Source organism: Topomyia yanbarensis, chromosome 3, assembly GCF_030247195.1.
Source record: "Topomyia yanbarensis strain Yona2022 chromosome 3, ASM3024719v1, whole genome shotgun sequence".
Classification (NCBI taxonomy): domain Eukaryota; kingdom Metazoa; phylum Arthropoda; class Insecta; order Diptera; family Culicidae; genus Topomyia; species Topomyia yanbarensis.
In genome coordinates, this window is record NC_080672.1 from 347131418 (window position 1) to 347275596 (window position 144179).

At 37.3% G+C, this 144179-nt stretch overlaps 1 protein-coding gene across 1 annotated transcript; it reads left to right on the forward strand.

Moving 5' to 3' along the window:
• Nucleotides 1-2282: 2282 nt before the first annotated feature.
• LOC131692937 (uncharacterized) lies at nucleotides 2283-90725 on the forward strand. The gene is made up of 3 exons (XM_058980355.1): nucleotides 2283-3290; nucleotides 76099-76571; nucleotides 76632-90725. Exons 1-3 carry the CDS (start codon nucleotides 3022-3024, stop codon nucleotides 76943-76945), a joined length of 1056 nt encoding a protein of 351 aa, XP_058836338.1. The 5' UTR covers nucleotides 2283-3021; the 3' UTR covers nucleotides 76946-90725.
• The last annotated feature ends 53454 nt before the right edge of the window (nucleotides 90726-144179 follow it).

Genomic DNA, 144179 nt, shown 5'->3' on the forward strand with positions numbered 1-144179 from the left:
GTAGCTTCAACGAGTTTTTCAATATTTCTTATCAAAATTGGCAAATTTTGTGAAACAATGGAAGAGGATGGATAAAGCTCGTGACTTCATTCGTATGATATCTCGGGTCATGTCAGGTCATTATACGTTGGATGAGCATCTTCGGTGTAGTGGGGTCGTGGAGAGCTGTCTCTGCGCTTATAGTGAAGATTATCGCAACATTAAACATGTTGTCTGGTCGTGCGCCTAGTGCCCTAGCGCCAAATCTCCGTTAAACGAATCCCTTCGGTCTTGTTCCAGTCCGAGATGTGCTAGCTATTCTCGATCTCCCTATATGTCTTTCATATACAGAATTTCAAGCACAATAGATAGCCAAATTTAGTTATCTCTTCTCATTTGGTTGATATGCTAACATCAACCTGGAAGTCTGGTCACAAAAATGTTCCCAGAGGATCCAAGGACGGCAGGCAGCGATTGGGTTCATGATGTCCTGTAGTATTCTTCCGTTTGACAAAAAGCTGCAAGTTTAATTTCTTATTTTCCCTAACATTGTTGTCCGCCCTCACTTCACTTTCCCTGATACAGTCTCTGCTACTCTGATGTTGAAATCAATTCTTCTTGTGTATATCTTTTGCCTTCCTTTTAATAAGCCTTATTGTGTTTCTCCTTGTTTCAATTGTTACTCAAACAATAATAACATTGCATATCTAGTCTTTGAAAATATTTCTAACTGCTTCCTTTAGTCTGAATAAAAATGCACTAATATTTTTTCTGCATATCGACCTGAATTCCTCCTTTTAAGATTTAGATGTGTCAAAATATATTCCCCTTAGTATTACTAAAAATAAGTTTAAATGTTAAACAAATCCTAATTATTATACCATATTTTCAAGAAATTTAAATTGTAAGTAAAAAGAATCTCAATTTCAGACGCATGCATTATTCTGCGCAAGACAAATATGGTATTAATTTCAGGTTTTAGTTTGTTCCAAGCTTTCGAGTGGGTATTTCCCCTCACTATTATTTTCGAGTGGGTAGTACTACCCATACTACCCACGCTATCCGTTGGCCCTGGCAATAATAATAGTTCAACGGAAAATTAAAAAAAAACATTTGAGAGCCTATCTTGCATTTACCAAGCGGTATAGCCATGTATACCCGTTGTGATTTACTAACAACATGGGCATCAAGGGGTTAATGGTGGTAAATCACCTTCAAGCAAGGGATGAGTCACTTAGAACAATGTGCCATATACACTGTATTACTTACGATAACACGATATAAGATTACGATTCACAGTAATACACGATCATTTCACTCATTACCACAATGTGCGGCACACTGAGGCACACTTCTGACAACTCAAAAACTGTCAACAAAGTGTAGTTAAATAATTATAGCAACCATTGCTTTTGTTTTACTGAACACCATGGCACATCGTGGCACATTGCGGCACAAGCTACCACACTGTTTGTTTATGAGCACAATTCGATTTGTGTTCAGCGACTCACCCTTTGCCTTCAAGCAATGTTGCTTCTTGAGTATAGCATGAGAAATGAAACCCAAGAAGACAAATGTTAATTTAAATAAACCTAAATATGATATTTTTCGTGTAACCATTAATCTAGATTTACTTGCGAAAACAGATTGCAGTTATACGAAGAAGATTGATAGATCATAAATTTTCCTCCACTGGCGCATTGGTAAAATATTTGAACTCGCTGTACTTGATTTATTATTGGCTATATCGGCCTGTCTTGTCGTAAAAACACAGAAATCACAACGCCGTAAGAAAAAACAAGTTTGATTGAATATATTCGACTAAATAAACGTTATTATTAATGTAAAACTTCAACAATCCACCCATTTCCACCAACAACAAATCACAATCACCATTATTAAAAAACAAACATTTCTGTCACGATCCACCTCCTGCCTCCGAATACCTGCCATGACATTTCACCCGCAAGTAAAATTAAATGGAAATCCATTCGCATGATTATATTGTCCGAGGTAACGACGTCGCACATGTCAGCTCGAAGAAAGAATGCATCCTGATTCCCGATAAACACAGAAGGTGTAAACAAAACACATTTCCACCCACATTCTACAGCATTCCAGCACAATCAACAGAACTTCCCTGCCAGATAGGCACTCGCGCGGTTTGTTTGTACATGCGCCTTGGAAGCTTTCCGCTCTCACACACCCGAGAACCGTTATCTTCGCGTCACTCACTGGAAAGGCTCACCTGCGTATCCTTTTTCGTGGCCCAAACAGCCAGCAGCTCTGAGTTGTGTGCAGGATATCCCCGCAGTCGGTTGTGTTTGTCTTCTCGCAGAGAAATATTCTACTGATTAAAATAATACAAGTCTATCTTCGATAAAATCTGTCCGTCGTTTGCCACATTTAATAAGTAGAGAATAAATCATTCCAAGTCGCCGCCGACTGATCTGCCGAAACTTGTGGCTTCCTACCAGAACATTCGCTAGCATAATATTAGTGGTGAAATAGAATTTGATGGAGTTGGTGGCTCCACGGTAGAGCGGAAGAATGTAAGTGCGTGTTCGCTATTTTGTGAGTGAGAATTTGTTCGAAGGCAACCCGGGACAGGCTTCAGTAATCATTGTGCGCGAGAAGGATACGGATGACAGCACGAAAGCTCCTGAAGTTGGAATGGATCCAATCTCCCCTTTCCGCGCCGACCAGTACTCATCCTCTCCAGGCCTGTGTTTGGTTGGGCTTCTGAAGCGGTGGAAATGTGATACGTTCAAACATTCGGAAGATTGCCTTCGCGAGCGATAGATGATAGAATGCATGTCGCAGCTGTTGCTCAGATTACCCCAATCTCCGGAAATGCGTGGAACTTACCACAACTGGTGGCGTGTACCCGTCGAGAAAACGAAATGAAAACCCATTCGAGGAATACGCTGGCGTTAGTGATATACATTTAGGGAGCAGTGTGTTCTAATACTCAAAAACAACTAAAAGTGACGAAAAGCTCGTAGTGATTGTTTTTCCTTGCTTCAGTGAAGTGTGTCAAAAATGGCCTTACAGAAAAAGTTATCTAATAACGATTTCGAGCTACTCTCGATCAACAAAATGAATAACAACAGTGGCAACAACGATCCGAACGGTAACGGAAACGGTATTGTTGGTATCATCAGCAGCGGTGCTGGAGCAAGCAACAGTAACACCAACAGCAGCATCAAGATGCCACAGAAGAAGATCCAGTTCAGTACGCCCGAGTTCAGCATCACTCCGATCGAGACGTTGCCCGGCAGTACAATACGTCCTCCGCCCAGCCGGAAAAGGTAGGCATCGTAAGCATCAGAAATGCTCACTCTGAATTCTGTCACAACGGTGTTGATTATGTTTGTATGCGAATGCTTGACTACACATTGGTCAAGTTGCTTAAACGAACCAGTACTACAGGACATCTCTAGCAATTTATAAATCGTGGGATGAGGCATAAAACATAAATGAAAATTTGGTTTCTTGTCACACTAGGATATCATAAATCTTCAACAGTTTTCGAAGATACCTCGAAATACTATTTGGAGAGTTTTGAGACTTTTAAATCACGTTGTGCGAGTAATAATTTTAGAGGGGTTTTACAGCGAATAAATAATCGTGACAAATATAGTACACCAAGAAATAGATGGAAAAGGGAATAAGCAGAAATAAAAAAATCCTTGAAAAACTATCAAATTAAATGAATAATACCCCCATAACCTACTGTTGGTTTTTATTAGAATCGGGTTTACAAAAATTCCCGGTAATGCAAATATTCCAATAGGATGGAGCCGTTTTGTAAATCTCACCGTTTATGGTGTCTTTGGTAATGAACGATTCACTACGTTTCCCACCAGTGCATATAGCCTACCAAATCAGGCATTTCGAAGCGAATTTTCACAGATTCTACCATTTGAAACGGTCATCTATAACAAACTTGTCGTTACCCGTGAAATATTCCCATCCGAGCAACAGCTTAAAATCCGCTTTGATGTTGATCTCATCATCAATGACGCAGTGCCGGTATTTCGTTAGTGGTGTCATGTAGAGTTTCCGGTTACGCGTTTTGACAACACTCTGCTGATGTTCATCTGATTTGGAAGTTCTAAATCTTGTACATTTTCAATCCGGAACGTTTCTTGGCTCTCTGGAATAAACTTTGCGAATCAAGGTTTTTTTGGCCAAGTCATGCATCGAAATGTTTGAATTTCGCTTGAAATGAGCAATCGGTGCTCCTTCGTGTTTTTGCGCGTTGTTCTCTGTTTTCGTCAAACTCCTGTATATTCATCAGTTTTCTCAAGGCGCTATACGACAACCCAGGATTTTACATGTGGTTGAACAAAATCCTTTTTAGAAGGGTTTGCTGATTTTCTTCTATCTTGACCGGAATCTCGCTGACAACTGTACAACTGAGCGGATCTAAATAATAAACTCTAAAGGGAAACTAATTAAATTGTTAAATTATTTGAAAGTGGAGTAAAAATTGCAGGCTCGTATTTCCAATTTGAAAACAATCGGTTCGGAGTTGGATTAAGAGGTTACATACCATTTTATTTTTTATTTTTCAAATTTTTATATGAAAGTATAACTCCTTGAGAATATTTACCAATTTTTTATAGAGATCCGAGAAATAGATCGAAAGTTACTGCGCCTTCAAACGCGCTTCGTCTACCCAACTCGATTTTCTCGAAATGTCGTTTTTCCAAAAATGGTTTTTCCGTGATCACGATTGCCAAAAAACCACTCAACCGATTTTCTTCAATGTTTTTTCAATTGATTGTAATCAATTTGTCTTATACCTTAACGGTTTTTTTAAGCAGAAATTTTTGTTTTGTGGATGAGAATTTTTTAATACAATTTTTAGAGCTTAACTCAGCGATTTTGTAGGAAGGACGTTCTGGAATGCAGTAAAAGATATTATTTCTTCAACTAATCGTTAAGGTACGAGGAATACTCATATACTAGTGGAATTTTTTGAGTTTTGGGATTTTAGTTGATCTTTCGGTCTTCAATCGTGATCATCGCAAACCTCTTAATTAAAAAATGAGGAACAAAAACCATAACTCCGCGAATTATCAATTATATTTTTATAAACTTATGCTTGTTTATTTCATTGAAAAATGTACTACCAAGTACTATAAGTTTAATGTAATGAAATCATTGCTTTATGCCTTTATGTAAATTCAAACATTCTTGACATTTGTCTCACAAAAAGGTATATAACTCCTTAAATCAAACAGGATCATATTTGCTGGTGAACGCTTACACAACACAACAACAATCATCTTTTACTCTAGATACTGATTGGTGGCAAAAGTATTGACGACTACAGATTATTACAAATTATCTCGAGATCTTTTGGAAGACTGTCTTCAGATACCGAAGATAACGATTGTTTTTGCATGCACTTAGTTGTAAAAATCACAAACTTCGACCCGTGATTACGTAAGCCTCTTAAGACAGATGTCAACCATTTAGGTTCACTATAAAAATAATAATACTGCCCACCGCAGTGGAACTGGATTCAATCCCATCCGAGGGCGTTGAGATTTTCTGATGTGAATCTGTGGTTATGTATTCCTTTGGAAGGAAAGTAAAGCCGTTGGTTCCGGTCCATGTGTTGATGGGGCGATATCTAGCGTCCAGATGGTGGATACACCTCTGTGGTGCGCAGTACAGACAGAGAGCGATGAAAAATAGAAGAATATTAATTATAGGGGAACCCGGGGATATTTGGACCTATCTAAGCATATCGCCCTTTTAGGTGGATAGATGTGAAAGAATTTATCGGTCAAAAGTCCTAATTGTTAGTTTGAAACCTCAATAACATTTTGGAACCATACAAATTAATTTGCACCACTCCATAGCAGAGCTAGGCGACGATTTGCAAAACTACATTTTTCCATCGTTTTATAATGTAGACGCAATTTTTGTTTACAATAGATTTATTGGGGAAACTCCGTAAGAAGCAAAAAATAACTTGCGTTGCAAAAACTTAATCTGGTTAGTTACAACTGTCGATTGGCGCATCATGTATTTTCTATGCTGTGTCGTGGGCAATCGTGTGCGTAGCTGCAAGCCGCTGAACAGTGGTTGATGGAAGAGAAAGTCCGAATACATTACAATGCACAAAAGTTTTAATCAATTCGCTTCACCCAAATTTCTAAAAACAAAAAAATGGAAAAAAATGTATTTTTTCATTCTGAAACCTTGACTCATTACTCTGAAACCAGAGCTCCGATCCAAATGAAATTCGACAGCAGATAATAAGGATAGGGTAATTTCGGGAGAGATGCCGCACTCTCTATATTTCTTATATTGGATTACTTTTATACGGTAATATAATATTGTGAATTTGTCTTTCGAAGAATTACAACACCGGAGATGTAAAATAATCCTTATTATTAACTCACGAAAATTTTATTAATGATTATGTGCGTCCAGTTGCATCACGGAGTGCCGAAAATTTTTCAGCATGCGTAGCTAAAATATATTTTTTTACCTCGGAATGTCATTATAGGATTATGAGTCTATTTATCTATATACTAGTTAATACCCATCGCGCGTTGCTGCGACTTTTAACGAAATAGGAGAAAAACACAATTTGTCCCGAAGCGCCATCTGGCGGGCAGACAATCCCCAACCAATAGCACACAAACACGCTCCATAACAAACGCCTACTATGTACAAACTTTTACGGCAATCGGTTAAGCCGTTTGGGAGTCTATAAATCATATACATACAAACATTGACTTATATATTAGGGTGGGGCATTATTATATAGAAAAACGGAATCATAACCACATCAACCGAGCACAGCACTTTTTTGGTTCCTTTTGGGGTCTCAAATAACTGTGCAAAATTTGGGATCGATTGGTTTTGACCCGGCGTAGCGCATTGCGTTTGAAATTTGTATGGAAATTAGTATGGGAAAACCTACTTTTTTGTATTTTCAATTCTACAGACTACAATTCTTCCTGCAGTACGCTAACAAATAGATAGAAGTGTAGTCCAGGATATGCTGAACAACTTTGCCGAAGGATGTATGGTATTAGAATATCTCTAAACCAAGTTATAGCTGTTCAAATTTCGATACATCGAAATAAATTCCAAAAATCATTTTTATTGCCAACACTGCGGGTTCACCAATGATATTTCATTTAGCAATCCAAAATAACATCATATATTTTATTTTACCACATTGGTATGTTTGGATGAATTATTCAAAAGTCTTAGCTCAATTTCATGAGAATCGAAATGAGCATGCTATCAAATCATAATGAGTACACCCAAAACTCGGCCGTAATACCTTTACGGTAATAAGAAAAAATTGCTCTAAAAGTAAGACGTTTCATGCTAAAACGGTCACAACAAAAAATTCCTCAAACGGCAATACCAACACATTCAAATCTTTTCTGCGTGGCACTTATGTTTCATCAATTCTTATTCAATAAATATTATCGCGTCGGATTGTCTGGAAGTGTGTAGCACTTCGCTTGTCATTGTATTGCGCATCAAGTGAAGTGAACACTATGAGCACGGCTCACAGAAAGGAGGCTTGCTATTCCGCGAATTGACAGTTTTCGGTGACGTCAGAGAAATCGTTGAGATAAACAAACGGATTTCTCGAAAGTTGTTAATTGACAATATTCAAGCTCTTACGGTGGAAAAAATAGCGTGGAATGGATTTTTGACGTAAATTACGCCATAATTACACTAGACTCAGTGGATAATCAGTGTATCTATGTGATTATTAGCGTAAATCGGGAATTTGGATGCATACCATAGAAAACATATCCCACCGTAATTTTCTGATCATAGCAAAGGTTTTGGACATCCGCATAGCTTCCTTGTGATTTACCAGGTGCCGATCATTCGTTAGCAGCAAACAATATATGAATTGCATGTAATTGTTTTCGCCGATGATTTCTATGACGCGCTCTCGTCAAATGTTTACACTCTAACGAGCTAGCCTAGTATATGTAAGCCGTGACTATGAGGACAAAGACGAGGTTCGATTTTCTCTACACGACACATTCCGTATTTGAAGATCGGCTCACATACGGCTAACTTCAAAGCAGACAGAAAAAAACGACTCGGAATAGTGGTGGGGTATTTCGGCTGGTGTTAAATTAAAATTTCTTTTCTATCACGGACGTTAACAGCAATGTGGCGACTGCACAAAACATGAACAGTCCTTCCCGACATGTTCGGGAAGCAAGACCTGTGGTTTGGATCCACGTATCCGAACCGAGGGTCCGGATCCAGGCACTTGTCTGGATCTAAGCACCAGGTCTGAGTCTAGTTCGGGTCCGGACTTGGTAAGGGGGAAAGGGGATGGGCTGGATCCGGGAACTGGTTCGGATCTGGGCACTGGTCTGGATGCGGGAGGTTCGGATCTGGCAGCTAGGCCGGATTCGGAAACCGCCTAAACTTTTTATTCCACTATCCAACCTACCCAGTAAAAAATCCGTAATTCTGGCTGGTTTCTGCCAATATTGGGGCAGATTCCAGCCTGAATTTGGTCAGAGATCCGCCAATCCGGTTGGTTTGACTCGGCACTAATACTATCATAGAAATCGAGCGTATTAACCTACAACCGAACAGAGCCGAGGTTGACACATACTGAAAAAGTGTTTGATTGTGTGATGCGCATACATGAACAGCAACTGAAATTCGTCATTCCACCGTTTACTACCTTTGCGGGAATATGAGTTTAATACCGCAATGCGCAATTGCGTGGTCTGTTACCGAAAAGACAATAGAATCTTACCCAAAAGTAATAGAAACATACCCGTCGGATTTTGGGTGTATTAAACCAAAATATAATAAATGCAATCCTCTGACATATCAACTCGACATCAGTTGATTCAGTCTGTAACGTAACTTCTATTGATAAATGTCAAGGCAAAGGGATACAGTATGTTTTATTTCATCGTTACTATTATGCGTAGAAAATTGTGTAAATGTTTTGAAATAATTCATCTGAACATTCCAACTCAACAATATTTCAGTTTGAATTACTACATAGTGTAGGCCCCCCCCTCACTACACCCTATTGCTCAACTACCTACGCTCATGAAATTGAGCTAAGACTTTTGAATAATTCATCCAAACATACCAATATGGTAAATATAAAATATATGATGTAATTTTGGAATGATATATGAAATATCATTGGTACACCCGCAGTGTTGGCAATAAAAATGATTTTTGGCATTTATTTCGATGTATCGAAATTTGAGCAGCTATAACTTGGTTAAGAGACAATCTAACACCATACATCCTTCGGCAAAGTTGTTCAGCATATCCTGGACTACACTTCGATCTCTTTGTTGGCATACTGCAGGAAGAATTGTAGTCTGTAGAATAAAAAATACAAAAAAGGATGTTTTCCCATACTAATTTCCATACAAATTTCAAACGCAATGCGCTACGCCGGGTCAAAACCAATCGACTCCAAATTTTGCACAGTTATTTGGGACCCCAAAAGGAACCAAAAAAGTGCAGTGCTGAAAAAACGATCATTTTGCCCCACCCTAATATATATAGATTTAAACGGGCGATATGTATCTAAGAATTAGTTACTTCGGTTTAATTTTTAAAGTTTCAGGCACTAATTTTCGTGAACGCATTGATTTGTAGTGATGTCAATATTGGGATAAAACCGAAAATTTTAACGAATTGATTGTTTTTTGAAAATGAATCTTTCAAGAACAAACCTAAGTTATATAAATTGATTGTTGGGAGAAACAGCCAAACACTGCTTTTAAGGAACCCCTACCAACACATAGGTACATATCGCTCATAGAAACATATAGATAAATAGTACTCTTAATTAAGTTACTCCAACTTAACCGTTACACAAAGTTGAGGAAGAAAAATATTTTCAAAATGTTGAATAAAAAAATGTTTCCAGACATGGTAGTACCCCCTTAAGAAAAGTGAAGGTGCTAGTCGATTTATAGGTGTAATCAAACTTCATGAAACTCAGCTAAAGACACTTAATCACAAAAACATCAACGAGAGCTAAAAAATACTTTTGTTCACCATTTTTCAGTTTGTGGCCACGGTGCGGCGTCTCACCCGCACATGCGGTATCTCTCCCGCAATGACCTTTTTTGTAAAATGTTCGTGGGAATTTTATGAATTTTTTTAAGACAAAAATCATTTCACAGTATTTTAGAAACTTTTTTTTTATTTCGAGTATAGAGGTTTTAACCATAAGGTCATTCGCCTTTTCGGGTTAGAAAAATCTCTTTTGAAAAATTTCTAACCCTATGTGCGGGGTCGGGACTCGAACCCAGGTGCACTGCGTACAAGGCAATCGATTTACCAACTACGCTACGCCCACCCCCTTTTTAGAAACTTGTCGTAGTTAATAAAAATGATTTCATCAATTTTTGAATGGTTTATTTTGATGCAGGATCGCTTTTTAGAAATGTTCGGCATTTCAGAGTGATTCAATAGATTTTCATTGTATGAGTCAGACAAAAGTTGGCCAAAATTATTAAAAAATTAGTAAATTACATAATTCAAGTACCGTGGATTGAATTGTATACATAATGATTGAAAAAAATGATGTACGATAATGAAAGTTTTTTCACTAACTTGGGAAATGTCTTAATTTTGGCGGTACCGTCGAATTATAATGACTATGAAAGATGATGTGCTGAGGTAGATTTCTGTATCATAATAACAGGTGTTCAATAAAAAATGAGAATGAATTCAATACCTTTCTGTAATTATAGTAAAGAGCGTTAATTCTTTTCTCTCCAAGAGAATTGCTCTTTAGACTCCCTAGAAGTGGGTGGCAATGTTTCTTTTTGCTCGGGTGATTCCAGCTCAATCGAAGATGGCGTCGAAACAGGAAGCACTCCGCGAGCGTGTTGTACGGTTTTACGAAACGCATGGTCATCGTGGAAAAAAGTTTACCGCAGACCACTTTCGAGACGAAAACGTGCCCGTGAGTACAGTTTACCGGATCCTGGCATCCCTGACCGTGGAGCGGAAGGCCAGTAGGGGCCGTCCGGCGAAGATAATGATGAATAAGAAGAAGAAGAAGAAGAAGGAAGCGTTGAAAATGCTGTTCGACAACAGGGACGGAACGAGTTTGCGTGACGCCGGCCGAAAATATCACTGCTCCCATACCTCGAGATAGAGGATATCATCTGTCGGAAGAAGACTCGTGGTTCAAGCCAAGCGGTCTGGCCCTCAATCAACAAGTGTAGCGGGAGGAGTGTCTTAAGAAAATTCTTCCGCCGTTCTTAAAGGAGCATCATGCGGATGGGAAGTACGTCTTCTGGCCGGACAAAACGTCTTCCCATTATGCCAAGAGAACGCTGGAGTATCTTGAGCAGAAAAGGATACCGTACTGGCCGAAAGAAAGGAACCCGACCAACTTGCCCCGGTGCCATCCTATTGAGGATTTTTTCGGCTCCATCAGTACCCTAGTGTAAAAAATACTTGGCGGGCCAAGGATACAAAGCAGTTGACTACCAGGATCCGGAATTGCATCCGGAAGATGGACGTTAGTGCCGTCCAGCGCTCTTGTAAGAGCATCGCGACTAAGTTGCGTCGTTCGGCTGACCAGGGCCCCTTCTCCAATATTCGTTAACGTTTATTTGAAGAATAAACATTATGTTTTTAATAAAAAAAATGCTGAATCTGTTGTATTTTTTTGTTTTTCGCTACATGACTGAAAAAAATTTCTTTTTTTTTACACCCTTTATGTAAAGCTTTCTAGATTTTCAAGTTTTTTCTCAAACTCAACATCAATGTCTTACACAGTGCTTGAAGTACAGAACTAGAGATAACGCCATATTAGATACAAAATACGGGAAAAAGATTCCGCCAAATACCACCCGACTCTTCTATATATTTATTTTACATGGTAATGAGCACAGCACAAAGTTTTAAAAACATACTTCTTTTCAGTGAAAATGGCACATAATGCTAGTACCGGTACGATAAGTGATCAGAAAAATACTGAATATTTTTCCACTAAGGTTCCTAACACCGCTTTTAGGCAGGCAAAAAAGTTAAACTTTCGATTAATTCCACAAAGCCAATTCATATCTACATTGAAGTACTATTAACAGGCTACATAAAGGTATTTTTTAGTTATTGGAATTTTCTAAACACAAGATAGTTGTTCTACGTTTTCCAAGAACTTTCAACCTTGGGGTTCAATTGCCTTTAATAGCAGCTACGCTAATTTAATCAATGTGTGTATGAAAGGTGTAGAGTAGAAATGCTAGTGCGGGTGACAACATAAAAGCATGTGTTGTTAGTTTTATTTAGATTTTTATAAAGCCGGCCTAAAGGCAGGTTTGGGGACTAGAGGGTTAACTTGGCCCAGTTAGTAAAAAGGCTAACACAGTGAGTCTAAGCATTAGCGCTTCTAATTTTTTTTTATAATGATTCTAATGGCCATGTAAATTTAATTTCTCACACAACAATCCGTTGTATTTGATTAATTCTTTTTGCTACAACTAATTCAATGAAAATATACAGGTTTTATTTAAACTGTGCAGGGGTTCGCAAAAGTTTTTTTTTTATTTCGTTTTGTAGAGGATTTAATTATAGTGTCATTCGCCTTCGTTTTGAAAAATTTATAACCATATGTGCGGGGTTGGAAATCGAACCCAGGTGAGTTACATACAAATTTTTAATATTTACACTGCCGAGGCAGTCGATGGTAACGTTAGTTATGGATGAACATCGACGACCATAAAATCGAGCTAACTTTTACTATTAAGCATGAGCTTTGCTATTGGATTCAAGAAAAAAATTAGGTTTAATTTCGCAGCCCTAAAAATTGTTGCCCTGTGCTATGTACGATATACATACAACAATAAAAATGTGTTACACGTGCATCTGGTAGCACGAAATACCCATAAAAAAGGAAATCTTTCTCTCAGTTTCTGCTGATGGCAGTCACATTTCATCGAAGAAGAAACTAACGGAACAACAAAAAGCTATGTTCCAAACACGTGCAAAGTTAGAGCAGTCGCACACAGCAGTGTCACAGTCGCATAGAACAGCGCTCTATGCTTCCGGTTCTATGAAGTCCAATGTCATTGTATTGTACGTACGGGGATTTGTTGCGATATTTTGCACGGAAAGTTTCGAAGCTTAAATTGCGAATAAAAGAAAAATTGTGTAAGGAAATTCACTTTTCTTCTATCAGTGTTGTTTTGCAATGTTATTGTAATTTTGCCTCAGATCCAGAAATATATCATTTTCAATAAAAAAAAAGACATTAGTGTCAGGAAACTAGATACACTTTGCACCATTTCTATACTTGTTTGTCGATATCTACCGAAATAGACAGTCACGTTTTGCAGGAAAATTAGGTATCAAAACTTTCTTTGTTGCCGCACTACTTCTTTGTACTTTAACTGAAAATTATAATTTATTCATTTCCTTTTCCCTCCGATTGATAAAATGGATTACTAAATACTTACAATGTAAACTTTAGATTAAGTTTTTCATTCAGTTCGAATTTTAGTCGGGTTTTCAGTGAAACAGACAATAACGAGACCGATTGTCCTCATTTGGGACTTTCCGTGTAGTATAGCTTCCGAAAAGGAGAAAAAATCAACTTGGTAAAACATCACCGGTATGAAACTCAGAAAACCTCCAGAACCGAAAGTTAGCTTTGATCTGTCGACGCTTTGGATGGAATTTTCAATTAAAATGCTGCACTCTACCGAAACACTCTTTGTAATGAATTTTTCCACTTTCAATTGTTGAAACCCGTTACAAGTTTTATTTCTAGGTAGCTACCTTTTCAAATTTCAAAGTACAGTTTAAGCTATGGGAGAATTGGTTCTATAATAGCCCTACGGGTACAATAAAAAGCACCAGACGCATATTTTTTCGCAGTAACAAAAACACTATCCATTTTACTGTCAATCCTCTAGATTGATCTACCTCCCTCAACAGCATAGCGAAAGCACAATAAAACACGATCCGATCCAGTGATTCCGTTCCATTTCCGTCCGATTAGATAGGGACGAGTTGGGAGGGATATAGTTGGCAAGTAATGTTGAAGACTGCCATAACAAAAACAACTCGAAATTGGGTCATGACCAGCATGGAGAAAGATGTCAGTTTTTTGCTACACTGTTTTGCTGGTGTGCTATTGGTAGAAGGATCCAACGAAAATTATCCTTTTTTCGCTATTACTTTGAACCACCTTCTGGGCGGACTTGTTTTCCGACAAAACGGTGTGGAGATTCACAGGCGCACCGGAGAAAATGTGTTGAAAGCTTCACATTAGATGTACAATGTATATTCAATTTTATGTCCTTTCGCTAAACCAACCACATTCCGGTGTATGTAGGTATACACATGCACGTCGCGCCACCAATGTCATGCTGAGAAAAAACGATTTCCTCGTACGAGTCAGGAAGAAACCCGTTCGAAAAGACATAGAATGTTACTTCACGCGGAAAGGGATGACGACCTAAAACCCCAGTCACACGGTGCTTCCTATATGTGCACAAGAAACAGTTTGTGCGTCGTCTGATGGAGAGGATGTAAGTTTTTCACATTGTCGAGAATATGCATTCATGTTGCATAATAGCGCAGCACCTTTCAACCTGGAAAGCGCTTTCGAAAGAATTGTTTACGTGGCCGTCTTTCAGTGCTCTATTTGTGTATTGATAACGAGGCAGAATAAACTTCTAATGTTTTGTGTTGCAATAGCTTGTACACAGCTGTGGGTCCCAAGATCAAACCGTACTGTAGTTACAATCAAGATTTTATTCATGTTTTCAAATCTTTCTGAACGTATGCATGAAAAAAATGATTCTAAAGAGTACATTTATTTAAAGACCTTACAATTTAGAATTTTAATTATCTTAGAATATGCACAGTTTAGAACATGTAAATTGTTATTAGAAGCACGTGGTACGTGTTCATTGTTGTTTAAAGATACAATATTTTTCCAGTATCTGACCCTATAATATCCTTAGCCACATTTAAACTCCTCTTCAATTCAGCGAAATCACAAAATCAAATATCTTTACAGATGAAAGCATTATGCTGGCCTTACTGAAATAAAATTTATCGTGATTAAGAAACACATGGTTTTGTTCACGTCCTGTTTTCGTAGCATATAAATTTTATTGTTCCAAAATTCAGAGCTCAATCTTTGATAATCAGTGCAGTATGCTTAGGGTCATTGTTCTGTTGGAAGATAAATGATCCTTCCTAGCCCCATTTGTTAGTCCTGTTTTGCAAGTTTTGTTTCAATATGTTTGAATACCAAAATGTATTCATTAATCATTAATGGTTCAATCAAAACAAAATTCCCCATTCCAGATGCTGCCATGCACCCCCACTGGTGGGGGATCACCATGCTTAACTGTTCCTTTTATAGTCGACGGATTATATTTTGTGTTTACTTTTCTTTATACTTTGTCATGTTCGTCAGATCTGTCAATGTTGAATTTTTTCTTGTTAGGAAAAAGGACCGAGTTCCAGGAAGATTGATCGACATTTTGACTTACCTGGATGATGAACTTTGGCGGGATTTTTTAGCTCGCACAATCATGTCTATAAAATTGAAGACTATGCATCAAACATTGAAAAAATTCTGAGATGTTGCCAACGATCTATCCTTTTATGCAAAGTGTGCTATTCTGCATAATCTAGCTAAACCAAGGAGATAAAAAATGACTATCTAAAACACCACCAACTAGTCCTGGGCTTCTCTACAGCTGACAGTAGGATACGGATGTGAAATGTATTCAGGAACTGTGTGGCAGCGTGTCTGGGACTTCCGGAGCCGGAAGAGGTGGCCAATGTATAGAAAGCAATTTTGATAGGTAACAAAGTGTCCCAAATCTAAAAATTCTTGCAATTTTAACAGCATTTTTGACTTTTAAGTGTCTTAGTGTTATTTGTTTTGTGATCACACTTATCAACTCATAACTCCAGAACAAGCGGATGGATCAAATTGCAATTTAATTGCAGCCATTGAGGATGTTGTACCTTTCGTGTGAGCCTAAACTTGAAAATATTGGTTTAGGAAACTCTGAGAATCCGATATGGACAATTAACATCTAGCTTTTCTATGTATTCTTCAACTGGTATTTCCGGTTCCGAAAGTCGGATCGAAATGAAATTCAGTATCAGCTAGTAGTACTATGGTACCTGACTCCAGGCATGTAGCCAGGATTTTGTTTCAGGAGGGGCTTAAAACTTGTTGCATAAATGTGTTAATTCTAGTAACTTGAGATAGTAACTGGAAACTGAATGTAATTTTGAAAAGTTCTTAGTGAAAACAGTTCCAAAACTAAGGCAATAGACAATATGTCACCATACAAAGACCGTTGTCGATTATTAGGACTACATACACACTTTAGAAGATCGTAGATACGCGTCGCAAGCTACCATTCGTGTCTAAGCTCCTTATGGCTCAATATGATGTTCCCGATCTCCTATTACAAATTAACCCAGGGCCGGCGGATACCGTGGGTAGAACTACCCACTCGAAAATAACTGAGAGGGAAATACCCACTCGAAAGTTTGGAACAAACTAAAACCAGAAATTAACCGCATATTTGTCTGCGCACAATATTCATGCGTCTGAAATTCTTGATGCACAATAATGTCATTTTTTATTCAGCTTCAAAATTCTTTGCTTTACAATTTAAATTTGTTCAAAATATTGCATAATAATGAAAATTTATTTAAAATTTAAACTTATTCTTTAGTAATACTAAGGGGAATATATTTTGACACATCTACATCTTAAAACAAGGAATTCAGAACAAAATGCAGAAAAAATCTTATTGCATTTTTATTCGGACTAAAGGATGCAATTAGAAATATTTTCAAAGACTAGATATTGTTATTTTTCTTAGCACGAAGTATTATTTGATTATCAATTGAAAGATTAGGCTTATTATAAGGAAGGCAAAAGAAGGCCGAAAAAGGATTCTTGGTTCCGTGTATTCCGATCAACGGTTGAATAGAATATACAACGTAGAATCTAGCCACCAGATGGAACATTATTTCTCTCGTTAATCCGTCGACAAACCAGTGCCAATAACCACGTTTTCAGCATTCATTAGATTTTGCTATTTGTGTTTCTAATGTTGCGTATATTCGGAAAAAAATCGGGCGATCCGACATTCAAAAAGTCATTATAGGTCCTTTTCACGTACAATTCTGAGTGCTCTTTATCCATCTGTTCGCGCCGGATCTTGTTTCGTCTGGCCTTTAATCGCAGTATCGATAATCAAGCCATTCAAAACCTTGTATGCTTCCACCGGAGGAATTTCTTGTTTTGATTTGATTGTTTCGGATATAGTGGACGCATAGTTGGTCCAATCAATAGGCACACTAATTGAGGTCGATTACAATGACAAACCCAACGAGCTTGTGCACGGTGGAGGAGCCATGATCATATTGAAATTGTCGCGAATATCATGCAGTAAGATAGATCGGTTGTCAACGTGAAGACAACCCTATGGCATACCGTGGAAGTTGAAGTTTTCTTGAACCAGCTGAGGTACGATGTATAGGGGAACAATGTCTGCCTTTGATTCGGATTTGACAATCGACAACTTCAATATCCGAGGATTAACACTGCCCTGGCGAATAATGTTAAAATTGTGGAAGATCTCCGTCGGAAGTTAACCAAATACATCGTGTAAAACCTAGGAAATCATGGGAATGAAACATAATAGTAATAGCACCCAGCAAAGGACACGCTCAGACCTTTACGAGGAAGCTTATGAGAAGAAATGATTTTCTTTTTTCGAAAATTTATACACATATTAGAAGATGTTCCCTCAATGAGATTGTTGGACTCTTTCTCTTTAGTGGATACTGGAGCGTAGAAATTAATCGTGGTTTCTACATTGGGTAGCTGTATGGCCTAATTGTTTGCAATTACGGTATGCCCTGAGACACAAAAAGGCGAACTGGTAGACGAGCCCCGTTCAGAAAAACAAAATTTGGAAGAGTAGATCCGGTGAAAGACTTGACATGAGATTGATTGAAAATAAATTCTTGTACTCTTCCATTTTTGCTGAACGCAATTGTTTGTAAACCAGAATTTTGTCTGACTGAAGCAAATGGTTCTTCAAGGAGTCAAACCCATATTTCGCTATTAAGACCCCTGTCGGAGACCACACCATCAATCTCTACTTCCCAAGCGGGTACGCATACAAGATACTTCTTCGTACACGGCCGAGTATTGCATAGTTAGTTTACGCGATATTTCAATAATGTTAATGATGATGTTATCTTCGGTCCGGAAAGGAGATTTATCGGCATTATTTTGCCATCGGAGTCAGAGGGGATGTCTGTTGTAGGATATACCTTCGCATTAGTCAAAACTCTCATGCGGGCATCGGTACCCGCTCAAAGGTTTTATCGGAGGAAGCAGAAAATTAATGCAACGAAATTTAAAAGAATAGTGTAATTGGTATTTAGCTGTGAAACATTTGTAGTACCAGTAATCAACAAACATATTTTTACTGAGCCATCAGTCACACAGTCCGGTTATAAAGAGTATTTCCAAATAGTCAACAAGTATTATGCGGAAATTTTCAATTTCACTTGCATACACGATGTCTGATCTTTCGTCACAACGAGTAGAAATCACTCCAAATCTTACTACCCACTCGGCAAAAAAGTATTTCGCCGGCCCTGAATTAACCTCTACGTAGCAACTCGTGTGCTTCGTCCTGAGCACTGTTGCAGACTGAAATGTGCCACACTAACTACGCTGCCAGCAGACCGATATTAGTAATGACCCGTCGCTTCAACGATTATAGCGAAATCTTCTACATCGTCATTAGTTCTACTGAGTTTCGTAACCGTTTGTTACCACTATAGGTCGTTTCTCTTTATTCTAGTTCATTAAGATTCATTTATTTAAATACAAATACAAGAAAGTGTCGAAATCCGCTACAAATCTTCTGATCAGACAGGCGACTTGTAGATGCGGAGAAACAGTTCCACTCCTATTTAACTCAAATTTAAAATCTTTTCAATCTAAATGATAATACATGATTACAATACATTAAAGACTATTTTCGGCAATGCTATTAAGCAAGTGAGAATAACTAATTATTTATCTATTTAAGTATTCAGATATTTTCACAGATCCTATTTTTTATGAAATCGATGCTTTTTCATATCATTAGACAGGCTGATTTTTCTAGGCAATTCTTCTACTAGATCCTTGAAACTACGGCAAAAGGCAGACCAGTAATTTTGCTTATTAACATGTAAAGTGTGAACAAAGAATTACTGATTTTTCTACAAAGCTTAAATAAGAACTTTAGCTCTATCTTGCAAAACCGTTGGGACTCAATTAGATTACCTAGATTTAGTAAATATTATATTTGAGCACACGAAGCTTATAGGTTATATTTCGGAATTCGTGGATTTTTGGACCATACTAAAGATATGTTTCAATGAATTAATCTGCTAAACTAACCGAAATTTGCACTATTCACTAATCGAAAGGAAACCGCCTAGTACTGATTACTGTTATATTCTAATTTACGTAAATTTTGCTAAATTGATGACACAACCAAGATAATTCGAAACTATAAATATGGATGCACTCATTAATTTTAGCATCGAACTTACTTCCGACAAATCAAAGAGAACACATCGCACTTGCTTCTTCTGTGCCGAAGAAACTTTCTTTTAGATTCATCTGTTTTTAAATTAATGCAATTTATCCGATTTCTGTGAATCCTTTAAATTGAGATTCGAAAAGTAGGCTTTACCTCAAGTGGTTGCGAAAATTTTGAGGCTGTCACAATTTTAGAAGATTTTTTAAACCGCAGCTTAAAAATAATTTTTAAAAGCTTCATTTGCGAAAAGTTGAGTGCTAAATTTCATCGTGATGAAGGATTAATTGTTTAATCTTTCTGAAAAAGGTAACAGATTTCACTCAAGCTGGAAGAGGAACTTCAAAAGATCTGGTAGGATTACTTCAGTGTTTCGATTACCCCGTTAATGGCGAAGGGGAAACGCAGACCGCTCGGCTTGACTGGAAACAGCCGTTTCGAATAATCTTTCGTATCGAAATGGACCACTAATATTGCTAAGTATCTGTACCGTTTTTATTATTTACTACTTTTTATATTGATACCATATTTAAATAGCGTACGTTATGGCACCGGAAAGAGCAACGACTTGTCCATCTCAGAGTCAGTTGTATTTTGTATATCTCCTTCCTTATTTGCCCTTGATTCCTTTGTAAGAGTTTATATTACCGTATTCTATCACTGCACCGCCATAGTGGGACAAAGTTGGAAAACAATATGTTTGTCGAATTAACGTGTAAAATTAATTAACCGACATAGAACTCCAGATTTTTGCAATCTTTTTGATAGTGTAGTTGATGTGTTTTTTTGAAATTTAGATTTTCGTCTATAATTACTCCTATTTAATTTCACTGACACGTTCTAACACATTATTATCCAACTTAAAATTAACCCAATCACTGTTCATTAGGTTTTTCTCAATCAATAAATTTTAGCCAAGAACTCAAACTTCCTAAATGCAGGAAATAAATATCACACATATTAGGGTACGTAGATTGGTGTCTCTAGTCAGAAGATAATAATATTTGCAATGACTTCCTAATTCTGAGGAATTATGTAGTTATTGCTAATATTCCCAGAGCGAGTAAAGGCGCTTTAACCTAGGCTCTTTAGCCAGGGCAAGGTGTAAATACCTCTGTCCCATCCCAAAGGACCAAAGGAGTGACATTAACCTTCTTAGCCAAGTCACTCCCAACGTTTTATCCTAACCCCCTATAATCTGAAACGGTCGGTACGGTTGTCCTCGTTTCTTCCTCATTCAAGTTTCAAAACGATTCGTTGGTTGAATTGTTCATTAAGTGAATAATTCAATTGCCGTATAATATTGAAACATCTTCAAACACAACTCTGCACAGTAGGCCTGGCCGTTTTAATATTTGCGACATATTATAATATGCTTCAAATATTAATGTTGACAAGAAAAACACTAAAGAATAACTGCAGTGTTTTCCAGGATGCTTTTCAATACTGGCTGTGCAAGGGTTAGAATAGAATAGAATAGAATTTCTGTGAATCCTTTAAAAAAAAATTTTGCATGACTTATTATCTAGTTCCAATTGGCAGTTGGATTTGTTATGATGCTTGCAATTACACTTTCTTTGTGCCGATTTCGCCACCCTCGCTTAACGTTTAATCCAGGTTTAAACATGCTGGTAAAAGTTTAAAGGTTACGCGATGGTGAAGAAATCAACACTAAGTCCATTTAAACGTGTTGACACTAATCTGCTCAGTAATTAGTTTGTTTTTAATTAGTTTCAAGTTTTTTTCACAATCGTCATCAAGATTGGAAGAAATGTATTACTTCTTGAAAAAAAAACTTTTTTTGATTACAAATTTGTTTTACCAAAATAATTTCAATTAAAGTTGTTGCACCTAACGTTGAACGTTGTGCGGATAACGAAGACGTAAGGTGCTTTCGAAAATGTCGTTTTATTCAATCCGAATTGGGAGGATTAGAGCGCAATTCAGAAAGCACTCGTTCAGAGTGCATAAAAAAGATAGAAGAGATGCTGTTTTGAATTAACTTAGATTTGCTGATTCTTTTTTCCTCCTTCGTGATTTTTGATCATCTCTCATTTTATTCCAAAACGAGCAAAAAATAGACCAAGAGACATGAATTCGAAATTATTGGATTTTTATATTCAACTAGTCACAACATCTTAGTCGCAACAGTGTTTTAATGAAAATGAAATTAAGTGCCCATGGAAATGATATTGCGTTAACGCGAAAACAAAAACTGTCGTCTAGGCTATATCGTTCTCAATAAATTGTAGTATTTTTTGCCTACTACGCTTGAATGTGATGCCTAGTATTTATACTAAGACCACACAGTGCACAGAGCTAATACAGAAATTCAAATTGGGTGTTATTCAATAACTTGTCGTTTAAATTTAAAATCTTCATATCTATATCCAACAATAAAAACAATAAAACTAGTTTTAATGGTTGTCCAGCAGATCACGCGCAAGCTCGAAGGCATTGCACGTAGGTACCTATTTGCGAGGAGGGGAAATATTTTTTCCACACCAACTGCGTATAGGGGATCGTTCATATCTATCTCGCTATTAAACACTCCCGTGTCATAATCGTGGTTACAGACTTTTCGTTCGCAAACATGCTTACTTGTTGCCTTTACAAGTGTGAATTTTCTCAATGATTTTGCTGGCTGTAGATTTGCCACTGTTAATGTTACCTTAACAAGTGCCACAATTTCACATCATTTGGACAATTCCAGACTCCCACCCACTTCGCTTGAAATGTTTGAAATTGGTGCTATGAGAAAATATTGAGGTAAAATATATTAAATGCTGTAACTTTTGAAGTAGCAATCAGAAAAATACAATTTATACCTCTTTTTAAATAACCTTAGTATTTGAATGGAGATATTTTTATTTCCAGAAAAATACGGAAAAGATGGGTACTTCGCCATTTTGGCCCCAAAATCCCCTATTTTTAATCATCTGATCCGTGATGCAAATCATACATATTTTGCAATTTTTCTAATGTAAAAAAATCTCAGAGATCGAACAGATCCTTTTTGATCTTTGTCCGAATACGAGAAGTTTGGGTTAAAAGCCTTTTGTAATTCATATTAAATTTTATCATTTTCTCGTGCATATATCATTATTATTCTTCAATCAATTTTCACAAAATGTATCTTGCTGAACGTGGAAAACTCTTAAGAATACAAAAAATAGAAAAAAATAAAATTCAGAAGCATCAAATTTTTGGACATTAACTCTGCAAATCACATTTTTTATTAAATGTCCTAATACCTCAACTTCTCCTTTTTTCAGGAATGAAACTTTTCTCATGTGATCCCTAAGCGTATTTTACACCAAAAGCAGTAAATTAAAAATTTGTTGTTAAATGGAGTTAATATGTGCGATTTTATAATAAAAATGTGAAATCGAGGCTATATGTCAGATAATTTGATGTTTCTGAATTTTACCGGTAACTAATCTATTTTTATGTTGCTAAGGATTTTCCACGTTCAACAAGGCACAAATTATTAAAATTGAAGGAAGAGTAATAGAGATATATACATGAGAAAATGATAAAATTCAATATGAATGACAAAAGGCCATATAACCCCAACTTCTCGTATTCGGACAAAGCTCAAAAAGGATCCATTCGATTTCTGAGATTTTTTCACATTATAAAAACTACAAAATATGTATGATTTGCATCACGGAGCAGAAACATTATTAAAAATAGGGGATCTTGGGGCCAAAATGACCAAGTACCCCACTTTCCCGTATTTTTCTATAAACAAAGATACCTCCATTCAAATACTAAGGTAATTTCCTTTAAAAAGAGGTATAAGTTGTAATTTTCTGATAGCTATTTCAAAAGTTATAGCATTTAATATATTTTTCCTCCATATTTTCCCATAGCACCAATTTCAAAAATTTCAATCGAGGTGGGCGGGAGTCTAGAATAGTCCTAATGATATGAAATTTGGCATCTGAGCTTACTTTGATGTTTGTCACAATATGCGAGGGGGGCCTTTGAGAAGCCAAAAAAAAATTTTTTTTTGCGATGCCCTAATCTGTAAGTAAGCGGTATTCGATATTGTAACCGAACATTGATTCTCTCACCGTCCATTTATATGAAGCTCTTAATTATAGCGTCGTCACACACAATCATGTGCTCTAAATTATTTAAAATAAATGGTTTTGCCTGGGCCAACAGCTCAACAACTAATTATCTGACATGGTAGAACTCGATAAATGTACGTAACTCCTCCATTTTCACCAACAGAAAATGTTCTTCATCACGAATGCTCGATCTTATGCGAGTCAACAGTAATCACAGAATTTGGCCGAAGCACCACTTCTTGTTTCTGCGACTCACTCATCTCGACAGATTACTAGGGCAAGAAGTATAGTAGAAGTTTCCTTTGTTCTTAAGATAAGAGACACATTATAAAAGTGACTATGCGTTATGCACATATGCGTTAGCTTAAAGGTGCCATTTTTTCATTGTTTTTCATTTTGAATTTTTTAAAACTAGAGAGTTACACATTTCAATATTATTTTGTTTTATATAATGAAACCAAAAAAAAAACTTTACAGCTAACTTATACATATAAAAGAGGGGATAATATATTATTCGTAAGATTAGGGGGGGGCGGCTCATTTTGTGTGTTCTTTGTATAGTAATTCACTTTATAATTTTTAGAAGAGAGATTATAGGAGAAATTAATTATTAACTAAGCGGAACATTTTACAAGCTTATTAATTAGAAATAACTAGAGAGAGTGGTTCAAGATTAGGGGGAATTAATTAGGACTATTTTAAAGCAGTAGCACTGTTGGGCATTTTTAACGAGATTAAATATTGATCAACTAAAACTAGAAGATAGGGGGGCACATAAGTTTTGGGAAGATATTCAGGGGGAGACGGGGGTGAAATCATACATCCGTGTATCAGAGACATGGGAGAGAGGGTGGACAAGGCTGAACGGGGGGGGGGGGGGGTGAGATTACAGATTCGAACGGATGCATCAAGTATTGGGACGCCGGGTCGTTTTCCTCGAGCCGGCAGGGGTTCCTCCAGACGATTTCGTAGTACGGCTCAGATACGGATCGGAAACACACCGCGTTGCGCGTGTGATGTTCTACTGTAGGTCTCGTGTTGTTGGTTCATTCGACAGATGTTTTGTCTCGTCTTGGAGTCTTATCAGACCATCGTTGGGGTACAGTAGGCGGAAGAGGGCACTTCTGTGAATAATAAGAGAAAAGTCAGGGGCATTTAAATTTGGATATTGATGGTTTTGAGGAACGTGTAAATAAGGGACATGTAGGCAATATCGCGGCTTGCTAGTACATCTCAAACCGGGACATTGGGTGATCTTCATCGGGCCCGAAGGGAATCGAATAGTTGAGATCTGGCAGAACAGTACTCGGCGCATGCCCAGACATGTTCGATCTCGTGATAACCGTTGCCACAAGCGCAGATACCGCTATCCACGAGCCCAATACGCCGGAGATGTGCGTCCAGCGTGTAGTGATTGGACATGAGCCGAGACATCACGCGAATGAAATCCCGACCCACATCCATCCCCTTGCTCCATGAAGTTTGCTAACTTTCGAGGGTTCTCTGATGAGTAATACTGAAAAATTCGCTGAAGCTAATTGGTCTTTCATATATGTCACCTTGTAAAGCGCCCGCCTTAGCTAAAGAGTCCGCTTCTTCATTACCTGGAATGGAGCAATGCGAAGGAACCCAAACTAAGGTAGAGAATATGGAATGTGCTTTCTAGGTTTCATTGAACGGAGAGCCTCGATTGAGCTGAGGCTATCCGAGACAATAAAGTAATGATCGGTGGGCAAAGTATCAATGATCCCAAGGGTATACTGAATAGCAGCAAGTTCTGCGACGTAAACTGAAGCAGGATCATTGAGTTTGAATGAGGCGATGAGGTTTTGATTGAATATACCGAAGCCAGTGGAGCCGTCGAGGCTTGACCCATCGGTGTAAAACATCTTGTTGCAGTCGACTTCTCGAAATTTACTATGAAAGATGCTTGGGATCACTTGCGGACGTATGTGATCCGGGATTCCACGAATCTCGTCTTTCATGGATGTGTCGAAGAATACAGTTGAATCAGAAGCATGAAGGAGATTGACACGGTTGGGATAGTATGAAGAAGGATTGATATTTTGTGCCATGTAATCGAAGTACAAGGACATAAATCGGGTTTGAGAATTAAGCTCAACAAGCCTTTCGAAATTTGCAATTACTAACGGGTTCAAGATATCGCATTGGATGAGCAATCGACATGAGAGGTCCCAAAATCGATTTTTCAGCGGAAGGACGCCCGCCAGCACTTCTAAACTCATCGTATGTGTCGAGTGCATGCAACCCAAAGCAATACGCAAACAACAATATTGGATTCGCTCTAGTTTGATAAAATGTATATTCGCAGCGGAGCGAAAGCAGAAACATCCGTATTCCACCACTGATAATATCGTTGTTTGGTACAGCCTGATTAGGTCTCCTGGATGGGCACCCCACCATGTTCCAGTTATTGTACGGAGAAAGTTGATCCTTTGTTGGCACTTCTGTTTTAGATACCTAATGTGACATACCCAGGTTCCTTTAGAGTCGAACCAGACCCCGAGATATTTGAAAGTTGAAACCTGAGCAATAGTTTGGCCCATTAATTGAAGCTGTAGTTGCGCTGGTTCACGCTTCCTTGAAAATACGACTAGTTCAGTTTTCTCCGTGGAGAACTCGATACCCAGCTGGAGGGCCCAAGCAGACAAATTGTCCAAGGTATCTTGCAATGGTCCTTGCAGATCGACGGCTTTGGGTCCTGTAATAGAGACCACGCCGGCCGTCATCTGCAAGCTGCCTTAGCGTGCAGGAATTGACAAGACATTCGGCAATGTCATTCACGTAAAAGTTATAGAGAAGGGGGCTTAGACATGAGCCCTGGGGAAGACCCATGTAGCTAATTCTTGATGTCGATATATCGCCATGCGAAAAATCCATATGCATATCGAACAGCAAGTTTAGCAAAAAGTTGTTTAGAGTCGATGAAAGACCATGCTGGTGCAGCTTCTCAGAAAGAATTTTAATAGAAACTGAATCAAAAGCCCCCTTTATATCTAGGAAAACTGATGCCATCTGCTCTTTGCTAGCATAAGCCATTTGAATTTCTGTTGAGAGCAACGCAAGACAGTCGTTCGTGCCTTTGCGGAAACCAAATTGTGTATCTGACAGTAAGCCATTTGCTTCAACCCAATTGTCGAGGCAAAACAGGATCATTTTCTCGAACAACTTTCGGATACAGGGCAGCATCGCAATCGGTCGATACGAGTTGTGGTCGGAGGCTGGTTTTCCTGGTTTTTGAATGGCGATGACCTTCACTTGCCTCCAGTCATGAGGGACAATATTACCCTCAAGAAACTTATTAAATAAATTCAACAAGCGTCTCTTGGCAGAGTCTGGCAGATTCTTTAACAAGTTAAATTTGATTCTGTCTGGCCCTGGGGCTTTATTGTTACATGACAAGAGAGCAAGTGAGAACTCCACCATCGAAAACGGTGTTTCGTTCGCGTTATCGTGAGGGGACACGGCGCGGTAGATCTTCTGTGTCGGGGCGGAATCCGGACAAACCTTCTTGGCAAAATTGAATATCCAACGGTTTGAATATTCCACGCTCTCGTTAGTACTGTTTCGGTTTCGTAAACGCCGGGCCGTACTCCAAAGAGTGCTCATCGATGTTTCTCTCGTTAGTCCGTCGACGAACCGGCGCCAGTAGCTACGTTTTTTGGCTTTCATCAAACTCTTCATGCGCGTTTCCGCCATCGCGTACTGTCGGTAGCTAGCTGGCAACCCGTCGTCCCGGAAGGTCTTATACGCAGCGGCCTTCTCCGCTTACACGTCTGAGCACAAAGAGGGGACAAAGAGTCCCACCATGGATAGGGAGGACGCCCGCGTGAGTTCTCGTCTGGTACGCGTTTAGTCTGAGCTTGAATCGCGGTATCGAAAATCAAGCCAGCCAGGAACCCGTACTCTTCCTCCGGAGGAAGCTCTTGAGTGCACTCGATTTTGTCGGATATCGCGGACGCGTAGCTCTTCCAATCAATATTTCGTGTGAGGTCATACGAAACATTGATTGTATTCGGTGGCCCTGAACCGTTAGCAATATTAATTACGATTGGCAGATGGTCGCTGCCGTGGGGATCAGAGACTACCTTCCACATGCAATCTAACCGCAGCGATGTCGAGCAGAGGGACAGGTCTAAGGCGCTCGGACGCGCTGGAGGGGCAGAAATCCGTGTCATTTCACCCGTATTCAAAATGGTCATATTGAAGTTGTCGCAAAGCTCATGGAGTAGGGTAGATCGGTTATCGTCATGAAGGCAACCCCATGCCGTGCCGTGGGAGTTGAAGTCACCTAAAACTAGCCTCGGTGCGGGGAGGAGTTCCGCAATATCGCAAAGCCGTCGGTGGCTAACTGAGGCTCTAGGGGGGATGTAGGTGGAAGCAATGCAAAGGTCTTTGACTTTTTTTTTATTCATTTCGTTTATTTGATAGGCACAAATGCGTTAGCTTGGCGGTGCCAAATGCTTATGTTTTTACATTTTGGATATCTTAAAACTAGGAGGTTACAATGTTGAAATATTTTTTTTACAAGGGAAAAAAAAAGTTTACAGCTATCTTAAGACTAGAAATAAGATTCAATATACAAGAGAGGGCCAAAAGATTTTTTTATGAAAAAATTTAAAACAAGGGATTCACTTTGATATACAAGAGGGGGAGTAATAGTATTTTACGAAATATTTTACGGTTATCTTAAAACTAACAATATAGTTTAGTACACAAAAGGGGGAACAAATATTTATGAGAAACTTCACAGAAATCTTAAAACTAGGGATTCAATTCTATTTACAAGATGGAGGACAAGAGTTTCAATAAAGAGTAAAAATTATAGCTATCTTAAAACTAGGAATACAGAATACTAATTTGAATTTTTTAACTAAAACTTATGCTTGGTCAAGATATTCAGAGGGTGGCTTATTTCCACATCAGTGTAGCAGCAGTTGTATCAAGGACAGGGGAGAGACAGGGAAAGAAGAGCAAAACTTGCAACTTTCGCTCGAACGGGGGGGAAGGGGGATCAGCGAAACAAATTTGCGCCTCAGTCTAGTAAGTCGTCGAGTACCGGATTGGCGGATGGTATTCTTCGGACCCGCGGGGAATCCTTCAAAAGTCATCGGACCTCGAATCGCTCTCGCTTCAGTTTCCTTCTATGCAGGCGTAGTGGTAAGGGCGACGGCGGTGACATAGTGGCACTCTGGAGCTGATCGGTTCCACAAGGCAGGAGGAAACTCTAAAAACGAGAAATAAAAGAGAGGGGCTAAATTGGGATATTTATCGTTTTTATGAAGGTATAAATAAGGGACATATAGAGGAAATCACGAGTTGCCAGCATATCTCGGACTGGTGCATTGGGTGGTCTACCTCGGGCCCGAAGGGATTCCTTTAACTGAGACCTGGCGTCACAATACCCGGCGCATACCCAGACAACGTGTTCGATGTCGTGATAGCCCTCGTCACAAGCGCACAGACTACTCTCCGCAAGCCCAATACGCCGCAAATGTGCATCCATGGTGTAGTTATTGGACATAAGTCGACACATTACGCGAATAAAATCCCGACCCACATCCATCCCCCCGAACCAAGGCTTCGTTGATACCTTTGGGATAATCGAATGTAGCCATCGTCCAAGTTCCCCGTTGCTCCACGAGGTTTGCCAACTGTTGAGCGTCCTCTGACGACAAATACTAAAACATTCGTTGAAGCAGATTGGTCTTTCGTATATGTCACCATTTAATGCGCCCACCTTTGCTAATGAGTCGGCCTTTTCAGGTCTTTGCCTTTAATTCTGGTTTGGCAAGCGACAACTTCAATGCCTGGTGTCGAGGGGAGGTCGATCCGATTGAAAGAATAGCACTTTTTGATCCCCAAAAGTACTCCTCCGTAAGAGTCTTCTCGATCCAAGCGAATAATATTAAAATCGTGGAAGTGTAGGGTTATTTCTGAAGTGAGCCATGTCTCGCATAGAGCAAATGCATCGCATTTCAAATTATTTAGTAAGATTTTAAACGAATCGATTTTCGGAAAAATGCTTCTGCAATTCCACTGTAGAACAGTGATTAAATCCGTGACCTCGTTCGATGAATTAGCCATCGAAGGATACAATCGCTGAAAGGAGGGGCCATTTTGCAATGAACTGCATCAAGAATGTTTTTACTACGGGGAGAAAGCTTATCAAGATGCTTTTAAGGGGGTCAGAAATATTTAAAGCTGTAAGAATCCGGTCCACAATGTCAGAGAAATTTATTAAGCCAGCGCTGTTTTCTTTCTCTGGCTGAGATATGGGAACACTTGGGGTTTTTGATGTTCCTGGAAGTGCTGGGAACTCCTTTTCTGAGCTCAGGTTACTGAGACCGGGAGCGACTTGCTTCGGTTTTGCACCAGTACTTCCTTGAGTAGTTATTAGCCTCTTTAAATATTTCTCAATAATTGGTTCACACCAAACGAGCTACAAAATTGTTAAAAGTAGCTGATAAACTTGTTTTTTTTTATTTATTCTCAAAACATATAGTCCTGGGCCAAAACTTCTCAAACGAGCCACCCTAATTCGGTGAAATTACAATTTCGATGGAAGATCCAATTTTTCGGTTGTGTTTGGCATGACAAAAATCAAATCCAGATGGGTTTTGCAAAAAAATGTTTTTGGACATATCATTGATTTTTTTAGCCCGTTTATTTTAAAAAATGCTGCGGACGATCTAATTGACCAATTTTAACGAACAAACCAGCAAAGAAATAGTCCGATCCAGAAAGTAACTTTTTTGTATATTTTTTAAACAATTGTTTATAACAAAATGAAATTAAAATTGAATCCATTATTGGGCGAAAAAAACACATATACTACTCTTAATACCTAACGATGCCGTCAAGAAAAAAATAGCTCGCCATTTATAGCTAAGTTATTCCACGCCAAACGTCACTGCTCACGTATTTCGAACAAGGCGTGAACAACTTGTGAAAACGCGAACTCGCATGGACCAACGTGGCTGTTGCAGTTTTTGTCGTTTTATCAAACGATAATGAATAGAAGCGCGTCAAGCAAGCGTGGTAAACATTTATTTAGCCTATAACTTTGAGTTCCAAGCGATGACATTCACAACCCCCTTATTCGAAAAATTATCTCGAAAACTCAGAATGTGTTTGCAAAATTTGAAAAAAAAAAATGGTTAAGTAGTTTTGAATTTTCCTGCCATTCAGAAACTATGTAATCGCAAATCGTATTTTTTTCCGGAGACGTTCTATAAAAAGCTACATCGCTTGTGGATATTTTTGCATGAAAAAATTACAGAATGTTATTAGAATGATACATTATAACACACAAAAGTTTTAGTCAATTAGCTTTACCCAAAGTTCTAAAAGAATCGCAAAAAAATGATTTTTTACTAGCTGAAATCCTCATTGCCCCCCCCCCCCAGCGCTTCCTTAAGGAACGATACGTACCGTAAACCGGGGTGGCATTGATCACTTTTCGAAGTAATCATTACATATTTTTAGATGCAACACATTTTTTTTGAAATTTAATATTTTTAAACCATGTACTGATGTATGGAGAACAATATTGGATGGTTTTACCTAAAATTGTCCGCTTACAGCTATTTTTCCAAAAATAATTTCAAGGTTAAGTCCGTTTTCGTATTCCGGGGTGACTTTGATAACCTACATGCTTACCCACATTAAGTTATTGATGTCAATGTTTTTCATTCAAATGTTTGTTTAAACTAATTCTGAAAAGATACTCATTGTTAAATAGATATTAATTGGTATTATAAAAAGAATTGCAATGTACTGTAAAATTCGAGTAGCCAAAATTCGTATAATTTGTGTCCAGCTAGAATAAAAGATTCTGAAAACCTTTAAAATTGCTAAAATTATTTTATTTCAGTGCTTTATCAATGTACAAAAAGTTTCATTCATTTTAACACGTTCGAATATTGATCAATAAAAAAAATGTTGCGAATTTTAGCTTAAAATAAATTGAAATAATTACTAACTAGTTTCACAAAAAATGCATTTAAAATAAACAAACTCTTAAAACTAAATTTGGCACATCTCAATCTAAAGAAAAATAAAAACTTGCTTGTAATTTATTACTCTTGCTCAAATCTGAGATTTATTTGTTTTTTTAAAAAATAGACACTTTACGAAGCTTCGTAAAAATAAGGTAAAGTCAAATTTCGGTTTTTTGTAGTTTTTGTACCCAAAAACCGAGCAATATACTCAAAAAGTATAACAAATCAGTATTTTATAAGTTTAGAGTAAAAATCATTTCAAATTAAAATGATTCGGTGGACTATTCTGGTTAAATACGCGATCTACGAAAAAAGTTTCGAGTGATCAAAGTCACCCCGGTTTGCGGTACTCATGGAAATTCTTAATATTGGTCGTCAATGCATCTTATGTTTGTTTCTCTAGAGATGACACTAAACTTGTTAAAGTCCTTAAAGATTTCAGGTAAAATAAAAATGCCTTGAATTCCTGAATTTTTCATGTTTTTTTTCCATTTTTTCAAGGTTTAAACTCTTGCCTATTGTACTAATTTTGAATACGTGTCCACGTGACTTCTTTTCAGGTTTTACTTATATTAGCTACTCCAAATATTTCATTTAAAAAATCGCTATAAAACAAAATATCGCACTAAAAAGCATGAAGTCGGGTACCGTCATCTGAAATAATGCTATATCAAGCTGATTTTTTTTCTCTCCCCCGAAACACGGTGCTTTCGAGCCAAGGACATAAAACTTTAACCGCTCGAAGGTTCGCACGATGTTAATGGCCGGGGGTGACAACTTTTCGGTTCAGCGAGTCCTCAAAGATGTGGAAAACTTCGAACGCTGCCAGCAGCCAAGTTTTTTACGGGAAGATTAAATTACTACTACTTGCAATCGAGGAGCCGGAGCTGAGCTCGGATCAGCCTCGGGAAGTGAAGTTGGGACCAGTTTCGTTGTCATCGTAATCATTGCGATTACTGCTCGTTACCGAATGCTGCTCGGCAGCGCGTGACAATTCATCCGCTTTGGGTCGAGCTTCAGCAGCAGCAGCTTCTGAACTGAGAAGAACAAAACTTTTGCGCAATTCAACCACGCCTGGCGGACTGGAAAAGTAGTTAGAGAGGCAAGTTGTCAAGTCAACTGGAAATGAATCGATATTGACGATTACGTGGTTTCTAGTTACAAATTTGTGAGAAGAAAGAAATTTCATTATTCATTGGATGTACCCGCAAAGGACAACTACATAAAATATCTTCAGAATTTTTAAACAATACAATTTTTGTAATGTGCCAATTCTTGAAACCACATCAAATTGATTGACAACCATTCACATTCCAAACCACTCAAACTCGACCAGAGAATGGAATGAAATTATAATCCATCACGACAAATTAGTATAAGTAAATAAGTTCGTATTTTTCGGACTAAAAGCTCAACGTGTAATCACGGTCAAGGTGTGTCGATCCGTTGATAAGGATTGCGAATAAAGCCCTTAATAATGGCAATATAACACGCACATGACGACACTTCCTTCGGCAACTGTTCCCACCCGTGGGCTACGTAGTCATGTTCCATTGATACACTTATAGGTATAGGACATATGCTGCGAGCACGCTAGAGAAGATAGGGCTGTAGATAAATTGCTATTCATTTTGGTTCGCTTTCGTGGCTCTCATCTAATACCAAAAAAAGTGCCATATAAAGGCAGATGCTACGTCTAAAGAAGAGAAGCCTAATTAACTATTAATTCGCGTGATGAGCAATTCTTTTAGTGGTGTTACTAAGCCAGTGTGCAGATTCAGGATGACACGGGTCAATGAAATTAGTTTTTTTGGTTCATATTATTCGTTGGGCTTCAGACAGAAAAAATATGTCCTGCTCCACGCAAATTAGACCTGGTTTCTCTGGCATTTGGTATTAATAAAAGACGAGAAAAGGCTCGGTGGGGAGAATTCACTGTGAATCGAAAATTTTTATTGACCTGAGTTATAGCCTTTCGATAAAAACAGAGTTAAAGCCTGACAAATTCGAAGATCTTGCGTAAATAGCTCAACTAAGAAGTTGGAAACAAAATGATGATTGCGCCATTACAATGAGAAATTCATTTAAAATCAATTGTAATCTAAATAAAATCTCTTCGATTAGAACCAACGAAAATCTTCTACGTTTATTCAGTCTTCATTCATTTGGTTACGCCCAATACTCGTCAAATCACGTTCCACCTGGTCCGCCCATCGTGCTCTCTGTGCTCCTTGTACCAACCTGATCATTAGCGAACACCATCTTTGCAGGATTGTTGTTCGGCATTCTTGCAACAAGCACTGCCCACCGTATCCTTCCAGCTTTGGCCACGTTTTGTATACTGGGTTCGCCATAACGTGCAGCGAGCTGGTGGTACACCGTTCTCCTGGACACCGCTGAAAATCGTCCTTAGCATTTCATTTGGTGTGGGGTTGAATCTTTCTTGACCACAGTTTCTTCTGGAGCCCATAGTAGGCCCGATTTCCACTAATGATGCATCTTCGGATTTCACGGCTTACGTTATTGTCATCCGTTAATAAGGATCCAAGGTAGACAAAATCCTCCACTACCTCGAAGGTATCCCCGTCGCTCGTAACGCTGTTTCCTACCCGGATCCTGTCGTTTCCGGTTCCGCCTACCAACATATACTTTGTTTTGGACGCATTTACCACCAGTCCGACCTTCGCTGCTTCGCGTTTCAGGCGGGTGTACAGGTCTGCCACCGTTCCAAATGTTCGGGCGATAATGACCATGTCGTCCGCCAAGCATACAAATTGGCCGGATTTCGTGAAAATCGTGCCCCGGCTGTTGAGCCCGGCTCGTCGCATCACATCTTCCAGAGCGATGTTGAATAGTAGACACGAAAGTCCATCACCTTGTCTCAGTCCCCGTCAAGATTCGAATGGACTGGAAAGTTCACCCGAAATCCTTACGTTGTTTAGTACACCGTCCACCGTTGCTTTGATCAGTCGAATCAGCTTCCCGGGAAAGCTGTTTTCGTCCATGATTTTCCATAGCTCAACGCGGTCGATACTGTCGTATGCCGCCTTGAAGTCGATGAACAGCTGATGTGTTGGGACCTGGTATTCACGGCATTTCTGGAGGATTTGTCGTACGGTGAAGATCTGGTCCGTTGTCGACCGGTCATCGATGAAGCCGGCTTGATAACTTCCCACGAACTCATTTACTTTAGGTGATAGACGACGGAAGATGATCTGGGATAGCATTCTGGGTATTCAAAATGGTGATCGCTCGGAAGTTCTCACACTCCAAATGGTCACCTTTCTTGTGAATGGGGCAGATCACCCTTCTTTCCACTCCTCCGGTAGCTGTTCGGTTTCCCAGATCCTGACTACTAACCGGTGCTGACAAGTGGCCAACCTTTCCGGGCTCAACTTGATGAGTTCTGCTGCGATACCTTGCCAGCTGCATTGTTATTCTTGAGCTGTTGGATGGCATCCTTAACTTCCCTCAACGTGGGACTTGGTTCATTCCCGTCCTCAACTGCACTGACGTAGTCAAATCCTCCGTTGCCTTGGCCATCTGTACCTACATTCTCCTCGCCGTTCAGGTACTCGTCAATGTGCTGCTACCACCTTTCGATCACCTCACGGTTGTCCGTCAGCAGGCTCCCGTCCTTATCCCTACATATTTTGGCTTGCGGCACGAAGCCTTTGCGGGATGCGTTGAGCTTCTGGTAGAACTTCCGTGTATCTTAAGAACGGTACAGCAGTTCCATTTTCTCGTACTCCGCTTCTTCCAGGCGGCGTTTTCTCTCCCGGAAGAGACGTGTCTGCTGCTTCTGTTTGTATCGTTCCACATTCTGTCGGGTTCCATGCTGCAGCATAACCGCTCGCGCTACATTCTTCTCCTCCAAACCGCTCTGGACTCCTCGTCAAACCAATTGTTCCGTCGTCTCCGTTCCTCGTACCCGAAAATGTCCTCAGCTACGTTGTTGATGGCTGCTTTTACTGTTCCCCAGCAGTCCTCTAGATGGGCCACGTCGAGCTCTCCCTCGTCCGGCAACGCTACCTCGGGGTGCTGCGCGTATCCAGTGGCGACATCTGGTTGCTTCAGTCACTCCAGATCGTACCGAGGCGGCCGTTGGTACCGTACATGATTAATAACGGATAGTTTTGGGCGCAATTTAACCATCACCAGGTAGTGGTCAGAGTCGATGTTAGCGCCACGATAGGTACTGACGTCGATAATGTCGGAGAAGTGCCGTCCATCGATCAGGACGTGGTCGATTTGCGATTCCGTCTGTAGCGGTGATCTCCAGGTGTAACGATAAGGCAGGCTGTGCTGGGAGAAGGTGCTACGAATGGCCATGTTCTTGGAGGCGGCGAAATCAATGAGTCGTTCTCATTCGTCAGCTGGTGAGCGCTGAACTTTCCAATCGTCAGTCTGAATTCCTCCTCCTGGCCTACCTGAGCGTTTAAGTCCCCAATGATGATCTTGACATCGTGGCTTGGGCAGCGGTCGTATTCTGGTTCGAGTTGCGCGTAGAAACCGTCTTTGTTATCATCGGTGCTTCCGGAGTGAAGGCTGTGCACGTTTATTATGCTGATGTTAAAGAAACGGCCCTTGATCCTCAACCTGCACATTCTTTCGTCGATCGGCCACCAACCGATCACGCGCCTTTGCATATCGCCCATCACAATAAAAGCTGTCCCTAGCTCATGTGTGTTGCCGCAGCTCTGGTAGATGGTATGATTACCTCTAAACGTTCACACCATGGACCCTGTCCAACACACCTCCTGCAGCGCTACGATTCCGAACCTGCGGTCCTTGAGAACATCGGCGAGTACGCGGGTGCTCCCGATGGAGCTGAGAGATCTGCAGTTCCACATTCCGAGCTTCCAATCGCTAGTCCCCTTTCGTCGCAGTGGTCGTAGCCATTGGTATCGGTTCGCGTTCTTATCTTGTTGACTTTTCGCTGCAATTTGTTGTTTACGGCTGGCTCGCAGGCACCAACCCCCTAACTTTCCGGAGGACTATAGTGCACAGTTGAGCCAGCAGCTGCAACCCACCCCTTCCCTGTCAGCCTGCGACCAAAGTTCCCACCGAGGTTGGTTACCCGATCTTCCCTAAGGTTCAGTGGCGGATCCAGGGGGAGGGTCTTGGGGGTCCGGACCCCCTCCGATTTTTTTTACTTGTTGAAGAATTTTAAATCAGTTTCGATTTTATATTAGTATCAAACTTGGAATCATTCCAAACAAAATTTGAGGAACAAAACTGATACTCTTTAAATAAAATTATTACGTATTACGAATTGTACAATGTTCATTTTAAAATAAAAATTTCAGACCCCTCTCGCAATTATTTTCTGGATCCGCCCCTGCTAAGGTTGCTCGTAGTTTCCGGCCAGTATCACGGGGAGGTAGGAATAGGAGTTGCTGGGAAGAGGCTCTGTCTTACGCATTACCCAGTCTTTACCAACCATTATTCAGTCTTATATATCGTATTAATCGAAACAAAGTGCAACTCCTGAAATAACCTATTTCACTCACTGCCATCAAACTCACAATACACTGTAAAAAAACAACTTAAATAATAAATATACTGACTACAAAGAAACCAAATCTATCAAGAAAATTTAATTGAAATTGAGCATTTACACAACAACAGGTACCATAAATTTCCAACCCAGCTCCTTAACTTAGCCCTCAATCCAACCATTCGAAAGCAGTCTTCTCGTAAAAATTCCACTTTGGGAGCTATAAAAATAAATTACTGCCTTAAGTTCATTCAGCTCAAACAAAATCTCTCTCCATACTCATAGCAACGCGCCCAGAAGAAAGCACGGGATTCAATTATCACTGACACCTGTTCCATCCAATATCCGGGTACGCAATTTTCCGGGCGCTACTTTTCATCGTCAATTGTCTAACCAGTAGCCCACGAAGGAAACAGAAAGGAAAATTTCTTCTGAGTGAAAACAGAACCACACCCCGCCCCCTCCTACTGACTGTTGGACGTCTAATTACACATCAACCACCAAAAACTGATGGTAAATTTTATTCCAACGGCCGTAATCTCGTTATCTCATCTTTGTTTTTAACTAACCAGCTTTTGTAACAATTTTCACGAATTAAGCTAATTTTGCAGGGCTTTGGTCGGATGAAGCCGGAGGGGAAATTGAAAGAGAACAATATTTTTTTTTCTATGGAGCGACTGAAAGAAAAGTTTATGGCTGCTTAGTAAAGTTCCATACTTACACACACATAGGGATGTGGATGTCTCTTTCGCTTTTGGTTGGCTACGGTCGCTTCCGGTGGTCTGTTAAAAGTTGCACGAAACAGGCATTAAATTTTTACGATTAGTTTGTTGTTATCGGAGAGAGATCCTTTTACGATGGTTGTACGAAATTTACAGTGAAGAGAATTTACGAAAACATGTTTACAAAGAATAGGAATAGAATGCTGTGCATCCAGAAGAATTTGTTTGTATATACCTAGTACTGGTGATGTATATAGGGGTTGCGATTCATTTGGAGTGCTATTAACACGTTTAATTTTATCCGATCAAAGCTAACCTAGAGCCTGTGACTGAAACAAAGAAAAAAATTACAGGGTTGTGTACAGGACACGACCACGGTGACATTAAAAATGTAGCTGTTTTCAAGAGCGTACAAATGAATTTTATCTATCACACATATCGACTCACGTTCTTGTTCACTCGCCTGTTTTCATATGTTACAATTTCCTATATACCCTCCCCATCAAAACATAATTTATAGAAGGTCTTTTAACGGTAATCTATTATTACAATTAATCAAGTATCTTACTAGGTGATTGGCATTATTTGGCTGATCCATCTAGTAAAAATAGGCTGGTCTGTCCAGAAAATATATTTAAAAGAAAAGTTCCATATTGAGAGCTGTGATGAGGAAGCCCACGCCCGCCAACGGAAATATACAGATTCTCCATGAAAAATGAAATTTCATTTTCCATTTAAATTTTCAATAATGTACTAATGAACTTAAGTAAACAATCTTAAGTTTAAGTATTTCTTGATCGATTAGTGGTGGAAAAAATGAAATTATTTGATAAATTACATTGTTATGCAACGTTCGCACTACCAGTTAAAACGGGTTTTTATGCTATCTTGGTGACATTTTCCTTGTTGCTAATTATTAAAACGTGTTATAACTCTATAGTGTAATCATTGTATAATTAAACCAATTCTGCAACGTTTTATGTTATATAGGTGTTTTATGTGGTAATAGGACTGACATAATTATATCTTCAGTACAGCGGTTTGTTTCATAATTTAAAACAGATTTATTTTAAAATTTAAATTAGTATGCCCAACCGTTCTATTTGTTGTATACTTTAAAACGCAATTAGAACTGTGTTTTAAATACATAGATACAGATATTCTGACTGGATAAACTGGGAAAACAATTTTAAGTCCAGTAACGCTTAAGACATGGCTTGAATTTGAATCGAAAAAGAACACCCGCTTAAACTGCTGCTGGGACGGTAAGTTCTGTTTTAAAATTTTCCGTTGTGTGCAGTACGAAACAAAAGTGTTTGAAATTAGAAAACAAAAAGTTCTGCTGGAAATGTGATTGTTTCCGATGCAATTACTCTCAGATTTTTCACGCAGGGCATACAGGCCGTGTAAATGAAAACCGCGTAAATTTAAAAAAAACGCCGTAATGAAAACCGCGTAAATACTACGCTGCTGAACAGTGCAATAACTACAGAAGAACGTTGTCAGATGCCTTACTGATAAAAAACATATAACCGAAATATGAAACATGAAAACCAATAGGCTCTTTACCCTACGCAGCTACAAAGCGCCGTAAACATGGATTAACAAGTTACAACGCACACGCATGCATAAAAATAAATATATTTTTTTCAAACACAACACTCTTAAGCAGCACACACCGTATTGAATTAAATCCAAACCACCCCGCCCACCCACTTTGCGAATCATTCTGTGACACCGTGCTGGTACCCGAAAAATCCGCACACGGCCACCGCTGCCGAAAATGCATAGCGTCTACCGCTTATTGTAGTGTCCAGAGGCTGCAGCCATGATCTTACCCGTTCGACAAAAGAACAAAAACTGATTCAAACGGGTACGCGTCACCTCTATTTATAAACTAACCGTATAATATTATGATTTAGTCACTTGGGTGCGAGCAGTGTTGCCACAATTAAATCTGTACCGGGAGTTGAAAAATCTTTTCTATCTGTACTCTTCTCTAGAAAAATCTGTACCGGATTCTGTACCCAAACAATAACAAAGTTGTTTTAAAAAAATCATTTTTCTTATACTGATTTTTTATTCGAGTAAACCAGACCAGAACTCGGAATCGGTTGTTTTATTTAAACTGGAATTTTGCAAGAAACCAGTCAGAATTATGGATCAGATTGACTGGGTAATGTCAATATCAGCTGAGCATTACCATACATGACGATGCGAGAAACCTTCTTGCAGCAAATCAAATGGAGCATGCCAAAGTATACGTAGACACTCCGAGTAGATCCGCTCGGTTTTCACTCTGAAAGGGGGAAAAGGGATGAGGGAAGCAGGTTTCTCGCAAATCGCTTTCTAATGTCAGCTTCAGTTTATTTATTTATTTATTTATCAGTTCAAGCTCAGTCAGCTCCACTTCATCTTCTCGCCATCACTCTGTCAGCGGCCTAACTCTACGTTTACCTGCTATTTACTGGGATACATCACAGTGTTAAATTACATAACCTTGCTGTCATATAAAAAATCTGTACCAATCTGTACTTTTTCACAAAAATCTGTAATCTGTACCGTACAGAATCTGTACCAGAAACACTTCAAAAATCTGTACCATTCTAGATAAATCTGTACTTGTGGCATCACTGGGTGCGAGTGTGTGCAAATGCCAACGTTACCGAAAATCGATAGCGTTTATCGCATCGCCCGGAGACGATGTTGCTCGTAAGGGATAAGAGCAACAACTGATTTAAACGGACATGCGTTGCTTCTATTTATGACTTTTCGTGTTTCATTGAGCAACTAAGCTGCCCTCTCTTGACGGCTGTGTCTGAGAAATCTGCCTCACGAATGGTAATTTTCCCGTTTTTCGTGAACTTTTTAATTTTACCAATTTCCAAAAGTCTACTTTTATTGGGGAGATATTAAATTATTGCCAATATTTAAGTTAGGTGTTTCTGAATCGGTTGGTGTATGAATGATTAAAATCCATCTAGTAATATCGGAGTTATAAGCGTGCAAACCTTACATAGTTTCGTTACATGGGAGATAGTTTAGATTTTAGAATGACACCTAGCCCCAGATAGTGGAGTAAGACATTTTTAATGTCAAAAAATAGTATGTGTAGTAAACGCGAAAGGAGTCGGACGAAAATTGGACGAAAACAACGTTTCTTTAGGAAAAATCTCTAAGTAATCGAATGGAAGCAGTAATCATGCACCACACGAAGCTGCTAATAGAGATATTGCGCCTTTTGACATTAAAAATGTTTTCCTCTCAGTTCCAGCAGGTGGTATTTATTAAAATAAACATATTCGTATTTCATGGAAATCTTACCGAATTTTTCTATGTCTGTTCAGTACACATTTGAAGGAAACTATAACTGCTATATATTTAACAACTATTACAAATTTTAGGCAAGCATAGCGTGCTACAAATACCACCTGACCTACAAATCAGTAGCATCTGGCTCAAATGGCACGTTCCCCATGTTGACCGGAGATATGTGCCTACAAAGCTTAAAACCCACAAATTTCACTAAAAAATTTCTAAAGTCGTGACTATCGCGCTCCTGATTTCATCTCAATGCTCCTAGGAGATTATATTAAATTTTCCCAAATTCAGTTCAATTAACAAAAGTGAAAAAAGAATAAAAAACTCCCAGCCAAACCCAACTGTAATTCAAATATAAATTTCGAATTATTTTCGCCGAAATTCCGACTCAAATGAAACAACCGATTCCGAGTTGGGATCAGTTGTATAATTTGAACCGAATTGTTGGCAGAAACCAGCCAATCATATTCCGACTAACTTCTAGGAGGTGTACTGAATTACTAACATGCATGTAAAAATTATCAGAATAATTTTCATTACTAATATGGATCACGATATAGTTTTTTTGTTAGTTACGAGATCAATAGAAATAAAATATAAATTAAAACCTTCTGTTGTTTAGGCTTGCTCCATAACAGAAAAAATCTCGTCGCTTTAAAATGCAATTAAATTACAGATCACAACAGTAATAATAAAATTAGTAGAAATAACTTCTCGTTTGAAAAATTTATGCTATAAATGTGAGGTAAAATATTTATAACACTTTATTGATCTTTGAAAAAAGTAAAACCATTTAGAAGCAATACTTTAGAATACTTTTAGAATACTTTCACTATTTCAATATAGGGGCCCTGTGTCAAAATTTTCGGCCGGAAATTTCCCGAATTTTAAACGTGAATATCTGCTGTTCTACTAAGTGAAAAAAAAAATTTTTCGAGCTATCTTATTAGAAATATGTTCAATAATTTTTTAACTAATTCTGTAGAATGCACAATTAGTAAAAATTACTAAAATAACGAAAATAATGGATTTTGTTAAAGAAGTTAACATCTGCACTACGATTGGTCCATACATTTCGATTACAAGCAAGCCAGACCGATGGAAGTAAACCTTTGGCTTCTATTCTATTCTATTCTATTCTAACCCTTACACAGCCAGTATTGAAAAGCATCCTGGAAAACACTACAGTTAGTCTGTATTGTTTTTCTTGTCAATATTAATATTTGAAGCATATTTTCATATGTCGCAAATATTAAAACGGCCAGGCCTACTGTGCAGAGTTGGGTTTGAAGATGTTTCAAAATTAGACGGCAATTGAATTATTCATTTAGTGAAAAATTTAATTAACGAATTGTTTTGAATCTTAAAGGAGGAAGAAACGAGGACAACCGTACCGACCGTTTCAGTTTAAAGGAAATATAATAAATCGTTGGGAGTGACTTGGCTAAGAAGGTTAATGTCACTCCTTTGGTCCTTTGGGATGGGACAGAGGTATTTACAGCTTGCCCTGGCTAATGAGCCTAGGTTAAAGCGCCCTTACTCGCTCTCAAACTTACTGTGCCGTGTCAGATAATAATAATAACAATAACTACATAATTCCGAAGAATTAGAAAGTAAGTGCAGACATTATTATCTTTTAACTAGAGAAAGGCGATCTACGTACCCTAATCCATGACACAGTTCGTATAATACCCTGATGCACCCTCCCTACCCAAATATTGAAATAAATAAATATCATGGATTAATTGCATATAACGAACCTTATGGATATACTTCAGATAGTAAAATAAAAAGTAATCCAATAAAATGAAATCACTACCACTGCAGAAAAATTACATAATCATTTGAAAGTATAAACAATATAATCAGAATGCTCTCACCGGTAATCGCAGATACATGACACTGCATTGTGGCCCTGTCGGCGTAGGTTGTGGATTGATGCTTCGTTTCTGATGACGATGATGAAGTGTCAGTTTTGCTACTGGATCTTGGTAGCCGCGATGTATAATGCAGCCACATCTGGTTGATTTCGCTCTCATTGTACGATGACCGATAAAGCGAACAGGTCGCTGCCATCCAGCAGTGGCGCGTACCACGCGCCATCACGTAGAATCTACTCGAATGCCTTTCTAGTCTCCTGTACGCTGAGATCACTTCCGAACACAGCCAGCAGCGGTAGGCCGGGCGAATGTTCCGTTTACACGAGCAGCACAATGACGCCAAAATCATTTCGTTGAACTAGCTATTCACCGTATATCACTTCGTGTTCCACCACCGAGAATTCGTCGGAAGTAGTTCAACTAATAAAGCTTCTGAAACTGCAGCAAAATGGTGCAGTGAAAAAAATTGACGGAAAAAACTCGATGGAAGTAAACCTTTGGCTTCGAACATAAATAAAAAATCGAATGTCGTATGAGAGTGCGGCATCATTCGTGTTTTGCACTCGTGCTGGCTAAACCTGAACATCCTGTCGGCCGAATCCATCTTTTGCTGAGAAAGGGTCACCACGCCGAACGTGTCGATGCCCAACCACATGTCTACCTGGCAGCAGTGTTGGAATATCTTACGGAAGGCTATAGCAACTGCCACCAAACAGAAGGCCACCAACCCATCGAAGGCTGCAGTGAACAAGGCGGTGACCACTAGGCAAAGGAAGGTCCGCCGCACCTGACAAGAGAGCTGCTCGAAGAAAATCACCACCGACAAGAAGTAAATTCACGCGTCCCCAATGCTGCCAAAACAGTCATTTTCAGGATTAACAAAATCTAATAGTAAAGAATTATTGGTGCTTATTTTCCATTAATGCTATTTTTCCCATTAGTTTTCTAACTTGAACACACCCATTCAAATAGTGATAAATATTCTCGATTGGCGAGAAACATCACTGTTTAATAATGAGCTGCTAATAAATAAACAAATCAATAATGAGCAGGCGGTTATTAATTCTGCTAAACGCACAAAAGAATTAATAATTGGCCGATTTTCTGTTCCTTAATAAACAGCAAATGTATTACTAAATAGCATATTGTACTCTCATCTGCAAACACGCACTTTTTATGGGTAGGTAATGTCAGAGATATAACCGAAGTGAAGTAGAATACATTTTGGGCTGTTAATTCGAATGTTGCAAGTTTTACTATCTTCTGAAAGGTTTAAGTAATACCGTAATAATAGCACACGTACATCGAATTTTCTGTTGTTGCCAAATGAATTGTTTCACTATCATTAAATTCACTCTTCAGGGTTACCATACGATAATCCATATGTTCGAATTTGTTTGAATATTTTAGATTTCGATGTACGTTTACCGATATTTCGGTATTTCCATTACAAATTCCAAAATATCTGGGTTTAACACCCTTCAAGCCTATGTTGTTTATAAACAACAAGGTTTTTAAACAACTATAACTTTTTGTTTATGAAAAAATTGCTCCCAAAAACAAGTAAGGCTAATATATATTACTACTATCTTTCATTTGAGCACTAACAGTTTTAAGTATTAGCTCTATAACCTAAGTTATTACAATTAGTCTAATTGGATTCCGATGGAGCAGTGCTGCCCGGGACAGTTTACGTTGATGACGATATATCTTCGTTATTTTGCAATATTATTGAAAACTTTTAAAATCTATCAAATTTAGGCTGTCTTCGACTACTTTTTCCATGCAATTCGACTATTGTAAATATTCTAAGAGAATTGCTTTGAGCATTGCCAAGTCACCTATCTTCATGAAGGTTTTTCGTGTTTCTCGACCCCACCGTTTTCAAGTAAAAAGAGTTGTGAAACTCTAAATTCACTAGAAAGATGTTGGGCCCCCTTAGAACTTCACTCTTGAGAGCATCCAAAAGGCGCTTTTGTCAATTGATCCGTCAAAAGGTCCTGGGCCCGATGGTTTACCTCTGCCGTTTGTTAGGAAATGTGCAGCAACGCTGACTGCTCCGATTGTAATCATCTGTAACCAGTCTTTTGTTATCGGTTGTTTTCCTGATGTGTGGAAATTTGTTTCTGTTACACCTGTTCATCATTCTGGCAACATACACAATAATGAAAATTATCGCGAGGTACTGTACAGTGCCGTTCGTCGGATAATCTCCTACTACCAGCATAATTTTGTGAAAAACCGTTCGAGTACCTTAAACCTAATGACGTTTGTTGCTGAATTTAGAAAAAAAGTTGATGAAACACATTCCGGTGGATGCAGTGAAAATTGATTTTTCCAAGGCTTTTGATAAAGATCCGCAAAAGCTGGCTGTAGCAAAAATGAGTCGCATGGATCTCCCGCTTTGTATTACAGAATGGATAAATTCTTATCTGATCGGTCGATCACTTTTTGTCAAAGTTGTTGACTTTCACTCCAGCCTGTTGGAGATTCCATGTGGTGTCCCGCAAGGAAGCCATGTTGGCCCCTTTATATTCATACTATTCGTTAACGACATTGGTAACATGATTAGTTCTAGCAAATGACTATACGCGGACGATCTGAAGTTGTTCCGTACTATCAAGTATCCGCTTGATTTCTGTGCTCTTCAACAAGATGTAGATGCAGTATTACAATGGTGTGATCTAAACGGAATGCAAAGCAACATTGCAATGTGCAAAGTGATAACATATAGTTGCTTACAACTGCCATTTGTTCATTCGATCTAAAGCGTGTCAATACTATTCGACAAGTTAGTTAAAACCATGTTGAATATTTTTAGTTGAATTCTTCGGTAACATATACAAATAAACACATTTTTCTGCACTCTATATTCTACTAAGCCCGATAATAATCATTCAATACACAGCACATAAAAAACTTGAAATGTAAGCTTTTCCGCAATAATTAATAACGCTAATAGGCTTCTACTTTTACATTTTTTTAAATAATTAGCGCGATGACGAAGTTGACCGATAAATCGACACACAATGACCTCCTCTGCGAGCCGTGTGCAACAACCCCGCCACTAAGCTGTGGAATAATGTTTGCAAACACGGCCCACGGCAAAATCAATTCACATCGACACGCGAGTCGGCCACGCTAGCGCGCACTGTGGTTGTTTCTTTGAGCAGGTGCGGAGTATTAAAAAACACCACACATAAAAAGGCACATAAGCTCTCTCGGTTTCCTCGATGCTAATGCAATGACCATCTTAAAACAATTATCTGTCAGGGGTTCCTTAGCACTGATGCACTCAATATGCTTGATGATGTTTGTAATAACAAGAAACCCCTCAATCTAGGAAGAATACAAGCTACGTCTTTTTTAAAACAAAAAATGAGAATAACTCAAGAACTGTTCGATATATCAAATTATTTGGTTGAATAAAATGATGTATTTCTGTGATGGTAAAAATTTTGTGGAACTGAAATGTTTAAAATGTTTTGTGTTCATGGTAAATATGAATATTTTACTTCCTTTGCCAGTAGTAGTAATTGCAAATATTATAGAACCTCCACAGGTTTGCACAACATCAAGGTCAGAGAGGTCTCCCAGTTGGCCCACTGAAATGTATGTTAGTCTGTGGTTATACCATCTCCAAATGGCTCACTAATGTAATCCACTTATTTCAAGCTTTGAAGCATTCGAAAAAATGCTTTCAAAAAGACGTCCTCTCTGCCCGAAAGAAACATTTTTTTTTGTCGAGAGTTGTCCTACTGGAGCTATAGAATAAGGAAGGGCTCCCCATCAGAATCACATACTACAATTTTAGACGAGACAGGCAACGTCGCCCACCAAAACACTTCTTAAGGCGAATTGCAGCGGGCCGTGATTCTGAATTTCATTGTACGATTCAGATATATGCGGGCGTAGAGATTTTGCGATCGCGTGTATCATCGCGAAGGGCTCGAGCATTTGTACGTTAACGTGAATCTGACACTTAATTTTCGTTGTACGGTTTAGATGCTAGAAGAAAGTAAGATCTTCCATATCACTGAGTTCCCGGTTATGTCGCCATGGAACGTGTTGTCTTTATTTTTTTATTGGCCCAACTGAATGTATGGACCTAAGTTGCTAGGACCGAGGGAAATAATTTCCGGACGTAAACTTCGTAACTTTTCAAACGTTTATCTTATTACCAGGGTGTTATCAAGTTTGCGCGATCGCAGGTGGTTGTGCGTGGTTGATCGCGAAGGGCTTAAGCGTTCATATTTGAATTTGTATTTGTCATATATACACCAACAGGCAATTCAGAGCCCCAATGATGTCTTAAAGCTAAACTTATTGCTAACAGTCAAATCGTTACAAACTTTGATAAAAATAATAACAATGCAGTGATAAAACGGCAATGAAGGAATCAGCCGAAATTAACGGGTCTGTTGAAGGTTCTGTAAAATCGTAGACGTAGAGTTGGGCGAGACAAATTAAAGTCGAAAGCTGATGCGACTCGGTTGAAGATCCTTTGTTGGTCACTAATGGCCCCGTGCTTGCTATAATTACTGCGTCGAAATGGCAATCGGAGCATGAGGTTGCTACGCGTTGGTCGAGATGCGACATTTAGGTTAATTTGTTCCAAAATGGCTGGGCAATCCAAATGATCTCGCAAAGTATCAGCAACGAACAAAACCCTTGCTGTATTGCCTCGAACAAGCAGGGGTTCCAAACTAATCAGCTGGAACCGACTTTCGTAACTTGGCAGACGGACGGGATCTCTCCACGGTAACCTACGAAGTGCAAAACGTAAAAAGCGTCGTTGCACAGACTGAATTCACTCAACACCGTTGTTATAGTTTGGGCTCCAAACTTGGCAGCAGTACTCAAGAATTGTCCGCGACAAAGAGCAGTAAAGCTCACGGCAGTCTAGTTTCTTACCCAGTTCAGTTTCTTACCCAGTTCAGAAGCAAAAAATCGTTCCGCTGTAATAGCAGGACTCGTAACCAAATCTACCCGTGTGCCTAGTGTGTGAAACGTGAACAAATAATAAGTGTTGACTTTTCAAAATATCCGGTAAGGCACATAGAGTCACATAGAGTCAGCGAACATTAGTCACGTATCCAGGACAGATTCCGACGTGCCAATTCTGTGATCAGCCGCTACACCATGGAAAACCTTGCGCAGAGGCAGCGAAGGAAATTCCACCCGTTACATGCCAGACCGATACACAGTAGAGTGGGACAAAAAATAGATTTCAGCTCCGAGCAACTTTTTAGGTACCATTTGGGTCCTAGAACAACTGTGCAAATTCTTAGCTCGATCCATGAAACTATATTTTTGCGCCCGCTATTTAAAGTTTACATGGGATTTTGTATGGGAAAATTAACTTTCACAAAATAATTCCTCCAGGAGTCGCCCATTACTTCCTAAAAATAATTCGTTATGTGACTTTTATAGAAAATTTAACAAAGAAACAAAGTCTAGAAAACCACGAAATGATCTGACGCTTGAGAAAAAAGTTATTAAACAGAAACCGATTGATGCTCTGACGATTGATAAAATATTAATTTTTTTAGCACCATTGCTGTTGGTTGTACAATTATAAGCAATTTTGTTGTAATCTTCTCTTAATGTGTCTAAATCATTTATTTATACTATTTGGCCACTTTGCAAGAGTTTTGAGGGATAAATTGAGGCTTCTTTTGTACATAATAAGAGAAAGTTAAAATTTTTGTACATAATTCGACCGTCAGAATCAGTGATAAAAACGGGCGACTGTCGGAAGAATCAATTTACAAAAGACAATTTTCCCATACGAAATCCCATGTAAACTTAAAACCGTGGGCGTAAAAATAAAGTTTTACCGATCGAGCTAAAATTTACAGATTTGTTCTGGTAGCTAAATGGGACCCAAACAGTTACTCGGAGCAAAATTTTATTTTTTTCGTATAACCATGTCCCACTCTAATACACAGTCGTCGTATGCTAAACTCCAACCGGTTGCTAAACTAACGACTACGGATCGGGCAGCAACAAACACTAAATCAACAATGATCGTGCCCAGTTCCAGTAAACCATCTGCTTTAACCAAAACAGAGAAACATGCAATATTGCAAACGATTGCATCAAATACCTCCAAGTCATCAATCAACACCACCAATAAAGAATCAAATGCCGACGAAACCGGATTTACAACAGCGACTTTACGAGGAACAAACTAGAACTTCCGACAATGAACATGAAATGAGGACACGGATATGAACGATAACAGGGGAGAAGGCAGACGGACTGACCCGCAAGTTGCAGAGGATAACGCAACCAACGCATCGCCGCCAAGAAAAAGAATCTCAACACGCAGCAGCAAGCTGTGTCAACAAGATCCGATGGTCAGGTAGTAATTCGGTTATTTTTTTATTTTTACATCTTGTTAAATCACAAACGATCAACGGCTCAGTTGTGCTAACTCATTGAGCCGTGTCAAATAAATTAGAAGAAAAAAATCACGGCAATTTTATTTCCAAATTCTCACCCAGTTGGAAAAGCTTCAAACATGGAGGTAAAATTTAGCATTGCAGTCATCAAATGAAACATTGATTGCTGCAAAAATATATGTTTCTTCCATAATGCTACTTAGACCGGTTGGAGCAAAGGAAGCATCGTGTAAAGAGAAAACTGTAAGCGTGGAAATTACCGTTCATTTTCCCGCGCCACTGAAGGATAAGATAACGCACCATTGTAGGATGGTTTAACTGAAATAGAAAATCCTTGTATAGGTAGAGGAATGGTATTTTTATTTTGAATCGGCTAAATACGCTTAAACATGTTTTGTTGAAAGGTACCTGATAATTAGGTAAAGTTTTTGTTGTTGCTTTGTACGAGAATTTATAATCTAAAAAGAGGTTGTCACGACCGGAAGGAACGTTGAAAGCTCTGTTCGAATGGGTCAGAAGTTGGAGATCATCATTGTCATCGGCGGAGGGTTTCTTCTCATTGGTATTACCACAATACGTGGAAATTTGTAAATTTCTTCGGCTGCACATTCCGATAAAACATCGAATGGGTTACTAAAATCAATTGGATTTTTGATTAAGAAGTTAGCAGTTACGGCCTTTCTGGGAAGATCGGGACATATTGGTAAAATTAAATATTTCTCTAGGCCGAATTTTTCATGAAAACGAATGAGTCTTGAGATTGATTGAGTAGAAGTAGATAAGAAAGACTTATCGGATGAAAATATAAGTAGTCTTGAGAAAGACTGCTGCTCTTGAAAAACTCTAGGTGAACCAGGTGCTATTAAGTTTTCTGACCGGTCCGAAGGTTCAAACTCAACTTATTTTTGTGCCATCATTTATCTTTAATCTTTACATTTATTAAAAGTTATTCTTTATATTGAACATTCTATAGCATTCCCCATTTATCTGTTTATTTGGAAGAACTTTACACGCTTCATTTGCTGACAATTATCACAAAAGCAAAAAAACAATTCAAATGCCGGCTTTGATTACATCAGAATTAACCGCTCTAGATATCTGATGGAAAATAAATCTTCGAATAAGTTTTATTTCCATTTTCGCTATTTATCTTCCTCACTGCTTGACACGAGTCCACGGTACACATAATTCTCCTCCTCCTTCTCGAGAAGATTTATTGCATCTCCAGTCTCGCTACAAATTCGGGTTGGCAACATATTAACCTTGACATTTGGAGCGAATTCCATTCATTAATTTTCCAGCTTTTCCTCCAAACGGATCAAACCTTTCTCCTTTGTTAAAAATGTTCACGAAAATGTGAATGGCACATCTAGTTACACACACATGCAGAGAACAGACCGAAATGAAAATCTTGGTTACTTTTTTGGAGTTCGTTTCTACTCATTCATCCTACACCGGATCACGTCGCAAAAGTGTTTCTTTTTCTTTCATTCATCATTCACTTCGCGCAACAGAAGTATTACGTACCCTACCCTTTCTACGAATCCATCTCGAATCGTTATCGCATAGATTTTCAATGTTTATTTGTGCTATGCTGAATGAAATAAATTGATTTTTCATGTGTGCCAAAATCGGAACTGTTTAAACAAGATGTCGTTTTAGGAATTGAGCTCTCTATCGAACCACCAAATAGGTGACAGGATCATCGCCTTCTTCTAAAAGCGAATTTCTGTCGAAATGAAAAGGTTAATTTCCGCACCAGAATCTAGTGCCAATAATACGGCCAGAACTCCAAAGTCAATAAATATTAGTCGCAATCACATCTAGCTAGGTAGTGCAACTTTTATAGACCAACGGCTCCGATGCCGGTTGACTCCGCAGTGGCTGGCGCGTAGCCATCAACAAAACCAACCCCCGACAGCATGACGTCAGAAAAGTTATCTTCCAAATCCAACCCAAATCGGTTGTGGAACGGTACGTTGGTTTTTTGAAGAACGGACGACGGACCAGGAAAAAAATAACAATTCCCCTCAGTCTATTCACTGCTACCGGTCTCGTTTGTATTCATGAGGAATCTATTGTGTACTCGGAAAAGGGCGAGTCTCCGGCTTGTGCCGTGGTTGAATTCTGTAAACGTTTCGTACGAAAAGTGATGGACACTAGATGGCAGTTGGGCAGCTGACGGTTGAATACATCAAATACAGCTGATACGTTGTTCGACCGCATGAAATCTGAAAGATTGAAGTTTCCTGTTGAATGATGTAGCAAGCAACTGATGCTATCGGTAAAAGTAAGGATAGAATAGAATAGAAATCTACTCGTTTTGATTGAAATCGAAGGTGCATTCTGTTCGTTTCGACAGACTTATACAGGGTACATGTTGTTAACGAATGTAATTTCAGAGTTATTCAAACGCTTCTTCAATCGTATGTTTACGAGTATTGAGTTTTTTTTGCGTTTCTGAAAAAGTCTTTGCCATTTGGTCGATAGGATTGATGCCCAATGCCATTTGCTCCATAGGATTTTAGCCCAATGCCATTTGGTCGAATGCATCAAATGACCGAATGCTGTTGGACCAAATATGATTTTGCCGAAGTCATTATTTGTACGAATGTTTTTCTTTCGAAAGGTTTATTTTGCCTACTAACCGTAATAGAGAAGCACGCAAATTTGGTCTTCTTTGTAGCGAATGTGATTTATTATATTCTTAATATTCTGTGGATGTTTTCCTTTTTTGAAACATGAGCTATTGTTTTTTTTTTTAATTTACATTAATATTACAGATTTTTCAGGTGAACATACGTTATAACATATATTTAACACAAAAATAACATATATTTAACACAAAAATGTGTGTTAGAAAAGATTTGATTTCGATTGTGAAAGAGAGAATTATTGAAGGACGAGATTAATTTATTTCGGGTGTATGAATTGAATATTTCAAATAAATGCTCATTTATTTTTATTAATTTGATCAATTCGATATTCATCATCTGTAAACTATTTTTGTTATCATCGATAAGATGAGCTTATTTAGAATTATCAGTTTAGGCATGAATATAGCGCATTTTTTCTTCCCTCCCCTAGGCTGATTGGTTTCACGGTATTACAAACAGCTTCAAGCAACATTGCATGTATCAGTTTAAAAAAACTTAGTGCATCAATGCATCCATAATTTGTACTAGTTTAATGGTAAATCTCCATTTAAGATGTCAACTAGAAAAATATCCATTCACATTCTATTGTACATAATTGTAACGTTTCATATTGACCTCTAACAGAAAGTTGCTTCCTTCAAGATGTTGATTGCAATTCGCCTCTATAGTGGTGTATCGAGGAGGCTGGGGGGCTTATTGGGCCTTTTTTATGTTGCATGTTAATTCCTACTCTCTTCAGCTCAAACCAAAATTCTTTCATTAAATAATGCTTGTACTATATCAACGGTGTTCGGAATACACTGGACCCTTCATTTATGAACCAAACCGGGGGTTCATAAATAGAATTGATTCGTAAAAAAGTGTTCGTTATTAAAGATTTAGTACGTAAAAAAAGTTCTCTTCACATTCTTATAGAATTTCCTTTCATAAAAGCAGTTTACAGAATTGAATGATTATATAACTTAGAAACTCTTCTGTATCATTTAGGTAAGCAGGTATGCTTATATTTACTCATTGTTTACGCGCGTGGTCACTTAGTCTTTATGTTTTTCGGAAGCATTATTTGAACGAATAGCCCTGCACGGTTTTAACAAAAAACTAAACTATTTAATTTAAAGATAGTGAAACGCGCCATAAACATCGACTGGTTTCGTGAATTGTATATAGTGGACCGTGTATTGTACAATGTAACTGCTGCTTTTAAAGCTAAGATACAATTTTAGAAGAACAGATGAAATTTGGCGGGAAATTCAGCACAATACAGTAGTAAATGTATGCAGTATTCAGCTCGAGTTGTAAATGAACGGTTTCCTATTGGTAACACTTCTCGGAACTTCTATCTGCTTTCATCATTGCGTTACTATGGTAGTAAAGTGAAACCCTGTTGAAGCGAACTTGTTAATCTACTCTTGAACTGGCCTAAACACTCATGTTCCAAGTATTCCAAGAATTTCTTGGAGTGAAGGTCTAAAGATCTACAAGCGCATCCAGTTATCTTTCGGTCGTATATGGATGCGGTACATAATCATGGAGGGTCATAATACAAAGCTCAATGATGTATTGCGTCCAATTTATGTTTATGGTCATCCAAAAACTTTTTGAAATACTGAACTGCGTAATATGTTGATGATTTTTTTTCTCTGTATGTCTTCATGTATGTTCTTTGAGGTTCATAACATAATACTCAATATAATATGTTTCACCGCCTCCTACAAACTCAGTGACTCTGCTTCAGTTTACGTCACAGAACTAGCTGCTATTTAGTACACCCTTGGGGTCATTGACACATTTCACGCAGATCACTACTTCATCATTTCGGATAGTCTCAGTTCCATTGACGCTATTCGCTCGATGAAAAATGGAAAGCACTACTCGTATTTTTTGGGGAAAATACGGGAGCTACTGAGTGCTTCATCTGATAAATCTTTCCAGATTACCTTGGTGTGGATTCCTTCTCATTTCTCCATTCCGGGCAATGAGAAGGTGGGCTCCTTAGCTAAGGTGGGTGCCGTAGAAGGTGACGTTTATGAAAAGCCAATTTGCTTCAGCGAAATTTTCAGTATTACTTATTAGAGAACCCTCGAAAGTTGGCAAAACTCGTGGAGCAGTGGGGAGCTAGGAAGGTGGTTATATTCGATTTTGAAACGGGCATGATAAGTAGATGACAGAAATCGATGAGTGAAGCCATTGCAAAATCCTAGACAGCGACTTCCGAATGAGCAAAACTTTGTAAAACTTTAGCAATATGTTGAAATGGCATTTAATTAGCAAGGGACTAGAAGGTGTGAAATATTCTTCAAAATTAAGAGCCATAGTACTCAGGGAAGAGCCAGGAAGAAAGTTTAGAAAAGCGTCGAATAGGGTCATATGAGCAAGCTTAGAGTTTCCCGACAATTTAACCCTTTGTCTTCTACAGCAGGAATCAGGATACTTTGGCATTTTTAAATGCGAATCACCTGAGTCTGCGGATATGGATATTTTGGGAACGGACGTGATAAGTACGTGACGGAAAGCTATGAGTGACACCATTTCGAAATCCAAGATGGCGACTTCCGGTTGAACAAAACTTTTCTAAACCCGTTAAGGATATTTTCGGAACGGACGTGAAAAGTAGATGACGAAAATCGATGAGGGACGTCAATTTAAAATTCAAGATGGCAACTTCCGGTTGAACAAAACCTTTAAAACCTTAGCAAATGGGTATTTTTGGAACGGACACAACAATTAGATGACAGGAATCGATGTGTGACATTATTTTAAAACTCATGATGGCGTCTTCCAGTAGAACAATTTTTTTTAATCTTAACAATATGTTTTTATTAGAACGGGCTGACAAGTAGAGGACAGAAATCGATGATTGACGTCATTTTAGAATCCAAGATGGCAACTTCCAGTCGAGTAAAATTTTTTAAAATGCTTACAATTAGGATATTTTTGCAAAGCGGTTTGTGGAGTTGATTGCAATTGAAAGTCGTCGTTTTAAATTTTCAAGTTGTGTTATATATTGACTTGCGGATTCAGGAATCTACTCAGCTAGTTTAAAAATGTCCAAATCGCTAGGGCATAGAAAATTTTCCTTTACAAGAGAGCGTCATTTAAGATTGTAAGATGGCATCGAAAATAGTTTTTTACACATTAATTCTTGCATCCCATTACGAATATACTAATTAAGTCATGCACATCCATGATTTTGCTCCACCAGAAGTCGCCATCTCACAAAACAAAATGTATTTAATGCATCGATTTCTGTCATTTATTCGTTAAATTTCTTCCGCAAATCTCCATTTTGTTTGTTTTAGAGTGAATTGTTAGCATGCACCAAAGATTCGATTTTATCAGCCCCCGATTTTGCTGCCCACGATTTTATCTACCCCCGATGGGCTCTGGTAAACGAATCAAGTAACTATTCAATCTTATTCCGAAAAAAAAACAATTAGTTGAGGTTATAGCGAATTTATCTAAACCAGAAGTCGCCATCTTGGATTTCATCATTCCGTCATCTACTCGTTAATCCCATTCCAAAATTACTGATTTCAACAATCATGAGATGTTTTATAAACCGAAACCGAATCTTGGATTTCAGAACGGTTTCTGGCATCGATTTTCGTCATCTTCTCGTCCATCCCTTTCAGAAAATACCTATACCCATGAAGAGTCTATAGAGAGATTTCTAAACCAGAAGTCACCACCTGAAACATCGATTTTCGGCGTCCAACCGTCAATCCCATTTCGACAATACCCATATTGTTGAGGTTATAGAGCGTTTTCTGACTCTTGGCTTTCAAAATGGCCTAAATATCGATTTCTGGCATCTGCTCGTTAATTCAATTCCAAAAATACCTATATTGTTGAATTTATAAAGAGTTTTCCAACCCAGAAGACGCCATCTTGAATTTCAAAATGGCTTAAAACATAAATTCCCATCATTTACTCGTCAATCCCACTCAGAAAATAACTATATTGTTGAGGTTAAAACGAGTTTCCTAAACCAAAAGTTGGTTCTTGGTTCGTAAAAAAGAGTTTGTTATTTCTAATTTAGTTCGTAAAAAAAGTTATTTACATCGAATATTACGTAAAAACGCTTTTAATCCACCTAACAGTGTGATGAGACATTTCTTATAACTCTTATCACTCTCTTCGGATATTAAATCGTTTGAGAACATTTAGAACTTGATGCTTCGCGATGTTTTTCATAACACATACTACATGGGATAGTGGCAGGACTCAGAGAATCACTCAAATCAGCATAGGACAACATCAGTGCAGGAAATCTCAAACCAAATCAATGGGAAGGCGAAAAAATGGCCCATAAAATAGACATACAAACGAATTATTGCTAATGCTCTGTTAATAAAATATCTAAATTCCTCAATCGATGCATTGTGGTGGGAAAACTGATTTTTCTAAAGGTAAAGTATATTGTACTGAGCCAAAAAAAAATCGAATTTTTTTAATCGATTTAAAGTTTATACTTTACTCAAATTTCCAACGCGACTGAGAATTAAGAAATCAACGCTTTTTCTTGAAAAAACCCACCATTCAAAGAAAATCAACAGTGCATATTTCCAGACTTGGTTTTATTTCCTATTTAAGAACTATTGTGTTTTTTACATCCTACATTGCATGATTCAGTGATCGAAACCAAAAACTTCATGAAGTATTTGAAATTATTAAATTAAATTAAAATTTGTGTTTGCTATTGAAATTGACAAAATGATTGTATATATAGTATATAGTCCCTTTGGCTATTGTTTACTTTTTCGGTCCCACCTATCAGCATTGAAGTATCGCCCTTACGTTTTTTTACAATACCAATTTTACAATTGGTGGGGGTTTGGTGAAAATCGATCTTTATGTCTAAACGGCATTGTTCCAAAACCGTAATTTTTGAAGTTTTAAAATTATGCAGAATTAATTTTTCAGAAAATAGTAACAGAGCAAAAAAGTACCAAAGTCCAAAAAAATCAATTTTGGTCAAACGTTATTTTTTCGAGTTTACATCAAATCTCAATGTTTCATGCATTATAATGTCATTTGGCATCAAAAATACAAATTTGATTTTGAAAATTTTTCATTTCAGTTTATATGGGAATTTGCTGTGTGATTGCACTCTTCAACTCGTAACTCCGGAACCGGAAGTCCAATCAATAAAAAAAAATTCAATAGCAGCCGATGGGAAGATTGTACCTTTCATTTGAGACTAACTTTGTGCAAATCGATCCAGCCATCTCTGATTAACAGAGGTCACATTTTTTTCCACATACACACATACATACACAGACATTTTCCGATCTCGACGAACTGAGTCGATTAGCATATGACACTCGGCCCTCCCGGTCGGGATTAGATCGACGAATTTTAGAGTGAATGAGAAAGGCAAAAACATTTTTAGCAAATGTTGAAATTTATGCATTTTTTGGTGAGCAGTTCTATGTTTCATAGACATTAAATCAATTTTAACTTCGCTTTCTATTAAATAAAGACCCTTATTACAGTACATCTCTACAAAACCGAGATCAATTTGAAAATAAATCTGAGGGATATGATTGATTACAGAACTCTGCAATTTTCTATTGGAATGTTTTCAGGCAGAAATTTGATTAGCATCAATTATTAGACAACTGTGAAATCAAGACCAATAGATCAGTTACATATCAGGACTCCATTCCGACAATTTATCAAAAGTTCTCATGATGTTTACAACAACAGGTAATCAATCTACGGATCAGATAATTGTTATTGTAATATTGAATTAAATCAGTCTGCATCAATAAATTTTCAACTTCAATCCAATATTTTTTTTTGTGTGTTGTGGGGGGGGGGAGGGGTTGTATGGTGTTAAACCCCAAAACCTTCTCTTGGCTACGCCGTTGCTTGGAGTTATTTATTTCGCTTTTCATTTTCCGATATGTTTCAGATCGATCCGATGGTTATAAGTTAGAAAAATTGCAGTCAGAAGGTTCGCACAAATGAGCATTTTTGTATTGATAAGTTATCAAGTTCCTTCCAGACAACTTGGAAGTGTTCGGTGATTATTTCTAGCGGTTGTAGATAGTAAAATGAAATACAAAATTCGTTTTATCGAAATAATGTTTGGCTTATTTCAATGGATTATTACTATATTGAACAATAAATAGGCGACAAAGAGTAATCAACAAACAACAAGCCATAACTTTTAAAGCATTCAAAATAGATATTTGAAGTCTTCAGTAAAGTTATTCGCAAAAGTAAGAGCTACAAATTTGCTGAAGGCATCATTTCGATATAATCACTTCCAAGAAAATTTGTGAAAATATCTCACTCATAAGGGGATTAATCAGCAAAGGCACAATTCCAAAAGAAAGGGCATATTGCCTCCATTAAATTCTCCGAAGATACTATTGACCTAAAATAAGCCGTTTTGGCGTTAATAATAGATTACATGTTTTTGGTCATATTTCTGGCTATGGGAAATGATAAAAATCTTTCGTCCGCATTTAATGGTAAATATCTCTTTTGATAATAGTCCGATTTCAACAATCTATAGCTTGTACGAAAGGTATTCGTTAAAGCTGTCTAAAACATATAAATTGTTAATCTATATTGTCAATTTCGTCAGATAATTTAAAAAAAACTGCAAAAAACGCCATTTTTGCGCATTCAAACATTCATATCTTGGAAACTAAACATCAGAATCAAAAACAAATTAATAGCGTTCATACTGTTTTTTAGTTCTTTCATTTAAAATTGGTTTGGATAAGATCAGTTCAGCCATTGCTGAGAAACACGAATGAGAATTTGTCCGTTACATACACACACACACAGACACACACACACACACACACACACACACACACAGACATTGTCCCAAATCGTCGAGCTGAGTCGATTGGTATATAAGACTCGGCCCTCCGGGCCTCGGAAAAAATCTTGAAAGTTTGAGCGAATTCTATACATTTCTTTTATAAGAAATGTAAAAAGAGTTCGTAAATGGGGGTTTTAGTGTGCTAAAATTTAGAAGAGCGCGCCACCGTGCCGTGCCTAAGATTTAGAGTAAAAAATGGTCTAATATTTAACTGGTGCTGTATGTTTTTGTCTCAAATTATATTGAGATTGTAAGTGTTTTTTTTGTAAAAATGTCTGAAGAACATGATAGCATCAGAATTTTCAAAATTAAAATATACACACCAAAAAAATCTGAATTTTATCGTTGACGTAATTGCAAACATGACACAATTCAACAAACCGTAATTTACGAAATGACAGAACATTACCGTGTTCCATTTAATTTTACATGAAACATATACTTTACATGCGCAATGACTTAAAATTACACTTCCTACCATTCAGAACAAACGCTGTATGTGGAGTAAAATTACATGATTTACGAAATTAAACGTCATGTAAAATTAAAAACAAACGTAAAAGTAAGTCATTTTTTATGCTCGTATATGTCATGGTCAGGAGACGTAAATTTACACTATTTTTTCTAGGTGTGTATCTATTGAGAGCTAACTTCGAATATTTAACTGTAAAAATCGCATAGTTGGCAGCACTGCCGCCAAAAATTAATATTTTCTCTAGTTTCCTTGAACAATTTTCTTGCGGTTTGATTCTAGAGTAAATAGAACCGGAGATATGATCAAAAGAACATCAAGGGTTTTTGCAATTTGTCAAAACGGAGGGTGCTCCCATGGCATAGGTTTTTTATTTATTGGCCCTAGATGAACAATTCCTTCAAATTTGGTTCAAATCCGTGAAGGTCGATTACACGTTCCTTGATCACTTCGCATGAAATGACCCATATCTCATTGGACCTTTTACTGATATATCGATCAAATACTATATTTGAAGTAGAATGTAGACCAACTGTTATTTACATACATTTCACAAACTGCCGTGCGTTCCCTTTTAATAGTGGCAAAAAGTGAACCCATGGTACTTTACTCATCAACCCATCACCTGTTGCACACTGAGGAATTCCACGAAGATCCGTCCGAAAATAATTAAAATCCTTCTCGACCATCTTGGATTCCTATGAAACTTTACACATTTCATCGGAATGGAAGACTAAACATTTTCCACAATCAGTAAGATTATTTTGACTTAAGAGCAATTTTTTAAAAGGGCGTAAACATTTCTACGTGCATTAATTTAAATTCTTTTTGTTCGATTACTGTATTTTATACAGCAAAATTTTCTATGTGCGAAAAAAATATACACTGGAACAAATTTTGTGTCATTTTTCACAAAAGCAAAAATTTGTGTTGAAAATACAAATTGTAAAAAACGCATTTTTTCTATTTTTTTATATTTTGTCAATAAAAACCTAAAGAGAAAAGAAACATTTTGAATGTGATTCTATGCTGGAGAATTTATCGGTAAAAAAGTTTTTCTATTAATAACTTTATACATGTTTTTAAATTTCATGCTAATTGACATACAAAACTGTGATTTTATTACAGAATATAATTCTTAGTCTTATTTTAAATCAAAATGTATTTAAGAAAAATCTTCCAAAATGCGATAGTTTTCGAGATATTTGGAATTTTGTTCCAACAAAAATTCGTGTAAGTATGCCCTTTTCAAAAGTTATTCGCGTTACCCCATCATAAAATGTCTAAAATCTAATATTCATCGTTTTAAAGACGTAAAATAAACTTTTTCAGTGTATTTGAATCATGGAGAAGCTTTCTATAAAAAAGTTTTCCTAACAACTTTTGACATATTTTTATACTATTTGCAGTCAAAAATACAATTTTCTTTTTGAATATGATTCTAAACGCTATTTTAAATCAAAATGCTAATAACAAAAATTTTCTGAAATGTAGTAGTTCTCGAGATATTTCAAATTTTGTTTTAACAACATAATTCTTTTGTTTTATTACGACCTTTTCAGAAGTTATTCGCGTTTCTCCATCAACAATAATAACTTTTTCAAAAGTCTCATAACATTTCCTGTAACTTTCTCTTTGACATCAAGGTGATATTGTAAACCATTTGAAAGCTATATAATGTAACGCGATAAATGAATTAAATGAGATATTAAACGAATAAGACTGATAAAATGATTGGAACAAATAGAAAAAAAACAATAATGCGAAGAATGAACAAAATGTACGTAATGAATAAATATCATGATAAGAATAAAAGAACATTAGTAATATAAATGTAGTTTATTAAAAAGTAAAATAAAAAATTACTATGAAACAATTGAATGAATAAAATAGTTGGAATTATTAAAAGGAATGAAAAATATTAAGCAATTAAAATAAATGAGAGCAACGAATGGGGCAATATGAACAATACTGTATTCTTCTCAAAGAAGAAAAAATTAGGTAGACAGTAATTTTTACAAATAAAGCGAAAGTTTTTGGCACAAGCATTGTTATGGCGTTTCAGTTTCGTTTCATCAAAATCCTTTTATTGAGAGAGAGAGAGAGAGAGAGAGAGAGAGAGAGAGAGAGAGAGAGAGAGAGAGAATACAAAAACAAACACAGGTATCCTGCAATTCTACCAAAAAGGTAAATGCATTCATTGATTTTCTATATTCCAGAAAGAATAACATCGATCTAAATAATAATAAAGCAACTGACTACATTTCCAAATACTTTAATTTACTCAAAAAGAAGCGATAGCATTCCATAAACTAATAGCATAAACTAATAAACTAATAAACTAATAAACTAATAAACTAATAAACTAATAAACTAATAAACTAATAAACTAATAAACTAATAAACTAATAAACTAATAAACTAATAAACTAATAAACTAATAAACTAATAAACTAATAAACTAATAAACTAATAAACTAATAAACTAATAAACTAATAAACTAATGAACTAATAAACTAATAAACTAATAAACTAATAAACTAATAAACTAATAAACTAATAAACTAATAAACTAATAAACTAACAAACTAATGAACTAATAAACTAATAAGCCAATAAACTAATAAACTAATAAACTAATGAACTAATAAACTAATAAACTAATAAACTAATAAACTAATAAACTAATAAACTAATAAACTAATAAACTAATAAACTAATAAACTAATAAACTAATAAACTAATAAACTAATAAACTAATAAACTAATAAACTAATAAACTAATAAACTAATAAACTAATAAACTAATAAACTAATAAACTAATAAACTAATAAACTAATAAACTAATAAACTAATAAACTAATAAACTAATAAACTAATAAACTAATAAACTAATAAACTAATAAACTAATAAACTAATAAACTAATAAACTAATAAACTAATAAACTAATAAACTAATAAACTAATAAACTAATAAACTAATAAACTAATAAACTAATAAACTAATAAACTAATAAACTAATAAACTAATAAACTAATAAACTAATAAACTAATAAACTAATGAACTAATAAACTAATAAACTAATAAACTAATAAACTAATAAACTAATAAACTAATAAACTAATAAACTAATAAACTAATAAACTAATAAACTAATAAACTATTAAACTAATAAACTAATAAACTAATAAACTAATAAACTAATAAACTAATAAACTAATAAACTAATAAACTAATAAACTAATAAACTAATAAACTAATAAACTAATAAACTAATAAACTAATAAACTAATAAACTAATAAACTAATAAACTAATAAACTAATAAACTAATAAACTAATAAACAAATAAACAAACAAATAAACAAATAAACAAATAAACTATTAGACAAATAAACAAATAAACAAATAAACAAAAAAAACAAATAAACAAATAAAAAATAAACAAATGAACAAATATAAAAATAAACAAATAAACAAATAAACAAATAAACAAATAAACAAATAAACAAATAAACAAATAAACAAAAAAACAAATAAACAAATAAACAAATAAACAAATAAACAAATAAACAAATAAACAAATAAACAAATAAACAAATAAACAAATAAACAAATAAACAAATACACAAATACACAAATAAACAAATAAACAAATAAACAAATAAACAAATAAACAAATAGACAAATAAACAAATAAACAAATAAACAAATAAACAAATAAACAAATAAACAAATAAACAAATAAACAAATAAACAAATAAACAAATAAACAAATAAACAAATAAACAAATAAACAAATAAACAAATAAACAAATAAACAAATAAACAAATAAACAAATAAACAAATAAACAGATAAACAAATAAACAAATAAACAAATAAACAAATAAACAAATAAACAAATAAACAAATAAACAAATAAACAAATAAACAAATAAACAAATAAACAAATAAACAAATAAACAAATAAACAAATAAACAAATAAACAAATAAACAAATAAACAAATAAACAAATAAACAAATAAACAAATAAACAAATAAACAAATAAACAAATAAACAAATAAACGAATAAATAGATAAACAAACAGCGTTCATTATTTGTTTATCAAAACCCCTTCCCTATCATATTGTAATAAAATTCACGGTATTCTCGGATACCATACTTCAAATTATTTGAAAAGTTTTTGATCCCTGCCCCTGTTAGATAATATCAGGGAAAAATACACTAAATGCTGTAACTTTTTAAAGGAAATACTCTCAGTATTTCATTAAGAATATTTCAGTTTCTGGAAAAATACGGGAAGTCACGGGTTTAATATCTTCAGTTCTCAAAATCACCTACTTTTAATAATACTGTTGCACTACCTCAAATCTTATAATTTTTGTGTGTTCTCTTATGTGAAAAAATCTCAGAAATCAAACAAAAGACTCGCGACCTTGGTTGGCATACAAGAAGTATGGATTCTAGGGTATTTTGTCATCTATTTTAAATTTTATCATTTTCTCACGCATATATCTCTATTATTATTTTATCAATTTTCATAAAATGGAATAAAATGGAAGTTGTAGGTTGAAGTGAAGCACACTGGATTTTTTACATTTAGCCTCGATACCACATTTTTTCATCAAATACCGCTTATTAGCTCTATTTTATAATAATTCAGTATTCAATTCAATATTTCTAGTGTAAAAACGGTCTGGCATCACATTGTATAAAAAAAAAAGTTTTCGGCCAATCTTGGAGATCCAAACCCAAGTATATTCATTGGAATTGTACAACAAGTGTTAAACCAATACTAGCATATGAGTGCCTTGTGTAAGAACCGAAGGAAAAAGTCACGGGAGTTAAACCAACTTCAAAGGATGATCTTAGTGGCCTAGATGACAACACCTACTGCTGCTCTAGAGGGAATTTTGAACATAACACCACTATATATCTTTCTGAAACAAAAAGAACTTTCTTGTGCCTACCGTCTCAAGGTTACTGGGCTCTGGAACAGTAACCTAATAGATCGTGCCACTAGTCACACAAGTCACGAAAAAATCAAAATGTTTGTAGTTTTCTACAAATTACAGGTTCTTACGAATGTTATATCATTGTTTATAAAAACCCAAGCAATAGAAGCAAAGTTATAGCGTTTTTTCATCTTGCTCTTTTACTAGGGCTGGGCTTATATTTGAAACTTTAAACGCGATTGTCTCGAAATCATGTTTTTCCAAAAACGTTGGTGCGGTTACTACACACCACATTTTTTTTCGCCACATTCCAGTAAAATTTTGCTGAATTTTCATCAGCTGAAGGTTTCAGCACAGATAACAGACGTTTAGGCTAGAATAAAATTTCTTCAAAAACCTGTGTAAACTTTCAAATTGATAAACGTTGAAGACGTGTTTCACTATTGCCATCTGCGCAACTGTATGATAGCTGCACTCTAATTGCCTTGTATCGATCACAGGGCCATCTACAAACGTTTGTTAAACGTGCTTCAGACGTCAGATTTATTCGGAATTTTAGTAGCGGGTATTTACACACGATTCAAATCGAGCCTAAACCTCTGTTATCTGTGGTTTCGGTAATTTAAAATACCGATAGCTAAGCAAATCGGATTATTTCATTTTGACAGATTCACTTTGTTGAAAATTAGCAACTGAAAGTGTCAAATTGACAGGTCAATTGTCGAACCCTCAGTATTCCGTGCTGGATTACTGCAAATCCGATAATTGTGCTGTCAATTCGACAATTCGAATTGCTGAATTTTTAGCAAAGCGAATCTGCCAAACTGGTTCAATTCAAATTTCCAATCTTTCGGCATCTTGGATTGCTGAAACTTTCAGCTGATGAAAATTCAGCAAAATTTTGTTGAAATCGACAACTAAATTATGGTGTGTAGGATTGCACAACAAGGTTTACGACTGATTAAAATAAAAAAATTAATCCTTCGTAATTAATTTGCCGTACTCTTGATCAAATCCATTGTTTTGTCTAAATTTTCCTATAAATGATACGGATTATCTCGTATTTTGACGAAGGTTGCGAAGGATCCATTTCCTGAGTTTTTTCACATAAAGAAAACTGCAAAAAATTATGACATGAAGCATAAAGTAGAAATGCCATTAAACATAGGGGATTTGGAGGACAAACTATCCTACAACTAAAATTTCCCACATTAAAAAACGTACATATTTACAATGAAATACAAAGGTTGCTGCTTTTAAATAACGATATTACCTATAATTTTCTGAGTGCTAGCTCAAAAGTTATAGCATTTAATGTGTTTTCTACCTTAAATTCTCCCATAGAAACAATGGTAAAAACTTCAATCGAAATGGGTGCTTGTCAAACCCCCAGTTGCACTTTATGGCTATAAGTTCGGTTCAAGTTCAAGAACACTTGCACTCAATACTCGTAGGCGCAATGGAGAGTGAAGAATGGTACAGACGCCGGTGACGTCGAAAAGCTGATGAAAACGGTAGACTACAAGGATTGGATGTATCGGAAGAAAAACCAGTTAATTGCATGCTAAGCAGAGAATCCGGAAGAAGTGACTGACTTTAGAGCAGATCCGAATTATTAAACTAAGTATTAGCATGACAAAAACTGCGATGCAGTAAAAGCGCTAGTATCGTTTTATATATTTTAAAGTTAATTGTTCTGTGTAAAATATGATTAGTTCGTAATTTGATGAGTACACGATTCAATGAAGTTTAAGCAGCACTTAGTAGTCGATTAATTGGAATTTATGTTGTATATTTTACAAACCGGAAATGTCCGAAGTAATACAACAAAAACTAAATTTTTAAAAGATTGTCGGCAATCGGCTGCCCAGAGCAATTTGTACGTGGTAATCCTAATAATCATGTATCGGAGTGACATTCCTTCCTTCCCAGGAGGTCCACATTTGGAACGTAAACGGCGTCTATTCTGATCAGTATGCAGGAATCAGTGCACATTGCACAATTTTTTTCTCAAGTGGATTTCTCCAATGATTCTTTTTACAATTTCGATTTCGTCTGTTCAATAATAGAATAGCAGTGCAATGGTGATCTCTCCTTTCTAATCTAATGCAAAAATAAGAACCAATAGCTAGTCTATCTTAGTCTATCTGTAATTCATCATAATTACAAACTGTCATAATAATACCAATCAAATAATGCAATCAGCAGCATAAATGTGCAATGCGGGTGGTTCCATAAAATGACGGTGTGTGAATTGCAATGGCATCAACCCAATCAGTGTCGAATCTGATAAAAATTTTCCCCATTCACAGCAAGCACACTACATGAAAAATGCATGAAGTGGGAATAAATAAACATAACCTCGTTATTTTTCGAATGCACGGAAGTTTTCCACCATCACACTGCATCGAGTATTGACTCATTCTTCTCCATCCTACGACCTGCAGCTCAGCTTGATATAGAAATTCCGCTGAGAGACAGTCGTGTAAAATAACACCGCCAAATCCTGGAACACTCCAATCACTCTATTCCGTTCGATCCAGTCCCAAACCGGCTGACAGTGAGAGGGAGGCGATGGTACACAGGGTTATCTCTAAATCACTAATCCCCCTAAGGAAATATTTCTGCCTTTCACATATACCTAGTGACTCCAATTGTTGGCTACTTATTGTTACACGACAAAAGCCTTTTAGCCTTATGAAACAAAATGTTTTTTTTAACAATCATGTCAGGAATTTCTTTATATTTATTGTGGAAAAAAATATGTTGAAAGGAACGGATCACTGTTCTCGAATGAAAAAGATAAAACTCTGTAAAGTTTGGCTGATTTTAAATTGTTTTAGAACAAACGAGTGGAACATGCGATGGGATTGGTAGTTTCCTTTTTTTATGCAGCTTTCCTAGGTTGCACAAGAATTGATGCCATTCGAGAACTGTGTGCCACCACATCCAAGAACATAAATTGTTATTATATCACGGTGAAATGCGGACGCCGTGAAAAAACATTTTGAATCGAGTACCTAGGAATCCCATGTTTTTTTTTACTCCGAGATAAATGCATTTTCAATTGAAACAAAACATCCCATAGCAATAACTCGGTCAATTCCGCTATGCCAGATGCGCCCGGAAACTTCTCCCCGGAATAGTATTGGAAAAGCTAGTTAAAAACTATTTATCCCAACTGTATATATTTCCTGCCGTTGTGGCGGGGAAATTATTTGAAATGTAGTTTCAGCAAGTTGATGCCATTAAAACTATAGAACGTCGAGGTCACTCCTAAAGTGGACTTTCTCATAAGTGTTCCTTTTGGCTAGCGCGTTTCGGATGAGCATGGCCAGCAACTTGGGGGGGGAATTTTCAATTAAAAAGTTTCTCTTTTGATTCTGGCTACCGAAAGCGTTGATTATTTTTCGTTTTTGGCAGCCTTTCAATGGAATGTTAGCGAACGGGTGCGGCTGTTTCGTGCGAACGCGTGCTCGCTGATTGCATGATGGAAAAATTAAGGAAAAAAGAGTGCTCACGTTCACATGTGGTTTGAAAAAAAACATAAACTAACTTTTTACTGATAATTTAGTGTGAAAACAAAAGTTTCGTGAAATAGTTCATCGATAACCGTAATAAAAAAGTTTTACATGACTAATCAAAGTATTACCTTGCACTCTTCAAGTCAATTGCTCGTGCTGTTTGGAAATATCTACTGTTAGCTACTTCTACGACAAATATTAATCTATCCAGTAGGTTCGCGATACTACCATGTCGAAGATGACGATTCGTGCTTCAATTTATATAGAAAAACCTTGTTCCATGAATTGTAGCCTGCATTAACTGCAATCGCTATATAAACATGTACATGGCATCAGTTATTGAATGAAAACAAGTTTGCTTGTAAGGCTTGCTAGCTACGCTTCCTTCCATTGTTGTTTGAAAACGCGTCAAAAACTACGACAGCCATTTTGGTTCATGTGGGTTCGTGGCCTTCAAGCCGCCGGTCGAAATTCGTGCGCGCCGAGGTTCGGTGTGAAATTATATTATTACAAAAGGCGGGCCCTTTTTTTCACGGCGGCATTTTGTTAATTTCTAAAATTAGTGTATATGATTTTTTCGAATGAATAAGAATCATAGGAGAACTTTTACTTATAAACAACTCATAAAAAATATCAAATATTTTGGTGAAAAAATTTAATCTAAGATTCTATCAAAAGATATGATTGATCTAGATCGAAACCAAAGTTTCAAAATATGATCAAATTTAACCTGACATTATTTACCGAAGACTCTAAACTGCCAGATTGTACACCCTGAGCGCTAGAGGTTCGGTTCGCCGAATATAGCATCCCACCACACTGTGCGTCGTCACTCCTGGTTACTGTTGTCTTGATGCTATCGCTCGAATGTTCCTGCTTACTTCTTGTCTTTGCGGGTTACGATTATGTATTCTACATAATCGTGTTAGCGCTGGACTCAGATTGATTGAATTGGTATTCATTAAATAGATATTTGCGACTTAGGAGATGTTGTCGATAGGTGAACGTCGGTTTTCATACCAATTTCAGCGCAGCCTTTTCAGTATTTCCAACTCCTTTGGAAATATTTGGGAAGAGGTTTCTCTAAATATCAATTTTCTACTCTTGTGTAGCATTCCATTTGAGCTTAACCATCAACTTCAATTCTTTGTGTCTTTCCTGACACTTGGCAATCACTCCTATGCAACTGATCAACAGATCCCCGTCTCAGCTTTTGATCACAACTGATGTTGGGCACGTTTCCCCGTATTTTTGACACTCTACCTTCGCGACCACTTTCTACGACGGTGACGTTTTTCTTTCTCGGCTGCATTCAACCCACTATGTTGTGCTATTTTCCAATATTAGTTGTTTGGGAGTCAAAATGTTTTGACATTTTTATCGAATGCGAGTCACCTGAGTGCGGCGTAAACCCAATTATCAAGGCGAGACAAGATTATTTTCGCGAACAACTCAGGGATACAGGGCAGCATTGCAATCGGTCGATACGAGTTGTGATCGGAGGTTGGTTATCCTGGTATTTGGATGACTTGGACCTTTACTTCCCTTAAGTCATGGGCGAAATTGCTACCAGCTAGAAACTCTTTAAATAAATCCAACAAGCGTCTCTTGACATAGTCTGGCAGATTCTTTAATAAGTTAAATTTTATGCTGCCTGGCCATAGGGCTTTATTGTTACACGATAAGAAAATAAGTGACAACTCCACCATCGCATGTTTCGTTCGCGTTATCATGAAGGGACGCTGCGCGGTAGATCTGTGCCGGGGTGGAACTGGACAAACCTTCTTGGCGAAATCGAATATCCAAGGGTTTAAATATTCCACGCTCTCGTTAGTACTGTTTCGGTTTCGCATACATTGGGTCGTGCCCCAAAGAGTACACAACGAAGTGTCTCCCGTTAGCCCATCAACGAACCGGCGCCAGTAACTGCGTTTCTTAGCTTTCATCGAACTCTTCATTCACGTTTCTAACATCGCGTACTGTTGAAAGCCAGCGGGTAGCCCGTCGTCCCGTAAGGTCTTATACGCGGCGGACTTCTCCGCGTACACGTCTGAGCACTCTTTGTCCCACCATGGGTTCGGAGGACGCCCGCGAGAGTAGTACGTGTACGCTTTTAGTTTAAGCCTACATCGCGGTGTCGAGAATCAAGCCAGCCACGCACCCCTACTCGTCAACTGGAAGAAGCTCTCGCGTGAGCTCGATTTTGCCGGATACCGCGACGCGTAGCTGTTCCAATAAATATTTCGTGCGAGGTCATACGAAACACCTTCGGTGGTTAGCTGAAGCTGTAGGGACAATGTAGGTAGACACGATGCAAAGGTCTTTGCCTCTAATTCCAGTTTGGAAAGCGACAGCTTCAATGTATGGTGCCGGGAGAGGTCAATTCGATTCAAAGAATAGCACTTTTTGATCATCAAAAGTGCTCTACGTAAGAGTCTTCTCGATCCAAGCGAATAATATTAAAATCGTGAAAGTTGAGGTGTATTGCCTAATAAAAAAATGTTGTACACGAACTTTAAGCCATATAGTGCAATGATTCCACATATTTGTTGGATGATACCCTGAACAGGTCATTAGGCACTTAAATCATACGATGTTTATTACGGTTTCTTAACTAAGTCTAATTCAGCAATTATACTGTAAAATCCGTGACCTCGTTCGATGAATTGGACATCAATGGATGCAATCGCTGAGGGTCGGAAATGTTTAAAACTTTGAAAAACGGCCAACAATGAATTTTATAAGGCCAGCGCTGTTTTTTTCTCTAGTTGAGATATGGGAACACTTAGGGTTTTAATGTCCCAGGAAGTGCAGGGAACTCCTTTTTTGAGCTCAGGTTTCTGAAACCGGAAACGACTCGCTTCGGTTTCGCACCAGTACATTCTGAAGCATGGGGTCTTTAAAACAGCCAACCCCGTGTGTCAGCAAATCTATGCAATTCAAACTTGAATCGGGGACTACCCCGCAGTTTTCAACCCGATTTGCTTGTACATATACTCTATACTCGTTCGCAAAAGGCCCGTAGCCAGCAATATCATTTGCCTAGTTTAAACTATTTATAACTGGGTGACGGATAGATCGAGAACGACTGTGATACAAGTTATGGGCAGATTCCCCCTTCAAGAAGTGGTAGAACGCTCATACGAGAGCTTCAAAATCGCCAAAATCAGCAGCGTATTCGTGTGTAGCTGAAACGCTCCTCCAAGGTGGACAGTAGAGCAGTTCAGCCTAAGGCTGGAGCAGTTAACCGAACAGTTGATCGGGCGGAAGTCGGTATTCATTGGTGGTTACTTCAATGCCTAGGCTGTGGAGTGGGACAGTAGAGTAACCAACACAAGAGAGTGTATCCTGCAGGAAGATCTATCGAAGTTAGATGTACGATTGTACAATGAAGTTTCGGTTAGCACATTTCGGAGAAACGGGAGGGAGTCTATCATCGACGTAGGTCTTCATTGATGGCGAACATGGATTGGAGAGTATGCGAAACGTATACGCCTAGTGACCAAAAAGGCGATTCGTTATTGTATCGGTCAACGGAACCCTGTTGCAGCACGAAGAAGGATGATCGGCTTGCGAAAGTGGAAGGAGAAAGCCTTCAACAAAGACCTCTTTATTGAGGCATTCGGATGAACGGCGAGACCGAGGGCGTGGATGTGGCTGACCTAACAAGAAGGATTGTGGCGGCTTATGTTTAACAGCGCCAGCTGGGCAGCCATCGCTGCACAGACTGAGTGCTGCTGTACGAGACGAGCGTAGGGCGTTCCTCAGGGCTCCATTCTAGGTCTAACCCTTTGGAACGGGCGTCTTAACACTGCGGCTACCCAGGAAAGGCGTCTTAACACTGCGGCTACCCAGGAAAGGGGAAATCGTAGGTCAGCAACTGAAAAGCGGTACAGCGGATGCAGATCGACGTCGACGAGCAAGCAATTGCATCAAAGCAAGCACTGAAGCAATTGGGAGTGATATAATCGACGACCGGTTGAGCTACAACAATCACGTCGACTACGCCTGCGATCTACTGTTTCGTCATCGATACTTCGATATGGGGTTCCTACCTAGGGTGCTGCGCTGAAAACCAAGCGCATCCATGAAATGTTGAACAGGACATTCCGGCTGATGGCTGTACGAGTCGCAAGTATTTACAGGATAATATAGTCAGAGGCTGTATGCGTTATCGCCGCGATGATCCCCATCTGAATCACTCTGGCTGAGGACGTAGACTGGTACCAGCGGAAACATGCACGTAATGCAAGGAGACTGGTCCGAGTGGACTCGTTGGCTAAGTGGCAGCAGGAGTGGGACAACGCAGAGAAAGGAAGGTGGATCCATATACCCTTCCAAATGTATCAGTTTGGATTGCATAGAGAGGTAATCTTCCATTTGACGCAGTTTTTGTCCGAGCAATAATGCTTCCGGAAGTATTTGCATCGGTTTGGACATGCTTCGTCACCCCTTTACCCGGAGTGTGAACGTGCAAGAGACACCGGAACACGTGGTCTTCGAATGCCCTAGGTTCGAAGATGTTCGTAGGAATATGCCGTGTGTGACAGTGGACAATATCGTTTAAGTGATGTGCCACGACGAGCATACCTGGGACGCTGTCAACAGAGTGGTTACGAGTATACTCTCCGAGCTGCAGAGAAAATGGCGAAGGGACCAACAAAGTAGCGCCATTGGCTTGTACATAGTTGTAGAAAGTCGCCGTGCAATCACAAATTGGGATTCGAAAGAAATTCCGCAGCCGGGGAACTCTCCGTCGGTGTAGACTAGGCCCACCGCCGGGGACCAATTGAGTAGTAGGCGACGTAGCACCGAGTTCGGGTCGTCGGGGCTCCAGTGAACCGGACGTCAGGCTTCACCGGACCGATCTCGACACCGGGGAGCTCGTGAGTAGGCTAGAGCCAGTAGCCACGGTCAGGGATTAGACCGAGTAGACCGCATCGAATAGCTAACAGCAGGTCCTTGGGGTGCCAGTGAACCGAATGCTACGCTTCATCCGAAATCGCTGGATGGACCTCAGCACCTGCTGGCTAGCCTGTTGATTAGGCTAGTTCCACCGCCGGGGACTAGATCGAGTAGATCGGGACGAAGCGGGGAGCTAAATAGCTCACGGAAATAAACATCGGTATCGGAAGAAACCTTCCGTTGGGTTTCGGGAGAACCTCTTTCGCCGTGGAATTCTCCATCGGAGTAGGTTAGATCCATCGTCGGGGACTAGACTGAGTAGTTCGGGATCAAGATTTTAGTAAAGTCGGGAGCTGAATGGTTCATCGGGGAAGTGGAGCGAAATGGAACGAAAGAGGATCCAAAGGGCCTAAATGAGTTGCGGTGCTAAATACCACCGGACAGGGAGCCAACTGGCTCAAGAAGTTATGCTGCTTCCTTCGCTGGAAAACTCTCTGCTATCATAAGCTAGATTCAACGCCGGGGACTAGACTGAGTAATCCGCGACGAGACACCACTAGTCGCGTGTCGCCAGGGAACCAGCTCCACCGGAATCGCCGAACTGACCTCGGAGTTGCGGTGCTAAAGGGAGCCGAAGGGCTCGGTAAATTAGACAATTAAAAGTTTACCACCCAGATTGTTTTCGTAGGGGAGAGCACTAAGTCTCGACCCACAGCTAGCTTTTCGACTGCTATGCAGAGATCGCCAGACTGTGTGGATGATGGAGAACTGGTGGTGTGTCGAGGAGTAGTGCTGTACCCCAATTGAAGGAACTAACTACTAAGTAGTTGAATTAGAGTGGATGCTATGCACTCCTCCCCGAAGTAATGCCGCAAGGTAGTGCCGGGGAGGAATCAGGTTCTGCGTAAAAGCAGTGGTTTTCAGCGGGTCGAGTGGTGTCAGCTCAAACCCGTTCCCTGAGTAGTGTTTTGTACATTTTTTCCTGCATTCTCAGGACTTTTTAGAAAGTTTTTTTTGCTCTCTTAAAAAAATAAAAAAAAAACGCCCTCACATAAACATACAGAGAAAGAAGTCGTCAGGGCACCTGTGAACTGGAAGTTACCCTCCACCCAGAATCACAGGAATCTGCCTAGGTAGCATCGATTTCGAAAGATCTTCCACTGTCGGGGAACTCTTCGACGGAGTAGGAAAGATCTACCATCGGGGACTATTCCGAGTAGTCCGTAGCGAATCGCTGGCTTGAATCAACGGGGCAGTAGTGAACCGGACGCAATCTACCACTCGGAATCGCTGGACAGACTTCGGCATTCCGCCGGACTGCATCGAAGTAAGAACCGTCAACAGTTGTGGGAGACCTTGTTTCGTCGGAGAACTCTCCGCCGAAGTAGACTGGTTTCACCGTCGGGGACTACGCCTAGTAGCACTGAACGCAACAAACCACCAGTATAAGAACATAGGGGCACCAGTGAACCGGAAGCCACCATCTAACCGGAATCGCTGGATCGACTACAGCGACCAACTGGTCAGCGTAAAGAGCATATGGCGGATATGAGACCAGCGGGATAGCACGAGCAGCTAGCCCTGAAATCAAAGGAAATGCATGAGCACAGCGTCCCCCGAAGTAGTCGTTTCAAATCGAATCCGGGGGATCAGGCAAAGATCGGACTCCTTGGTGGAGTTTACTGGAGTAGGGTTCAGAGTTATCTTCTCTGGCACACGCGGAACGAAACAGGTAGTATGGTTTAACTACTGAACGTGTGCTGAGTCGGCGTAAAAACTTTACCACCAATTAAAAAACAAAACAAAAAAACACAGAAGTCCAAAACCTCGAAGAGGCGGAGAATGCACAAGATAACCTTGAAAACGGATTAGCACTATTCTTTGTCGCTATACACTGCACTTACTGGAGGGATCGACTGATCGTTTTGAGAGTCACCGTACGAATGACATACGATGATTTTGTTGCAGAGCGGAGAATTCGTGGCGACGAATGCGAGGGTCCCTCTGTATTGAAGCCTGGGAGGTTGCTTGAAGGGCACACTAGATTTCGACTTCACAAAGCGTCGTACTTCTATCGACAAAAGAATATAATTTGTAGCTTGGTTTTTGGTAGACCTTCGCCTATTTCGCTTGAAGTTTTTAACATTAAAAAAAATATGAGGAAAAATATATAAAATGTTACACCTTTTAAAGCAACACTCAGAAAATTACAGTTTATACCTTTTTCTAAAGGAAATTATTTCGATGGAGATATTCACGTTTCTCAAAAAAAATAAGAAATTGGGGTTTTGTGACATTTTATGTCCCAAAACCCCAATTTCCCGTATTTTTCGAGAAGCGTAAATATCTACATCGAAATACTAAGTCAATGTCCTTTGAAAAATGTATGAGTGCTGTTTCAAAAGTTGCAGCATTTAATATTTTTTTCTTTTTTCCTTTTTTGTATTTCGACTATGTTAGTCACATTTTCTTTTTACATTTTAACGACATTTAATTAGCTAGAGATTACTGGGTAGAGAAAGTTATGAAAATTAGAACCATAGTACTCAAGTGAGAGCAAGGATGTGAAGTAAACAGATCGGAAAACTAGAAGTGGCAGGGTCATAAGAAGAGGCTTAATATCGTACGGGCTTAACTTTTGTCTTCTGCTAATGAGTGTCGAGCTTAGGCAGCATAACTTCGAATCACCCGAGTTCACTAGCATGTGTTCTGGTATAGACAGACAAGTGCATCTTTACCGTGACAACCGACATCCTTACTTCACATCCTTGCTCTCACTTGAGTACTATGGCTCTAATTTTCATAACTTTCCCTACCCGGTTATCTCTAGCTAATTGAATGTCGTTAAAATGTAAAAAACATTTAATATATTTTTTCCTCATATTTTTCCATAGTGCCAATATCAAAAACTTCAAACGATGTCAAAGTGTCCACATTATGTGAAATATTGCATCTGAGCTTATTTGGCATTTGACACAATATGAAAGGTGGTCTTTTAGAATTCAGAAATGAGTGCTTTCATACCCTGATACACATTTTGATCATTTTGCTGTGCTACCCGTCGGCGCCAAAATCATTTTAGATGGCTTTCGATCGGAGAAAGTAGGGTGGTTCTCTGTTTTTTCGCGAACAATCATTATGATATACCTTGTCATTTTAAACTACTATGTTTCCTTTCTTTTCTTTCCCAAATAGAGAGGAAGCCATCGTGATGGCAAACCTGCGGAAGCGCGTCGCCGCATCGGATCTGAACAAAACTCCTCGGAGAATCATCCCCGTTCCAAATCTGGACGACATCAGCATCAACGATACCGGTCAAACGCAGGACCAGATGGACAATCGACCGTTACTCCCGAAAGCGGTCGGATCCGCATTGGGGAATGATCGTAAGGATCGATCAAAGAACGGAAACGACGGTGGTGAAGAATCACCAAAAGTAAAGATTGTCATGGATAAGGACTTTATTTTCGAGTGCATGTGCTGGCATAACGAGTACCGGATGAGGCACGGAGCGCCAGCGTTAGGCATTTCCTCAGAACTATGCGAAATGGCTTCACAGTGGGCAAATCATCTAGCGAGTACGAACGAGTTGTACTATCAGAGCGGAGGAACCTACGGACAGAACATATTCTGCTGTCCTGCGAATTCTCTACTCACGGATCTATCGGGTAAGTTTAGCTTTGTTAGATTTTTTTAATTCAATAATGCTAAAGGTAGGACTTGATTAGGTCAAGAGGTTGCCACCTATTGGTATAGTACCAACCGAAGGTACGACTACTTTAAGGAAAGCCACTTGCTCCACACCAACGTCAACACGGGCCACTTTTCGCAGATGGTGTGGCGTGCCAGTAAATACTTCGGGGTCAGCAAGTCCATCTCCAAATCGGGCAAACTGTTTGTGGTGGCCTACTACTACCCGGCCGGCAACGTGATGGGTGAGTTCCGACAAAATGTTCTGCCCCCGATTGTGACGAGCGAAGATCCGCACCTGTCGCGTCCTCCTTCCGCTAAAGATCTGGATAATCTGAGTGCTTCCCACTGAGTAAATAAGAAACGGTGTTCCATTATGTAACATATAAGATATTTTCTAAGCCAGAAGCTAACCGCATGGATTTCATTGTGTTGCAAGAAACTAATCCAATCTTATGTACAGGCGTTGTAGAGAAATCCTATTTGGTTGCTGGGATATGGTCATACAGGACAACCAAAATGAAGAGCTTCAGTATAATCGTCAAAAGTTGCAGTAATACCAACAAAAAACAAACATGCCAACAGCTTTCATGACTAGTGCTAATATTTTAGGCAAACAGTGTCCATATATAGTGTAGCAGTGCAAATTAATTTATCATATGAGCAAAACCAGAAAATATCATAACCTCGCGAGAGCCTTCCATTCAAATTGTTACGGTAGAACAATCCTAGCTGTAACAGCAGCATAAGCGATGATGGTATGTAGGTAGCTAAGACTAGTCTACTCACGCTTCCAGCTCTGTTCCGTCTGACAACGACACAGAGAACAGATGCATGCCGGATGGGCTCCTCGAGCCAGAGTGGAGAAACAGCAGCGTGCTCTACGAAGAAATCATATTACAACTCATTAGACTGCTTCCCGTTGTGAACCAAAGAAAGGATATAATCGAATATTAATTGAATACATCGTGTAATCATACGGCACTGTAATTAGCTTTAGACAAAAATTTGATTAGTACAGCTTAAATGAACGAAAAATATGCGAAAGACTGCCATGTGGTTGGTGCAGGGAATTTCGAGCTATGTAAAGTGGGAATGCTTCACTTTTAGCGATGATTTTGCATGACTGCCCGGTTCTAATTTGTATAAATTCCAGATTAAATAGAATATGTAACTAAATTATAATGGAATCTATGTTCCGTAACAAGTTTGTTATAACTCTGTTGTCCTCAATTGATAAAACACAAAAAGTTTGAAAGCATTTTGGTCTGATGTTCGGTTTACATTACAATTCGATTTCGAATGAAAAAAGAAGAACAAATTTACATCTAAGGACTAAACTATTCAAAATCTGTGTTCTATCGTCCGGATTGTAAAAGAGAGCAAAGGTTGTTTTCAACAATACCATATTTCGAAAAATTCTCAATATAAATCAGAAAAGAACCAGAGTTATTTGAGATTCTTAGCTTCGATAATTTTAATCTTTAATTTCAGGTTAATTTGCACCACTCAGCGAGTTTTGTTATTATACCCAAAATGCAAAATTGCAATCAAACTCGCAGGAAAATTGGCGAACAACAGAATCTAAATTTTAGAGAATTTTATCACCAAAGCAAAGACAATTTTTTTTACAAAAACTACTACAAATAGTAATGAAAAAAGACACAAGTCTAGACTAGCTAATATGAAATAGCAGGTGAGATCAAAATCGAACAAAACATTCGAGATATAGTATAAGAAGAATAGCCATAAACTTACCATAACTATGGAACAAAACAATCGTTCGACATCAGAAAGAAATTGGACACCGTTTTCAAACTCCCGAGTATTACAAAAAAAAAGAATGAAAAAGTGGAAGACTTCATATTTACAGCAGATAAACAAAAGGATCCGAATGCAGGAGCGTAGTTAAAACTAACGTTTAAGAATACACCCGTAATGATATAGCCTGTACTATATAACCAGCTATACACCCTCTATCCCATAAATAGTCGATAAGTGACGAACGAAGCCAACATGAATTCATCACGCACCCTAAAGTGAGAAGTAGTGAATATTGAAATCATGTGATGCCGCGATAGGTCATTGAGTTATGACAAGTTCACACCGGAACGTACGCTTTTCTCCGCCCACACACACACACAAACGCGCAAATTTCGACCCCAGCCTAGCCATTCTAACTATATACACTTATGCATCTGTGTATCCTCAGCTTTTGAATTCGAATAAAGTCACGATTTCTTCATCGCAGCTATAATAATCGCGCGGGTGAAGCCAATAAAAGCTCCGATCTGGAAAATTTATTCGCCACGAAAATGTTAATCACAGGAAGGTACGTGCGCAGCTGGTGCCTTTGCTGGTGGCGAAAATGAATCGCACCCCGCCCAGCAAGGAACGTCTCGTCGTAAATTCAACTGTTAGGTTTTATTGCAGTATAGAGCTATATCTGTAATTGTGTGTTATTATTTATAGGGTTTCCTATGTTCGCCATTGCGGTAAAATAATTCTCCGATCAACGCCCTTGCAGGAGCGGCAGATGACGTAATGTATTTCAAACTGCGTCATTAATGTGTAGCACAAGTCAATCAGGGAACATGCTTTTGAAAAATTCATATCAGATATTATTAACCCTTTCATTCCCATTCTGCTTATAACCAACAACGTTTTCAAACAGCTAAAACTATTGATTGAGGCAAGATTTGCACACAAAAACAAGTATGGCTAATAAATGTGACGACAGATAAGACCCGATTTTTTCTACCCCCCGACTTTATCAGCCTCACATGTTAATTGATAGTTAATAGTTTGATGGGCTCTAGCAGACGAACCAATTTGAATTCAAGTAAATCCTTTCTTGAGCATGTTTTTCTTAGCTTAGAGATCCGAAATATGCAAAAAAAATTTTTTTTAGATTTTGCACTTTTAGACCCTCTTAACCCTCCGGATGTCGCGCTTATGGCCCACTTAACGAGCAACCGCTGGTGCCCTAAGACGATCTCGCTGGATTTTCAGAGCAGCGTGCACTCAGTGCAGTAGCGCGACTGCCGGAAGGTTAATGGCAATTTACGCTAAATAATGAGAAAAAGCTAGGGACTAAAAAAGAATATTTTAAGAGCTTCGGTTTCCTAAAAAGAAAGAAAAATGTATGTCCCGATTTTGTCAATGTCCCCGTTTTATCAGCCTAAAATTCACCAAGGAGCTGATAAAAATGGGTCCTCACTGTACTGCCTTTTATTTGAGCATTAACAGTTACAAGGATCAGCTCTAGAACTAGAGTTATTACAATTATTCTGATTGGAATCCGATGGAGCAGTGCTGCCAGTGACAGTTCACATGGACGACGAAAATGAAATGTTCATATATCTTCTTATATTTTGCAATTTTGAAAATTGATAAAACCTGTCAATTTAGACTGTCCTCGACTACGTTTTTCACGCAATCAGACTGTTGTAAATGGTCTAGAAGAATTGTATTGAGCATTGGAAGGTAAAAATTGAGCAGCTTCTAGCACTGCGAGAGAATCACCCATTTTTATGAAAAAAGGGTTTTCGTGTTTCTTAACTCTACCGTTTTCAGGCACTAGAAAAATATTGGGCATGAAAGAGTTTAATGTTTTTTTGATCCCGCACGTTAAGTTAGCTGTAAGGTGCTAATGCTTTTGCGTTTCACCCAATGTTCGAAACTATTCTTGCACAACATAAGAAAACATCATCGAAATTAATAACGCGATACGAATAAAACATGTGTGATGAGTATGCTTTCTCATATCGTACAGATCAGAAACGCACCGCTTGCGAACTGCGTACAAAAATACTACTAGCGCCGCGCCACTCTTACGTGTACGTGTAACAAATGGATACAGCCAAGTTCCGTTGCTCCCAACTGCGAGTGCAATAAGTAAACAACAAAAAAAAATTGCCCACTACGAGAGAACACAATCGCGATTGACTTTTCACAGGCCTGTTTTAGAACTACAGTGCACGAGGTGGAACAGTTGATCAAGGTGAAAATGGAACTTGTTCTTGTTGTAGCTACGTCATACGAGACAAGTAGTACTAATAACGTTCAACTCTTTAGCCGTGGCAGAAATCTTCATAGCAAAGAACAACATGCAACACGACGTCGATTTTGAAAAACGTCAAAACCAATTTCCCCGTGTATATGGACCCCGTGTATATGGACCTTGATCGGACGGAAATTCGCCTACACGATTTGACATCGCGGGCGCACGAAACATATCAAGAGATTCATATTTAAGTAGGGAAAATGGAATCCGTCACAAACGACACTTGGACTCTTTGTCCCTTACATTCTTAACGGTGTACGGGTGGTGCGAATGTGGCTGAACCAACCTATACCTTCTAACATGACTTTCGATGACAGATCACGTGCCAGATCTGTAGCCAGACGGCACACTATGGTAAGCCATGCGCCAAAATAACTAAAGACAATTTATTTACTACAACGAACTCCACCAAATTCGACGTCTGAGTCAACGAGCTCATTTTGAATCAAGAGTTATTTTGTAAAACGGCGTTAAAGTTTCTGCGTGTAACAGTTACAAAAAAATGTTCGATTACCGTAGTTGATACAGCGAAACTGTGCAAACGAGATTAATATTTCTGCGCCGAAAAATTTACACTGAAAAAATGCTGTCATTTTTCACAACAAATTTTTTTGATGAAAATACAAATTGCAAAAAACACCATTTTTCTAAATTTCTTTATAAATAAAATTCCAAAGAGAGAAGAAACATTTACAATGTGGTTGTATGATCGAGATCATATATCAGTTAAAAAGTGTTTCCAACAACAACTTTATACATGATTTTAAATTTCATGCTAATTGACAGACATAAATGTGATTTGATTACAGAATATGATTCTAAATTTCATTTCAAACTAAAATATATTTAACAAAAAAATTTCAAAATGCGATAGTTGTCGAGATATTTGGAATTTCGCTCCAACAAAAACAATTATCTCATAAATTGGCACAAAGGTTCACTACGAGATTTATCAGACTCAAGCAACTGCAAACCTAATCTACTGTTTCTGGTTATCTGAAATTTCAAATAGCCGATATCGTCTTCTCCGATGGGCTAACTCCACCTGCTGACTCTGTAGATCTCTAGTTACTTAGCTGCCTAGCGGACAAATATTTCTGTTTATTAGGCATTGCGTTATTTTCACGGAGTACCGATAGTACTTCATTCTTGCTATTCCTTAGTTTTGCCTACCATCACGATATCGGTAGATAACACTTCACTCACAATTCGCTGGAAATTTTTTCAAGCGCATCAGGATTTTGCATCTCATTAAGCTCCTGTTGGTCATAAAGGGCGTAAATCTAGTTCTACGTGGTAGAAAGCCAATGTAAAGTACAGCTTTGAAAAAAAATTCGAGATCATTTGATGGAAAAACAAATTAATAGTATGGTTAAGATTCGTCAAAGTTATCAAAGTTTCATAAATCATTCGACCTGCATAGTGAATCTTGAATTGCTTAGTCAAAATTCAATGGGCAACATCTTTGGTTTTGGTTCGACACTTTACACTTCCGTTCAAAATGACCCAAGTTTCTGCATATGTTATCAGAATTCCGTAGTCAAACATTATCTGCAACAGTTCGATTCGTTTCACTGAATCGTACGCCGCCTAGAAATGCGGATGCTTAAAACAGATGGAGAGTCCGTAAGATATATTCCCGGCATTCATTCAGTATTTGTCGTAGGGTAAATATCGTGGTCGTTGGTGTTCTTTCGCGAAACCCGATTTTGTATTCGCCGACAAAGGATTCAGCCAAGTCTGCTAACAGAACACAGGAGAGTACCTAATAGACCACATTGAGAATAATTTTTCTTTCATGTTCGGCCGGGATTCTGTCATTCTGTATGGTCTTTTCGTCAACAAAAATAAAGATTACCGATGTATAAGTAGCTCAGTACAGATATGAGAGAAAGGAACTCTATAGTCGAGAGCCTGTAAAGGGTGGAACGGTCAAAAATTGATCAAACATGATTAAATGCACACTGATTATATTGTTTTTGAAACGGACAAACTACAAACCTTTTTGAACTTCAGCAAGGACAAAATATTTTTAAAAAAATTATGTGATTAGGATTGCGAATTGTCGGGCTTTACGTTTCACACCTTTTATCAGATTTTGTAACAGTGCTGTGTTCACTTTATTTATTGTCGACTACGACTTACCCGTTGTTTTCCATTCCTGAGCCATTTTCCCGCAGCGCCAGAAAATTACATCCCACTAACACAATTCGGAGCATCTTTCTTTTTTTCGAAAAAGGCATTTCTACAATCATTCCTGGTGGCAGATATCTTGGAATTGACAATGCCAATTGTCATGAAAATTTTGCTTTTCAACCCACGTGTGCAAATAACCTGCCAAACCAAGTATTTTTCAGAAGCTTAGACAACTTGTTCTGCATAATCATGTTTAAAACCTTCCATTTCCGGTAAAACTAGTGACGTAGGAATTGCTTGAAATTCACCTAGACCTATGGGCAGATCACTCTAAGAATGTGTAACAAGTTTGCATCAAATTAGAATAATTTCCATTTTTTCATCAACTTTGCACTGCCTCGCAGAAAAGTTTGTTTACCAAACGTCTAAAGCTGATCCAATTTGGTCGGCGGTTTGTTGAATGCAGGGCAAGTTTTTTTTGTAGGATTTTGACGTCATCGCAAAATACATTGCACGCAATGCAAAATACATTATGAATTTCTATTTTGAGGGAAAGAAATATATTCAATTTCGCTGATTTTTAAAAATGCATCACAAGTGATCTACCCCTAGACCTAGACGTATATTTTCAAAAACAAAATATAGGCAACATAAAATAGAAGCAATATACGACAAATGTATCATTATTTTATCATTCCACCCTTCACACTAGTAAAAGTATGTAGGGTAAAGTGCCTATTTTCACCATACTAAGCAGGGTGACTCACTAGTTCATTAATTTCTCGGTCTACAATCAATGGAATGCGTAAAAATTGACATCAACTGCTTTGCTTCGTTGTTAAGAACCAATATACTAACACAAATACGCTGAAAACAGTGAAATTCCCGTGTTTGAGCGCAACGAAAACACGAATCGAGTGCCCCTATTGTTGCACTACCATTTGACTCAATGCGTTGAACAAAGATGGCAGACACTGCTCTAACCAATGGCTTCAAATGGGTAGGGTGGTAATAGAAACATGGCGAAAATGGGCTCATCACCCTATTTTATTTTTCAGCTACTGTCAAAAATTAGAAAATTTAAATAAAACATAACAAACTGTGTTTCTGCAAAATTAATAACTTCTCTGAAACGTGTCCCTCAAAACATTTCAAAGTTTTTTTGAGCGAAGAAAAAAGTTTTCGCATCCTCTAAAACATATTCATAGATCCTTTCAATCATCGTGAACTAGTTAATGATTCCAAATATAATAGTCACGATTCAATATCCGTGCTCTTGAAATAGTTAACAAAATCACACAATGTTATTCATGTATACGTGAACTGATTCCTGATTTCAGGAGAATTAGTTGCAACTCAACATTTATGATCATGAAATAGATCATGAAATAAATTTTTATATATTCGTGAACTACGTTCATTATTCCTTGTATTATAGTCACGATTTACCATTCGAGCTCGGCCAATAATTTACAAAATATTATTCATGTATACGTGAACAAATTTATGATTTCTAGCGACTGACCATTTGTGCTCTTGAAATAGTTTACAAAATCATGAAATCTTGTTCATAGAAACGTGAACTGATTCATGATTCCTAATATAATAGTTTTACCGGACCATGTGGCCGTGAAATAATTCACAAAATCAAAAAACATCGTTCATGTGTTCGTGAACTAGTTCATGATTCCTAGTAGTGCTAGTGTGCTTGATATTTAGAAGACATCCGGAATCATTTTCTAGTTCATACAACTCTGCACAAGGTTGTGAAATTTTCACGTGAACTTTTTTACAAAAGTTGGGTTTTGTCGTGAAATTTCATACATTTATGTACAGCCCATAGCGATTAGTAATAGGTTCGAACAGCAGATATCAGGAAACTATTAAGACCTCGAACATCATTATTCATTCGATAAGGTTCAATGTGATCTCTGAACAGAAAATGAAAACTGCGCTTAGCATCAATAATATATTATAGAACCACGAATCTTGTTCGTGATGTTGTTCACAAAACAAGATACCGCGAATCAGTTACGCTTTTATGAACCAAATCATATTGTCACGTTACCCCGAATGAAAAATCCTACAGTAATTATATATGAACAATATTTACATTACGGCACGTGGCAAATTCGAACATGAGCTCAAGAATAAAATATCACGATAACATGCATATAAATTACGAAAAACGTGACTAAGATTCTGAAATCATGAACATAAATTACACTACTCGTGATTAAAATATCAAAAATCGTGACTATAATCCTGAAATCACGAACACATATCACTCTACATGTGACTAAAATATCACGATAACGTAAATAGAAATTACAGAATTCGTGACTGTGATCCTGAAAAATTCAATGCAATACTCGTGAATAAAATAATACGAAAACGTGAATATAAATTACGAATATTGTGAGTAAAACCCAGAAATTTTGAACATAAATCGTGTAACTTTGCCATAAAAACCAGATATTTAATTCGTGAATAAAATATCACAGTAACGTGATGTGAAATTACGAAAATCACGATAAGCTCCTGGAATTATGACCATCGTTTTAGTTTTTTTTTTAATTCATTTATTTGACACGGCTCGTTGCGTAAGTTTAAAGGAGCCGTGGGTCTTTTTTTATATACTTACAGTAAAATAATTATTAAAAATCATATTTTAATGTGTTTCCTTTGAATCCTTCGCACGCAATTTACTTTTGCGAGCGGAGATTCTTTTCTTGGGCGGTGGAGCATTGTCGACATCGCAAGACAACGCCTGGGGGTTATTCAATCTGATGCCTCGATCGTCGCTTTCGTCCATAGTTTCATCGCTGCTGTTGTCTTGAAGGTTGCGGTCAATAGCTTTGTTGTACTTCTTCGATTTGCTGGTTATGGTCGTGAAGCTTTCCTCCTTGTTGTCTGTATTTTGTTTGGTGGTGATGTTTGTTGCTATCGGAGTATTAGGTGTTGATTCTATATTCGTTTGTTGTTTAACCGTCACTACTTGTTGGACATTTGTTTGTGCTTTAGTTGTTGGCGTTGAAGTCAAGATGGTTTTGTTGGTTGTAAGTGATTTTTTTGTAAGGGTTTCCACGCACGGTTGTCCATAATGCGCAGATTTTTCACAGAACTGACACGTGGCAGTTTGTTGGTCATATGTGCACAATGTGGTCTGTGCATAGAGGGTGCCAGGTTACAGGGTCACAAATGATGGTATAGGGCGTTTTAGTCGCATTCTAACCACTCGAACGGTCGACATCTCGACCAACAAAATGCATACAATACTCACAACAATAACGGTGCTTTCTTTGTTTAGGGTTTCTATAGCTTAGCGTGCACGAACCGAACGCGACGGGGAGCTGCTTTGAACGTGACCAGCGTCGTTGGTGGGTAGAAACAGACTGATCGTTTTAGTTGATATACTACAAAACCAGTGTATCCCCAATGTACTAATGAGAATCATAACAAAAAAACCAAACATATCCAAGGAAAAATTACAGTAACCCAACCAAAAATTGCAATGTAACGCCATGTACATTTTTGCGCGAACTTGTTTTTCTAAAAGCACACATAGTTTCATGAATACGAGGATTATTACCCATAATTTCAGGAACTTGGTCACGATTTTCGTAAATCGTTCAGTTCACGTAATCGTGATTGTTTGTTCATAAATTTATGAACGGATTTTTTTCCGCGTAATTTAACAGATTTTGGATGGTGATCTTTTTATGCAGTAGGTTTTGATTGAAGATCGGTGTGCATCGTACCTTTTGTTGGAGTTCTTCGAACACCAGTGGTGCTGAATCACTAGATTCGTTTGTACGCTTGTATCGTCCACAGCGAGAAACGTGGGTGCTACGTGTAGCACACGAAAATTGTCTGCGAACCATAACCGACACGGAAGCGGGTGAACTTTTCCTCTGATCAATACAATCGTGCAGATTCGCAGTTTTGTCTTCAAAATTCAATATTCAGTTTCCAGTTGTACCGATCTTGTTCTCGTTTATTCACGCCTGCGTCATTTGCTTTTTTGCTCCTTTTTCCCTTAGAGCAATATCTCATCATCTAATAAAAATTGTTTTTGCTTGGTCTTACATAACTAGCTTGAGTGTTCTGAAATGTTTGTTGGAGCATGATTGTGGTAAGTATATTTCATTTTCCTTTTTTGGAAAACATACTTTCTGAAGCAAAATTGATTAGGCCTTCCGAAAACCAGTATAAAAAGTTGACAATGAGTATCAATGAAACTAGAATCAATTAATTGAATGTTGATACCATATAAAAAGCATTACTGGATAATTTTCATTGCTCAGTATTAATCATAAGTTCAATATTTTCTCGGTCAATATTAAAATGGAAATGTAGATTAACGAAATTAATAACTCGATACTAAACGTGCAAATGTGCTTTGCCGTACGTTATGTTTTTACATAGCGTTGTGCATGCATTTTTGTCCGATATTGAAGAGACATTTTTGGAAATAAATTCTTCAATTTCAAAAACTTATCCATTGATTGAGGCACAAGACTTTCTTCCATAAATGCAAATTCTTTGCACAACGATAATTTTCTGTACAAAGACAGCATCAAAACTTATCGCTTAGCCACGTCACTCCCAACGATTTATCAAAACCCCACCCCATTAAATTGAAACGGTTGGTACGGTTGTCCACGTTTCTTCCTTATTCAAGGTTCAAAATAATTCAAAATTCATAAAATCATTCATTAAATGAATAATTTTATTGTGTATAATTTTGAATCATCTTCATTTTGAACGCTGCACAGTTGGCCTGGCCGCTTTAATGATTGTGTCACATATCATATGTGCCACAAACATTAATATTGACAAGAAAAATTGTAGGCGAACTTCTGAAATTTTCCAATTCATTCCGTTAATCCCTACATGTATTGGCTGTGTATGTGTAGACTAGACTAGACTAGCCTAGACAAAGACAGCATCTAAACTTATAGAACTGGTATCGTTATCTAGGGACCATTCATAAATTACGTAACGCAAAAATTGCCCAAAATTGGCTCCCCCCTCCCCCCATGTAACAAATTGTCACAAATTTCTTCATCCCCCCCTCCCCTGTTACGTAACAAATTCCTAGAATTTTTTTTCTTCGGTGAAAACATGTTACGTAACGATCTAGCTAACTCCCCCTCCCCCCTATGTCACAACATGTCACAACTTGTTGTACCCCCTCCCCCCCCCTAAAAGCGTTACGTAATTTATGAATTGTCCCCTATCAGCATGCATGCTTACCGGAACCGACCGAGTCATACAACTTTCAAACCACTATACAATGTTTGAGCGTTTGGATGCTCACCGTAACGACAAACCGACCAGTATAAAAATGTAGGATTTTGTAGTCAATAGCGGATCAGATTTGCATGACTCCAGCCGGAAATCTACTTTTCAGAAGAAAACAAAAACGGTCTCTTTCGCTCTTGTAAAACTTGAAACGAAACAAAGATTGATGTTGCTACGCTCCATTAACTCGGCGGTGAAAGCTAGTGCATGTCTCGACTCCATTATCGGCGTAAGACGTTATTTGGTTGAATGCCATGAACGATGGAAAGGGAGCGGGCATAGCGTGGTTAGTAAATCGGTTGCCTTGTACGCAGCTCAGCTGGGTTCGATTCTCAACCCCGCGCATAGGGTTAGCGATTGCTCCAAAGAGCCTTTTCTAATTCGAAAAAAAGAGGCGAATGACCCAAATGCAAAAATTAGCTTTAGCTTTCCAAAAGAATTACCATAATCAAAAGCTGGGAAAACAGATCTTATTCGTAACAGAAATTCTTTGTATAGCGGTGGCTTCTTCCGTTTTAAATAATGTGGAGACCGTTCAAGACCATATTCCCCATCTCGAAGCGAGGATCTTGCATTGATAACGTCAGTGTTGCACTTTTAGTTTGTTAATTCTAGCCAAGCGTACTTAGAGCCTTGGGAATGTGATCAGCTCTTTAAAAATATTTTCAAATACCCAAATAGAAGTCAGTCGAGACAAAAGATAAAAGTTCCACAACCGCGTTGAAATTTCGAATATTTGCCTTTTTCATGGAAAATTTCTTTGCAAAGGTTCTTCCAAACCAGTGATCAGTATGAATCGTGGCATCTGAAAGTTAAAATAAACGAACAAACATTTCAGTTTTTATGTAATATTTTTTCTCAAGAACTCACACAGCTTCTTGGCTCCCTCTGTGCAAGCTCTTTTTATTTTATCGGCTTGAATTAATTAATTTTAATTGAGGTTGCAGTGCCGCATTTCAATTTTTCACAGATGACCGTGGAGAATATTCTAGCTATAAACTCAAAACAGACATCAAGCAATTAAAAATGCAATTATTGGCGGCTGTGAAAATCGGCCAGATAACAAACCAGCGAGATATTTTGAATAATTTATGCTATGCATGACTGGAATTGATTTCAATTATGGAATTTGTAAGCTTTGTATAAAAAGTCACAATCATAGGCCATAGAAAGTGGCGGGATCGTGTGAATTTTCGTATTGAAAATTTATTCGACTGTTCTTGTAATATTTACCCAGAATAAGAAGTATAGAAGTATATTATGAGCATTGTAATAAATGCTAATTATAATAAACTTTTGACTAGATATTGACTAGTGATATAAGATGCCACATGCTTTTCTCCTAAAGATGTACGCTCAAATCTAGCGACCCGAACAATCCTATCAAACGACGTAAATCGAATTCAAAAGCTGAGGTGTACAGTTCTAACATTGTTTTCTGCCTGCACATATTTTCTTGACGAGAGCCGCACAACGACCATTCAAAAAAAAAACTAGTCCAGTATGTGACCTAATTGCAATCTGAGTTTGAATGTTCTGTCGTATGCGATAAAACCAAATGATTACAAAACAAATCCATAGGAAGTAAGTTGATCGACAGATCGCTGAATGACTCAGTAAATGCTAATAGCCACGCACAGCGAAGCAGATATTTTCGATTGAAATATGTTGCCACCGTTAGCAGAATACATTCGATATACTGATAAAAAAGATCCTCTATATTGCCTTATAATGCCTCGAATTATTTGATAGATAAAATGTTAATGGTAAGTAAAAAAACAAATTTCATAAATGTAGTCCTCAACTGACGAGAAAACCATTACAATCAAAAATAAACACAGAAAACATTGACAAGCATGGTTTTGATTAGTACTGCAATTAATATGAGCTAGCTGTTAAGATGCAATGCAACACTGAAAATATAACTATTGGATTATAACGTGCACAGAAATATATTATAAAAGAAAGAAAAAGTTTATACATAAAGCAATTTTTGAAACGCATCACTGTTAATGGTCAGTCAAATTTTATAGCGTATACTTTTACAGCTAGTTGTTAAAGTTGTTCTTAAAATAACACATCAATGTGCTTCATTTTCCGTGGTGATCGATACGTCTTTCCGTTGCGTTTTTTGGTACCTTGACTACCATATTGCAGAAGATATAAGAACGCTTCCTTTTATATAGCGAACTAGAAGAGGTATGAATAGCGAAGAGATGATAAATAACAAATGTTGTAGAAGAAACGAATAAATTGTACAGAGCAATCAAACTCACACCTAGAATGATAGAAACCAGAAGCAAAATAATGAGAATTCCATATATTTCAAATAACATATATAAATAAACACTGTTGTAAAGATAATAAAACAGCGCATAAACGAACAGAGCGAGGAGGAAAAGGAGCTATCCTTTTATTTTCTGGTTAATAGAATATGGATATGCCACAAGCAAGCGGATATGGCGCAGTGGTAAGATTGACAGCAAGCATGGCATTGTCAAGCCAAGCTGAAGACGGCAGGTGTTGAAAATAGATATTTAGGCTTTTCAAGTGAGTGAGATCGAAACGAACGACGTGTTACAAGCATATTGGGGGGTGTAAACATTAATAAACGAAAATAGAAAATATACAATGATTCGATCCGTACTTTATTTGACGATATATCACAGTTCTGAAGCAGTTATTTTTGCTGCTTTGTTTTTTACACTGGGTTCGAGAATAATGACAATATCATCGGACAAACGCTAGTGACACCTAAAGCGCTATCTTGCGACTTCTCTGCCATCTATGGAAGCTGTCCTTCAATATCAGCTTCTTTCTCCAAGCAGCCTACATAAGCCGTGTAGTGTCGGTGGTTGTTTTTTAACCAGCTAAGAATTCCACTACGGACCACCAGTACCGTTCGGTGGTAAAAACCCACCAAACAGGGAACCCCAATTCCATAGTGTCATGCGACCGTGCAACGGTTAAAATTGTTGAGGGGGTTTACAATATTGTCAATGGCGAACGGAGCCTGGGAAGACCCGGTATGCTGCATTAGGGTAGTCGAACATTCACTCTACGCCTCCAAATTTTTTTGCCGATGATCGGCATTATTTTGTCGGATTTTTAGTGGCTGGAAGTTTGCAGAAACTTTCGGCTTTCGTCGAAGTTTTGCTGGGTTTCGATTACCAAATTTTGATGTGGACAAACGAACCTACCTGGAGACCGTAAGATATCCGGTTAAATATTGATGCACAGGGTTCCTGCGAAATTCTTCGTTGCAATTCCGTTCGAAATTGCCTGTGGAAATACGTGCAAAATTTTGCGCTAAATTCCATGTTAGATTCCGTGTGAAGTTCCGCATGAAATTCGGCGCGAAATTCCATGCGAAATTCTGCGCGAAATTCCATACGTAAATCCACGCAAAATCCCGCGAAATTTCGTGCGTAATCCCGCGCAATATTCCGCGTGAAATTCCACGCGAAATTCCGCGTGATATTCCATGCGGAATTCCACTCGAAGTTCAGCATGAAATTCGGTGTAAAATTCCTTGCGAAATTCCGTGCGAAAATCTGGGCAAAATTCCGCACGAAATTCCGTGCGAAAACCGGCCTGATATTCCGGGTGAACCGTCGCTCAAAATTCCGTGCGAAATACCACTTGAAATTCCGTGCTAAATTCCATAGGAAGTTCCGTGAAATTCCGCGCGAAATTCCGCATGAAATTCCGCGCGACATCCACTTTATATTCCGCACGAAATTGCGACTGACATTTCACGTAAAATTCCGCCTGATTCCGTGTGAAAGTCTGCGTGAAATTCTGCGCGACATTCGCTTTATATTCCGCACGAAATTGCGACCGATATTTCACGTGAAATTCCGCGTAAAACTCCGCGTGAAACTCCGCACGAAATTTCGCTCGACATTCCGAGTGAAATTCTGCGTGAAATTCCGCATGAAATTCCGCGCGACATCCTCTTTATATTCCGCACGAAACTGCGACTGATATTTCACGTGAAATTCCGCCTAATTCCGCGTGAAATTCTGCGCGAAATTTCAATCGACATTCCGTGTGAAATTCTGCGCGAAATTCCGCGGGAAATTCCGTGCTGATTTCAATAGTGTCTGCCAGACTTCCCAGGAACATCGCCCAGTTTGTACCTGTGTAGGTACAAAACTTCGAGCACGCGTTCAACCTCAAACATGCTTCGTCTCGATGTGCAGGTTCGCCTCGAACATCGAACCCAAGTGAACGATGTGCAAACTCTAATTCAAACATGCGTGTACGTACACCGGGTGCGTACACAAGAACGACTCGTACAAGGCAAAAACAGTCAACGCTAGTGATGATGAGAGCGAGAAAGAGAGAGTGCCACGAACCAATATTTACGCACTTCGTGTACGTTAGGGTATTGCAAAAAAATTTCAAGTAATGACAATTACAATTTATATCTCTTTTTAAAGGAAATTATCTTAGTATTTGAATGCAGATATCTTTGTTTCTAAAAAAGTAAGGAAAGGTACTGGGTCATCTTGGCCCCAAAATCTTTATTTTTAATAATTTTTCTGCTCCGTGATGCAAATCATACATATTTTGTGGTTTTTTCTAATATGAAAGAATTTCAGAAATCGAACGGAATCTTTTTAACCTTTGTCCGAATACGAGAAGCTGGGGTTATATGCAGGGATGCCACATTGATATCTGTGTTTCGGTCAAAAAAATCTTTTTACCATCTGTGATGACTGAAACAGGAAAAAAAATCTGTGAAAATCTGTGATAAATTTCCCTAAAATCTGTGAAAAATCACAATATTTTCAAAAATCTGTGGAAATCTGTGAAATTTTCATCAAAATGCCAAAAATCTGTCATCTGTGAAAAAGAATCTGTTAACAAAAATTGTGCAAAAAATCTGTGACATTACAGAAAAATCTGTGAATATGGTAACCCTGGTTATATGGCCTTTTGTCATTCATATTGAATTTTATCGTACATATATCTCTATAATTTTTCAATCAATTTTCATAAAATGTTACTTGTTGAACGTGGAAAATTGTTAGGAATACAACAAAAATAGATTCGTTAGCGGTAAAACTCAGAAGCATAATTTTTTTTACATTAACTCTACGAATCACTTTTTTTTTTCATTAAATGTCCTAATACCTCAACTTTCTCTATTTTTGCAGGAATGAACCTTTTCTCATATGTACCCTAAGCGTATTTTACACTAAAAGTAGTAAATTAAATAAGAGTTTTGGAGTTAATATGTGCGATTTTATGATAAAAATGTGAAATCGAGACTATATGTCAGATAATTTAATGTTTCTAAATTTCACCGGTAACGAATCTATTTTTATTTTGTTTCTAAGGATTTTCCACGTTCAACAACGTATAATTTATTAAAATTGAGTGAAGAATAATAAAGATATATGCACGAGAAACTTATAAAATTTAATATGAACGACTAAAGGCCCTATAGCCCCAATATTCGTACAAAGGTCGAAAAAGTTCTATTCGATTTCTGAGAATTTTTCACATTAGAAAAATTGCAAAATATGTATGATTTGCATCGCGGAGCAGCAAAATTAAACACAAAATAGGGGATTTCAGGGCAAAATGACCCAGTATCCCCCTTTCCTGTATTTTTCTGGAAACATCTCCATTCAAATGCGAAGATTATTCCTTTTAAATAGAGGTATAAATTTCAGATTGCTACTTTAAAAGTTATAGCATTTAATATATTTTTCCTTCATATTTTCCCATAGTAGCAATTTCAAAAATTCCAATTGAAGTGGGCGGACGTCTAGAATTGTCCAAATGATGTGAAATTTTGCGTCTGAGCTTACTTTGACATTTGTCAAAATATGAGAGGGGGGCCTTTGACAATTCAAAAAAAAATATTTTTGCAATTCTCTAGTGTACGTACATGGGGTTCGGTTATGCAAGCGAACATGTGCACGTGTTTTGGTACGATACAGCGTGTTTGAGTTTGTACATGAAGTGTGGGTTTAAGGGGTTATGTACAAAGTTGGAACTCAAAAAATTATTGAATATTCTGAAAGTACATACTTTTGAAAATATCTGTGCAAAATTTCAACCAGATCGGAGCACTAAATTTCAAGCTACAGCCGTTCGCTGCGCGCTGGTTCTTCCGTGTATGAAGTTAACACAAAACTTTAAACACAATTATCTCGAAACTAAGTTGTTTGAAAAGTACCGTTGCGGTGAACGTGATATCGCAAAAATTATCCATCCGATTTTCATATTTTTTTTAATTGTTTATATTTATATTCTCGTGTACTTGAACGGTTCCTTTTTTATCCAAAAATTTTTGATTCTTTGCGATGAAGTTTTGTTTAAAATTTTGAACATCGCAAAACTCATATTTTTGGTTAACACGTTTTATACGCAGGAAAAAAATTTTTTATTTTATTTTTATTTTATAATTAATATCAACAGACACAGTGTGGTCCTAATGATAATTTCTTAATCTATTTAAAAAGTCAAATTGTAATCTGCTACGTGGAATGTGAAGATCGAACTCGGATGAAACTCTGTTGAAAGTCCGCTGCAAACCAATGATGGCACCGTTCACTCCATAGTTAGTCCGGCGAAGAGGTAATCGGAGGAATAAATTATTGCGAAGGGCGCGAGGGCGAACGTTCATGTTTATCGCACTGAGAAGCTCGGGGCAGTCAATTCGATCTTGCAAAATATCCGAAATCGTCATAGCACGGAATAGATCCCGTCGCACTTGCAATGTATCGAGTCCAATAAGCAAACCCCGGCTTTCATAACTTGGCAGCTGGTGAGGGTTGCTCCAAGGCAATCGACGAAGGGCAAACCGAACAAATCTGCGCTGTACTGCCTCAATTCGATGGACGCCGTTGAGATAATGAGGGTTCCACACAACTGAACAATATTCCAGAGTTGATCGAACGAGTGAGCAGTAGAGAGATTTCAAGCAGTAAATATCTGAAAAGTGCTTAGATATTCTCATTATGAACCCCAAACAGCGTGATGCCTTTGCGACAATATAGCTGATATGCTGTTTAAACGTCAGTTGTTCATCGAGAAAAACTCCGAGATCTTTGACGCAATTCGCTCTGTCAATTGTGGATTCAGCTAGACAGTAATCGAATCGAATTGGCGTTTTTTTCCTCGAGAACGTAATGACCGTACATTTCTTGGGGTTTAGGGTCATTCGGTTGATCTCGCACCATTCCGCAAAGGTTTCCAGTTGGCGTTGAAGGAAAGCTGCATCATGAGTATTCCGGATTCTATGGTATAACTTGAGGTCGTCGGCGAAAGACAACCGTGGTCCTTCTAAACAAAAGTTAACGTCGTTGAAATACAGAAGAAAAATCAATGGACCGAGATGGCTGCCTTGCGGAATACCAGATGAAGCACAGAACTCTTCGGATACACAATCACCTATCTTGACTGCTAGACGACGATCACTGAGATACGATTGCATCCAACGGAGAATATTAGTACCAAAGCCGAGTCTATCCAATTTTGCCACTGCAATAGCGTGATTTATCTTGTCAAAAGCAGCTGAAAGGTCCGTGTAGATAACGTCAGTTTGAAGGCCGTCCGACATAGCATCTGTAACATATGTTGTGAACGACAGAAGACAGAGATTATTGGGAAACCAATCCATTCAAGTACACCACAATACATTTTTCTCAATAATCTGTTTACTTTTTTGATTTCAGTTGAGCGGTTCGGCTTGGAGAGCGTTCACCGCAAACCTTTGCCAAAAAAAACTACGAGGGATGGGCCATAACTCCGCCAACCTTCAATATTATTTTAAATTCAACTTGTTTTTTCGAACTTTGTTTTTTGCTTTAAAAAATGCATAAAGCGATTTAAAAAATATGTGCCCAGAACCAGAGCGAACATTCTGTACAAGTCTGGTAACACAACTTAACCTTCTTGTCCGCCCAAAAGATTAACTGGAATGCAGGCTGCTATTTCATATAAAAAATTGTCACGCGGAAGGTCGTGCGAAATTCAGCGCGAAATTCCGTGCGAAATTCCGCGCGAAATTTCCAGTGAAAATCCGCGTGAAATTACCATCGAAAATTCGCACAAAAAATCCGCGCGAAATTTCGCCTCAATGTTCCATGTGAAATTCTGTGCAAAATTCCGTGAGAAATTCTGCCTCATGTTCCATACGAAATTCCGCAGAATTCCGCCTCTTATTCTGAACGAAATTCCGCTCAAAATTCCACTCATAATTCCGCCTGATATTCCGCGAGAAAATCCGCACGAAATACTGTGCGAAATTCGATATTCCGTGCGAGATTCCGCGTGGAATTCCGCGCGTGATTTCGCTCGACTTTCCGTGCGATATTTCGTGAAAAACTCCGCTCGAAATTCCGCGCAAAATTCCATGCGAAATTCCGCTCGATATTCCGTACTGGTTGCAATCTAACTGGTAACACAGCTTGACTTTCATGTCCGCCCAAAAGAGTAACTCGAATGCAGACTGCTATTTCATATAAAAAATTGCCAGCCTTGAAGCTCATGTACGAAATATCCTGTGCCTATATGGTACACAGTCATCTACAGGCTGCTGTGAAAAGTTGTGTTTGTTCTAATCGTTTGTCTGCTTCAAAGTCCATATAGCCCGAGGGACACACCCCAGAGAGAAATTATGAACACAAAGCAATTTTGCGGCTTCCAAATTCTACAGATTCAATTTTCTTCTGTACATTATCCTTGGCAATCGATTTTTGAGAACAACATTAGTATATTTGTCAGCTCTTCGACGGGACCACAAACATGTTGCCAATATTTATATCAACAAAATTCAGTGAGATGATTTTTTTTTGATTTACCATCCTTCGTGACATAATTAGATGAAAAGTAAATTTTTCATCGTAAATGCGTTCCGAAAGTATTAACGTTTCTTGGGGGGGTGACTTCCTATTTTTTCGTCACCTTTTTTTGTTCATTGACTAAATGAATGACGTCAAGCAGGAAAATAAATGACGAAATAATGCCCTCCAGTGTGCACGCCTTTCGTAATCCTCTTTTTCTTTCCCCCATAGGCCGTGATTGATGGCAGGGAAAAGTCTGCACGCGAAAGTTGTTTACCATCATTAGCATATAACGTGGCCTTCACAAACGCGTCCCCGCTAACCTAATGGATTTTCTCGAGCGTTAAAAAAGGAAATCTCCCAAATTCTGCTTCGACAGGTACCGCTGGAATGTCAAGCCTGTGCTTCGCTCACTCTTCCCAGAACAAACCCAGCACTGTTGATACATGATACGGTGTTTTCGTTCGCATTGAATTCATGCTTTACCACCCACCCGGTACGATGGAAAGAAGAAACAACAAATCTCACGTCACAGCCACAGGTCGCCCTTGAATCAACGAGGTGTGCGATTTCACGCTATCAGTAAGGACGAGAAGTTGAAAGGATTCTTCTGTACGACATTGGGTGTGCCTACATTAGGGACTAATAGGCTGATAAGCAGTACTTAGTATTATAAGCACTAGTTATCAGGCAATTTGGTGAGTAAGTCTAGGAATTTGCGTCTTGACTTCGAAAACATTACTTGTGCTCCCAACCAAACAACATCCCGTTCTGTTTGCCAATGAGAAAATTAGTAAAATCGGACAAGTCGGTAGCGTGTTATGAGTAATTTATTTGCGCTGGATAATAACCAATTGTTTCTTCGCCTACTGCATCCTTGGTGTCATTCACTTCGCTGGCCGTTGATTTAGAGGTGATGGATGCAGCTTTTGCAGTTCGACGCTGTTGTGCAATCTTATGATAAATGCCGTTTTGGGGTAAATAAAATTGGATATGTGGGTATGTTTTAATTGCGCAAGGTTCTGCTGCATCGATTTTGTTGGCTATTTTCGGCAAATTTGAGTCTAAGAGAAACGAAAGTAATGAAATTGAGTGACGGATAGGTATTCTAGAACGAATCAGTTATAAACTTAGAAAGGAAAACTAAGACTAGGCAGGCTCATATGGACATGATCAAAAGGAAATGTGAAAAATTCTTTGCCTTCTGCTAAGTAGGAGTTGGGCGTTGCACCCAAGTCTACCGCATGGTCTATGGTAGAACATAACTCTTCATCATGTTTTACCGCCGACGCCGGCAAAGAATTCTTCACATTTCTTTTCGATCATATCCATATGAGCCTGCCTAAAACTAGTTTTCCGTTCTAAGTTTATAACTGATTCGCTCTAGAATACCTATCCGTCTTTCAATTTCATTACTTTCGTTTCTCTTAGACTCAAATTTGCCGAAAATAGCCAATAAAATTGATACAATACAATTGGATATGATACGATACTTCTCTGAACAATCCCTACTAAGTGGCGTTTTCGGAATTTTTAAATTCTGCTTGGTTACTGAGATATAGCCAAAAACGTAATGAAAAATTGTGAGTTTTTGTTTCAAATCGCTGCATCTGGGAATTGGCTCAAGTTATAATGAAGTTTTAGATGTTTTTCTGTATAAAAAGCTCTGATTAATACAAATGCATCAAAAATTTCAAAATAAAAATATAAGGGTCATTCCACGTCAGGTTTACAACCAAAATTTTAATTCGTTCGAAAATTGTTTCTTGCATTCTTAAGCCAAAAGTAATCGACACGTATTTTTTTGTTTTGGCTGAATATGATATTTTTTCAAGTTAATATTTTTGCAACTTTTGAAGTTCCATTTTATAACATTTTTCAATCACTGATAACACGTATTTGTATTATCTCTCAAAGTATTTTGATATCCGCTCCCAAATTTTTACACAATATTTTTAACATGATTCTAAATATTTTAAGACAATGAAAAGTAAAAAAAAATGGTCCAATTTAAAAAAAAATCAATTTGTTTATAATAATTGCAAATTTTATAAGCTACACACTTTTTTTGTTTAATATTTTTTTCCATATATCGAATCGTTTCCGAGTTATCAGTGACTGAAAAATGTTCAATTTTACAAACTTCAAATGCTCAAATTCTTCGCCAAAAAATGCAAGAAAAAATTTGGGAAGGAATTAAAATTTTAGTTGTAAATCTGATGTGGAAAGACCCATAATTATCTTAAGAAAATTGCAGTTTTGGTTTTGAACTGGGTATATTCCATATTTGGCAACCCTGGAAACAAAAGTTATTTTTTTTCTAGATTTCTTGATCAATTTCCTTCAAAATGCACCCCACTGATTGTTAATTGATGCATTATTTACATGGAAATTTTTCCATGTACGATTATGTTTACATTTTTATCAAAAAATCTCAATGTAGTCAAACAAATTTCGCAATAATTGACAGATTAATACAGAATCGATAGAAGCATCAGTTGCCTTTTCTAAATTGCTTCTAACATTTATAATTTTGAAGATATTGAATCTCAAACTTTAAAAATCGTTTTTTCCCAACATGTGCTAAATGACGCATGTCATAAGATAGCACAACAGTTACGAGATGTCATTATTTCCAGAAATGCAGCCAAAAACACGTCACTTTGTTGAACGTCAGCCATACTCCATAGTTCATACGATGAAATTCATTTAAAGCGCCTTACGAAAGACTAGTCTTCATTTTAACCTTTAGAAAATCATTCAACATCTTGACTGCAATGCTCGAGCGGTACAATAAGCGGTGCTCTTGACTACTGGTTGTTTTTCTGTATTATCGTCGACACATATCTAGATTTTGGCGTAATAGATAAAAGGTAAAACTGATACTTATGAAAATTTGAGAACTGGAATTTATATTTTACTGTGATTGGATCCAGGATAACAGTTATACTGCCTGAAAAAAATTGATCATGAGTAGGAATGTGCTTATCTTGAATGAAACTAAAAATAATTTGGAGTAGGATTATAGTCGCAGTCCTCCTTAAACGATTCACTATATTTAAAATGATTTATCTGTGTCCCAAGAGGGTAAAAATATATTTGGTAATGTTTTGGGTTTTAATGGTTATATCTCTATGAAATGTCTCGAGAGTATATTCTATCAAAACGTGCCATAAGCAAATTAGAGTTTTTTCCCCTACACGACATATCGTTTTTCATTTTTTTTTAATTTCTGGAACAAGAAGTTACCGTCAAGCTACGTAACTACATCTACATCGTTTATGGATGGTCCCTTAGCTCAATTTCAAAGGCATTGATAGGTAAGGAATAGGGCGTAGTGAACGGGGGGGGGTCTCCAACATATATAAATTCGAACTTGCATGTACAGATGAATTATATTAAAACATTTGTACAATGTTCTATGCATAATAATAACGAAGAAAAAAAATACTATATCTCTCTGCCTTGACTTATAGCAATTACGCAATCCACCACGACGTTTGTTTGACAATTCAGCGAGGGGTTTTGTCAACAAGTTTACCCATATAATTTTACACAGTTGTTTGGGACCCCAAATGGAACCAAAAAAGTGCTGTGCTGAAAAAACGATCATTTTGCCCTACCCTAATACATAAACGTCGTATTTTTAAACTACAGCTCTCCCTTTATGCCCAAAAGTTATTTTTTTACCTATCAATTCAAACGTAAAAGCGACACAATACTGTAGCAGCTGGTTTATAGAAATTTATTTATTATGGAATTCCCATGTCAAAATGTTTTCGGCGGTTTGTAGGTACGTGGGGTATTGATTCTATGTAACTATTTATGTTTCATTGGCACACACGTTTCATATTTCGGATAAACGTAAAACGTTTTTGTTATTATGGGCCGCTGTAGGTATTTCTTAAGCACGGGCGGACACAATTGGGTTTGCGCATGCCAGAAGGCGAGAGTTAGTTGGAGATTTTAGTGGGTGAGGATATTGAGTTTTGTTAGAACAGTTTTAGTTTTGTTTTCAAAAAATTGCGAAGCTACTCTATAGCGATGCTTGGTAGTCAACTTAAACGTAATGTTCCCGATCAGAAACACATAACAGAAATATTTCAAAACTATATCTCGCATTGCAACTTGTTATAAATTTCTGTTATTTTAACTACTAACGAGACCTAATTTATAACACAATAGGATACAAAAATTGTGTTCTGTTATAATCTTGTAATTTCATTCTTATCGCGTTACCTGACTGAAAAAAGCACAAATTCGTTTTTATTTTTATCACAGTTCTGCAAGCATTAGTACTTTATATCGATGAAATTCCTTAGGGCATGTTCGGCAGCATAGTATTTTGAATATGAGTTTCAAAGTAGAATTGGAACGGAAAGAATCACATCCCCAGCAGAGGCTTTGTTTTTATTATTCCGAAGAGTATCGTTTCGAGCTTTAAAACTGGTATACGCTGCCGCTCACTCTGTTGCTTCAATTAAAACACGTTTAGAGTTGTGTTTTGAATATATAAAGCACATACACCTAGGATCAGAACAGTAACAGGGGGTCTAATTTGTTTGATATAATATAAGGGCGCATTCATAAATTGCGTAATACATCGATCATGTTGAAAACACGAATTCTATCAGGAGAAAAATACACGACATACAGGAACAGATTGCGATCGGTGAGTTTCACTGATATCCACACTTGTTCGAAGGTCGACCACCAGTTGATCACTTTGTCTTTTATACCATGGCGAACGGCGATAAGCACACCACCACCTGTCTCGTGACTTTTTAGGGCGTTGCAGTCACAGCGGAAAACGAATGTTGAAGCAAATGCCTGGCGAGAAAGAGTACGGTTGTCGAGTCACGACTCGATTAAGGCGATGGTGTCATAACAGCAAATAGCTATCCGTTGATGAATTTAAGCCACCAACATTCTAGTAGTAAACCTCGATGTTGTTGGAGGACGGATCTATTGTTGTTGTCGTCCTAAAATTACCCTTCTTATAAGCCACTGATGAGGAACACCCTTAAATGGCAAGGAGGCATGGACGTTGAAGTAGACAGATTTACTGCTTTGATTCTATAGATGCTCGCATTGTGAGAGAGAATATTTTAGTGGTCAATACTTGGTGGCAAAATGGATATCAATATGCTGACTTCGATGTGCTAGTTCCAGTGATCTGGAAGTGTTACCGTTATTGCGGAAGATAGACCATCTAAAACGACGTTCAGCAGTGAACCTAATAAAATGTTTAACAGTTTTGGGATAGTACTCGAGAAAGCAGGTGTGTAGAAAGACTGCAAAGTACAGAACTAAGACTGAGTATCCTAGCAACCTACAGTCGGCCATGGTTCAAAGAAACACTCGGATACTTCTGTCGCTATAAATAAAAACAAGAAAACTTAGAATACATTAGAAACAAATAATGGGTTTGATATATCGAATTTTCAAGCATAACTTAAATTCAATTAGTTATAAGAGCTTTGATAAATATTTTATTTACAAAACATGTTTTTGGATTTGGGAATGAAACCAGAAACAAAATATCTGGTTTTGTTTTTGCATCTAAACTCGACCACCATCTCACAAATGGAGTAGGCTGTACACGCCTATGGATAGCGATTGCATCGTATGAAACAAACTAACAATGAACTGTCCTGCCTTAATTGCCATAACGGTATTCGCAGGCCCGACGAGAGGGGGGTCAGGGGGGGCAACTACCCTGGGGCCCGGGTCTGTTTTGGGGGCCCGCATTTTTAACTGAATTAAATTTATTTTAATTTAATTGATGAAGTTTATTGTTTCTGTCGACACTGCAAATATATTACAATCAACTACTTCAACTTTAGCGGCATTAATTGGGTTCGCAATAATACATCATTTCTGTACCCAGACTCATCACACTCATCAACTAACACGTGTATCACTCAGCTACTCGACGGTTACAGTACCGCGGGGCTAGTTCAACTATGTGACGTCACTAATGACAACAACTGTATTTTGGATCTTTGCTTTGGAAGCCAGGAGCTCTCCGATCACTTTGCCGTTTGTCGTGCTCCAGCTCCTCTCGTTAAACTATGCCAATACCACCCTGCTCTTCATTGTTTTCTCCGAAAATGTGTACCTTGTACATTCGAAGATACCACTGAGAAACTGACATATGCCTATCGCAAGACAGATTTTCGAGGAATGCACCTTTTCTTGTCTCGTATCAATTGGAATGAAATCTTGCCACAATCTGATGCATACGCAGCGGCTGAAATTGTTTCGAACGTACTGATTTATGCTATCGACCAGTTTACTCCTAAAAAACTCAATCATGGCTGTGAATATCCTCCATGGTCGAATCGTACACTAAAAAAGTTTAAATCGGCCAAAAGGTCAGCTCTAAAAAAGTTTTCGAAATACCGAACCGATATGCTAAAGAATCAGAATCTTCTTAAATCATTGTTACAAGAGACTTAATAAGTCTCTCTTCAATTCCTACCTTCATCGTATTCAGAGCCACCTTCGTAACAATCCAAAAAAGTTTTGGAATTACGTTAATGAACAGAGGCGTGAGTCAGGTTTACCCACTTCTATGTCGCTGGGTGATTTGGAAGCGACTTCATTGCCGGACATCTGTGAGTTATTTCGCCAACAATTCAGCAGTGTTTTTACCAATGATACTCTTAATAATCAGCAAGTCTCCGCAGCAGCCGACAACATTCCCCGTAGGACTAGTATTGGACCTCATTTCACGATATCTTCCGATATTGTACAAAAAGCTTGCACAAAACTCAAGTGTTCTAACACTCCTGGACCTTACGGAATCCCATCATCTATCATTAAAAATGCTCGTCGTCGCTTTGCCTACCTCTGTCCGTCGTTTTCAATATATCGTTAAGTTCCGGAGTGTTTCCTACCATCTGGAAATCATCTTACGTTTTTCCGGTTTATAAAAAAGGATCCAAAAGCGAAGTTCCCAATTACCGAGGAATCGCATCTTTATGTGCACTATCGAAATTATTGGAGCTCATCGTTCTCGAGTTTTTGACACATTGTTGTTCTAGATACATCTCAGAAACTCAACACGGTTTCATTCCCAGGCGATCTACTTGCACTAATTTAGTAGCCTACACCTCATTTATCGCTCGCTCGCTACAGGATCGATTGCAGGCTGATGCAATATACACCGATCTGTCGGCCGCCTTCAATAAAATCAACCAATGCACCATGGGCCACAGAACGATTTTTTTGGTCGAAAATCCAGTACTCATAAACCGTAAGTACTAGACATTCAGTGTCTTCAAAGCAATTTCTCCAGAATAGATGCGCTTCATTTTAGTGGCAATATAATTAGGGTGGCCCTTTTAATTTTAGAAATAAAAAAATTATCTCCTGAACCAGAAAAGATAAAGGAACATGATATATTAGAAAAATGTAGAGCAGACATTGCTGAGAAACTTTGCTGAAAATATCATAACTCTATCGTTAACGGTTTTTAAATTACAGCGATTTCCCCTAGTTGGTTTAGGGTGACCCTTAAAAAATCAGTTTTTTCAGTATAGCATCTTCGGTGTTCATTTCTCATAAATTTTGTCTTCAGACAAAATTTAGCTTTTACAAATGCGCATATTTCTTCTTCAGAGTCCAACTTATTATCTTCTATATATTCGGAGATATTGATGATTTTATGTGAAAAAATCAACATTTTCAATAGTAAATAACTCCGAAGGTGGCAAAAAGTGGCAATCAACCTTATTTCCTTTCGATAGTACACCAAAAACACTACAAAATGAGGGGTAAACAGTTTGTCTCCTAATGTTTCTTCATCAGAAATTTTAGCTTATAAGTTCCTCTGTTATAGGGAATATATGCGGTATTCTACTAGAGTCGCATATATGTTATTCATACTCTCCGGGACTCCAATGCTAATCATATTCAATAGTACCCTCTATTAATTTATGGAGTGTACAAGAAGTCTATTTTATCAGAAAAGCTAAAAAACTTGATCTGTCAATTTTATTAAAATATATCCAGTATAGGTTTGTTTGCATTTTTCCTATGTCGACACAATATTTATGGTTCAGCACACACCAAAAAAATCTGAATTTTATCGTTGACGTAAATCCAAACTGCGTCATTTTTGATGCTCGTATATGTCATGATCAGGAGATGTAAATTTACACGATTTTTTCTGTGTGTGTAACTAGTCTTTGTCTATTGATAGCTTTTACTCATTGATTAGGATGTCCTTTATGTAATGTAGATCGTAGCATGCGGTGACAAGTTTTTGATTTTCTATCGTTAGTCACAGCCTAGTGCAACAAATAATCCGGAGTGTTTTGGAAACAAATTTGTGTGAAAAATTTTCCTTTCACCACATTTAAGTTTTTGTTATGGATAAACGTGAATTATTTACCGCATGGAAAAATGCAAAAGGAAGCCAATATGAGAAATCGTACTGTGTATATCACAAAGTTTGCACTAAATACAACATAAATGAAAACACTGATCCATATGTTATCACAAAGCTTTCCAAGAGCATTAACTTGATTTGCAAATATTTTGGTAAAATGTGGAAAAAACATAACAGAACGGAAACCAAAGTTTTTCAAAATAATTCAAAGTATTTTGATAAACCATTTCATCTATCTAAAGATATTAAAGAACATCTTGTATTAACATCTGAATTTCCACGTCGACCAAAAAGTTTGCCTAGAGGTAACTATAATTAATGTGAATGTAGAATTCGATGTTACAATCATTCTGAACAATACTTACTATTACATTTTATACAGGTCGTCCGAAAAAGCGCGTAGAAGAGCTAAGCGTTAATAGAAAGAATAAGTTCTCTAGCCGCCAGGCTATCAAAACCGATAATCATGAGTTGGTACTTCTGAAATCGGTGAAAAATGCAGCAAGGAATAAGGGCAATACCAAATTATGGAAAATAATTAAAATTATTATTGGCAACTTTGAAAATCTTAGTCGTATATTGAAACTGTTAGAACAGGTGCCTCCGGAAACATTAACGCCAAACGAAGCTTTGGGATTGTTATTGGATGAATCACTCAGTAAAGCCACATATAACAGAGTAAGGTTAGAGGCAAAAGCGAGAAACGCAGATATATTTCCGTCTTATAATCAGGTATGATTTTGCTGGCCAAATCAGACGAAAACATTCGTACACTATGCGAATTGTGAGTCTGAGCGTAGTGAACAAGTACGCTTACTTGTTGAATGGTGAACGGTTTTGCCTTTCTCAATAGAAAGGTATTTCAATTGCTCTGAAAACCGACTTTTTAACGGAGGCCCGGAGGGCCGAGTGACATATACCATTCGATTCAGCTCGTCGAGTTCGGCAAATGTCTGTGTGTGTACGTATGTGTGTGTGTGTATGTGCGTCTGTGTGTGTACGCGAACACAATCACTTTTCTCAGAGAACCGATTTTCACAAACTTATTTTTATTCGGAGTTGATCAGCTTTTGTAACATATCGTTATGAGATATTAAGGATACATATCAGGAAATTGTATTTTAGGTGAGGGATGCTAAAAAAGAGTGTCGACCAGATGAAAAATCAATTTCTGTTTCATCGACGAAAGCAATAACTACAATTGCTGCGGTTGCTAAGCATACAGTTAGCCGAATTGTTGATCATTATTCGTTAATCGATAAAGCAGAAGAAGGTGATATTATATTTGTCCATTACATTATATACTGGTTTGATATAACTATAATTTATTTATGTAGCAACAATGATTTTTTCATGGGGAATGGACGGCTCCACAGGGCAATCTCGGTACAATCTGGCATGTTCCGAAGGAATCGTGGTAGATGATCATTCACTGTTTGCAGTCACGATGACGCCGTTGCAACTTAAAACAAAAAGTGGTGAAATTCTATGGCAGAACGAGGCACCTCAATCCGTGAAATCCGTTCGCCCCCTGATGTTGGAACATGCCAAAGAGGAACCACACTACGTACTTGATGTTCATCGAAACTTTAACGAACAGATAAGAAAATTGAATTCCATTATATTTACTGAAAATTGTAACAAACTTGAAGTTGTTTGCGAGTTCCATGAAACGGTTATAGATGGCAAAGTGTTAAATATCATAACAGGCACGAAGTCATCACAAACTTGTCCAATTTGCCACGCTAGGCCATCGACTTTTAATAATCTCAAGAGAGAAGATTTTAATGCAAACCACTCATTGTTGGTGTACGGTTGTCAACCACTCCATGCCACCATTAATATTTTTAATTATCTTTTGCATATTTCCTATATAATTAATATTAAGGTTTGGCAAGCTAGGACAGTAGAGCACAAATCGCAATTAGCAGATCGGAAACTGGAAGTTCAAAAAATATTGCTTGATGAATTCAATGCGCGAGTTGATTTCCCAAAAGACGGTGGGGCGGGCTCGACAACAACTGGCTCGTTGTGTAGAAGATTACTGGAAAATCCAATCAAATTAGCAGATGCATTGGGCCTGGATAGAACCCTAGTAAAAAATTTGGCCGCTATCATTTTTATTGTAAATAGCTTGGAGCAGGTCGATTTAAATCAATTTGATAATTTGTGTGCATATACTTATAATCTGTACATAAGTATTTACAAATGGTTTCCAATGTCAGCCACTTTGCACAAAATATTAGTTCACTCATCTTCCATAATGTCAACCCTTCCACTTTCAACTGGATTTATGAGCGAACAAGGAGCCGAAGCACGGAACAAATATTATCGGTATGACCGCTTATTCCATGGACGAAAGTGCTCTAGATTAGCAAATATGGAAGATGTATTCTATAGAGCTATGGATTCCTCTGACCCTGTTATAAATAGTCAAAAATCAAAACATGTTATGCAGCGAGATTTATTCACAAGATTGCGAGATTTGGAAATTGATTTCTCTGTCTATGACAAAGAATCGTAACTGGACCGGTAGAGAATATAATTAAATAAACTGTTAACTGTAGGATACAATAAGTAGCCATTCGAGTTAGTAATAAAATAATTGTATTAAACTATTATGCCATTGAAGTATGTACATGCGAAAAAAATTGCAACATCCTATCAGTATAGTTCCGCTAGCAATGGGTTGTGTTTCAACTTTCCTCTCAATTCGAGACTCCAGTATTTTCCATAGCTGTGAGAGTTTACAAGCCGAAATTTATCGTGAAGAATCATTAGGAGACAAACTGTTTACCCCTCATTTTGTAGTGTTTTTGGTGTACTATCGAAAGGAAATAAGGTTGATTGCCACTTTTTGCCACCTTCGGAGTTATTTACTATTGAAAATGTTGATTTTTTCACATAAAATCATCAATATCTCCGAATATATAGAAGATAATAAGTTGGACTCTGAAGAAGAAATATGCGCATTTGTAAAAGCTAAATTTTGTCTGGAGACAAAATTTATGAGAAATGAACACTGAAGATGCTATACTGAAAAAACTGTTTTTTAAGGGTCACCCTAAACCAACTAGGGGAAATCGCTATAATTTAAAAACCGTTAACGATAGAGTTTTGATATTTTCAGCAAAGTTTCTCAGCAATGTTTGCTCTACATTTTTCTAATACATCATGTTCCTTTATCTTTTCTGGTTCAGGAGATAATTTTTTTATTTCTAAAATTAAAAGGAGAGAAACTACAGTGAAAGATTTAGTGGTTCTTGTGGATTCAAAGCTTACATTTAAGGATCACATTGCTTTTATCTCGTCTAAGGCTTCGCGTAATCTAGGAGTTATTTTTAGGGTTACTAAGCATTTCACTAACGTACAGTGCTTAAAAACGTTGTACTGCTCGCTCGTTCGTTCCACACTGGAATACGCCGCCGTTGTTTGGGCTCCTTTCTACAAGAACAGCATTCAACGCATCGAGAGTATTAAGCGTAAATTTGTGCGTTTTGCGCTGCGCCACCTGCCTTGGAGCGATCCCTACAATCTGCCCAGATACGAAGATCGTTGCAACCTCATTGGTCTTGAAACACTGTCTTTGCGCCGCAATGTGACCAAAGCGTCTTTTGTCTCTGATCTGTTATTGTCTCGCATTGACTGCCCTGATTTACTCCGTCTTCTCAACATTGATATTCGCCTCCGAAACCTTCGTTCCTACTCTTTTGTCCGTCTTCCAGTGTCTCGTACTAATTATGGCAAAAATGAACCCGGCAGTAGCATGTGTAGAGTGTTCAATCAATGTTACAATGTCTTTGACTTCAATTTGTCTCGCACTTCTTTAAAAAAATTGTTTTCGCGCACCCTTTCCCAAACCTGATAGTGTTAGCCAATTTTTTATGTTAATGTTAATACTTTACCTATGTAAGATAGAGTTTAAGAAGTGTTTATTTTAAGCAGTGTTTAGTGTTAGTCATTGTATCATTTGGTTTGTTTGTTAAATGTTGATACCTAAAAGATAGAGGTTTTGTGCCTACGGGAGAAGGCTTTTGAAAATCCATTCCCGCGGGTTTTTCCCTCTCAATAATAATAACTACGTTCCAATCGTTCCAATGGTTTTCTGAAGTACGTGAACGTAACCCAATTAGATTCATTTAACAGTGCAATAGAACCATTCTGGTTTCATTTATCGCAAGTGTTTGTCAAAGTGTACAGTATGAAGTTGTTTACAATTTATCATATTCTTAGCTAGTGTTACTAATAAAAGTTGGATATTTTCGGAATGGGGTTGACGAGTAGATGACGAAAATCAATGAATGAAGCCACTTTGAAAACCAAGATGGCGAATTCCAGTTAAGACATCTCTATAACCTAAAATATTGACATTTTCGAAAAAAGATAATCATAGAATAGATATAGGTATATTGATTTGTGATGCGGATGATATGATTATAGAGAACTTCTCTGAACCAGAAGACGCTATATTGGCCTTCAAAAGGGCATCGCTCATCTACTCGGCAAACCCGCTTAAAAATACCCTCATAGTTTATACAGATATTGTTTGAAATAGCTCCAAGGTACCATTTCTATCATCTACTCATTAAGCCCGTTTCAAAAATTCCCGAATTGTTAGGGTTATCGAGATTATTGTTCAATCGGAAGTCTCCATCCTGGATTTCAAAAAGGTGCCAAATATCCATTTTCATCGTGTACTTGTCAAGCCCGTTCCGGAAATACCCATATTGTTAGGGTTATCGATAATGTTGCTCAACTAACGAATTTTGATAAGAATGTGAAGCGATTTTTTTACGATCTAAATCCCAAAAAACGAACTAATTCAATTTACGAACCCTTGGCTTGGTCCGTAAATAGAGGTTCCAGTGTACACATTTGATGCAGAAAAATGTGGGAATTGAACTAGATACTTATTCTACCTATTAGTATTCACCAAAAGTTGAAACTCTTTCTCTCACAACTCTCTGTCTCAGTCTTTCTAACAGCAGACTTCGCTGTTGGATCCCATTCATCGCATTCGGAATATTTTCTCTCTGAATGTTAGCGCAAATGTAACAACTGATTCCAAAACCGATTTTACCATGTTCAGAAACCAATAAAGAAAATTCGTTCAGGTCATAGTGACAACTGTAATAGCTGCATCCAGTGCCTCAAAATCATCAACATGTACCAACAATAAGAAAAAAGGCAGCATCAGTGGTGCGAAATTTTACATTCAGTTGCCTATTTCTGATTAATTTGCTGAATTCAATATTCAGTTTCAATGCTTCCCTCATTCATTCACTTCCAAACTGACTGAAATTTTATGCAGAATCGAATGGTTGAGTGCAGAGGAAATATAAATTCATTCACAAACCAAAGCATTCATTTGTTATTATGTGGACAGTTTGAAGGCAGAAGTTCTTTTACATTTTCGAGCATAACTGAACTGCATAATCTATATCTGGGGCACTTTTGCTTGATGATCTCAGAGCGGACGGACGAGGAAAACAAACAAACCTTCGATTCATCGCGGCGGGCATAAATAGAAGTTTATTTCTCTTTCAAGCTCACGAAAGGATGTCAATTTTTCTAAGCTCGGATTCTGAGCAGCATTAACGATGGTAGCATTAACGTGCGTCAAGGGAGCATGAACGATGGCGATATGGACTGTATGGGAATGTCGCAAAAAAGGTTTCCAATTGCAATGGCAAATCGGACGCAAGTCATTCTAATGGCCAGCCACAAACAAATATTCCTTTATTATTTTTATTTTTTTCATCTATTACTTATTTAAAATACTGACGACTCTGGTAAGCTAACGCATTGAATCGTATCAAATAAACAATTTTCTAAAAAATAGTTTAATTGAAACGGTTGCTATACAAATAGTTCCTCTAATCGATGTTGAAATAAGAAGTCATATATGGTACGGCCCGTCAGTACTTCGAACCCCGGGGCCCGGCGCGGCTCTCGACGGCCCTGGGTATTCGAGTAAAATTGTCTTTTAGTGTTTGTTCACAACAATAAGACGCAGCTGAGGAATATTGAAAAGGTTTAAGTCCTTAGAAAACTTCGCATATTGTCGAAAGACTTCTCAACGTTACGCGACCATACAAGATCTGGCCTAAACTTTATATCATTATCCACATGGTACATCCGAATAATCCTTATTCCTACTTGAAATTTAATATTTTTATCGCGTGTCTCGGTTAGCCAAGCGCAGACACTCTGGGAAGCGATTCAAACCTTCTGTGCGTAGCTAACCGAGACATCACTCAGTACTCAGCGTTAGGTGTTTACATACACAGAAAAAAATATTTTGCAATTTTAAGTTTATTTTCATGCACATATTTGGAGCATGAATATAAATGTAAAATTAGATTCCACCACAAACACACACGACTTGTCGTGCTTTCTTCAACTAATTTTATTATAATTTTACACGTGGATTGAAAATTACAGTTTCTTTAAACGGAAAACCAATGCGCTTCAATGTATTTTTACTCGAATACTGCTGTAAAATGAATGACATGTAATATTACACGAATAAAAGTGTAAAATTGTATGCTGTTTGATGCTCCAAGTGACTTTAACGTAATTTTCAATCAAATTTTTGATTCAATCGTTGTATGTTTACATTTGTATTGATTTACATGTCGTTTAAATTTCATTATTTTTTGGTGTGTATGTTGTGGATTTAATGTCCAACTGGCGTCAATTTGTAGTTAATTTGGATGCATCGTCTAACAGGTAGTAAGTTGGCGTCAGTTACTGACGAGTGGACATGGACACGAAACATTCATATCCAACTTCCCCTTTCAAGTCGTTCCAAACCCTCACCGCAACATAATAACATTTTTTTAGTTTTTCTTTTTCACATCTGTCAAATTTTAGAGTTCCTCAACATTGCGGGGCGACCGAACCCAGGCTTTTTCATGGGTTTTTTCCGTACTAGCTGATAAATAATGTCTTATGGAAGATTGATTGATTGCATCCGATCGGCGCAAAGTTCACCACTATGAATCATGTCTTTATTACGGGGTGCAAGTCGTAAAACGACCAATCCGTAACTCGCAGAGTTTTTACGTTTTGGCCATAAATGCACAAAAACAACTTAGGGACCATTTATAAACTACGTAACGCGAAAATTGTCAAAAACTGACTACCCCTCCTCCCATGTTACAAATTGTCACAAATTCCCTCCCCTACTAAAACGTAACGCGTTACGTAATTTGTGAATGGTCCCTTAGAGTATCTACAAAATTGACAAGTGATCAGCAAAGTTGCCATCGTTTGAGCAAACATTTTGGGTTTCAATACTAGGTAGGTGGCTGAGTTATTGCGCAAATAATCGCTGGGAAATGTTTTCTTCTTTTATCGAATACGTTAATTGAGAAACCTGCATAACAATACCCCACAAATCAAACTTTGGTTACTAAAGTATGATTTTTCATAAGCGTTGTCGTTGTAAATAACCGACAATTCCCTTGATTCTAACCATTCCTAGTATTTAGCTGGAAATAATATCCTTTTACAAAAAATCCCATATCAACATTTGAATAGGGCTAATAAGATTTGTAAACAAACTTTTGTTTTGCTGATTTCTCCTAATTTGTTATCATTTCAACACAGAAAACATTTGAAATTGATTCTACCAAGGATAAAGATGTTGATTTATGTGTATTTTTCATGAAATTCAACTCGGTAGCGGAATAATGAGCGAAATAAGTTTGTTTACAAAAGTCTCATTAGCCCTTTTGAAGAATTACTATTGAATCCCTAGTTACCGAACGATTAGCTCCTACTACCGATACTGAGTGGGACCATCATAACATATCACAACGGCTCCAAACAAACGGACCGCAATGGCACTTGGGCAGTTGAAGCTTTGATTTGATTGGCATGCAAGTCTTGGGAGAGACATGCATCCATGCTTCGTACAGTGTGAATCAGTTTGGAAAAACGCCTCCGTGCCCGCCCAGCAACTCCCCTTCAATCAGACGTATGTTTCTATATAGCAGCTGTCAGCTAGTGAGTTGGAAAATAGCCAGGTTGGGCAGCCCTAAGTTTGCGCCGCTAAAACAACAAAAATGATCCATAAAAAATTGAAAAACGATCCATAAAAAAGTTGTCCATGTTCCATAAAACAAAACTGAAAATCCATAAAACAGTGTGAATGATCCATAAAAAGGGGTGATTTGATCCATAGATTATGTAAAATTGAACCATAAAATGGTCGCAAAAGAGCACTAAAATAGTAATAAAAGAGCAATTAAAATCAACTAATGCCCCATAAAAATATTGGAAATGTTCCATAAAATGATACATTTTGCGCCATAAATTTACTGACATTGATCCATAGAATATTAACAATGTACGTTAAAACACGTCGATATGTTCCATAATATCGATTAAAATGTTCCACGGTATTACAAAATGGAGCAATAAAATGTCAGAAAAAGTTCCATAAATTTGATAAAAATGTTTGCTAAATAATTTTTCTTGGTCGATAAAAGATGTAAAAATGAACATTAGAAATGATTCATATATCGAACGTTAAATTATGGTTCATGGATATTTACAAAACGATCCATAGGAAAAGAAAATGTAAAACGATCCATTAATATGCGCTTATGCGCCAGAAAAATTAAATTTAATGAATTCATGCGAAATTGTTGCTATTTGAACTAATAATAAAGTTTATTACATTTGGTTGTAATGCATACATTATAGTTAAACTTCAGCTTCCGTATCCCACTAGTCAGCTAACTGACCGTAGCTAAACTGAAATCATTATGGCAACTCTTTAAACGTCAGGGTATTTATGATATTAGAGCGCTGAGAGTTATTAGACCACTGATACAGGCTGGCATGAGTCGCAAATACTATCTGAATAACTATCTGAAGCGAAAACGAACACTTTATACACGAACACTGACTAATGTGGCTACGCCACATCGCTTTCTAGTGCACTGTCCGACTTCGCTGCCGCTCAGTCGGCTTTTAACTAGCTATAGCCCCTATGTTTAAGTAAACCGGGCAAACGAGAGGACCACAGGTTTGCTTGCAATTTCAGCTACGGGTTAATCAATGCCTCGTCCAACGGATCCTCAGCGGCTTTGCGCCGCTTCGGATCCTTGGCCTCGGATATGCGGCCAAGCCGCATCACACTAGCTCCCAGTATAAGCTCACTTGTTAAAACACTGGCACTGTTATGAGAATTGTTAAGCACAACTTATTTTTTCAGTTTACCATAAAATTTCGCATGAATTCATTAAATTTATTTTTTCTAGTTTATAAGCACATATTAATGGATCGTTTTACATTTTCTTTTCTTATGGATCGTTTTGTAAATATCCATGAGCCATAATTTAACGTCGATATATGAATCATTTCTAATGTTCATTTGTACATCTTCTATGGACAAAGAAACATTATTTAGCAAACATTTTCATCAAATTTATGGAACTTTTTCTGACATTTTATTGCTCCATTTTGTAATACCGTGGAACATTTTTGTCGATATTATGGAACATATCGACGTGTTTTAATGTACATTATTAATATTCTATGGATCAATGTCAGTTAATTTTTGGCGCAAAATGTATCATTTTATGGAACATTTCCAATATTTTTATGGGGCATTAGTTGATTTTAATTGCTCTTTTATTACTATTTTAGTGCTCTTTTGCGACCATTTTATGGTTCAATTTTACATAATCTATGGATCAAATCACCCTTTTTTATGGATCATTCACACTGTTTTATGGATTTTCAGTTTTGTTTTATGGAACATGGACAACTTTTTTATGGATCGTTTTACAATTCTTTATGGATTATTTTAATTATTTTATATGCAAAAGTACATTTTCCCCCAGGTTGTGTGAGTAGCATTCAATCGCTTTTCTATCCATAAGCTCATTATATCCGGTGTCAGATAAATCGTATGCTCTAGCACGTATGCAGGATCCGGCGAGATCCGCCTTTTCATTCAAAATTAACGTCCATAGGATTGTGTTGCATTTACGTACATCAATCATACGCGTCGATTTGTTTCATTGTGCTTCGCCAAAAAGGATTAACGCTTCAATCTCATGGACCGGATATTTTTAAATTCGATCAACAAACGTTTTTCTGTATACCAATGCGATTTTTGTAGAAAATCTATACAAGCAATGAAATTTTAAACAATCATTATAAATCAGCGCGCAACTATTGTGAAAACTCCTGACTTTTCGGAACTTCGTAATAACTGTATGTGTTTCCAAAATACTTAAATTAGACAAAAAATTAAAAACTTGAACTATTGTTGTCTCAAAGTATAGTTATGCCAACGGGTGAAAGGTACGCGAAAATCAAAAATTGACGAAAAACCCTGCCGCACCCAAGCATGGCAATTGTCTACGACAACACGGTCACTGATTCACATCGATTCAACAAAGGGAAGAAAACAAACCCGAAACCACCTTCAGTAAAAGTTGGCATTATTTCTGCAGATAAAACTTTATTGCGTCATTGTGAAAACCAGTTCCGAGGACGAAAGTTTACTCTACTTCAGTTGTTCGTGTTCCGATAGAATGCACCCACTGCGGAAAATATGAGAGGAACGAACTGTTGCATGGATGGTTTTCAGGTTTGGGGTGGAAAAACAATCACTCGCACGACAAACGGACGAAAATTACGATGTGCACATTGTAAGGGCGAATGTTTTCCTGCTCACAGGCAGATTCGAGAATTCACGACGGTGAAACATAGCTGCAGCACCGGGTACTGGGATAGAATGCAAACGGAACATTTTTTTTACATATGCAAATTCAATTCCATCTTGATATCGAACTTTATCGCAGTGCGATATGAGGCTATGTTGGGTAGGTAAGCCAGTTATTCAATCCATATCAGTTGCGGATATATTCATCTCATCTTCGATATGACGGATTTTGTGCCAACTCGTCTATGGGGTTGAAAGCACCGTTTCGGAATCCGATGAAACTTTGTGGATTTAAAGACTTTGTTTTAGTGGGCTACTTTGCATACATTGATTTTTTTTTTTCGATGAAACTAGGCTGTGGCTTTAGTACAGGTGGAACAAACAGTTTCGAACAATCAAGAAGGTAATTCGGATCGAGGGAGGGTGCAAAAACCTACCTTACTATACTATATTTCTCGATAAGGAGAAAAAATTGGGTAGGCACCAAAATTTCCCTAGGGCGAAATTTTTTAGTGAAACCACTCTTTGTACGTGAACAGCAAAAATCCTAATTTAATAAGGTCATAGGTGCGTTTCGACCTCGTCTCATCAGAAACCGACACTAACTTATTGCTTACCTAATTTTTTCCTTAGGGAGCATAGTGTTTTCGCATTGGCCTGCTAAGCTAAAACAAGTTTCGGCTTCGCTGTGACTCATCGGCGTAAAAGAACTTCTGCCCAAATTGTACATCACGTTTGGTAGTCTATTTTCAAAGTGAATTATATAAGAGAAAGGTAAAAATGTGCCAAAGTTCCAGAACAAAATTCAAAATGAATATTATTTGTGGCGTGTGTCCTGTCACCTCGTGTGCAAACATCTTTGATGATCTACGTTTGCTAATCCAATCAATATTTTAGCTATTTTAATAAGTTTTGCATCATATCGATATCACGGTGGTACCAGTTTATATGTAAATTTACTGTGTGACCGCACTTGTCACCCCGTAACTCTGGAACTGTAATTCCAATCGTCAAAAAATTAACGGACGCCGACCATTTTTGAGAACATTATGCTTTTAAATCACATATAAACACATTGTTGTTGCACACGCCTCATACGTACTAATGCGATTTCAGTCCTGTTGTCGATATCATAACAACAAAAAATAAAAAAAAAACTAAAAAACGGAAAAGTATTAGTAAAAGTGAAGAAATGGAAAGATTCAAAATGTAGTAATTTCAAAAAAACAGAACTATTATCTGAAGAGATCAACGGTTAAATTAAAAAATAAAAAAGGAATACTGAATATTCAAAAATGTACAAAAAAAATCAAAAATAACGAAACAAACCAAAGTCATTTGTAAAAAAACCAAAAAAAAAGGTTAAAAATTAAAGATAAAAGAAAACAGGAAACTAGACAAACAAACTGCAAAGTCTAAAATTATTTACCAAATGATAATAAAATGAAAAATCGGTAAAAGTGGGAAAATCTATAGAATCTATAAACAGGAGAGCACTACTTAAAAGAATACAAATATTAATATGAAAATTGCAACAACAAAAATTAAAAACTCAATGAATCGAGAATAATAAAATAGGATTTAACATTAAAACTAAGAAATAAAGCAATAGAAAATGTGAGTAGAACGTTAGAAATGCAAAAAATTATAGAAATATATATATATATATATATATATATATATATATATATATATATATATATATATATATATATATATATATATATATATATATATATATATATATATATATATATATATATATATATATATATATATATATATATATATATATATATATATATATATATATATATATATATATATATATATATATATATATATATATATATATATAAAAGGTAAATATAAAATTAACAAGAAAGAAAATAAAACCTTAACATGACAGAAATTGTTGAAAAATTAGATAAAAATGGCAAATTTGAATGAAGAAAAAGCAGAAAATTTAAAATGGTATACTATAGAAACACACAAAATGGACAAAATAAAAAATTGAAATTGAAAGAAATATCTATGGTTTAAATTATTTAAAGGATGGGAAAACACACAAGAAATGAAATGTGAAATAAATTCATACAACTGACTATACGTAAAAAAATAAAAATTGAGCATGATGGCAAAAAATAGATATGAAATTAATATTTCATTTATTTGGTTTTTTGACGTAAGTAAACCTTATTTAAGACTTTTGGCGGTATACAACTGGGAAAACTGATCGAAATTGTGAATGAAGCGAAAGCAATTGTGTGAAAAAATTCCCACAGAGGCGAGATTCGAACCCGCAACCTTCGAGACTCAGGTCCAATGCACCCTCATGCTATCCCTAGAAATCGACAGTCTTCATTAGTGCCGTCATGCATCGAAGTACAATGGGTAATGAACTAAAAATAATAAAAACCCGGGTCTTGGTACCCAGTGGGGAAATTAAATAGATCAAATGTGTTGGGTGCTAGCTGCGGTTGTGTGTGATCTCGCTTTGCATGCAGGGTACGGCACCATCGCTAGTGCGATAATCATATGTCTTTTCTGGAACAGAATCATATCCCAGGGATAGCATAAGGGTTAGTACATTTGGCCGGAGTGGTAAAGGTTGCGAGTTCGAATCTTTTTCACATAATTGCTTTCGCTTTACTTACCATTTTGATCAGTTTGCCCGTTGGATATTACCAAATAAGTACATGAAATGTTTTCAAATGTTTTCAAAAAAATTAAAAAGAACAAAATAATAAAAAAATTAAAAGTGAACATATACGAAAATCGTCAATAGAAAAAGCTCTTTAAAAATAAAATAAACGGTAAACATGAAGAAATAAAAATAATGAAAGAAATGAAAACTTGAGAAAAATGTGTTAAAATAAGGTGGTATTAATTTAACAAGGGGATGAATAAAGCTTATGAAAAACAAATAACTAAACAATTTGAAATCATGGAACAAAATAAGTAAAAGGTAAATAATGGAAGAATAAGTCAAATTGGTTAAATTGGGAGCTTTAAAAAAATAAAAATTCGGAAAAATTAATATTGTAAAAAAAAGAAAATAGAAAAAGGGTATGATAAGAATAAATGGAGTAAATAGACAAATTTTATAAATTGAATGAAATGTCAACAGAAACAAATAAAAAGCAGGGTATTAACATATGAAACAATATAAAAAATAAAATAAAGAATAAAGAATTCTTTTTAAAAATTGCAAAAATGGGATAACAAAGCAGTGATGATAAGATGGATAAAATAAAAATATGGCAACAATGAAAATAGGCAAAAAGGCAGAATATAAAAATTGTAGAAATACAACAAAATTCCACAACTTGAAAAAAGAGATGAATGAAATTTTAACAAAATTTAAAACAATCCATCTGAAAATAAAAAAGAATAGAAAAAATAGCGAAACATGGATCAAATTTCAAATATGGTTTGTGGTTGGATTTTTCGCTATACTGGTTTGGTATTGGAACGCTTTCATTAATTTTTATCATCGAAAAGGCTACACACAAATAAGTATGCTTTGTTTTATTTATCTTGTAACTCGTTGCAGTAAGAGGAAAAATATATTTTCGTGACATTCACCGTAAACTGTCATGTTTTGGCAAAGCACACCACTCTTCTGTACTTTCTCATTTAGATTTTTTTTTTCGCATTTGTGAACATTTTTGTTGATTTAGTTGGTTGTAGTACTACTCTTCTTCGGATATCCACAAAGAATCCAAAGCACCAACCACTCTCGCTGTGAAGAATAAGCCAATCGAGCATTGCTCTGTTTCACAATAATCAAACATGGGGCGAGAAAACACACTTCGTTTTCTTTCGAAATTATTTGTAAGGGGCCGAAAGCCCGAAGCGAAGGACCTGTGGGGTGAAGTAAATCTGAACCCAAATGATGGTGAACACTTTTTAAATATATTGGCCAACACTGAGAGGGACCCTCCTTTTCGATTAAGGCCCGCAACTCGAGGATGATGTTTGTGATGACCGTGTGCTGAACCGTTTTAAAACTAAGCTAAGAGTTTCTGATCAACAAAAGGGCAACACCAAATTTCAAAATAATCCACTGGATTATTCTGGGCGAAATCCGAATTACCTGAACGAAGACCCGGCATTCGCCTCCAAAAATCGCCGTGGGAATTTTAAAGAGAAGGTTGAGAAGTATTCTTTTTCTGTCTAATAACTTGATAATAATCAAGTAGTTACAATGACAGGAAATTCAATAAATAAAAAAATATATATATTGGCGAAATTCGAAGGTAACATACACGAAGATTGGTTTTATTTATTGCTCTTCATGCTGTATAAGCTATACGATGGAAATTATTAACCGGTTTTTATGTGATTACGCTTTTTATCAGTACTATATGTGAATTCTTGACCCCGATTTTCGCCAAAAAAAGTCATTACAATTTGCTTCGATTATGGATATTTCAACATTTGGGTTATTCACTTCTTCATTCGGGTTAGAAAATTTTCTCTAGCCCTATATGCGGGGTTGGGAATCGAACCCAGGTGAGCTGCGTACATGGCAATCAACGCCATGACCCAGCTACGCCATACCCGACCGGGTCATACCAGTTCTATACTGAGAAAACTCTGCTGTTAACTGTCCGCTGTCATCTGATACCGGTAACATGATACTGACCGTTTCGAATAGGATGCTTGGTCCGCATTTCTTCGCTCTACAGCAAAATACAACGTCGCATAGACTATGACGCGCGGCCCTCCGGGCCTCAGTTGTCAAGTCGATTTTTGGAATGTTAGGCAGTCTTTCTTTATATTAGAATGCCATAAATATGGAATACACTAAACTGTGAAAACTGCTTCGCTATCAAGTAAGGGCCTCTACAATTCCGGTACCCCCGAGCCTAGTCCATTGTGTCCATTCTTGCAGACTGCACTAATCGAGACGGAACGAAAATGTTTTGTTCAATAAATTATAGCACCGATTCGAGATGCTCTGGTATAACAGCTGTTGCTTCCTCTTTGGTTCCTTATAACAGCACCTTCCGACAAGCTTTAAGGCGAATTTCGTTGGAAGTAGTTAACCATCAAATAGTTGACGGTGCAGATGTCTGATTTGTGGGTACAGTCTATAGTAAATATTAACTCTAGTGCAATGGTTCGAATCACACTTATTTGTTTTATCATCGTTGTCACGATGAACGTGAGCTTCGCGGCACCTATCACAGGACAAAGTTGTTGCTGTTGTTGTGGGTGCAGAATGGACACGGATAAGACTTCATACGACGCAACAATCGATGATTCGTACAAGGATTATGAAGCGAAATCACGCAACCGTTACTTGAACAGTTTTGCTACAGGTTTTGTTGATGGATGGTTTGATTATTGGTTAGGTTAGGAACGGAAACCAGAGCTTCTATTTTGTCTTGAGAAGACACTTCGACGCTGTCAAATTAACGTCGCTCCACGAGAACAAATTTTCAACACAACACGGAAAAACGCCAACGAAACAAACCAAGAGTTAATAATTCATTACACATATTAGTTGTTATTTATTAAGGTTTTAGGATTAAAGGTCACAGTTCAAATTTCACAATTCAAAATAAATTCCTATTGATCAATTCAAAATAAAAGAACAAAAATAATTGTCGACGTTTATTCTGCGCACACACCCTGCCGCTGCATGTATCCTCTTCCTCACGCTCGTCTACTTTCATGTTGTGTTCGTTAGAGCAGTTTTGATTTCCACTGCTGGGTTTTTTTGTTTTGCTGAGTGACTCTGGTATAGCTGACTTCTCCTTTCTTTATTTCGCTTTATATGCAGGGTTTGAAGCTGGGACCGGCCAGCCGATAGATTTCTTTTCTTTTTATTTTTCCCCAACAGCCAACATTTGACGTTAAGTTTTTTCGTATCCCCAAGTCCCGTCTCACGATTTAAGCTATACAATGTCTATTCACTGCTTACCGATGTGTGTGAGGATCTTCTTTCTCGGTGAAAATTATATTTGTTCCAGTAAACTCTTCTTGCTCCCAGTTGCAGAGTAAACAGGATTAATAAAACTTAGGGGTGATTGGCCGAAGGGGCAGGTTGGCCGAGTGCTCTTTATGAAAAGTCTGTAATGCGCAGTAGCGACATCTATAGTGAATTTGATGGGGTATTAGGTCACCCATGCTCCGACGTAATTTCAGGTGTTTTGGTGGTGTCGTTTGTACAGTAGCAGGTTTCTTCTTTTTCTGATGCTGATGAGTAAACTGGTTCTGAAAAGTAATATGTGTAACGCGAATCAATTTACGTCCGATTTCCAAAAACTTAGTACGGCTGGAAAGGGTACTCAAAACCCAACAAAATAGTATAACGGTTACCAGTGTAACCTTATATTTGTTTGTGTAAATCGTGATTGTTTTCAAAAATATGCATTGGGGTAGGTTGGCCGAGTTTTGTGCGGGGCTGATTGGCCGAGTTGTAAATTTTGTGTAGTGTAATGTGCACTTTGATATTTGTGAAATGCCTTTTTCAAAGCAAAATTTGATATTATGCTAATATTTTTTTTTTAATTGCCCACCACACTCCCCCACACCAAAGAACTCATACAAGAGCCCCCTGGTAGTGGACGCAACTTGTCTCAGCCCATGAACAATGGCAACAAAAACAAACAAAACAAATAAAACAAACTGAGCTGAGACAGACATTTATTGATGTGCAATTAGTTTAAGATAATTAACTAAGGTGGAATCCCAGTGGAAATAGATTTCCTGTTAAGGGATCCACATTATAAATTAAATTAAAGTTAAATACTGCTGACGGATGTTTACATTAAATTACAAAACAATATCTTTAATTAAATATTTCGTTAAGCCTATGTTTAAAGTACTGTTTCAATCTAGCCTTGAAGATGGTACGATTGTCGATTCTCTGCATGTCAAGTGGAAGTGCATTAAATTTGGTAGGGCCAATAAAAAGAATGCGCTTTTGGCCAAGGTTTGTGGCTGCTCGAATGCGTTGCAAGTTACTATTTCGACGTGTTGAACGAGAATGTGTTAAAGTTGTAAAATGTATATTATGCTGCGCGATGGAGTTATGTAGATTGTCGTGTATGAATAATAATGTTTGTACGTCACATAAGTGGGCTATGGGTAAAATATTGTGGGCACTTTCAGAGTATAACAACAAAGTCGAATATAAAAGTGGTTTATTAAATATAATTTTCAGGGATCTGTTTTGTAGTGTTTGTAGCTTTTTAAGGTGAGAGCTCGCTGCTCGCCCCCATACCGATACTAAGTAGTTAAGTTGTGAATGAATGTATGCCAAGTAGTAGTTCAATAGAGCTCGCTGGGGAACAAACGCTTTAACTCTCCACAAAATACCACAGGAGGATGCCACACGCTTTTCGATAAATTTTATATGGTGTGTCCAGGATAACGTAGGATCTAAGTGTATACCCAAATATTTGAAACAGTCCACATTTTCAATTGTACAATCTCTAAGTTTGGGATGATGATGTGTTGGTAAAGTTTTCCGTATGGATCGGAAGATCATGTACTTAGTTTTGGAAAGGTTTAGTGAAAATAAATTTGCTTTGAAATATTGGTCAAGAACACTTAGATCGTTATCGATCGAGTTAATAATAGTATTGACATCATTGTTGGGATAAAACAGAGCTGTGTCATCAGCAAACAGTCTAGGAGTTCCAGTAAGCCTCAAGTTACCTAGGTCATTAATATACAACAGAAATAACAAAGGTCCTATATTACTACCTTGAGGGACACCGATTCCAATGGGAGCAAGGCTACTACGTTCACCATCCACAGATACAAATTGCTTCCTATTCGTCAGGTAACTATGAATAACAGAATGAGCAATGCCCCTGATACCGTAACATTCAAGCTTGGCCAGCAGTATTGTGTGGTCCAAAGTGTCAAATGCTTTTTTAAGGTCTAGGAATAGAGCACCAACAATGTTTTTACGATCCACTTCGCTCATTATTAGATCTACTAATTCAATTATAGCGGTTTGGGTGCTAGAGCCTTGTCTAAACCCATACTGAAATCTATAGAGGACGCTGTGTTTGTTCAAAAATTCTAATAATCTAGCAACAAATAGTTTTTCGAGGATTTTGTTGAAAACGGACAGTGTAGATATAGGACGATAATTATTACAATCACAACAGTTACCTGATTTAAAAACAGGGATGACTTTAGCCACTTTGAGACAGTCAGGGTAATAACCAGATTGAACAATTATGTTGAAACATTGAGAAAGGATTCTAGAAAAAGCGCAAGAATTTCCTTTTAACATATTGACAGGAATGTTATCAGGGCCACTACTCTTCTTATTATCTAGGCTATGTATCAGCATAATTACTTCGTTTGTTGATGAAGGACGTAAAAATATTGACTCACGGACGCGACGAACATTACTTAAAGGACAAATGTTTGAGGTGGTGGGGATATCATTTGACAGTTTTTGCCCTATACTAGAGAAGAAGACATTAAAAGACTCACAGACTTCTGCATTATTGTTGGTTTTTTTACCATCGACAATTAGATTTATCTGGTCGCTTTTCTTTGCTAAACCAAAAGTGCTTTTTAGGTTTTTCCATAGTTTTGAATGTGGTGTGTTAGTAAGAAGGTTCTCATAGAAAGATTTTTTTACCCGTCGTTTTGTGGCATCTACCTTTTTGGATACATGCAATAGCATTTGCTTTAGATGTTGATCGGCGGGATTACTTTTGAGACGTTGAAGGTAATTACTCTTTATTTTTACTAGAGTCCATAAATCCAAAGTCATCCAGGGACAGTGAGTGCCTTTCACTTTAACTGTTTTAGTTATTGTTTTCGTATGACGTTGAAGTAATGAGTTGTATGTGGATGCGATAGATTGAATAGTAGATTCCGGGTCGACAATGACATCAATACTATTAACGAAGCTGGAAAACTCGTGGTTAAGTTGGCGATGGTTTACAATTTTTTTTGGTAAGCAACATTGGTTCCCTATCAGCTGTAATTTTGAAAGTTGTTAAGATCTGAGAGTGGTCACTCAGATTGTTAAATATTGTGTCATTGCGCACTCGATTTACATCGTCCAGTTTGCATAGCACATGATCAAGTATGTTTTCGCTAATTGGTCTGGTAGGAAAAACATTTGTACAAATAAAGTCATAGGATTCCAACAGTATTTTATATCTTCTAACAATATTGTTATTAGCAAGATTAATTGGGACATTTACATCACCTACAATAGCACACGAGTGCTTCGATTGGACTGAACACATCAAAAGATATTGATGATAATAAGGAAAAATATACACGAGAAATAAGTAATAAAAACAATTTAAAATTATTATGAAATAGAAATAAGAGATAATAATTATTAAAAGTTGGAAAATTGCTTAACAAAAAGATGAATCGTAGTCAGTGCATTTCCACGCGCATGCACACCGAACAATATTCGAGCTGGTTTCAGAGTCTCTGGCGTCTGCCCCTTCAATCCTGAAATTTTGCCTCCTTAGGAGTTTCTAGCAGGTTTTGTCACAGATCGACCCAACCGCGAACAAAACTCGTCCATTAGTACAGATGTAAGCCTCCCAAAAAACGTCAGACCTTTCACCAAGGCAAGCGCACGATCTGATTCGAAGAAGCGGCAAGGTCGTAAACGCCGATCGACTCCAATTTTAACCGAATCCCCAATCAAAGCATCATTGGGGGAGGAAAAAATGAAAGAAAATGTAAGCGTTCGCTGACGGAGGAAAAAAAGCAGCGAGAGCTGATAAAAAGTTAACTAAAGCTGCCGAAATTAAGCCTACAAAGACTAAAAAATGAAGAGTGAATTTTATTTCCTTTACGTATATCCGAAAAATGATGTTTTCTTAATTAATAAAGATTTTTCACTGATATATTTGACGTGTTTCACTTATTTTACCAAACTCGGCCAACCTACCCCAGCCCCGGGGTTGGTTGGCCGATTTTCCTTTCCGCATTTGTTTGGTAATAACTTTTTCCCTGATTATTTTATGAATGAATGTGCTCAAGGGTTGCACCTTCATGATAGCGCAAACCGTTTTTCAAAAAGTCTAACCAGATTGAGTACAGAAATTCTGAAGCAAAACTCGGCCAACCAGCCCCGGTCTGCCCTACTCTTGTTTACTCTTTTTTGCTACCAGAAGAAGAAAAAAACCTGTTTAATCCAACTAGCACAACTAGGTATGCCTTTCTCATTTATCCGAAATTCGATTCCATGGCTGGTTATGTTCAATATAATGGTAGAAATGTTTATTACATATTCTGTACGATTTGCACATACATACAATGGATCGACAACCACGGACTTGAAATGCTATGGGTTGACGCTGAAACACTCGATACTAAAGGCGAATTGAGAAGGAGGGTCCGGACTCCGTCGAATATTCTGAACTTGTTAAGAAAGTTTAAATTACTTTCAATTTTAAAGTTGTTTCAAACTCAAAATCATTTCCAACCAAAATTTTTACTGGTTTTCTTTAAATGCGAATATTGCGTATTACGTAATGTGTTGCCTTCCCGATCAGAATGAAATAACAAGATTATAACAGAATGCAATTTTCGTAACATATTGTGTTATAAATTTGGTCTCGTTAGTAGTTAAAATAACAGAAAATTATAACAAGTAACAACGGGAGATATAGTTTTGAAATATTCTTGTTATGTGTTTCTGATCGGGTTTAAAACCAAAATTTCAGACCGACTAGGTAATTTTATTCCGTATCCGCCTCTGCTTGAAACAAAAACATATAATATTTAATTAGCTTAATCAACTCAATATTGTCGTTCGGCTAACTTATTTTGTTATTCGGGTGTGTGTGAAGGGAATGAATAGCCCACAACCGGACCACCCCTACCTATCTTTGTATGCTTACTGTGTGAAGGTGACTGGGATGAGAGAGGGGTGGGCCTAAAAAGGGTGGATGAATTGGTCGTTTGAGGGGGATCTGTTTGGAGACTTTGTGGGATGTGAGGGTTTAGGGAACGGTGGTGAGTAATAGAGGGGGCGACTCCCACACCGCATATCCCTAGCTACACCCCTCCTAAAGAACAGAAAATATATTGAAGTCAAAAAAGTTGGCTGGGATTCCCTAGTAACAATTAAGGTTTTATGGTACTCTTGAAGCCTTCCTTAAAACTTAGATTGCACTTGTAGTGTGCTATAAAACTAGAAATGCTACTTGGGATTAGATTGTCGAAGTACAGAGTGATTGCATAACCTTTCTATATGAGAATGGCAAGTATATGCCAAAGTCTAAATAAAACAATTTTCGTTAAAAAAAATTTTTCGAGATAATATGGTCGGTGTTAAGTCAGACCGGACTAAGTGACAAAATATTGATTTCTAGAAAAACGGGTTTAAAGTTTGAATTGCAGCATCCTCTACGTTATAATTGAAAATTATTTTTTGCCATAATTCTTGTTTATGGTTACAAATTTCAAATTTGGCAAATGTAGCTGAAGAAATTCTTTATCCAGTATTGTCATTATCTCATTTTTTGATGTTTTGCGACTTAGTCCGGTCTTACTTAACACCGACCATATCAAATGTCGACGTTTCATGAGCTTAAAGACACTTGGTATCAAAAATACAAATTCAAATGTGGTCAAAGCGACTTTGGTTAGTCATTATTGATTTAGACTAGCAAATCCAAGTAATTTTGCACCCATTTTAATTAGTTTTGCATCACTTTGATATCATGGTGGTACCAGTTTATATGGCAATTTTCTGTGTGATCGTACTGTTCAACCCTTAACTCCGGAATAGGAAGCCCGATCAATAAAAAAACAATAGCGGTCGATGTGAAGGTTGTATCTTTCATTTGAGACTAAGTTTGTGCAAAACGGTCTAATCATCTCTGAGAAAAATCGGTGAGATTGTTTTACACATACACACATACATACATACATTCGCATTACGCATTACGCATTCAGAGAGCAAGAGCCGAGGTAGTCAGAGAAGAGTGTGAGGTAACACTCCGGCAGGCCAGGGCCGCTTGTAAACGCGAGATAGTTCTAAGCAAATCTCGCGTGTTTTTTGAGAACCATTTATCGGCTATTATAAAACACAGCATCAGACGATAGAGAAAACTTTTCTCTTTCATAAAATGTTAACACCCATTGTCGGCGAGTTACGGTTTGTCCGGAATTTTCTCTCAAAGTGATTTTTGACAGCATGCTTATTGGCCCTTCTCAAAAACATGCGAGAAATCCACTTGCTACAAGAAGCTGTGCAGATAAGTAGACGCTAACCCCTGGGGCAATGCTTAGCGTGTCATTATGGCCAGGATCAAAGGTTCAATGACGCTAGTCGAAATGTGTGCTAACAAACTGAAAATTATCGTGGTGGGTCTTTTCCCGACGCACGACCCAACCGTATGGCCGCCTACACCGTATGTTGATGCAGACGGTGGAAATGCTGGTGACAATCGATTTTCCAACAACGAGTTCCTTATAATGACAAAAGGGCTGAAATTGAAGAAAGCTCTCGGACCGGATGGTAACCCCAACGTGGTACTTAAGACTGCGATCTTGGCGTTTCCGGACATGTTCAGGATAGTTATACAGAAATGCCAGGACGATGGCTATTTACCGGATAGATGGAAGATCCAGAAGCTGATGTTGCTGTCAAAGCCAGGGAAACCACCAGGATCCTATCGGCCTGCTAGATACTCCTGGTAAGCTCCTGGAAAGGGTCATCCTCAACAGGTTGACGACCTACGCTGAAAGTGAGAACGGATTATCACAGTGGCAATTCATATTCCGGAATGGAATATCGACGGTGGACGCCATCCGCACAGTCATCGCGAGCGCGGAGTCGATCGACGTGACGAACGCGTTCAACAGTGCTAGCTGATAGGTGATCGCCGTAGCGCTGCACAGAATGCGGATTCCGGTGCAAGGTTCTGAAAAATTACTTCCAGAACCGAGTACTGGTCTACAAAACGAACATGGGGAAGAGGTCGATTAGGGTCACGGCGGAACCACCTCAGGGCTCCATACTCGGGCCAACGCTCTGGAATATAATGTACAATGTAGTGTTGACACTGGAGCTGCCCAGGCGAGTTAAGATCGTCGGCCTTGCAGATGATATTGTGCAGACGATAACCGGCGAGACCCTTGGGGAGGTCGAGATGTTGACGGCAGAGACAGTAGGCATCGTGGAAACCTGGATGACTGACGTCAAGTTGTAGCTGGCTCACCATAAGACCGAGGTAGTGCTGCTCAGCAACTGTAAAAAAAATCAGCGTGTCGAGAACAGCGTCGGAGGACAATCCATCCCCTCGATGCGCCCTTCAGTACCTGGGTGTGATGGTCGACGATCGGTTAAGTTACAACAGCCATGTCGACTATTTATGTGAGAAGGTTACGAAGACAACTAACGCATTGGCAAGGATCATGCCGAATAATGGAGGAGCAAGATGCAGCGAGAGACGTCTCCTGGCAGGGGTTTCATCCTCAATACTGAGGTATGGCGTACTGGCCTGGGCTGCTGCGTAATTGCCGAGATGACTCCCATCTGCATCACTCCGACTTAGGTCGTGGAATGCTACCAGCGGAGAAATGCACGTAGTACAAGGAGACAGGTCCGAGCGGACTCGTTGGCTACGTGGGAGCAAGAGTGGAACAACGCGGAGAAAGGACCCACCGACTCATCCCAAATGTGTTTGCTTGGGTACATAGGAAGCATGAAGAGGTGAATTTTTATATGACGCAGTTTTTGTCCGGGCATGTATGCTTCCGAAAGTACATGCATCGGTTTGGACACGCTTCATCACCCCTGTACCCGGAGTGTGTGAACGTTCAAGAGACACCGAAACACGTGATCTTCGAATGCCCTAGGTTCGAAGAAGTTCGAAGAAGTATGCATGATATAACAGTGGACAATATCGTCGAAGAAATGTGCCAAGACGAGAATATCTGGGACGCTGTCAACAGAGTGGTTACGAGTATACTCTCGGAGCTGCAGAGGAAGTGGTGAAGGGACCAACAAAATAGCGCCATTGGCTAGAACGTGAAACCACAAATTGAGTTTCGAGAGAAATTCCGCCGCCGCGAAACTCTCCGACGGTGTAGAGTGTAGACTGGGTCCACCGCCGGAGACCAGTTGAGTAATACGCGACGAAGGACCGCGTTCGGGTCGTCGGTGCGCCAGCGAACCAGACGTCCGGCTTCAGCGGAATCGCCGGACCGACCTCAACACCCTCCCGGGTAGCTCGTGAGTAGCTTAATCCACCGCCGAAGATTAGACCGAGTAGACCGTGTCGAATAGCTAGCAGTGGGTCGTTGGGGCGCCAGTGAACCGGAAGCTATGCTCCACCCGAAATCGCTGGATGGACCTCAGCACCTACTGGCTGGCCCCTTGAGTAGGCTACGTCCACCGCCGGGGACAAGACCGAGTAGACGGAGCGGGGAGTAAAATAGCTCACGGAAACGTACATCGGTATAGGGAGAAATCTACCACGGCAAGGTAAATTCGCCGCCGTGGACTACCCGACAGAATCGTGACGATACGGGGAGCTGATTGGCTTACGAAACAAACACCGGTACCGAGAGAAATTCCGTTGCCGGGGAACTATCAATCGAAGTAGGATAATAACCGATTTGATCTCGATAAAGCTAGGAGCTAAACTGCTGCCCCCAACCACAAAGTAATACCTTAACGTAGTTCCGTGGGGAAGAAGGACGTAAAGAGTAAGGAGTGATTTTAGTGGTTAGGTACGAACGTGAGTCGTGAGTCCCACACAGTGCCAATACACTACAGGACCGGCTTTTGAAGCTTTTTAATCGTACAAAAACGAACTCAGTCGAAAGGTATAAGAGATTCGACTCTGCGGGCTTCGGTTTAAAAGTCGAAATTCTGACCGGTTGCATAATCTTTTTATACGAGAAAGGCAAAACGAGTCACAAATCTATTACTGGTTTTCATTGATGACCGTCAAAAAATTCTTCTAAAAATCTTATTTGGGAGCCTTAATACTATACCAAAATATTTCAGAACAACTATTACTTACAATAATAGGTTTATTTTTATGAGGAAAGCGATACAAATGCATAGAATGTGTCTATATTGAATTAGAAATATAATGTAATCTAACAATATAAACAAATACTAAACTAAACCTAAGAAAAATAAAAAAGATAAAAGCAGTATAATTCATAATATATACGCGAACGGAGGTCTTAGTGGAATGTACGTAATGTTTCAAAGATTTTCTTCCATTTAATTCCACTATGTTTAAAAAAAAAAAAAAAAAAGTGGAATTAAATGGAAGAAAATCTTTGAAACATTAGTATAATTCATGCCGATGTCCCTCTTTGAATTAACAAAGTGTTAGAGTGATTATTTTAAATTACCGACAATTGCACAAATTCTGAAATGATTCACTCTCGAATAAAATCCTTAATTACCAAACGATTATTTCCTGCTATTCCTAATGCTACTTTCAATCTTTATATCATGCCAAAACGGATTCAAACAAACGGAGGGGCAATGGCATTTGGCAGTTGAAGCTTTGATTTGATTGGCATGTATGCTTTGGTAGAGACATGAAATCTGTGCTATTCAAAATCATGCTGCTTTGTCCAGTACGTACGCTTCTATGTTCGCACAGCAACTGCTAGCTAGTGAATCGGAAAATTGCCAGGATGTGAGCAGCGTTCAATCGGTTTTCTATCCATAAGCTCATTATATCCTGTGGTGGAAAACTCGAGCGCAGTGGCACGTGCAGGAGGGGATCCGACGGGATCCGCCTTTCCATTCAAAATGAACGTCGGTACGACTGTATTGCATTACGTGCTTTGATTGTCCGTGTCGATTATGATTTGTGTAAGTTCGACAAAAAGAAGTATTTTACATTAGTGATCGAGACTATTGGGGGGGATTATTTTTTTCGAAACCTTTTACACACAATATAACGATGTAATCAATAATAGAACGTTGGAACATTATGGGACCTGAACAGTGATTGTTATTAAAAAAATTAAACCTTATTTCATTGGTGTTCTCTAATTTAGAATAATCTTGATTCCTAGGCCATCCAGGAGTGTACCAAATTTGAAACAAATCGGACAAGTCTAGCTACTGGACTAACCTACTTGCAGTTTATATATTTCTGATTTTCCGACAATATAATTACATGGAAAAAGCACATTACATTATTTAATTGACTTCAGTTTTCTCTATTGCCCGCTATTTGGTAAAATGCGGAACTAAAAGCCAAAATACTATTTAGATAAATCCAACCGTTTCGCAAAATAAATAAAGTTCGCAGTTCACCCAAGAAAAACTAAATCAGATATCATTTCGTTACAAGTTTAATAACTTCTCCAAACAAAACTGGAGTGATTTGCAGTCTTCGACAAATGTATAGAGAAATAAATTATCTATCTTAATTTTTCTTGGGGTGATTATCTAATGCATACCAAGCAGAATAGCGGTGAAAATGTGAGCTAGCGGGATTTCTCCATGTAAATTGCGGAAAATTCTCATGCAAACTTCAAATACGTTAGTCCGGTAACCATTCATCCGATTTGGTGCAAATTTGGAGTTGACAGATCATGTGGGACTGGGTGATGGTCATCGTGCATGATTGAGTTTTCAAAGTTCTCAAAGATCACTGAGTTGATGTTTCTTGATGTACCACATGACAAAAGTATTCAAAAAAATATTTGGTCCTAGCAGCCTGACTCCGGAATAGACGGAACTGGGTTTCTGAATGTCTACTTGTGTTTGGATTACTTCTGAAAATTTTTACATACTCACAGAAATAGCCATCTCGATACCAAAAGCATGATTTGTTGAAACCAATTAGTGGTTCTGGTAAAACGTGAGCAAAGGGATAATAAGTCGTGGAGTACAATGGTTCATTAAAAAATTATAAAAATATAAAAATTTATATCGCCGACCATGAGACAATTTACGCTGTCAACGAAACCCCTATACAATTGAGATTAATTGATGGCAGTGATCGCTCTAAAATTCAACCCACATAAATCAAACGAACTATAAAATCACTCCTAATAGATAGAAAAAGCGCTCGAATAGTGGATAAACATCGAGTGATAGCATGAGAAAGGAGGCAACCACAATTTATGATTCGCTTTACGAGCAGGTCATAAATACCTAAAGCGAGGGAAAATGGTGTAATGGTGGAAACTCATAAAATGCCAATTTATCGCGGTGGTTTGCTCTTCTATTGCGTTGCTTCGAATCAAAGTAGAATCATAACCATTCTGCTGGAAATTTTCGTATCCAAAGCAGGAATAAACTTATTGCATTTGATGAATTCTATAAGAGAAATGCTATAGCGAAGGATAAATCGGAGGAACTTTCCTCGTGTAGTCCAGACGAAAGTCTGCACTTTTTTGGTTACGTATATACAGTATTGAATAAACATTGAAAAAAATGGATCTTAACCCTAGAACGTTGCACTGGGGTAAAAACGTACCCCACGCCTTCTTTGGAGCCATGTAAAGACGAGAATTCGGCATTTTCCGACCTGGGACCCTAACCAAAATTCAATTTAGAGTTCCTAGTAAGAGTAGGAAAAGGTGACGTATAGCCAGTTTGCTTATAGCCTTCGTAGAAGCAGGTGTCAAAGTTGGGGTGGGGTATATCTGTACCCCAGTGCACGGTTGCCGTTAGCGTTTATTCAGGTTTCGTGCTGTTCGTGGAAATGTGATTCGTGACAATACCAGTTTAAATAATGGTTGCTTTACTACGTAAGTAACAATTAGCATTATATAATCGTTTTTAATCATTTATTCAATTAATTTCATTTAATTTTGAAGCGGAACAAAAAATCGTTCTCATTTTTGCTGATTTTTATTGTTGTATTGTTTATTTTTTATAATTTTTCAAAGCAATGGCTCGCAAGTATAATTTGCGCACAATTACTGCTGTAACAGTAACGTTGCGTATTACCAATGTATTACTGGCCAGAAATATTTTTTTCATTTCAATTTCACCCCATTTCGTGGTATTTTCCAAAACCCGATTTTTTAACTTTGACTCTTCCAAATAAAACCGCGATTAATTCAGTTTTTATTTTGTTCAAACCAATTTATGTATCATTGATTCAATAAATTCCGTATTTTCACTTACACTGCTGTTTTCGCAATTAAAAAACGAAGAAAATGATGTATTATACATTTCCTTTGTTTGCAAATTGCGATCAAACGCGTGGGGTATATTTTTACCCCAATGTACAGTGGTCAAAATGAGCAAATTCATGCCTTTAATTACTTTGTGGCTAAACTATAGGGTTTGGAGTTTTGGTGATTTCAGACAAGTTTTTGGAGTTGTTAAGGCGGATTTTTTGAAGCAGACGGTCATGTTCCAAAATGAAGCACAAAGGCATTTCTGAAATATAACTTTTACTGAAAGGAGAGCAAGTCTTCAGCAAAGGTGTAGAGAATGTTATTCTAAGTAATTTAACTGAAGATACTAACTCTCTATCTACAGCCGTTTCGTTGTTATGAGAAGTTTTCGTTAGCACCCTTTAAAAATCAGATTTTGGAAATACCTTTTGCCGTATTCATTTCTCTACAAGAATGTTCTCTGAAATATTTTAGATATTATAAAACACCACAACTTTGTTGAACATTTTAAGACGCTCCGATGCTTACATAAAGAGTTAGAGCTGTTTCTTTGATTAAAAATGTCATATTTCTAAACCAGTCTTCTAAAAAAGATGCAAAAATATGCAGATGAAATTGTGTTATCTTGAAAGTACCATCGATCCACTTCAAAGTTCTGAAGGAATGGTTAGTATCCGTTGGTATCCAAGAAGGTTGCGTTCGAATGAAACGACGAGTATTTGAGTTCTAACGGCGTTTATATTCTATTCAAACTTGAATAATGGGAAAGTAGGAAAGGTCTACAATAGAATGTTGATGATCTAGTTATCTTTTGCTCTTTTGATGAGCTGTTGTCGGCGTCGTTACGCAACTTTTTATTTGGAGCGTTCTCGGTTTTACTCCAAACTTGGAAAAGCTTACGTTTGCAATGGTTCGTAATTACAAACAAAAGACACAAAAAAGTGATGAATATAGTATTTGTCGAGCAGTTGCTGCGACGCAAATAGGATTACATGCTGCTGCTCGTGATTTTGACATTCCGAGATTGACATTGAATTCCATTTTCTTTTACTACCAATTAATATTATAACATTCATTAATTTATCATCGAAAAATCATTAAATTTGGGAAACATCTGTACTAAATCAATCAAAAACATAGGCCTACATCTTATTCATTTTATCCATTATACTCATTTTATTAATATTATTTGTTTTATTCATATTATTCAATTCAATCATATTATTTTATGCATGTTATAAATTTTATTCATTTCGTTTACTTTTTTTATTTATTTATTTAATTCATTCAATCTATTTTATTACTTTTATTCATTTTATTCATATTGTTCATTTCAAAAATTCAATATTCATTTAATTAATTTTATTAGCTTCAGAAATTTTATTGCTTTCATAATTTTTCTTATTATATTAATTTTATTCATTTAATTCATATAATTCATTTGATTACTTTGGATGAAAATTGTGAAAGTTATTCAATTTTTTGTCTCAAACCCATTTTTCTAGGGCTTTCATTGAATTCATTTAATTTCTTTCATTTATTTAATTCATTTTATTCATTTAATTCATTAAATTCATTTAACTCCTTTAATTAATTGAATTCATTGAATCCATTGAATTCATTGATCAGCATTGCACCAGAGCAGTTATTTCGAAAGTGCATTTTTCACCTTAAGAGTCCATGCGCGAGAGTAATTTGGGAAAAATTTAATAATGTCGTTGAACGCGGAATTGAATATTTATTCATACTATTATTATAACTAGGACGTGCAAATGGAAAAAAGTTAAATCATTTGCACATTTTTCACTGGAAAATCCCAAAAAATGGTCTCTAAGATTGACAACTTTGATGTTGTTCTCCCAAAATCGTATATTATTTGTTACAAAACAGCTTATTATAACATACAGTTGCAAAGGTATTCTTTCCGTTACTGTTCAAAAATTGAAAATCGGCTGAAAAATGACAGCGTAGCTAATGCTTGAGTACCGAAGATGTATTTTTTTGCTATAAACCAAGGGATTCCATGAGAAACTGGCCAACCGCAAAATATAACCATTTACCATACGCCATTTTAAATCAAAATGCTTTTAACGAAAAAATTCTGAAATGGTGCCGTTCTCGAGATATTTTAAATTTTGTTTTAATAACACAAAAAAAAATTATTACGACCTTTTCATGAGTTAATCGCGTTTCTCCATCAACAACAATAGGTTTTTCAAAAAAAAACCTATAACATTTCATAACAGGCCTATTACGGGCCTTTTGAAAAACTTATAGTTGTTGATGGAGAAACGCGAAAAACTTATGGAAAGACCGTAATAAAACAAAATGATTGTGTTAAATAAAATTGCAAATATATCGAGAACTTCTACATTTCATAAATTTTTTGTTAAGAACATATTGATTTGAAATGGCTTTTACAGTGTAAATTATAGAAATATGTCAAAAGTTGTTGCTAGGAAAAAAATTATTGAAAGCTTCTCCATGATCCAAATACACTGAAAAAGTTTCTTTCATGTCATTAACCTTCCGGCAGTCACGCTAGTGCACTGAGTGCGTACTTCTCTGAAAATCTAGCGAAATCGTCTTAGGGCACCAGGGGCTGCTCGTTAAGTGGGCCATAAGCGCGACTTCCGGATGGTTGAAACGATAAACATTAAATTGTTGACATTTTATGGTGGGGGACCGCGAATAACTTTTAAAAAGGGCATAATTACACGAATTAATTGTTTTTGTTGGAGCAACATTCCAAATATCTCGACAACTATTGCATTCTGGATGATTTTTGTTAAATAATTTATGATTTAAAATAATACTTAGAATTATATTCTGTAATAAAATTACAGTTTTGTATGTCAATTAGTATGAAATTTAAAAACATGTATAAAGTTATTGTTAGAAAAACTTTATAACCGATAAGTTCTCCATCATGAAATAACTTTCAAAATGTTCCTTTTCTTTTCAGGTTTTTGTTGACCAAATATAAAAATTTAAAAAATGGCTTTTTATGCAAATTAATTTTTTAACATAAATTTTTGTTTTTGTGAAAAATGATTCAACATTTATTCAGTGCATATTTATTTCGTACAAAAGTCTTCATTTTCTGTAACTCGTTCTCAGATAGTTTTGTTGTATAAAATACAGTAATCGAACAATTGTTTTTCGAAAATGCTACGTGTAGAAACATTTACGCACTTTCAAAAAATTGATTTTGGGTCAATATAATCTTATTGACTGTGGAACATGTTTATCTTCCTTGTAGGTAAAATGTGTAATATTCCTTCGTAATCTAAGATGGTCGGCCACGATACGAAAGATTTTCGGACAGATCTTCGTAGAATTCCTATCAAGATATAAAGCAGTTACCAAACAAATGCATTTAATGAGACCTAAACTGCCCATATATGCATAAGAGTCCCATATTGAAAAACAGCAAGCCGAGAAAAAACGCTGTTCAAGATTTACATTTTTCGTTGAGCCTTATGGATGGGACAACCATGTTGTGGTATTTTTTTCGATATTTTCTTAACAAACCTGGTAATCTTATTTGTGCATTATGATTCAGTGGTGATACAGAATACAATCCAACAGATATCTCATTTTCGACAAAAATTCATATGGGACTCTTATGCTTATATGGGCAGTAAAACCTGTACTAGATCTCTTGAAAAGTTCAAAATCACTGTAACACCGTGTAGTGCTTCTAATTAATACTTGTTAAACTAAATTCTAACAATAGAACTGGCGACGTTCCAAACAAAAGAAGTTGCCACGTACTAAACAATGGAAGATGTGAGGTGCTGAACCATATTAGAAGAAGCCTATTGTTTGCGTTCGTGCGGACGGTGGCTAAGAAATTATTGTGAGCAGCATACAATTGCGCCGGAAGAGCGCGTCGCGTGACAAAAAATCCTTATCTTGGGATTGGAACAAAAGGAACTTTTCTTTACGATTCATTAACCCATTCATGCCAATGTTGTGTGTGAACAACAACGTTTTTAAACAGCTATAACTTTTGATTGAGGCGAGATTTGCTCACAAAAACAAGTAAGGCTCATTTATGTGATTATTGCCTTTAATTTGAGTAATAAAAGTTACAAGGATCAGCTCTAGAACTGAAGTTATTGCAAATAGTCTGATTGTATTCCGATGGAGCAGTGCTGCCAGGGACAGTTTACGTTGACGACGGAAAATGATTTTTTTATATATCTTCGTTATGATGCAATATTATTGAAAATTGATAAAACTTATCAATTTAGACTGTCGTTGGCTACGTTTTCGCACGCTAAAATTTATAAATTTACCAGCTTCTAGCACTGCCATGGAAGCACCTATCCTTATGAAAATAGGCTTTTCGTGTTTCTTGACCCCACCGTTTTCAAGGAAAATTTTTTTTGAAACCCTACATGCACTAGAAAAAAGTTGGGCATGAAAGGGTTAAAGGTGAACATTTTCCGTGTCATATAATATATTCTGTGGTTGATTCATAATTTTTCACATAAACTGAATCTATTCATGATGCTCTGTTGCAACAAATCCTTATTAAAAGCCTTGAATGAATGGTTTCTAAGCTATTGTTAATTAGTATATATTTTGTCAAGGACATTCGAAAGTTATGCTCGAAGACAAATGTCCTACAGATTCACGAGAAAGGAATGATTTGGTCCTTACATCCCATACTTGCTCTAAATTCAAACTACACTGGTTCTTTCAGGATAATCAAACCACTTCATTTCAAAACTCATTAACACAAAAAATATGCAGCACCAATGATGAACGATTTTCAGGGAAAGAAGAAAAACGTGCCCGGCTGGGAGAAGAACTAAATTATTCATCACATTTCAGCCCACAAATAGGATACGTGAGAAGTCTGCCCGGCCGAAGATTTTCATGCAGTGAAAAATAAAACGTACGCTAACGAGTGTTGGTAGAGAAACTTGTTGAGCTTATAATAAGAACAGAATAGCAATGAAAGGTAAGAAGCGTGAAATGCACTCGGCACGCTATACATCATCACATACACTTTTAGTTGTAGGAACACATATTGCATTTTTATACTCGCTTTTATAGAACATTTTTAGTTTTTATTAGAAACATTTACACTCGTTTGGTTTAAATGGCATACTTGAAGTCTGCACTAAGGACACTGTTCTATCGTTGACAATTGTTTAGATTAAATCAGCCTTGAATCGTTTAAAAACTCGTTTCCTTTTTAGAATGACGAGAAATAACGTGAAGTTCCATCAAAGGTTGTTTCAAATGCTTAAAAGCTACATATGCCTTCTAGAGAACATTTTCCCCGCCACACCAAATCACCACGATAGTTTGTACATATCAAGCAGCTGTTTGCCAACAATCGTGGAACATTTTCTAAACAGTGCAGCATGTGTAGTATTAATTAACAGTCACCATACTGAGCTTTTAAATGATTGATTACAGCTTTTGTTTTTAATGATTTTGTTCATGGTTTAGTGGAGCTCTGATGAGGTGCTTGTATTATTAACCAACCAGAGGGGTTTGGTTCAATTCATCGATTTATTCAGAAAATATCCTAAAATCGTACAAACTACTTATACTCCACCAAAGATAATTTTCTTTTCCGATATCTACAAGGGTGTAAATCGTTTCTTCAAATAAACTGGAATATTTTTCATGAAAAAACTAGAAAAAATGATAGTTAAAAATAAAGATTGAATCTTTAAAAAAGGTTAAAATTAGATTGAATCTTTGCAGAAGGTTAAAAAAGTTTCCATAATAAATGCTTAAGCTTTTTATTGTCTGAAGGCTTTATTTGAAACTAGCTAATACACGTCAGCCGTTGCCGTGACTTTCAACGCAAAAGGCGTAGAACATAACTTGTTCCGAAGCGCCATCCGGCGGACAGATAATCCCCATTCAATAGGACACAAACACGCTCCATAACCAATGTCTACTACGTATAAATTTTTACGGTAATCGGTTAAGCCGTTTGTCGGTCCATAAAGCACATACATACAAACATTAACTTTTATATTACTTGAAATATGTTACATTTTTTCGTTCGAATATATTTCGTACAAATATATTGAAATTACCTTTAATTTGATATCAATATCATGCAGGGCCGCCAAGAGGGGGGGGGGGACCGGGGTGTTTCCCCCCGGGCCCGGAGTCCTGAAGGGGTCCTAGATTTTTACCAGAAACTAAAATTTTGACAAATACTCTTTCGACCAAAATTTATTTGAGAATGCAATTAAAACTTCAATATCTTGTGTATGAGGTAACTAGAATAGCGAAAGTTCTAAACTACTGCATATTTGGTATCAACTATGTTTATCCCAACCTAATTCTCGCATCGAAACGAGATCATTCTCGAGCAGACATAGCGAAATTTGTACATTGAATGTCATGTACGCAGCTCACTTAGGTTCGAATCCCAACCCCGTACACAGGAATAGAGATTTTTTATAGAAACATTCCTAACCTGATTGAAGAAGCGAATGACCTTAAGGTTAAAATGTCTATAATCGAAACAAAAATATGATCAGACTTGTAAGAGTTAAACAATTAAATGGTTTGATTAGAAATCATGAAGTTGTCTTCAAATTTCGCCAACATGAAATCGACTTTTTGGATCTATTCAATTTCCAATCTTCGAAAGCGCTGGATTAGAATCGAAAGTAATTATTGAAAGAAAAAACCCTTCTTCGGGTTGCCACACCGGTTTTTGGGGGCGAACTCCGTGTCTTCGTTCAGGTAAATCCGAATTCGCCTGGATGCCCTTTTCTCTACCAGGAATCGTCCAGCACCCAGTCCTCGTAAACATCATCCTCGGGTTGCAGGCTCTAATTGTTTAGGACCTTCGCTTCAATGGATCAATGTTCCTTACAAAGATTCTCGAAAGAAACTGGAGTGTGATTTCACACCCCGTGTTTGTTTACTGAGGAGCGAGCGTGAGATTTTGAACGTCGCTTCCTGAACGTACCGATCTTATTTTTATTTTTTATCTATTTACTAGAAATCAGTTACAACATTCTTGTAATATTAAAGTGTATTAAAGTGTGCACATCAACACAAATAAAAGAATAATTCCTGTTTTTATAGGATTATGAATGTTTTTGAAACCAGCATAGCGTAAAATCCAACCACAACCCTTATTTTAAATTTGATCCATGTTTCTCATTTTTTTCCATTTTTAATTCCTACATGGATTTTTTTTATTTTGTTAAAATTTCATTGATCTATTTTTTCAAGTTGTGGATTATATTTGTATTTCTACAATTTTAAGATTCTGCCTTTTTTATACTTTTATTTTATCCTTCTTTTCACGTTCCTTACTTTTGCTTTTTTTTTTTCTATTGCTATCATTATCACTTACTTTAATGTATAGTTCTCTCTTTATTATTTCATTTTATTCGCAATTTTTCGACAAAATTCTTCTTTCTTTATTTTATATTTCTTATTGTTTCATATTTTAATACCATGCTTTTTTATTTGTTTCTTTTGTCATTCCATCTAATTTTTAGAATTCGTTTATTTACTACATTTATTCTTATCATAGCCTTTTTCTATTTCCTTTTTTTTATATTTTTCACATTTCCAAAAGCAATTTCACTTATTCAAATCAATTCCAATTTGTCTTATTGTTTAATTTTTTACCTTTCTCCTATTTTCTTCCTTATTTCTAGTTTTTAGCTTTTCGTTTTTCGTAGTTTTATTTTTTGTCTATTTAATAGTTTTTGTTGACTATTTTCCTATACGTTAACATTGATTTTTTTTTATTTTCCTAAAAAACATTTGATTTATTTTTTTGCCACTATACGCACTTGTTCTTCACTTTACATTTAGTTCGTTGTTTGAATTTGTTTCAAATTTTAATTCTAGTGTTTTTTATGTTCTTTAAATAATTTAATCCATTTTATTCATTTTCTTCGTGTTAATTTTTCTTTTTTTTGATTGTTTAGTATACCATTTTGGCTTTTTCTACTATTTTTTGTTTTCCATTTTGTCTGTTTGCTCCGTTTTTGATTAATACTTCCAATTTTCTTTACTTTTTCGTCTTTTCATCATTCCAATTTTCCAGTTTTTAAAAATTTAACGGTTAGTGCATTTTTTTAAATTTCTCTATGATTATTTTATTCTTGTCTTTAATATATGCTCCTTTAATTTTATGCATTCTTATCGTTTTATTTACTTTTTCTATTGTTTTAAATATTACTTATTTTAATGGTAAATAAATTTTATTATTCTTGATTTATCGAGTTATTCAGTTTTATGCATTTTTTATATTAATGTTTGTATTCTTTTCAGTAGTTTTTTTTCATTGATTCTTGAAATTTTTCCTACTTTCCTATCGATTTTTCATTATTTTCACCATTTGTTCAATGTTCGACTTCTTTAATATTCGCAATATGTTTTTCTAGTTTCCTGTTTTCTTTTATCATTTTTTATAGGTTTTATTTTGGTTTTTCTCGATTTAACATTTTTTGACAATTGACATTAATTTGTTTATTTGGTTGATTTTGCTGTTTTTAGCAAATTTGTACATTCTTTTAATATTTATTTTCCTATTGTTTCTATCTTTTGCTGTTCATCTCCGTTTAGATATTTTTAATTTTATTAATTACTACATTTTTAATCTTTCCATTTCCTTACTTTTATAAATACTATTGACAAAAATGGCGATTTTCAAAGTCGCCAATACTGTCGAAGAGGTATTAAAAAACTCCCAAAGTATAAAAAACTCTTCGTTCTTTTTTTTTTCCTTCATTGGCACCACAAACAACTAGAGCTAAAACCTGGTACATAAATATAAAATTTCAGTGTACTATACATAATATCAGTGAACTCCAATGGATTTGAAACATTAACTTTTTTGTACTCAGGCAATACATAGTGGTGGGGGCCCGTACGTTGGACCCCCCGGGCCCGTATTTTCTCTCTGCGGCCCTGATATCATGAAAATCGACTAATCCATTTCTTGCAATCCGGGACACCAACTGAAAAAAGCATGGCAACTTTGCGCGGTAATGTCTCCCAAATGAACGAAAAAATGTAACATATTTGAAATAAAGCCTTCAAAACAATAAAAACCTAAGCATGTAAACTTTTTTGAACCACGCGCAAAGATTTAGTATGATTTTGGCTGTTTATGTGATAATCCTTCCTTAAACCATCGTTTGACTCTGCGGTACACTCAATAACAAATCGATTTCTAAAGTGAATTGAAATATAGGGTTCATCAAAAAGTACTACTGGTTTAAAACAGTTTATTGATCATTATCTGCCGTCATCTAATGTGGGCTGGTACTTAAATTGCAACTAGAAATACATTTTGTTATTTTCCAACAATGAAGCTAAAGTCGTGTGTGTGAACAACTTTATAGAAGACATCTAATTTAAATTTCTATCCGTTCAAATGTTTGTGTTTGCCGTCTCTATGCGGTGAAATATAGAACTACCCAAGCAGCAATTGAAGTTTTATAGCACGCTACAAGTGCAATCTAAGTTTTATCGGTGGCTATAAAACTACCATAAAACCTCACTTGTTACTAGGGTAAATTTTTCTATTGAAAAGAAGAATTGTAATAAATGCAATTCTTTCGAACATGCTATTCCACTAAACAGTTATTTCACAAAAAAAAGTTCGTGGGAATCGACTAGTGATTCGCCACCCTATACTGTTAGGCCCTCAGCAAAACTGACTCAGACAACTTCTTTGAATGCTAAATAAACTGTTAAATTGATTTGCTGTCTTCGAGAAAGTTGTAGGAAATAAAATTTAAGCGAACAATCCTGTACTGAACACAAAATCTGACGTAACACTATACAGTGACAATGCTAAACAAACAATCAAAACACGCGCGATTACTAAATGGTAGGCTCTCCGTGAATGATGCACCGTATCAGAGAAACGAGAGATAGTCAGGGTCTTCGGCAATGTTTCTTGTAAGAGTATTTCCCAAAAGTTTTCTGAAGATATCTCTATCTCTTTAGGTTTTCCGAATATGGCTCATATCGATATTTTATTCAAGAAAATCATTTTCTTTGAATCCATCTACCAGAACCGATTGAATCCTATATAAACACACGAGCGTTAAAATCAATTCCAAC

Coding starts and splice junctions, on each gene's coding strand:
- LOC131692937 (XM_058980355.1), top strand. CDS start 3,022: ATGGCCTTACAGAAAAAGTTATCTAATAACGATTTCGAGCTACTCTCG. Junction 3,291..76,098: donor CCTCCGCCCAGCCGGAAAAG/GTAGGCATCGTA, acceptor TTTCCCAAATAG/AGAGGAAGCCATCGTGATGG. Junction 76,572..76,631: donor TCTACTCACGGATCTATCGG/GTAAGTTTAGCT, acceptor GGACTTGATTAG/GTCAAGAGGTTGCCACCTAT.